The sequence below is a fragment of the Pongo pygmaeus genome, chromosome 8, assembly GCF_028885625.2.
Source record: "Pongo pygmaeus isolate AG05252 chromosome 8, NHGRI_mPonPyg2-v2.0_pri, whole genome shotgun sequence".
NCBI lineage: Eukaryota > Metazoa > Chordata > Mammalia > Primates > Hominidae > Pongo > Pongo pygmaeus.
The window spans coordinates 6236085-6378475 of NC_072381.2; the positions used below are offsets into that span (position 1 = coordinate 6236085).

Genomic DNA, 142391 nt, shown 5'->3' on the forward strand with positions numbered 1-142391 from the left:
GATCCACCCACCTCGGCTTCCCAGTGCTGGGATTACAGGTGTGAGCCACAGTGCCTGGCTCACATTCTGTCATTTGGGGCTCTTTTTTTTTTGGATTCATTATGTAGGCATGATTGATTAATCACTGGCTGTTGGTGATTAACTTAATCTCCAGCCCCTCTCTCCTCCCCGAAGGTCAGAGGTCTGAGCTGAAAGTTCTGACTAATTCCAGCTCCCAGCCCCCATCCTGGAGCTGCCCAGTCCTCTCACTGACATTCAAAAAACACTCATCCCTCTGGAGATCCCAAGGGTTTTAGAAGCTCTGGACCAGAAAACAGGATCAAAGACCAAATATCCAGCCATGGCACCATCCACCTCTGAGGGCATGTGCTCTGGCCTTACTATGACAGCGGCAGTGAGTCTGATACAGACAGGATGATGCACGCTTTATCTGGAACCCTTGGCCTTGGATAAAATTTGTCTTCTGTAGCAGTTAAGTCCATGGAGCTAAGTCCAGGTCCACCTGCCATTGCAATTATGGCAGGGAAAAGGACAGAGGGAGCTGACGATTACACCTAACTTCGGATTTGGGGCGCCCTTCTGTTTCCCCACTTCCTGCTTCGCTGACACTCACACCCCCAAAGGCGGTGGCGCAGAAGTTGAAGTCAGGGCTCAGGACTCCATCTACAGCCAGGCCCACGAGCAGGGTCTGTTCTGAAGGCTCCACCAGCAGCTGTGTCCCAAGCCAACTGGCAAGACACCGTCCCCCCTCACAGTGGCTTCCTCCCCGTGGCGTCATCTCCCTTCCAAAGAGGGAGGAATTTGGACTATTACCCATGAACGATAGCAGGCTAAGAAACAAATTATGATTACGAAAGATTAAAGAAAAAAAAAACCACCCACACCTATTGGCTGTACCTTTCCTGCATGATTTTTGCTACCGCATGGAAAGCGGGCCAATCGCTATTTGCATGGGTGTTTTAAATATCAGGAGATCAGGAGATTTGCTCCTGACATCATTTTTTTTTCAAAGTGCAACAGAAAATAGCACTTTTCACAACAATTAACTGTTAACTGGCTCCAAAGAAGGTCTGCTTTTTAGACATTTGGGAGGAATAAAACGCATCTTCTCAGATGTTGGCCTTGGCAGAGGCAAGGTCAGTGGTGCTGGGAGGTGACTCCCTGCATTTCCGTATGTCCGTTTCTTAAGTGGTACTATTACTTCCCTTGAGTAAGGGACGTAATATTGAGTAATATTTATTGAGCTGTGTGTGAGAGACTGTTCCAGGCTCCGGGAAAACAGCGAACAAAATAAAAAAAATTGGCTGCTTTCATAGACCCCACACACGAATAAGCACATAGGGAGTCGGTCAGGCGGTGACCCGTGAGGTGGAGAGAACGCAGCCGGCGGGACGCGGAGGGGTCGAGGTTAAAGCGAGGCAGTGGGGAGGCCCCCAGTGAAAGACGCGAGTTTCTGGGGTGCTCCCTCTAGCCAGCAGTTAATTTCAATTCTGCCGGGCGCGGTGGCTCACGCCTGTAATCCCAGTACTTTGCGAGGCCGAGGTGGGCAGATCACTTTAAGCCAGGAGTTCCCGACCAGCCTGGGCAACATGACAATACCCGTCTCTACAAAAACATTTAGAAAAATTATCTGGGCGTGGTGGCGCACGCCTGTAATCCCAGCTACTTGGGAGGCTGAAGCGGGAGGATGGGTTGAGCCTGGGGAGGTCGAGGCTGCAGTGAGCTATGATCGCACCACTGCACTCCGGCCTGGGCGACTGAGTGAGATCCTGTCTCAAAACACACACACACACACACACACACACACACACACACACACACACACACACACACCCCAAAACAACAAACAAAAAAAAAAAAGAGAAAAAGAAAAAATTACACAATTTCAGTTTGTTCAATTTGAGTCAGCTGGTGATTCGAGCGTGTCCCCTGTGCCCGTAGGACATAAAAGTAAAAATGGGATGGAATTCCCTCAGGTCCCGTCCTTCGGGAAGGATGGCTCGGAACAGCCCGAAAGAGCAAAGGGAGTTGGTTTCTTCCCGGATCAATCTTCCCCTGTCCCGTGGAGTCCACAAGGCAGGCGGCAGCTTCAAGGCCGGCAAGTTCCGCGTCTGGGGGGCTGCGGGCCGCCCCTCCGGGACCGGGGGGATCTGGGCGGGACAGGGCGGCCCGGCCCACGCCCCGGCTTCCCCCAGCAGCCCGAGGGCGCCCCGAGCTCACGGCTGGCGCCGCCCCGCGCTTCCTGCCTCGCCGCGGATCCTCCTCCGCGCGGTGACGCGCCAGGCTTTGACCAAATATGTCCCTTTCCCCTCCCTCGCCCGCCCCGCCGCCCGCAGGCGCCCCGAGCCGCGGGGCTGCCGCCTGGACGTCGTCCTGCTTGGGTGTCGCGGGCCGGCCCCGCGGGGAGCGCCCCCGGCGCGATGCCCTTCAGGAAAGGTAGGAGTCCCGGTGACGCTGCCCACGCCCCCAGCGCGCGCGGGGACCTGAGCGGCCGCCTGTGGGTACCCGAGCCTCGGGTCCTCGCCAGGCGCGGAAGCACTGTGCACCCGGGCTGCGGCGGTGCAGCCCCGCGCCGAGCGAGTCGCGCTCCGCCTTGTCCCCTCCGCCCTGCGCTGCGCCCCGGACCCGCGTGTCCCTCCGTATCCGCACTGTCTCCTCCGGTCCTGCGTGTCCCCTCCGGCCCTGCGCGTCCCCCTCCGGCCTCGCGTCTCCTCTCCGGCCCCGCGTCTCCTCTGCAGCCCCACATTGTGCCTCCAGATCCGCGCTACCTCCTCCAGACCCGCGCTACCTCCTCCAGACCCGCGCTACCTCCTCCAGACCCGCGCGTCCCCTCTGGCGACTCCGCGGCCGCCACCACGTGCCCGAGCCGGGGGCGGCACTTGCAGCGAATTCCTGCTTCCTGCTGCGCTCCAGCCCCGGGCCGCAGATAGACCAGGGCCCCCGACCCGGAGAGACCCGGAGGGCGGCTGGGCCCGGGTCCTGAGGGCGGGATTGGTGGGCTTGGGAGCACGGAGAGGGGCAGCGCGGCGCGGGAGGTAGGCAGCCCTGGCCTGAGTCCCACCTCTGCCCCTCCCGCCTTCTGACCCCCGGGCAGTCATTTCAGCCCCCAGCCTCAGTTGCCTACTGGGCAAAACCGACAGATGGATAGGGACGGCCGCGTGAGGGTGGGAGCCGTCCCCAGAAAAGCAAACTCAGGCCCGCTGATGAGCGCGGCCCGGCCCCTCCTGCAGGGGCTGCCCTCCGCCTTCTCCGCCCTGCGTGCCAGAAAGGCCCGGCTACCTGGTGTTCCCTACCCGCACCGGGGGGGTCCCAGCGCACTGGACCCGGTTTACAGGCCGGGTGGTTGGAGGCCCAGCACTGCCCAGAGCCCTGGGCCACTCTCAGCTCAAAGACCCAGGAGAGAAGTGGGAGCCGCAGAAGTGTGGGGAGGGGGCCTCGATTTGACTTTCAAATCAGAGTTGTGTGACTCCTGCGCCGTCTGTTTGGGTTGGGAGGGGTTGAGCTCTGGTGATGATTGTCACTCAACACCCGAGACTCCCCCACTGCGACCTGGGCACACTAAGGACGTTGAGGACTGGGGGTGTGGCGGGGTGGGGGGGGGAGCCTGGCCTCCCCTGGCACTGGGCCTGTGCTGTACTGTCTCTCCCTCCCCGCACCCACTCCTCTGCCTCTCTTCTCTCATAACTCAGAGGCACGGCCAGCGTGATGCTACGGTTGCCTGGAGGCTGTACCGGACTTGTTTTTCAAACAGAGGGTGCCTAGGTATCAGCGTGGGCTCCTGGCGGTGAAGGGGGTGGCTGCTGACTCTCCTGTGCCGTTGGGGTAGGGAGATGGGGGAGGGTGGCCAGAAGGAAGGTGACAGCCAGCAAGCAGGGGCTCTGCCACTCCTCTGTCAGCTGGACACGTTTAGTCTCACAGCCACTGTCCTCGGTGTCTCCATTAATCCAGGTATGATGCAGCCACCTTGACTCTCTGGGTTCTCTGGAGGCTCTCAGAGTGTCCCTCCCTCCCTACTCATTAACTGCAGGGGACAATCATTTATCTCTGACTTCATCACTTCTGCCCACTTTTGTCGATGTGGGCTCTGGTTGGGAAACTCCTAAAAGAGACAGACTTCTGTTTACTTGTGAGGGCGCTCAGTAGAGAGCCTTATGCGGCAAGGTATTAAATAGCCAAGCTGCTAATGTATTGTTTGCATGTGAAGATTTTGCTTTATGACAGCGTATTTTAGTGCATTATTAGATCACACAGGACAAAACATTAGCAAACTGCCAACCAAGGTAAGCTTTGGTTTTTTGGTTATTGTTATCATTGTTTAATCTGAAGAGACCTTGCTGCATGAAGAGGAAGATGTTAGCCTTGCATTTGGCAGACGCTACTTCCTGGAGGTCCCAGGGTGTAAGAAACAGTGTTGCTTGGCATAAGTGCTGTCTGCGTTTCCCGGTCGCCCTGGTGTGAGCCAGGGCACAGGCTCTTGGAGGCTTTACCTAGGCAGAGCTTCCCCAGTTGCAGGTGGGACCTCTCACTTAGAAGTAAGCACAGCAAGTGGGAACTGCAGGGAGCCAGGCCGTGGCTGGGTTTGGTGCTGAGCCGTGGTCTGAAGCTGCCTGGAGGGGACAAGGTCCTCCTGTGAGGGACAGCACGGCACCTCAACCCTGCACTGACGGAGGTGCAGGAGATGCCAGTGCAGCTACTCTTCTATATTTTTTTGACCTTTGAGCCATCTGAATGTGTTAACTATTCAGAAAAGTAATTTAAAAATTGGGAAATGAAAAGACTTTGCCACCCTGCTCCCAAAACCAAGAGAAGCCATCTGGAGAAGGCGTCTGTCCTCTGCGGGCTGGAAGCTGAGCAGGGACAGCTGTGGATTCTCTCCCCAGGCTGCGCTTCTGCCTCTTGACAAGCTTCAGACTTTGGGATCAGCTCTGTCAGGGGCCTGGTGGGTACCAGGCAAGTCAAGGAGTTTAATGATGGGGAGATTTGGGTAGGAGATAGGAAAACCATAAGGGATAGTGCAGAGCCCTGGGCATTAGCACCTCGAGGTTTAAAATGTCAAGTGGCAGAGCCAAAACTAGGGACAGCCTGACAGGGACTGTGGCCTCTGTTGGAGAGGGCAGGTAGTGTGTAGCCTGCAGAGAGGAAGCTGGGAGAATCCTCGCCTAGACCTTACTCCTTCCTCCCTCTGATCTCACAGCTTTGGCAGCCAGAGGGCTGGGGAGCCTGATGGAGTGGTCCATACAGGGGAGCCTGACGGGGTGGTCCATACAGGGGAGGCTGCTGGGACACAGAGCTGGGTGGATTTCCCTTTTGGAGGAGAGAGGGTCTTCAGGGTACAACAGAGAAGCAGCCAAAGATCTTAGGTGCTGGTCCTGTCCCTCACTTATGGAAGGAACTAGTGGACAACTACTGAATGTAGTTACGGGAAAGGTGAGTGGTTGTCTACCACGTTATTCATTCATTCTCTAGATTGGGCACTTGCTATGCACCAGCACACGCTAGGTACCAGCTGAACAGCAAGACATGGCGTCTCCTCCCTGGAGCCCACCTCCTGTGCTCTCCAGCAAGTGCCAGGGAGGGGAGTCAGAAGTCCCAATGCAGAGCAGTTCTCAGTAGGAGGCCCCACCTGAGGAGGCTGAACTCCGCATTGAGGGGATGTGACACTGGTTGACCTCCTGGACTGTCACACAGGCTGTGGTTAGGTTGGTGCTATGGTGCTGGCTAGAATGGAGCCAGAGGGACTTAGACTTCATATTCCACCTGTCCAACATGGACCGCAGTGGTGTGGCACGTGGCAGGCAGGAACCGTATCAGGTGGGTGGTGGCTGCATCTGGGCCATGTCCCCTGTGCTCAGCATGAGGCTGGAGCAGCAGCTGACAGTGGCAGTCCTGGTCCAGGTGGGGGAAGGATGGTGTGAGCATTGCGTTCAGGGCTCACAGCTCTTCCTGTGGGTCTCCAGGGTGACGGTGGTTAGAGTGGGAGGAAGGTCTGTGTCTTTGGCCAATCTGTCTAGAAGAAGGAGAAGTTAGTGTCTTGATGTGAAACATAAAAGAAATTCATGAGAAGAAAAGGAGGCAGGAAGCACTTCAGCTGGACATGGAGAGGAAAGTCACGCATATCATGCCTAACTTTGGGAACCACAATGGAGGGACGCTGGGGCAGTTCTTCCTCTGCAAGAACTTCTCTCCTTAGAAATCGAATAGATGGGCCGGCGTGGCGGCTCATGCCTGTAATCCCAGCACTTTGGGAGGCCGAGGTGGGAGGATCACTTAAGGCCAGGAATTTGAGACTAGCCTAGACAACATAGCGAGACCCTCTCTCTACCAAAAAAATTAAAAATCAGCTGGGGGTGGTGGCGTGAACTTGTAGTCCCAGCTACTCTGGAGACTGAGGTGGGAGGATTGCTTCAGCCCAGGAGTTCAAGGCTGCAGTGAGCTACGATCACACCACTGCACTCCAGCCTGAGTGACAGAGCAAGACCCTGTCTCTCTAAAGAGAAATAAATAAATAAATAAGATAGATGGTGTAGACGGTGACTCATCTCAGGTGATGGAGGTGTGGCTCTGCTAAGAGACTGTGGTCTTGAATAAATTGTTGAGGTCCTTTTCAAGTCTAGAATCCTATAAAAATGTCTTCAGACAGCAGTGTTCCAAGGATTTTTGCACATTCCGCCTTCAAAGGGACAAGGGAATAGCAGGTGAAAGTTCTAATAATAAATAACAATAAGGCCGGGTGCAGTGGCTCACGCCTGTAATCCCAGCACTTGGGAGGCCGAGGCGGGTGGATCACCTGAGGTCAGGAGTTCAAGACCAGGCTGGCCGACATGGTGAAACCCTGTCTCTACTAAAAATCCAAAAATTAGCCAGGGGTGGAAGCGGGCGCCTGTAACTCCAGCTACTTGGGGAGTTGAGGCAGGAGAATCACTTGAACCCAGGAGGCGGAGGTTGCAGTGAGCCGAGATCGTGCCACTGCACTCCAGCCTGGGTGACAGAGTGAGACTCTCTCTCAAAAAAAAAAAAAAAAAAAAAGATACAAAATGCACTGGGTGGGATGTGACGGCAATGTGGCTGCGACATCTGTCACCCCAGTGATCGCCAGTGTTGATTTGGCTGATCTGGCTGGCTAGGTGGGTGTCCCCTTCTTCCCTCACCACTCCATGTGTGTCCCTCCCGAAGCTGTGCACTCGGTCCAAGAGGACGACCATCCCCAATAGAGGAGGACTCGTCTTCAGTCAAGGGTACACGAGTGGCTGCACTCCCCTGCTAGAACCTCCAAAGAAGCTCTCAACATGCACTGTGTGACCTTACTATAATATCCTCCAGTTCCATCCCAAGGATTTCACTCTTTTTTATGGCCGAGTAGTATTCCATGTTGTATATGTACATTTTCTGTATCCATTCATCGGTTGTTAGACACCTAGGTTGATTCCATGTCTTGGCCGTTGTGAATAGCGCTGCAATAAACATGGGGTGTGGATGTCTCTTCACGCCTTTTAAGTTCATGCCTTTTCTGTCACCTTTTGCATTGATTCTATGCACACAGCAGCTCTTGCAGGCGTATCTTGTCCCATAACCAGACCGGAACACTCATTTGTTCTCAGAATGCTTTCTGCATGGTAACTTGGAGAGCTATTTGAGTTACAGTCTATACCTCATGCTTCTATTGGACCTGGTGGTAGCCAGTGTTTCATAAATTCTTCTACTTGGTTAATCTGTCATTTTCTTTTGGAATGAGTAGTTGCAGAGCCACATTAAGATCCTTATAGGCCAGGCGCGGTGGCTCGTGCCTGTAACCCAGCACATTGGGAGGCTGAGTGAGGTCAGAGGAACACTTCAGGCCAGGCGTTCGAGACCAGCCTGACCAACATGGCAAAACCTTGTCTCTACTAAAAATACAAAAATTAACTGGGCGTGGTGGTGGGCGCCTGTAATTCCAGCTACTCAGGAGACTGAGGCACGAGAATCACTTGAACCTAGGAGGCGGAGGTTGTGGTGAACTGAGATCGTGGCCACTGCACTCCAGCCTGGGCGACAGAGCAAGACTGTCTCAATAATAATAATAATAATAAATCCTTGTAAACCCTAAATGCTGAAAGATGATGGCATCCCCCCATGTGTAATTTAAAATAAAGACAATACCCAGGCAGGGCGCGGTGGCTCACGCCTGTAATCTCAGCACTTTGGGAGGCCGAGGTGGGCGGATCAAGAGGTCAGGAGATCGAGACCATCCTGGCTAACATGGTGAAACCCCATCTCTACTAAAAAAAAAATACAAAAATTAGCCGGGCGTGGTGGCGGGTGCCTGTAGTCCCAGCTACTCGGGAGGCTGAGGCAGGAGAATGGCGTGAACCTGGGAGGCGGAGTTCGCAGTGAGCTGAGATCACGCCACTGCACTCCAGCCTGGGCGACAGAGCGAGACTCCGTCACACACACACACACACACACACAAAAAGACAATACTCAGCCATAAATGTAGGGAAGATGAACACATTCCTGAATTTCACTATGGTCATCATTTGGTTCTTTTTTGGAAATACCAGATATCAAGTTCTAAATACCACTGCCACCCAGGGCGGCAAGCATGGGCACTGTCTGAACACTGGTTAGTCCAGCCCCAGACCCAAAAATACCAAGTGCTCCTAAGTCCTCAGGACTGTAGATCTCCCAAATTCCCAAGCACGCATTGCATTTCTCTGCCCCCTGTGAGTCTGTCCTTTAATTTCCCAGGTCACCGGGAGTTCCCAGGGTGGGGCCTGCATCTTCATCTTGGTCCAAGCACCCAGCACACCAGGAGTTCCCAGGGTGGGGCCTGCATCTTCATCTTGGTCCAAGCACCCAGCACTGACACGGTGGTTTTCCTACTGCCTCAGCATCTGCTGTGAACGCCTCTCGGGCTGGAAGCCCAATCACACTGTGTCCTCCTGTCCTTCCCAGTATTTGTACGTAGATGAAACTGGATAAAATGAACACGAGGAAAGGAGCCACAAAGTCACAGAAGAAGCATGGGAAGGGTGGGGAGGACCCAGGCAATGGGGGACGGGGGTAGGGAGGACATTCCCCAGAGAGGACGGGGTCTGAGGCCAGAGCCTTCCATCACCTCCTGGCCCCTCAACATCATGGCTTTCTGAGCATCTGCACATGGAGACCATTCGCTTTGCTCATTCTGCAGGATTGCGGTCATGTCTGCATATCCTTTGCTGCAGGGGACAGTTCTGGAAGCTGCTTAGGCCGGAAGGCACAGGTGGTAGGAATCATGCTGCAGGCTGCGTGAAGTATGGGCGCTTCATGGAAGCCACTGAAGAGCACTTGGCCTCAGTTTACCCATCTGTCAAAGAAGGGGGTGAGCTAAGATTCTCTCCAGTTGGAGATCTATGCTTCCTAATCGCTCGGATGCTTGTCACACCGAGTCTCCAGCCCCCCAGCCTTCCTGGCTAAGTCGGCTGCAGGAAGCAAAAGGAATTCCGCCTGCACCTTTGTCCTCCAAAGACTTTGTCCTGGGCACATGGCCTGGTATCTCCCTGCACCTCCAGGTCAGAAGCTGGCCACATTTTCAGGCAAGTGGCAAATGAAGAGGCCATGACCTTGAATTCTCCAGGCAACGTGCTCCTTCGGCTTTGACTCTAGGACTGAAATTTATGTCCAAAAAATGTCAGTGTTGGAATCTAAGCTCTTGAATGCACGTTCTAGGTTCTCTCCTATTAAGGCAGCTTGGGGCCGGGTGCGGTGGCTCTCACCTGTAATCTCAGCATTTTGGGAGGCTGAGGCGGGTGGATCACTTGACATCAGGAGTTTGAGACCAGCCTGACCAACATGGTGAAACCCCATCTCTACTAAAAGTATGAAAAATTAGCTGGGTATGGTGGCGGGCACCTGTAATTTCAGCTACTCAGGAGGCTGAGGCAGGAGAATCGCTTGAATCTGGGGGGCGGAGATTGCAGTGAGCCAAGACCGTGCCACTGTACTCTGGCCTAACTCCGTCTCAAAACAATAACAACAACAAAAAGCAAAAATTGCTTATCATTCATGACTGCAGAGGAAGAGTTCCAAGATTTCCAGCTGGGTGGTTGAGATGGTGGATCAGGACAGCAGGGAGACGGACACAGGAAGGGAGCCCCAGTCTGTGGAACACCGTCCCACTTACCGTCGCTCCCCGCAGGCAGTGTGTATGAGTCTTGGTGGTATCTTGTGTGCGGGTCTGAGCTAGGGGGCCTGGCCCCAGGAACGTCCAAGGTTCTGGTTGGGGCAGCTACAGGGTGTCTGAAGAGCAGAGGGGTTTGGTCGTCCTGGCACTTCCGCAAGCAGCCTTTCCAGCTGTAGCTCCGGAAAGTGCTCTGACATGACAGTTCAAAAACACACTGCCCCCTGGCCTGGGCTTCAACACTCACTTGTCAGAAAGTGAGGTCCTACATGCCCCAGTCCTCAGCCAGAGAAGCAAGAAGCAGATTTCCCAGCGGCTGTGGCCCCTTGCATTGGTGAGGACACTGGGGTGCTACCTCTGTTTGAGGGGTGACTGACAACTGTGCTTTCTTAGGGTGGAGTTGGTCTGGTGTCGTGACTGTCTGCTTGAGATACTGACCCCTGGCGATCAGATTCTGGAAGTCCTCTCCTGAGGCTGCTGAAGTCATCCCAGAGGCTTGTCCAGCCACAGGAGTGGAGAAAGATCCAATCAGGCAGGCGGGGGCAAACGGGAAGTCGGAAGGGTACCCTCCCCCCTCCCTGAGAAGTGTGGACTTTCAAAAGGAAGTGAGAAAGAGGAAGGTCTTGCCTAGGCATGGGGTAGACCTGTTTGATGCAGGCAGACTTCAGGGAAAGCTGGTCCTCAGTGCCATGGTGCTGTGACTGTCGGGCAGCAGGCACTGGCTCACAGCCGTGGTGGGGACGCCTTGTTTCTCGGAAGGACAGAACCGCCCTCCCACAGCTCTTGTTCCTGGCTTCACATTAGAATTAACTGGGGAGCTAAAAAAAAATTAAAAAAAACCCTGATGCCCCAGAAATTCTGATTTGATAGTTTCTGCCTTGATGCCTAGACAAAAAATGTCCTGAAACAATACTTAACCTCAGACAATACTGTACATGCTGATGTTTTCTAGTCTGTTCCATTTCATTAAGAAAGATTCTGGTCTTATTCCAGTAAATTGATTTCAAGGCCACTAATGAGTAGTGACCCACACTTTTGAGATGCCTGTTCCGGGCATCAGCTCCCACTGCAGAGGCTGGGGAGCCGGACAGCTCCCTTCCCAGGCTCTGCAGTGGGAACGGATGCCTGGAACAGTTCCTGCAGCCGGGCTCCAGTGTGATTCAGGTCCTGCAGCAAGTTCTAGGTGGTCCAAGTGAGGCAGAAGCCTTGCTGGAGGCTTTACTCCTCCACACTGCTGTGGAGCCTCTGACCCTCCATGGAGGCTTCCCAAGCCAGGCAGCAGGGGAGGAAGCGTCTGGTAGGAGGGTGGAAAGCATCACGATAACTAGCCACCTGCAAGGGCCAAATCTCTCTGGGACGTTTGCACAAGGAACATTCCAAACCCACGAATAGAGGAGGGCTGCGGATCTGGTAGCTGACGAAATTCAGTAGAAAAGCAAGAAATGTATGGCCAGGTGCAGTGGCACACACCTGCAGGCCCAGCTACTCAGGAGGCTGAGGTGGGAGGATCGCTTGAGCCCAGGACAGCGAGACCAGCCTGGGCAACATAGTGAGATCCTGTCTGTACAAATAAAAAATTAAAAAATTAGCTAGGTGTGGAGGCATGTGCCCGTAGTGCCAGCTACTTGGGAGGCTGAGGTGGGAGGATTGCCTGAGCCTGGGAAGTTGAGGCTGCAGTGAGCCTTGATCGTACCGCTGCACTCCAGCCCGGGCAACAGAATGAGACCTTGTCTTTAAAAAAAGAAAGAAGAGGCTGGGCACGGTGGCTCACACCTGTAATCCCAGCACTTTGGGAGGCTGAGGTGGGCAGATCACCTGAGCTCAGGAGTTCGAGACCAGCTTGATCAACATGGTGAAACCCTATCTCTACTAAAAATACAAAAAATTAGCTGGGCGTGGTGGTGGGTGCCTGTAATCCCAGCTACTCGGGAGGCTAAGGCAGGAGAATTGCTTGAACTGGAAGGCGTTGAGCCGAGATCATGCCACTGCACTCTCAGAAAAAAAAAAAAAAAAAGAAAGAAGAACGGAGAAAAGCAAGAAATGTAATTGAAAGGCCGATGGGCTGCCCTGTCCTGTGGGTGCCTACCCTCATCCGTGATGCAACTGAAGTCACTTCCGTAAGCTCTTCAGTCCTTTCAGCAGTGCCCAGCAGGCCAGGGGCGGCTGTAAGTGCAGAGGCTGCGGCAGTGAACAAAACAGACAAACCTCGGCCATGGAGCTTACATGTGAATGGGGTAAGCCTGTGTGGCTTTGTCCTTGGGAGATGCTTTGAGTGGCTGGTAGGAGGTCATGGTGACCTCCCTGGGCTGGTGAGCAGGTGAACGCTGCATGTGTCAATGGATGTGAATGCCAAGAAGAAAATAACTCAGGAAAGAGGAGGGGGAGGGGCTGGGCGAGGTGGCTCATGCCTCTAATCCCAGCATTTTGGGAGGCCGAGGCAGGCGGATCACTTGGGGTCAGGAGTTCGAGACCAGCCTGTACAACATGGTGAAACCCCATCTCTACTGAAAATACAAAAATTAGCTGGGTGTGGAGGCAGGTGCCTGTAATCCCAGCTACTCAGGAGGCTGAGGCAGGAGAATTGCTTGAACCTGGGAGGTGAGGTTGCAGTGAGCCGAGATCGCGCCACTGCACGCCAGCCTGGGAGACAGAGCGAGACTCCATCTAAAAAAAAAAAGAGGGGGGAGAGGGAGTCAGGGACCGGGAGGGAGGAGTGTGGTTGCACACAGGATGGTCACTCCAGGGGACATTTGGACCAAGACTGAGGGGAGTGAGACAGCCTGAGGGGAGTGAGGCAGCGGACAGTGCCATTAGCTCAGGAGCATGTCCAAATGGGGAAGTGTGAGGCAAAGGTCCTGTGGCCAGAGCGGCTGAGTGCAGGAGGAACCTGTGGGCCAGCACCGCTTCTGCAGGGTGAGAGGGTGGAAGCCAGGTAGACGCAGGCTTAGGAAGCGAGTGGCGGCTCAGCACGTCCTCATCTCCCATGGTAGGGCCTTGTTTGGCCTCTCACCTGGAGACAGGATGGCCTGGGAGGGTTTTGGCGGAGGTGTGGGCTGAATTAATATATTTATTTATTTTTTTTTTGAGACAGGGTCCCACTCTGTTGCCCAGGCTGGAGTGCTGTGGTGCGTTCTCGGCTCACTGCAACCTCTGCCTCTCGAGTTCAAGCGATCCTCCTGCCTCAGCCTTCTGGGCAGCTGGGATTACAGGTGCATGCTACCGCGCCCAGCTAATTTTTTTTGTATTTTTAGTAAAGACGGAATTTCACCATGTTGGTCAGGCTGGTCTTGAACTCCTGAGTTCAAGTGATTTGCCCGCCTCGGCCTTCCAAAGTGCTGGGATTATAGGCGCGAGCCACCGTGCCTGGTGGGCTGAATTAACGTGATACCATAAAACGTCTCTGCCACGGGTGGCTGCTCTCCTGAGAGCAGATTGTGGGGTGGCGGGGGAGGCAGGGACACCAGGTGGGAGTCTCTGGGCCTGTTGCAGGTGGCTAGGATCAGGGTGGTGTTGGGGGTGGCTGGATTCTGAATATATTTAGGAGGCAGAGGCGGCGGGATTTGATGGATTTGCTGTGGGGTGAAAGAGAGTGAATCATGGGTAGCTCCCCCAGCTGCGTTCCGTCTGATCTGGGGAGACGCTGGGAGCCAGGTGGCTGAGGCGGTCGAGGCCTGGGTTGTAGTGGGCTGCGGGGAGCCCGCACTGCCACAGCAGCTGCACCTCCTCCAGGCCCTGTCCTTGGTAGAGGCTGTAAGTGGCCTGTAGGAGGTCATGGTGACCTCCCTGAGCAGCTCTGTTTCTGTCCATGGTTCAAAAGGATGGGACCCAGTAAGCAGCCTTCCACAAAAGTCCACTATGCCCCAGGTCAGTCATCAGACAGAGCCATTTCAAGAAGAAAATGACTTGGACAATGGGGGCTGATGCTCACTGCCACCAGCAAAGAATTCTGAAAGGTTCTGAGCATGCTCTCTTCCAAGCTGGGAGAAAAGCACTTACAAGTTTTTTCTTTTTTTTTTTTTTCTTTTTGAGACGGAGTCCCGCTCTGTTGCCCAGGCTGGAGGGCAGTGGCGCGATCTTGGCTCACCGCAAGCTCCGCCTCCCGGGTTCATGCCATTCTCCTGCCTCAGCCTCCTGAGTAGCTGAGACCACAGGCGCCCACCACCACACCCGGCTAATTTTTTTGTATTTTTCGTAGAGACGGGGTTTCACCGTGTTAGCCAGGATGGTCTTGATCTCCTGATCTCGTGATCCGCCTGTCTCGGCCTCCCGAAGTGCTGGGATTACAGGCGTGAGCCACCGCGTCTGGCCGAGTTTTTTCACTTTCCCAGTGTTTCCGTGTAAATACTACACAATTACCAACCAAATGTCTGTCCTTCCTCCGTTTCCATAAATGTCAAGGGCTCCATTGTGAGGGGGAAGCATGAACCCCCACTCCAGGAAGACTTCCTGAACAGACCCCACCCAGGCACCTGCTGACCGGGTTCACTTCCAAATCAGGGTCCTGGCTTGTCCTGGTTTGTCCCCGGTTTTAACCTCGACAGTCAGGTCACCCCTACTTCCAGCTAACCCTCGTGCCACAGACTTGTTGAAAGTTAGATGGCCTCATTTTAGAAATATAGATTTAAAAACCTCATTCGTGTTTGAACACAGAAAGAAAGAATAAGAAAGTAGGCTTTATGGTGCTGGGCTACTGGCTTGAAACTTTGGAAGATATTTTTCTTTCTTAAAATGTTTTTATGTTTAGGAGATATTAGTGCAGATTTTCTACATGCATATAGTGAACATCCTACCCAATAGGCAATTTTTCAACCTTCACCCCCGCTACCATCTCCCACCTTTTGGAGTCTCCAATGTCTATTATTCCATTCTGTGTGTCCGTGTGTTACCCATTGTTTAGCTCCCAAAGAAGAGATATTATATATGTACATATATATGTGTGTGTGTGTGTGTGTGTGTGTGTGTGTGTGTGTGTGTGTGTGTGTGTGTGTGTGTGTATTTTTAGAGGCAGGGTTTTGGTCTGTCTCCCAGGCTGGAGTGCAGTGGCATGATCATGGCTCACTGCAACCTCCACCTCCCAGGCTCAAGCAATCCTCTTGCTTCAGCATCCTGAGTAGCTGGGACCGCAGGTGTGCGCCACCACAGTCTGCTTTTTTTTTAAACTTTTTGTGGAGACAAAGTCTCCTTGTGTTGCCCAGGCTGGTGTCCAACTCTTGGGCTCAAATGATCCTCCCACCTTGGTCTCCCAAAGTGCTGGGATTATAGGCATGTGTCATCACGCCCAGCCTCCAAAGAAGAGCAAATTCACTTTTAATTTAATTAATTAATTAATTAATTACTTTTTATTTATCTTTTTTGAGATGGAGTCTCTCTCTGTTGCCCAGGCTGATGTGCAGTGGCACAATCTCGGCTCACTGCAATCTCTGCCTCCCAGATTTTAAGTGATTCTCCTGCCTCAGCCTCCCACCACCACCACGCCCGGCTAATTTTTGTATTTTTAGTAGAGATGGGGTTTCGCCATGTTGGCCAGTCTGATCTTGAACCCCTGACCTCCTGATTTGCCCACCTTGGCCTCCCAAAGTGCTGGGATTAGAGTTGTGAGCCACTGTGCCTGGCCCAAATTCTCTTTTTAAAGTATCTGGGCTGGGTGTGGTGGCTCATGCCTGTAATCCCAGCACTTTGGGAGGCTGAGGCAGGTGGATCACCTGAGGACAGGAGTTCAAGGCCAGCCTGGGCAACATGGCAAACCCTCTTCTCTACTAAAAATACAAAAAATAGCTGGGTGTGGTGGCAGGCACCTGTAATCCCAGCTACTTGGGAGGCTGAGGCAGGAGAATCGCTTGATCCTAAGAAGTAGAGGTTGCAATGAGCCAAGATTATGCCACTGCACTCTAGCCTGGGCCACAGAGCGAGACTCCGTCTGAAAAAAAAAAAAATAAATGATAAAAAATTTAAAAAAGCAATTCTGCCAGGCTTATTAGAAAATGGAAACAAGGATTTTGTCATCAACTTGCTGCCTCATAATAACAGCAAAGGAATCTGAATCTGTCAATAGTTGAGTCTTTTGTGAAAACATTCTAGAAGTTGAATGTCATCCGTTTATAATAAATGAGTCAGCATGTGGTCCTCCAAGAATCTCGTCTGCTATTGTCACCCCATTTCCCGGGTCCTGTTTATAAATGGGGTATGACAAAGGGAAGCCACTTCAAGCTGAAATCATCTGTTGTCCAAATCCTGGATTATAGAAAGGCTTTTTCATTTATGATTTCAGTGAAGCAAAAGGTCATGTTATCATGACTGCTTTACAGGAAATGGATTTCTTAACCTTCCAAAACTTTTGAAAATTCATTTTTGAATGAGTAATATGTAACACATGGCCTAACAGTAAATCCCAATCCACGTTATGGAAAAACCGACTTGACTGAATAAGCAGGCAGTCCATTGTTTCTCTGTGGTTGTGTTCTTTTCTCTGGCTTCTGTGAGAAATAACTGAATGACGGGTAAAGCCTTTTAAAAGTCAGGCAGTGTGGCTGGGCGCTGTGGTTCGCGCCTGTAATCCCAGCACTTTGGGAGGTCGAGACAGGTGGATCACGAGGTCAGGAGATCGAGACCATCCTGGCTCACATGGTGAAACCCTGCCTCTACTAAAAGTACAAAAAAAAATTAGCCGGGTGTGGTGGCGGGTGCCTGTAGTCCCAGCTACTTGGGAGGCTGAGGCAGGAGAATGGTGTGAACCCGGGAGGCCAGAGCTTGCAGTGAGCCGAGATCGCGCCACTGCACTCCAGCCTGGGGGACAGAGCAAGACTCCATCTCAAAAAATAAATAAATAAATAAATAAAATAAAATAAAATAAAAGTCAGGCAGTGTGTAACAAAAGGAAATAAATAAACTTCACCTCTTTGGTGATCAGGAAAATGCAGATTGAGACCAAAATGAAGACACGTTTCACTCTATGTGCCGGGTAGAAATGAGGAAGTCTGATGGCTTTCAGTGTCGACAGAATGTGGACCACAAAATCCCCTCACACATTGCTGGTGGGCCGACAAGTGGTACAAATGCCTTGGAGGCAGTTTGGTCTTTTCTTTGGTGTAAAGTTGAAATTCACATACTTCGGCTAGGTGCGGTAGCTCACGCCTGTAATCCCAGCACTTTGGGAGGCCGAGGCAGGCGGATCGCCTGAGGTCAGGAGTTCAAGACCAGCCTGGTCAACATGGTGAAACCCCATCTCTACTAAAAATACAAAAAATTAGCCGGGCATGATGGCATACACCTGTAGTCCCAGCTACTCCAGAGACTGAGGCAAGAGAATCACTTGAACCTAGGAGGCAGAGGCTGCAGTGAGCTGAAATCGCAGCGCCACTGCTTTCTAGCCTGGGTGACAAAGCAAGACTCCATCTCAAAAAAAAAGAAATTCACCTACTCTGAAACCAGCAATACCGCTCCTAGTATTGCTGATGTTCACACAATCATGTTCATAGCAGCACTCTCATAGAAAAACCTTTACACAGCACAAATGCACTTTGACAAGAGGATAAATTATTCTTAGTATATTCACACAAGGCAATATTATAAATAAGCTACACTCAAATAGACAGCAACTCTCAGTATTGTTGATGACTATTAAAAAATCCCAAAACAGGCCAGGCGCTGTGGCTTTCACTTGTAATCCCAACACTTTGAAAGACGGAGGTAGGCAGATCCCTTGAGGTCAGGAGTTCGAGATCAGCCTGCCCTAACATGGTGAAACCCTGTTTCTACTAGAAATACAAAAATTAGCCGGGCGTGGTGGTGGGCACCTGTAATCCCAGCTACTTGGGAGGCTGAGAAGGGAGAATCGCTTGAACATGGGAGGCAGAGGTTGCAGTGAGCTGAGATCACACCACTGCACTCCAACCTGGGTAACAGAGCAAGACTCTGTCTCAATTAAAAAAAAAACAAAAAGCACCAGGTGTGGTGGCTCACACCTGTAATCCCAGCACTTTGGGAGGCTGAGGCGGGGGGATCACCTGAGATCAGGAGTTCGAGACCAGCCTGATCAACATGCCGAAATCCGTCTCTACTAAAAATACAAAAAAATTAGCTGGGTGTGGTGGTACATGCCTGTAATCCCAGTTACCCAGGAGGCTGAGACAGGAGAATTGCTTGAACCCAGGAGAAGGAGGTTGTGGTGAGCTGAGATTACACCATTGCACTCCAGCCTGGGCAACAAGAGTGAAACTCCATCTGGGAAAAAAAAAAAAAAAAAAAAAGAAAGAAAACCCAAAAAACCAAATACCAAAAACATCAAAATCATTACATATGGTAAGGTACTTTTTATTTATTTATTTATTTATTTATTGAAACAGAGTCTCGCATTGTCACCTAGGCTGGAGTGCAGTGACTCACTGTAGCTTTGACCTGCCAGGCTCAAGCGATCCCCCCACCTCAGCCTCCCCAGTTGCTATGACTTTAGGTGTGTGCCACCATGCCTGGCTATTTTTTCTTTTTTTTAATAGGGACGAGGTCTTGCCATCTTGCCCAGGCTGGTCTTGAACTCCTAGACTCAAGCAATCCTCCCGCCTCAGCCTCTCAAAGTGCTGGGATTACAGGCATAAGCTACCATGCCCGGCCTAGGATACTTTGTAAAATAAAATTGAAACAACTAAAACTAAACAATGCTTTTTAGGAATATATACATAATAAAACTATATATTTTTACAAGATTCAGGATAATGGTTACTTCCATTTGAAGGGAGGCATAAGCAGAGGATGGGGGAATATACAAATACATGTCACTTAAAGTCAATAATTGAGATGTCAATTGGCTGATGGGGTCATAGTTGTCTGTTATATTAAACAAACAAATACAAAAGAGGGCCATTCAGGGATCAGTGATGAGAGCCTGAGATGAGGCGAGGACTGTGATTGCTCCCACACCCTCTCTACCTGAGGTCCAGAAAGCAAGAAAGAATGAAGATTTCCCTTTTGACTTGTTACAAGATCAGCAGTTTCCCGGGTGTGGTGGCTCACACCTGTAATCCCAGCACTTTGGGAGGCTGAGGCAGGCAGATCACCTGAAGTCAGGAGTTTGAGACCAGCCTGGCAAACAGGTGAAACCCTGTATACTAAAAATACAAAAAAATTAGCTTGGCATGGTGGCTTGCACCTGTAATCCCAGCTACTCAGGAGGCTGAGGCAGGATAATTGCTTGAACCCGGGAGGTAGAGGCTGCAGTGAGCTGAGATCGTGCCATTGCATTCCAGCCTGGGTGACAAAAGCAAGTCTCCGTCTCAAAAAAAAAAAAAAAAAAAAGAGGATGAAGCAAATATGGTAAAATGTTAATAACTGGTGAATCTGGATGAAGATATATAGAGATTCTTTGTACTACTTAAAAAATTTCTAAATTTGAAATTATGTCAAAATGAGAAGTTAAAAGAGAAATGACAGGTCACTTCTCCAGTCATCTCCCAGCCTTGATTCATTTGGCCTCTTTTTTTTTATTTTTTATTTTTTTGAAATGGAGTTTCACTCTTGTAGCCCAGGCTGGAGTGCAATGGTGCTATCTTGGCTCACTGCAATCTTCGTTTCTCGGGTTCAAGCAATTCTCCTGCCTCAGACTCCCGAGTAGCTGGGACTACAGGTGCCTGCCACCATGCCCAGCTAATTTTTGTATTTTTAGTAGAGACGGGGTTTTGCCATGTTGGGCAGGCTGGTCTCCAACTCCTGACCTCAGATGATCCACCTGCCTTGGCCTCCCAAAGTGCTGGAATTACAGGTGTCAGCCAGGGCGCCCGACCTCATTTGGCCTCTTCTTTCTGTTGCTCAAACACTCAAGACTCATGACTCAGGGCCTCTGCAAGTTCTCCCTGCCTGGAGCGGTGATAGGGTGACTCTTTATTTTTTATTTTTTTATTTTTTATTTTATTTTTTTTGAGATGGAGTCTCGCTGTGTCGCCCAGGCTGGAGTGCAGTGGTGAGATCTCGACTCACTGCAAGCTCCGCCTCCTGGGTTTATGCCGTTCTCCTGCCTCAGCCTCCCGAGTAGCTGGGACTACAGGCGCCCACCACCACACCCAGCTAATTTTTTGTTTTTGTATTTTTAGTAGAGACGGAGTTTCACTATGTTAGCCAGGATGATCTCGATCTCCTGACCTCGTGATCTGCCCGCCTCGGCCTCCCAAAGTGCTGGGATTACAGGTGTGTGCCACCGCGCCCGGCCTGATAGGGTGACTCTTTAACAGCAATATGAGGATCCCATTTGTTTTGATCATTTGTAAAGGTAACTTTTCCCATTTGTAACTAAAAAGTTATCTGTGGCGGGATCCTTTGCAGTCACTCACAAAGTGTGAATAAAATATCCTGTTCCCAATAATCTTTATAAAAATATAAAAATTTATTATTTTATTTCATTTTGTCATGTCCTTGAGTCATAGATATATATATACACGTATATATATATATATATACACACACATATATACACACACACACACATATATACACACAACACACACACACATATATATATATAGAGAGAGAGAGACAGAGAGAGAATCTCACTTTGTCACCCAGGCTGGAGTGCAGTGATGCCATCAGGACTTGCTGCAGTCTAGAATTCCTGGGCTCAAGCGATCCTCCCACCTCAGCCTCCCGAGTGGGTGGGATTACAGGTGGGTGCCACCATGCCTGGCTAATTTTTTAATTTTTAATTTTGTAGAAACAGGGTTTCACTATGTTGACCAGGGTGGTCTTTAATTTCTAATGTAAACATTTTTAATTGTGGTAAATATAATTTACCATCTTCAACATTTTTAAGTATACAGCTCAGTAGTGTTAAATATATTCACAGGGTTGTACAACCATCACCACCATCCATCTCTAGAACTTTTTCATCCTGCAGAACTGAAACTGCACCCATTAAACAATGACTCTCATTCTTCACAATCCCCAGCTCCTGGCAGCCACCATTCTTTCTGTCTCTGAATCTGACTATTCTAGGGAACTCATGTGAGTGGAATCTTACAACATTTGTCTGTTTGTGCCTGGCCTATTTCACTTAGCATCAAGTGCTCAGGGCTCATCCACGTTGTAGCATGGGTCCGAATTTCCATCTTTTTGGAGGCGGAGTAATATTCTGTGTGTTTACTCACATTTTGTGTATCCATTCATCTGTTGATGGACACGTGGATTGCTCTACCTTCTGGCTGTTGTCAATAACGCTGCTGCGAACATGGGTCTACAAATATCTCTTTGAAACTTTGCTTTCAATTCTTTCGGGTGTGTATATACAAGGAATAATCTTTTATTCATTAGTTTTAGCATCTATTGATGATTCTTGAGTGAAACACTTATTATCAGAGTGTCCGTAAAATGGCTATTAACCATTTTTGTCATTCTTTCCACATTTATTAGTTGGCATTCTTTTGTAAAGAAGCCCTTTCCTGCCCATCCCCCCTTTTACTAGCTTTAATTTCATCATCATTATTAATAGTAGTAATAGTACCAGTGTGGACTCCGGGATTTTTAAAATTATGATTGCATATGTTAGAATCCATTCCTGACATACTCGATGCTCAAGCCACTCCTGGTTTGGCTGAGAACCCTTTCAGGCTGGCTGCTGTGTCCTTGACATGCCCCCTTCAGCTTTTGAGCTGTCTTAGCTTCTGTTCCAGGTTCCTTGTGTCCTTCCCAGTCTCGGCCTTGGGAGCAGCCACTCCTCAAACGAGCCCCGGGTACTTTCAGTGGAGGATGGTCTTTAGAAGGCTGGATCTGGGCTTTTGTGTGCCTCTTCTTGCTACCGGAGTGTCCGTGTTTCCAGGGCCTTTTTCATGGATGGAGCTGGGAAACATTTTAAAATTGTAAATACAAACGGATCAGTTATTCCAGTCCAGCAGCACAGAGTTCTTCCTCTCCTTCCCCCGTCCCATAATTGTATCTTTCATTTGCTTTCTGTGTTTTCCCCAGGAATGTTGTCTTCATCTTGAATCTCCTTTGCTGCTGGCTGTACTCACTAGCAACATAAAATTCCTTGTGATAACCTCTGACCTCTATCCCATATGTGATGACACCAAGTAGAGGGAGATCATTCAATGCAGAGGTGGGGGCCAACACCAAGCCTCCTGGGGCTTAAAAAAATATCTGCAGAGACGGGAAGTCTGGAAGGGAACTCCATCACGAATATTTTATGTTCCTTCCCTCTATCGTTCTCAATCACTGCACGAGTGTATATTACTTTTTTAATAACAAAAAGGAACTTTTAAGGTAACCCTCCCACAACCCTATATAGACTGGATGTCAATTCTTTAGTCCTAGATACACCTGGAGCCTGGCGTCGTGGGGACAGAGGCAGGTCCCTGTGCTGAGGGCGGTGAGACAGGGCGGGCAGGCGGGGACCCAGCTGGAGGTAGGGGGGCCAGACGGGACATCAGCTCCCGGGAGCCCCGCTCTGGGCACGGTGCGCGCCCCAACCCTCCATTGCACCCCGCGCCTGCTCCCTCCCAGGTGCACCTCGAGCGCCAAAGCCAGCTGGGTCCCGGGCCCCGGGAGCAGCTGCGGGTCCGACGGGGGCGTGGCAGGACCGGCGAGGGCGGGGCCTGGGGGTGGTCCGCGCGGATTGGCTGCTGCCTGCGGCGCACGAGCCGGTCAGCGCGCACCCCGCCCCTCCCGGGCCGGGCGGCACGCCGCGTTCACGTGCCGTCGCGCGCCCTCCCGGCGTGCGCCGCGCGGCCCCAGCCTGCCGTGCGGCTACTGTCCGGCTCGTGAGCTCGGCGTGGATCCGGCGCTGGGCCCCCTGCGCTCTGGGGCCCTGGGGTTGTGTTTCCGGCAAAGGATGTTTTCCGAGAAGGCCTGGGAGCGGCTGTAAATAATGCCCGAGAGGAAATAGGCCCGGCAGGTGTTTTTGCGAGTCCCGGCGTTGGGTGTGGCTGCGGCGGGCGTGCAGGCCGCAGATGAGTAAACAGACTAGGAGGACTTTAGGCATCTGGACTCTGCGGGGCGGCCCGAGCGCGCAGCCCGTTTCCCTGTGGGTTGAGGGCGCGGGAGAAGTGGGCGGCCCACCCCGCCCCGCGCGTGGATGCGGGCCCGGGGCAGGTCCGCGGTGGAGGCGCCGCCCAAGGTCTCTGAGCACCGGGGGACCGCTCCTAGCCCCCATTATGGGACCTAGATCCCCTGAGGACCTCGTATGGATTAGGTCTGTGGCTCCATCCGAATCTTCATGAAGAGGGCCTGCAGTGAATTTGGGGAGAGTGAGCGGGTGAAGGGTCAGGAAATAAGTCACATGAGGCATGGTGGAAGAATTGGGGATGTTTAACCCAGACATGGCAGGACTGGGGACACTTGACCCCTGTCTGGAAGTATTGGAAAGACTTCTGAAGAGGGCCAGCTCCTCCACACCTGTGGATATTTCTCGTCAGGGGGGAGGAGAAACTGAGAAAAGAAATAAGACACAACGTATAAAGAACAGTGGGCCCAGGGACTGGCGCTAAGCATACGAAGGACCTGCACCGGGGGCGGTCTCTGAGTTCCCTCAGTATTGATCATTATTTTTACTATCTTAGCGAGGGGAGTGTAGCAGGGCAACATGTGAGCAAAGGAATCTGTATCATGAATAAGTTCAAGGAAAGGTACTGTGCCCGGATGTGCATGTAGGCTAGATTTATGTTTCTCTTTACTCAAACATCTCAGTGTAGCAGAGTAACAGAGCAGTATTGCTGCCAGCATATCGCCTCCAGCCATAGGGCGGTTTTCTCCTACCTCAGAATAGAACGAACGGGATTGGTCTGCTTTACACCGAGACGTTCCATTCCCAGGGAGGAGCAGGAGACAGAAGCCTTCCTCTTATTTCAGTTGCAAAGAGGCCCCGCCTCTTTCACTACTTCTCCTCAGTACAGACCCTTTACGGGTGTCGGGCTGGGGCACGGTCAGGTCTTTCCCTTCCCAGGAGGCCATATCTCAGGCTGTCTCAGTGGGAGGAAACCTTGGACAATACCCAGGCTTTCTTGGGCAGAGGTCCCTGAGGCTTTCTGCAGTGCATGGTGTCCCTGGTTAATCGAGAATGGAGAATGGCGATGACTTTTACCAAGCATACTGCCTGCAAACGTATTGTTAACAAGGCACATCCTGCAGAGCCCTAAATCCATTAAACTTTGATTCAATACAGCACATGTTTCTGTGAGCATAGGGTTGGGGCTAAAGTTACAGGTTAACAGAATCTCAAAGCAGAAACAATTTTTCTTAGTACAGATCAAAATGGAGTTTCTTGTGTCTTCCTTTTTGCATAGACACAGTAACAATCTGATCTCTCTTTTCCCCACAACTTCCCTATGAGGAAGAGGCTAGACTTTCCTTCTGCCTGGGGGCACAAAACAGACTTTCCCAGGTGGAGAATTTCAGGTCAGTTACACAGAGCCAGCAGGGATGAACGTGTCTGGCGTTCTTTGCAGGAGCCAGATGTTTACCTATGTCGGTGGGAGAATAGTGGAGCTCAGATGCAAGTTCTCATCTGCCAGACTCCAAGGTCCTTGCCTTTTCTTGATACATCTATTTTTTTGTAAATGTTTAAGTTCAGAAGTACATGTACAGGTTTGTTATAAGTAAACTCGTTTGTTGTAGATTATTTCATCACCTAGGTATAAGCCTAGTACCCAGTATTTTATTTTTTTTCTTTGTCTTTGTTTTTTTTTGAGACAGAACCTCACTCTATCGCCCAGACTGAAGTGTAGTGGTGCTATGTCCACTCACTGCAACCTCTGCCTCCCGGGTTCAAGCGATTCTCTTGCCTCAGCCTCCTGAGTAGCTGGGATTACAGATGTGGACCACTAGGCTCAACTTTTTTTTTTTTTTTGAGACAAAGTCTCACTCTGTCATCCAGGCTGGAGTGCAGTGGCACGATCCCGGCTCACTGTAACTTCCGCCTCCTGGGTTCAAGCGATTCTCCTGCTTCAGCCTCCTCAGTAGCTGGGATTACAGGTTCCCCGCCACCACGCCCAGCTAATTTTTGTAATTTTTAGTAGAGATAGAGTTTCGCCATGTTGGCCAGGCTGACCTCGAACTCCTGAGCTCAGGTGATCTATCCGCCTCGGTCTCCCAGAGTGCTGGGATTACAGGTGTGAGCTACCACGGTAGAGATGGGGTTTCATCATTTTGACCAGGTTGGTCTCAAACTCCTGACCTCAAGTGATCCACCCGCCTTAGGCTCCCAAAGTGCTGGGATTACAGGCATGAGCCACCTCCCGGCTTAGTATTTTTTTTTCTGAGCCTCTTCCTCCTTCTACTCCATGCATCTATTTTAGTGGAATGGGTTCCTTTGTGAACAATGATGTTGCAATTATTCATGAAGTAATAAAGCGTTTGTGTATTGATTGATTTCTTTGGACTGGAGGGTTTGCCCAGCCCTGTTGAGCTTTGTCATTGTCTACCTCAGGGGAAGAGGGAGATTGTCGCTGGTCAGAGGAGAATGCCAGGGCTTCTCTCAGATGGAGGCAGCCTCCCATCTCACCAGCAAGTCGGATCTTGAGTAGTACCTGTTTCTGGCCCATTGCCTCTTTAACAAGGGGCCCAGGTGCCCTTGGACTTGCTAAAAGAATAATCATGACTTTGAGTTTAACAGATGTGGTCACAGTATTCCACTGCAATCCACCTTTCCCACTTCTCCTAGCTCTTCTTCTTCTTCTTTTTTTTTTTTTTGAGACAGAGTTTGGTTCTTGTTGCCCAGGCTAGAGTGCAATGGTGCAATCTCAGCTCACCGAAACCTCTGCCTCCCAGGTTAAAGCAATTCTCCTGCCTCAGCCTCCCGAGTAGCTGGGATTACGGGCATGCACCACCATGCCTGGCTAATTTTGTATTTTTAGTAGAGATGGAGTTTCTCCATGTTGGTCAGGAACTCCCGATTTCAGGTGATCCGCCCGCCTTGGCCTCCCAAAGTGCTGGGATTACAGGCGTGAGCCACCTTGCCTGGCCTCCTAGCCTTTCTTTTTTGCAAATCTGACACTCCTCCCCTCCACCCCATATGCCTAGACAAGGCCAGCATGGGACTCACACAGGAAGAGCTGAGGACTGGAGGAGTGAGTAACTTTTATCTGAGTACATTTCAGTCCTCCAGGTAGTACCAGGTACAGTGCTCTGAGAAGTTGGGAGGAAAACGCCTGTGCGGGTCTCATTCAGCTCTGCGGCCCTCAGTGTCTGTCTGATATTGAGTCAGTAGTGAGGATGCATAACAGGGTAACCCTTTCTGAGCTCCTGGATTCATTTGCTGAATTAATAGCTTCATACTTTCTGAAGAGAGGAATACTTTAGGAGTCTCTTTTTTGTCTGTCACGTTTATTAAATTGTAACATTTTAACACATTTTAAGCCATTCAACATCTCTTGAGAGAAGGTCGGGGTTGTGGAATGTGTATAAAGAGACAGTATCTTGTTTTTCTTGGATCCCTAGCTAGCAGATGTGATTACAGTTTCTTATCAAGAACCCAGCCAGAAAATGCCAGCCAAACACTCTTCCTCCATTGGATTATCTGAGGCAGCATCCCTATCTGGTGGCCTCTCTGCTCTGAGCAGTTTGTGGAGCTCCAGAAGATATCTCTGATGATCCTCTTTTCTTCCTCTCAAGGGATCTCCTGGGTTATTCATCCTAAACCTTGGTCTCATTCCTCTCCTCTGCCCTCAGGTGTTAAGGAATTGCATATCTATGGAGCTAGCCAGCCCAGTCCTAAGCGACACTGTAGAGAAGGTTAAATTTTGTTTCTCTTTGCCTGTTTCTGGTCCTTTGTCCCTTGCTAAGTCCCTAGGTCTTTCCTGCTTTCTTCTAGGTCACATCCTCAGACTCTTGATCTGCGTCATCTCTAAATGATAGATAGTAGCTCAGTTTGCATTTTAACTGATAGCTGAGATCTTTAACTCCAGAAATGCTATCTAACAATTTAGGGACAGGTTAAATCACATTGTCTTCTTTCCCTAGCCTGCCCCACTCTCCAACCCCAGCATTTTCGTACAGAAGGGCAGCTTAGGTAGGGGTGACTGGAGGTGGTGGGAGGCTGGTGGAAGATCATGAGGTAGTGAGTTCTGGAATCCTCCAGGCTGCTCCCACTTGCTGAGCGAGGGCCCTGGCCACCCACACTGATCATGCTTGTATTCATCACCTGTCCTAGAATGTCCTTTCTCAGGCTGGAGGCTGAGGATGCCAGTGAGCGAGGCAGAACGGTGGCTTCAGTCAGCTTTCCTGGGTTCTGATGCCACCTCCGCCACTGAGTAGCTGTGTGACCTTGGAGAATTTCCCAAACATCTCTGTGCTTCAGTTCCCTGATGTGTCAACCTTATGCAGTTGTGAGGATTACACGAGCAGCTAAGCACAAAAGGCTTCTACATGGCCTGGTAGAAAATCAGGATGCCACCCTGCTGATGGGCACTGGAGACCCTATTACAGTCCGGAGTGCTTCCTAAGTGGGCCTTATTATTCCTGTCTTAAAAGAACTCTCCGCCCAGCAATGACAACTTGGCCATTGCTACCACCATTATGCATGAGTTTACGGGCTAGAAAATGGGATGGGATGGTCTGCACAGCAGCTGCCCACTCGCAGGTGCTGAGTGTATTTCCAGGTCTGTTTGAGCCCTTGTATTCAGGCCTGGGGATGAATGTGGGTGAATGTGGGCGATAGGAGCGAGGCAGCCCCAGTGGTCTGACTTACATTCAAAGCACTTCCACGGAATCCATCTGCCCAGACAACTTCCTAAAGTTGTCCTTCGTTGAATGCCTCTCCTTCCTGCCCCCCTAAAAGTTATCTAAAAGTCCCCACTCCTTATACTTCTCTTTTTGAGCCAGAGTCTCACTCTGTCACCCAGGCTGGAGTGCGGTGGCACGATCTCAGCTCACTGCAACCTCCCCCCGGTTCAAGCAGTTATCCTGCCTCAGCCTCCCAAGTGGCTGGGACTATAGACATGTGCCATCACGGCCGGCAAATTTTTTGTATTTTTAGCAGAGACGGGGTCTTGCCATGTGGCCAGGATGGTCTTGAACTCTTGACCTCAAGTGATCCCCCTGCCTCGGCCTCCCAAAGTGCTGGGATTACAGGCGTGAGCCACCGCGCCCAGTCTTCTTATACTTTCTTGTCGCAGTGCATCTGCTTGGGTGGCAGGTGCACCTGCCTGGGGGAGAGCACGTTTTCTGTTCTTTTCTTAGTCTTACTCAGGGAGGATTGTGATTGGGTCTCTGGCGGCTGCGAGCAGGGTGGAGGTCTTAATTTTAGTGAGCAAGGGGCGTGAATGCTCAGACCTGGGCCACCATGGAGTTGTCAGGGTGTGAGTAAGAGACTGGCGTCACCCATAAATGCAGAGTAGACCCACTTCCTCCAGGATACTTGACTGTGATCTTGGGCCATTGCGTCTGTTCCCCAGGCCCTGAGGGTTCTCCTCAGGTTAGATGGGTATGAACTTGCTGCGCTGATGGTGAAGGTGGGTGGCTGAGGAACAGGGAGAGTGCGTCCAGTACTGCTTAAGAATTCAGTGATGTCTCCTGGGCTCTCTAGAGGCTTACAAACATGTGGAATCTCTAAAAGTCACTCAGAATTTGGAACTCTCTAAATGTTTATGTCCCAGGGCGAAATCCCAGCCCCGAGCTCTATATGTGGGAGTGGCCAGGAGGGTCCGAGCATGGAGGAAGGACTGGCTTCTGCCTGGCTCCTGATTTTACATTTCCCTAACATTGTTATGTCTTGGATGTGCATGTCCTTAAACCTTTCCCAGGTTCCTTTTGGTTCTGGGTCTAGGATACTGAGAAGGTTGAAACATTGGGAGTGTGCTGGCCTTGCTCTCTGGAAAGGCTTTACTTTTCCTCTTCCCTATTTGCAGTTCCTTTAAATTAGTCACATTTTGGGACCCTCTTTTGCATTGAATTTCTGGGACTTCTGTTTGTGGTTATTTTGAAGTGGGGGTGGGAGGACATGCCTGGGCCCACCCTGCGGTTCTTTCGTGAAGACGATGGTTTTCCTTTTAAGCAAAAGAACCTTGTTTACCATTAACCAGAACTCTGGAAATAGATATTTAATCCCAAAACAGAAGTGGTGGTGTGTCTAGAAGCAATTTAAAGCCTCCATAGCTTGACTAGTCACTTTACCCTGCACAACTTTTTGGATTGTTTGGTAATCTAGAAAGGAGAGAGAACGCTAATTGCTTCAACATTAAAGAAACCCACCTTCCAGACTCACTTGCTCCCCCACCCCTCCTTTATGTTTTCTTTCTTGTTCCTCTAAGAAATGAAATATAGAAGACGAAAATATAAACTGGACTACAGCAGGGTGCAGTGGCTCATGCCTGTAATCCCAGCACTTTGGGAAGGAGGATTGCCTGAGGCCAGGAGTTTGAGACTGGCCTGGGCCACATAGTGAGACCTCCTTCCTACAAAAAATTTAAAAAGTATATTTAAACCAGACTAGAAACTTTCAACCACAAAAATCCATGGGGTCATTGAGGTGCAAATGGAAAAACCAGGAGCAAAAGTAGAGGGAGCAAAAGTAAAGGGTGGGGACAGTGTGGAGGTGAGGACAGTATGGAGGTGGGGACAGGGTATGGAGGTGGAGACAGTGTATGGAGGTGGAGGTGGTGGCTGAGCTGAGCAGAGCAGGAAAGCTGCTGGGGGCTGTGAGGAGCTAGGTTGGGCTGGGTGGAATAGCAAGGGCTGGACAGAAAGTGCTTTCAGAAAAGCCCAAGGATAAAGTCCAAAGAGATTAAAGATTAAAAAAAAAGAAAAGCTCAGGAAGAGGAAGATGACAGGTCCCCAGGGGAAATCTGCCTAATCCAGCAGCTGGGAAGACAGATACCCTCAGGCCCTTCCTTAGGGCAAAAGGATTACTCCATGCAGGAAGGAAATATTACAAAGTCTTTCTTCTCTATTTTATTTATTTATTTATTTTTTTGTGAGACGGAGTTTCGCTCCTGTTGTCCAGGCTGGAGTGCAATGGTGCAATGGTGCAATGGCGCGTTCTTGGCTCACTGCAACCTCCGCCTCCCGGGTACAAGTGATTCTCCTGCCCCAGCCTCCCGAGTAGCTGGGATTACAGGCATGCACCACCATGCCACCATGCTTGGCTAATTTTGTATTTTTAGTAGAGACGGGATTTCTCCATGTTGGTCAGGCTGGTCTTGAACTCCTGACCTCAGGTGATCCACCTGCCTCGGCCTCCCAAAGTGCTGGGATTATAGATGTAAGCCACCGGGCCCGGCCCTTCTTCTCTATTTTTAACTCGTCTTTTAAAATTTTTTTTCTTTTTTTTTTTTGGAGACTGTCTCATTCTGTTGCCCAGGTTGAAGTGCAGTGGCGCGATCTTGGCTCACTGCAGCCTCAACCTCCTGGGCTCAAGGAATCCTCCCGGCTCAGCCTCCCAAGAAGCTGGGACTATAGGCGTGGGCTGCCACGCTCGGCTAATTTTATTTTTTGTAGAGATGAGGTCCCTCTGTGTTGCTCGGGCTGGTCTCAAGCTCCTGGACTCAAAAGATTCTCCTGCCTTGGCCTCCCAAAGTGCCGAGATGACAGGTGTGAGCCACCACTGCTGGCCTAGATATCTATTTTTTATATGGAATTTCTATCATGTACATAATGTGTTCGTGCAATAGCACATGTGTATTAGATACAGATAAACAGGTTGTTGGGGGTAGAAAAGTTTGGATGTCTCAGCTCAGAACCACGATGAGAGAGTGGGGAGGGAGCCCGTGCTTCTCAAGCTCAAATGCCTAGGAGTCCTTTGGAGATGGCGTTCAGATGCAGATTCTTGTTCCATAGATCTGGCTGGAGCCCAAAGTTTTGCAGCTGGAGGGCTGATTCAGAAATTATGAGTTGGTGCTTTTCCTCTTTTTGCCGCAGTACTCCATTGAGAGTCTTAGTTATGGAGGGAAACCCGAAAACCACCGGTGTCCGGGACAGATACTCTTGACGCATTCTCCCGGAACACCCTGGGGACTGCAAGAAAGCCCCTGCTGGCTCAGTTGTTTGCTGAGATCAGTTCCCATCAGGCATGCGGTTGTGCTTCTTGGTATCGATTTGCTTCTTGGTCCTATGGCTTCTGCAGCCCACGTCGGGAGGGCAAGGTGTGGTGCAGCCTGAGAGAAGCATGCTCCTTTGCAGGAAGGAGAGGGAGGTGCACGGTGGGCTTTTTGGAGCAGAGGAGGCAGAGGAGTCCAAGCTAGGTGCAGTTCCTCTGCTGCAGCCCTGAGCTGGGCAGACAGGACACTTCGCTGGCCTTTCCTGGCCTCATACTTGTCACTCGGTGACACTGTGACCAGTGTGAGCAAACGTTTAGAAAACACATTTAAACACTGTTACTTAAAATTGCAACTTCACAGGGCCAGTATTCTTTTTACCATGTTCCAAATGAGGAAACCGGGGTGCTGAATGATTAAGTGACTTATCCAAGACCACAGGGCTTGCAAACGGCAAGTGGGAGGACTGCTTGAGCCCAGGAGTCTGAGACCAGCCTGAGCAACATGATGAGACCCCGTCTCTACAAAAAATTAAAACATTAGCTGGGTGTGGTGGCGCATACCTGTGGTTCCAGCTACTTGGGAGGCTCAGGCAGGAGGATTGCTTGAGCCCAGTAGGTCGAGGCTGCAGTGAGCTGTGATTGTGCCACTGCACTCCAGCCTGGGCCACAGAACGAGACTTCATCTCAGGAAAAAAAAAAAAGTTCACCCAAGGCAGACAACTTGTCCAGGGAGGACAGAGCTAGATGTTCCTGTGACTGTGGTGCTGGGGCGCATCTGTCCTCTGTCCTGAAAGCAGGCCGCTCCATGCTAATCTCCCGTACCTTCACCTCCTGTTAGGCCAGCGTCCACTGCAGTGGTCCAGCTCTTCCAAGCATCCCCTTACACAGGATCTGTGTTCCCTTCATGGTTTGGCCTGCATGTCCTTCAACCTGGGACGTCCACTGTCTCTCAGTTCTGTCCTTACTGTGCCCTACTTGTCTACTTCGGGAACTCTCCTTCACCACTCACCTCACACCCTTCCTCCAGGAAGCCCTCCCTGACTTTTTAGGCAGAGTTGGAGCCCTCACCCTGGGCATTTCCACAGCAGAAACTGTCCCACCACAGCCGTTGCTTGTGGTCATGTCTGTGTTTGCCAGCAGCCCACAAGAGGTCGAGGCGCAACCTGTAGTCCTTAGCTGCTGGGGCCGGGCAGTGGTGTGCTTTCAGCCTGGAGGGGGCGCTCAGGAAGAGGTTGGCCACATGTGTGCAGCTTTTGTGTGTCCTGTCCATATGGTTACAGCACCGCTTCCTGTGAAGGAGTTGAGCTAGGGGTTGTGCTGAATGCAGAGAACAAGATACAAACTTAAAGAGGCTTAGGGTGTGGCGGGAAACACACACCCCTTCCCCCACCTGTATATGCTCACGTGAAAAGGTGCAGACAAGTATTTGAGGTAGTGCAGAAAATAAATGCTCGGAGAACAGCAAGGGAGGGATGTTAGTAGACACGGAGGAGGCAAAGGGGGTTTCTGGGTCTCCAGAGATCTGGGGGGCTAGGTGCAGGAAGGCTTGTTTTGGGAGAGAAGCAGATCAGCTGCGGGGGTGCAGAGAGGGAGGGGAAAGGTTGCTTGAGGCCTCTTTGTAGAGGACCTTCCGTGAAGCTTAAGGAGGTTGAACTTGGTCTTAGTGGCAGTCGGGAGCCAGTGATTGTTTCTGAGCAGGGGAAGAAGATAACCGAAGTACTATTTTAGGAAGATGAGTCCCTGTCGGCAGAATGCGCAGTGGACGCAAACAGGACGCAAACGGGACGCAAACGAGACGCAAACAGGACGCAAACGGGACGCAAACAGGAGGAAGAGATGGGGAGTGAGGGCCTGTGGTCCAGGTGCGGCATTTAGAATTTAATCCGCACAGATAGTAGGCACGGAAAGAACATAGATTATGTGTGCGGGAAACCTTATGGGAATTGAGATTTGGGGATTGACCAGGTGTGGGGATTGGAGCGGCTTGAAGAGGCAAGTTCCAGTAGAAGGAGTCATTAGTCCTTACAAGGTGCTCCTTACTCCAAAGCCTGTATTTTTTCTGCTGACCTCTCTGAGCCTTAGTATCCTCTTCTGTAAAGTAACGGGCTTGGATCTCTTGTGATTTGTTCTGGACTCCTGGCACAGATCTGCTGGTTCCTTCATGCCAATGACCCAGGCCTGTTTACCAGGAGAAGCAGACATCGTGACCTTTCCCGTCCAGCCTTACAGCCTAGTTTATCAATCCAGGACAGGGGTTCTTAGAAGAGTCCTGTCTGGTAAACAATAAACAAGCACTGTTCCGTCTGCCTCGCGGTGCCCCCGCACCTGCCTGGCCACATCACACCGGCAGATGGGACGCAGGCATCAGCTCAAGTTCTGTGGAGGGAGAGATTCCGTGGCCCGGGCTGACCTGGGCTTGGAGGCCTGGAGCTGCCTGCGTCCCCCGCCCGGGAAGCCAGGAGCCGGGGCTCGCTTGTCAGGCGTGTTTCTGTTTCTGTGGCACTGGGCCTTCTGCCCCTGGACTGTGGAGACCCAGTGACTGGCGCAGGGTGAGAGCCAGGGTTGGGACCAGTGTGCAGGCGCCAAGCCCCAGAGGAAGGTGCGCTCTGATGGTTCTGGCCCTGTGGTCTCCGTGCAGCCCTCCTGCAGCTCTGCTGGGGGAAGCTCTGGGGTCCCTGTGCGTATGAAAACTCTGGGCCTCAGGAATAGCTTCTACTTTGTTTCTTTCTTTTAATTTTTTTTTTTTTTTTTTAAGACGGAGTCTCACTCTGTCATGTAGGCTGGAGTGCAGTGACACGATCTCGGCTCACTGCAACCTCCACCTCCCAGGTTCAAGGGGTTCTCCTGCCTTAGCCTCCCAAGTAGCTGAGATTACACCTGCCTCCCACCAGGCCTGGCTAATTTTTGTATTTTTATTAGAGATGGAGTTTCACCATGTTGGCCAGGCTGGTCTTGAATTCCTGACCCCAAGTGTTCTGCTCGTCTGCCTCCCACAGTGCTGGGATTACAGGCGTGAGCCAGCGCCCCCAGACTGTTTTGTTTCTTTTCTCTCAAATTGTCCCCAGCTTCTCTCCTCAAACCTCAGTTTTACCCCCTCTTTGGTTCCCATGCACAAGTAGAGAGAATATGAGGTTGTCATTTCAATGGCCATCATGACCAGAAAATTGTGAGATTGCATCTCTCAGTCTTGCTCCGTCCCCTCTCTCCTTTCCCTCCTTTCCGTCATGGCGCTTTGGGGTACTTTCAGGTACACAGAGTGTTGGCAATAACAGTAAATATCCTGAGGTGGGGAGCACTTGGATTTGCCTGGCATGGATTGCGTGTTTGTAGGTGGGAACTCATCCGAGTGTGGGGACCACAGTGCTGTCGTCATCCCTGTATGACAGATGGCACAGCTGGGGCACCGCAGGCGCCAACTAGCCCAGATCTCTCGCTGACCAGCGCTAGGGCTGCAACAGGAACCTGGCTGGCTGGCTCCAGGGCCCGGGCTCTTATCCGAGAACAGTGTTGTTCTTATTTGCCTAGATCAACAAAGTTACTGTAGAGAAAGACAAAAACAAAACAAAATCCAAACCAAGTAAGCCAAAAAAAGCTTAGCATGGGGACCCAGTTCTGCATTTGGTGGTGTTCATAAAAGAGGCTACCCAAATGGCCCATAAGCATAGAAAGCGCTTCAACCTCCCTAATTATTCAAGAGATGCAAATTAAAGCCACAATGAGATACTACTCTACACCTGTTTTAGTTAGAGTGGCTAACAAGAAAAAGACCACATGTTGATGAGACTGTGACTCACAGCAACTCTCATATCAGAGTAGAAATCCATACAATCATCTTGGCAGCATTTACCAGAGCCAAGCATCTGCACACAGAAGGATCCAGGAAGCCCCTGCCTTGGCGTAGACGCATGCCCTCAAGGTGCACAGAAGAATGTTCACTGTGGCACCCCAACGGGTGAGAGCCCCCAAACGGAAAGAATGCAACGTTCCATCAACGTGGAGAAATCAAGTGTGGTGTTCGTGCAGTGGAATACTACAGAAGGTTGAAGAAGAACCAGCTATTGCAGGAAGGGACACGGTGGAAGAATCTTATGGGAAAAATGTTGAGGGAAGGAAACCAGGCCAAGTAAAACTGATAGAAGTTCAAGACCCTGCAGATCGTCTGTATCCGATGTCAAGACATGGGTTCCCTTGAGGTGGTGATGGGAGGGGGCACGGGGGCTTCTGTAGTGACCTGGTTGATGGCTGGGTGTTGCATAGGCATGCTTTCCTGTGAGGATTGTCGAGCTGTGCATTTTGAATAAATTCTATACTTCTCATTTACCTGTTTAATTGTGCAAGAGATGGGGTCTCCCTCTGTTGCCTAGGCTGGAGTACAGTGGGGCCATCACTGCTCACTGCAACCTCGAATCCTGGGCTCAAGTGATCCACCCACCTCAGCCTTCCAAGTAGCTGGGACCATAGGTGTGCGCCATCATGCCTGGCTAATTTTTAAGTTCTTTGTTGTCCAGGCTGATCTTGAACTCCTGGGCTCAAGCAATCCTCCTGCCTTGGCCACCCAAAGCACTGGGATTACAGACTTGCACCACCATGCCCGGCCTCCGTGTTATATTTCGATAATATGTTTATCTGAAAAGTGACTTGGGTGCCAGGAAACATGGGCCCTCCCTAGTCCTGGCTGCCCCTAACTTGTGAGTGACTCAAGCTGTCTCCGGTTCCACTTTCTGGAAGATTGATGGCTTGGATGAGATCGTGGTTTTCAGATCTGTCCTAGCCACAGAACCCTCTCTTCAAACAAGCCCTTACCTGCAATCTGAACATAAAATGCTACCTGGTGGGACTCACGAGTGAGTTCCGGACAGGAGAGGAGACGGCTGTCGCTGGGCTCCAGGATGTGGGTGACAGCGCCTGACTTCCGCTCCTGCCTGCTGTGGGAGACGAGCTTCTTGCACTGGGGCCTGATTTCCCAGGCTGGCCTCTCGGATCCTGTGGCTTCAGGTTCTCCTGGTCATGCAGTGTCCTGGTTCAGCACTGAATTGTTCCCTAGTGGTTTCCTGTGTGGCAGATTCCTTAGCTCTACAGTGAACTCTAACAGGGTAGGCTTGACTGGCTTCTGTGGTTTACTTGGAGTGGTCAGAATGAAAATTCAGAACCTGCCTGCTGACTGAAATGGGTGTTCATGTCTTAGAATGCTCACAAGATTGCTTTTTCTCTTACACATAGTAGAGGTCAATAAAACGGAGTTTGTGGGATGTTTCTCTCTCTCTCTCTCTCTCTCTCTCTCTCCTCTCTCTCTCTCCTCTCTCTCTCTCTTTCTTTCTTTTCTTCTTTTTTTTTTTTTTTTTGAGACGAAGTTTCACTCTTGTTGCCCAGGCTGGAGTGCAGTGATGCGATCTCGGCTCACTACAACTACTCCGCCTCCCGGGTTCAAGTGATTCTCCTGCCTCAGCCTCCCAAGTAGCTGGGATTACAGGTGCCCGCCACCACGTTGAGCTAATTTTGTTTTGTATTTAGTAGAGATGGGGTTTCACCATGTTAGGCTGGTCTCGAACTCCCGACCTCAGGTGATCTATCCGCCTTGGCCTCCCAAAGTTTGGGATTACAGGCGTGCGCCACCGTGCCTGGCCAGGATGTTTCTGATGCAGGGATAAGGTGGGGAACTTGGGAAATGGTGTACACCACTGACGGCCTGGGGCACATGGGGTGGACATATTGGGAGTGGATACCTGAGGTGGGCACGTGGGGTGGACACGTGGGTGTGAGTGGTCACCTGAGGTGCACATGTGAGGGTGGATATCATGAGGGTGGCTGTCAAGAAGGTGGATGCTGGTTCAGGGCTGGCATGAAGACCCTAGTCATGGGGGAGCCAAGGCACCCAAGGAAGCCCTCAGGCTGCAAGTGTTGGTTTGGCCCCAGTCTTGGTGGTGACAGGACCTTTGGGAATCTGAAGCCCGGTGACCTTGGGCTGTGGGGAGCCGGCGGGCTTTATCTGCCCAGCGTCTCTGCCCCAGTTTTGGGCCTGTCTGATGCTGGGCACGTGCTGATGTGCGCAGCTTCATTAATTCCTCCTCCACTCACCCACCTGATCACTGTGCAGGGCGTCCCTGCCGTGGGCCAGGCTGGTTCCAGGGTCCATCAGCAACAGAAACAAAAATGCCCTGTCCTCTTGGGGAGACACAACCAGCAACAAGAGAACAGCGAAGGAGGCGTAGGGTATGCGGCTGATATGGGCTTAGGGGAAACGCAGGCAGGAGAGGGGGCTGCAAGCTCAGGCAGGAGCTTTGGGGCCAGGAAGGCCTGGCTTAGAGGGGACTCGGGTCAGGGTCGCAACCGGGGGGTGAAGCCACTGACCCGGAGCTGCTGGAGAGCTTCCGGGGGTGGACAGAGGCCGCCCCACTGGTCCCTCCTGCCCTCCCTCGGTGCCTGCGGTGGGCCGTGGAGATGACTGGGGAGCAGCTGGGCGTTATTTTCCCCGGGGCCAGGGTGGGCATCTCGGCCTCGAGTTGATCTGAAAGGATTTACTGCTGTCAGAGCCACCCCACTGTGTGCAGCACGGACTGGGGGGGATTTGAAGGCAGAGGGCCTGGGGTGTGTCCAGCCCCGCCTGCCCCTCGGCCCCAATCTGCTTCTGGAGAGTGGCCTGGCTGAGCCGGGACGGAGCGCGCTGGTCCCTACCTTGGAGGCCTGACTCCCTTGGGAAGTGTCCCCAACCCAGTTCCCGTCTCACTACCAGCCACCACCTCCCCAGCCCGGGGTCCTCCACAGGTGATTTCATCTGTGAGGCGGCTTTCTTATCTCTGGAAGAGCAGTACTAGCTCCCTGGTGGAGTCGTTCTAAAAATGAAAGGCAATGTGTTCAAAGTGCCCAGCGCGCCTGCCGTATTCAATAAAAGGGAGCTGGTATTCATTTAACAGCTGAGAAGAAAAACAGTGAACACTTCTTGAGCTCTGTTTATCTGCCTTGTTTTACTGGAGGAGAAAGTGGGGCACAGAGAAATTAAGTTATTGGTCCGAGGTCACACAGCGTGTGTGTCGGGAAGGAAGGGGCAGCTGGAATTTGAACCTGGCAGTCTGGCTTCCCTCTGGGGAAGAGCAGCGGGTGAGGGCGAAGCCGGCAAGAGCCCAAACTCATCTGCGCTGCGCTGCTTTTGAGCCACACAAATCCAAATAAGGGATTCATCCAAATCCTTTATTTTCTCTCGAAGTTTTGTGATCATTAATCAGTTAACCGCTTGTTCCCTTCTGTGCTGGACAACCCCCAGCTGCAAGGGGCAGGAATGGAGCCCGGGGGAGGCTGTAAAATGGATCACTCAGGCGGTTCCCCAGCGAGCCCCCCGGGAATGAACAGAAGGGTTTCTCTCCTGTGCTGGGATGTTGCCGTCCATGGGGGTCGTCAAAGGACAGGTGTGGAGGCCCAGGAGGACTGCAGGCAAGTGGGGAGAAGAGGAGGAACCCGTCTCCCCTCAACTGGATCGTCATGGGCTGTGTTGCACTGGTGAACCAAAGTGCCAAGGCTGCGGCAGCTCAGATGGGAAGGGGACCCTGTTTTCTGAGCATGCAGACGCCAGGATTATAGGACATTCTGCCAGGCACAGAAACCATGAGAGCCCACCTTCCCCAAAGGCTGCTGACTCCAAAGTGGGGAGGGAGTGGTTGTTCCCAGGCAATAAGTGATGAGATGACCGTTGAGCCCCCAGAGTGACACCCAAGCATGTAACTAACTCGAGACCAGGAGCATCCACTGACAAACGACCGGTGAGGTCGATCCTGGTGATAGAATCCAGGTGCTAGTCAGGTCCTGAGTCGAGTTGCTGGACTTGCAGCATTCAACCATTCAAAGTAACCAGCTTTAAAAATGTCTGTAGCCAGGCTTGGTGGCTCTCGCCTGTAATCCCAGCACTTTGGGAGGCCAAGGCAGGAGGAGTGCTTGAGCCCAGGAGTTTGTGAGCAGCTGGGCAACATAGTGAGACCCTGTCTCTAAAAAAAAAGCTGTAATTGACATTATTTTTAATGGATGGATGGATGGAGGAATGAATGAATGATTGCTTTGCAAGACAGCATGAACCTCAGGTTCCAGAGTCAGGCTTAAAGCAATGAGATTGAGGGGACCATGTAATATTTTTTCCTAACATTAACAACAGGCTTATTGTACAAAGGACAGGAAAATATAAAGAAATAAATCATTCATAATTACATAACAGAATAGCCATTGTTAACATTTCAATTTTCTTCAAGTTTTTTCTTTTGTTTCCTTTGGTTTTGTTGTTGTTTTGTTTTGTTTTTTGACAGAGTCTCCCACTTTGCCCAAGCTAGAGTACAGTGGCTCAGCCGTGGCTCACTGCAGCCTCAAACTCCTGGGCTCAAGCAGTCCTCTTGCGTCAGCCTCCTGAGTAGCTGAAACTACAGGTGTGCACCGCCACACCTGGCTAATTTTTAAATTTTTTGTAGAGATGGGGTCTTGCTATGTTGTCCAGGCTGGTCTCAAACCCGTGGCCTCAAGCAGTCCTCTCACCTCACCTTCCAAAGTGCTGAGATTACATGTGCAAGCCACTGTGCCCTAGTTTATTTTAATATAGTTTATCACCAGTGTATGCAATTCTGTGTTCTGAGTGCTTTACTTTTAATGACCCAAACTAAGATGTTCTACTCTGTGTATTAGTTCTCTGGCAAGTAGCAGAATTGTGGGATGTGTTCCTAAAACTTAAGATGTATCCTGATCACATGACAGAGGCTGATACATCTTTAAAAGATAAAGTTTGGAAGTGAAACAGAGACTAGAACAGATATTTGTCACACCCATGTTGTATTTTATTTTCATTTGTAATTATTTTAGATACAGAGTCTGGCTCTGTTGCTCAGGCTGGAGTGCAGTGGTGCAATCATAGTACACTGTAACCTCAAACTCCTGGGCTCAAATTATCCCCCCACCTCAGCCTCCCGAGCAGCCAGGACTGTAGGTGTATGCCATCACACCCGACTAGTATTTCCAAAAAAATGTTTTGTAGAGATAAAGTCTTGCTATGTTGGCTCTGCTGGTCTCAAACTCCTGGCCTCGAGTGATCCTCTAGTCTCAGCCTCAGTAGCTGAGATTATAGTCATGAGCCTCTGCACCCAGTCCACGCCCATGTTTACATCAGCATTATTCACAGTAACAAAGAGGTTGGAGCAACCCAAGTTCCATGGGGGGATGAACAGATAAGCAAAATGTGGCCCATCCACACGGTGGAATATTATGCAGCCTTAAACAAGAAGGAGATGCTGACATACGCTACAACATAGATCAGCCCTGAAGACAATGTTCTGAGTGAAATAAGCTGGACATAAAAAGACAAATACTGGCTGAGTGCAGTGGCTCACGCCTGTAATCCCAACACTTTGGGAGGCTGAGGCAGGAGGATCAGTTCAGTCCAGGAGTTCAAGACTAGACTGGGAAACATGGCGAGGCCTCACTGCAGGGTGTGGTGGGACACAACTGTGGGCCTAGTTACTCAGGAGGCTAGGGTGGGAGGATCACTTGAGCCTGGGTGCTCAAGGCTGCACTGAGCCAAGATCATGCCACTGCACTCCAGCCTGGGCGATAGAGTAAGACTCCGTCTCAAAAAAAAAAAAAAAAGACAAATACTGCATGATTCCACTCATATGAGGTCTCTAGAAGAATCACACTCATAGAGACAAAGTAGGATGGAGGTGGCCAGGGGCTGGGGAGGGAGAATGGGGAGCTGGTGTTTAAATGGGGACACAGTTTCCATTGGAGAAGATGGAAAAATTCTGGAGCTGGATGGTAGCGATGGCTGCATAACACTGTGATTGTGTTTACTGCCCTGAACTGTGTGCCTAAAGATGGGGAAAATGGACAATTTTATGTATGTTTTGCTACAATCAAACAAAAAGCAAAAGATAAGAGTTGGAGCTGAGGTCCCTGACTCCTGACCTCCTCAGTCTTGGCGGATTCTTCCTCCCTGTCTCCCCAAGTTTTCTCTCTAATCCCTCACCTGGCTTTTCTGGGCAAAGGCCAGCCCGCTTCTCACCACCCCCTTCTCTCTTGCATATGCATCCCCCCAGCATTCACACACACGCATGCACACACACACACCCCTTGAGGTCTAGACTGGGGATCTGGGTGCAGGAGGGTCCGAGCTGGGAGACCTCCCCATTGCAGCAGCAGACGTGTCACAAACAAGTTGTCCTGCACCTAAGACTAATCTGGAGTGGAGGCTGGGAAGGAAGCGGCCCTGGTGCTGCCGGCAGCCTTTCCATCCTAGGGCTGAGTTGGCTGGGGAGAATGAGGGGCCTCCGAAGTCCCAGGCCGATCCCTTCGCCAGACCTCCCAGGCCAGGTCTCCACGCCAGCGCTCTGTGTTTCATCACAAGTGCAAAGCTGCCAGCAGAGCAGTAGGCCCCGAGCGGGAGAGCCGGGATGTGGCCTTGAGGCCCCCGCCTGGCATGTGTCCCAGCCTCAGGCCCTGTTCCCCTTCTAGGCTTGTGCCACACCAGGCTAAGAAGCAGAGCCTGGGTGTGGGGGCAGGGGGAGCTGGAGGAGGGGGCATGACTGCCCGATGCTTTCCTGGCTTAGCTGGGCAACATCCAAATGCAGTGAAGTTGGCCATCCAGTCCAGTGTCCATGGCCAGGGCAGGAGGGCAGAGGGCTGAGCCTCTGCCAGACAGAGCAGTGCCCTTCCCAGCCCCCCGGGGTCCTCACTTGCTTCACAGAGAGTCAGCTGGAAGGACCATGGGGCCCCACAGACCCACCTGTCGCCACAGGTTGAGAACATGGATGGGGCAGTGCCCAGCAGGGTCTCTGGCTCCAGGACACAGTGCACAGCCACACCCCGCACACGCCTCAGCCCCATCCCTAGGAGACTTGGTCCTTCTGTGTCACACCTCTGTTCTCCCTAGAGTTGCAGGGGATTTTCTCTGGAAACTACCTAGTAGTTTAGGGTCCTAAGAATTTATCCAATCTTCTTTTAGAAGATCCACCCAGTTCTTCATTCTCAAAAACAAAGCACAAAGACCTTTAACAGCTGCCGAATGGCTTGTCATAAGCCACACAGGAGAAAAGGCCGCAGGCCCAGCACGATGCCAACTTTGGGGTTGGCTTATTCTAGAATCTAGACTCTTTTTTTGCTCACAAATTATCTCTAAAACACCTCCAGCTCCATTAGGATTCTGTTTACTAACTGCTTCCTGTGCACCTGTCTCTCATTTCCTCAACAAGGAATAGAACGCTTGCAGTCAGGTGCCCCAGCCCCAGCCTGAAGCTGGGCTTGTAGCTGGCATCATGGTAGGTGGCAGTGAAAACTGGAGTCTGGCCTGGCGTGGTGGCTCATGCCTGCAATCCCAGCACTTTGCGAGACTGAGGCGGGTGAATCACCTGAGGTCAGGAGTTCGAGACCAGCCTGGTCAAAAAAAAAAAGAAAAAAAAATGTATGTATATAAATAATATATAAATAATTATATGTGTATATAGTTTTGAAAGCAGGAATCTTTTTTTTTAATTTTTTTTTTTTGAGACGGAGTCTCGCTCTGTCACCCAGGCTGGAGTGAGTGGCGCGACCTCAGCTCACTGCAAGCTCTGCCTCCTGGGTTCACCCGTTCTCCTGCCTCAGCCTCCCAAGTAGCTGGGACTACAGGTGTCCGCCACCACACCCGGCTAATTTTTAAAATATTTTTAGTAGAGACGGGGTTTCACCGTGTTAGCCAGGATGGTCTGGATCTCCTGACCTTGTGATCTGCCTGCCTCGGCCTCCCAAAATGCTGGGATTACAGGTGTGAGCCACCGCGCCTGGCCTGAAAGCTGGAATCTTTACATGACAGGCATGAGCATCACTGGAGACGCTTTTTGTTTTTTATTTTATTTTATTTTTGAGACAGAATCTTGCTCTGTTGCCCAGACTGGAGTGCAGTGGTGCCATCTCGGCTCATTGCAACCTCTGCCTTCTGGGTTCAAGTGATCCTTGTGCCTCAGCCTCCCGAGTAGCTGGGATTACAGGCGCCCACCACCACGCCCGGTTAATTTTTGTATTTTTAGTAGAGACGGGGTTTCGCCATGTTGTCCAGCCTGGTCTCGAACTTCTGACCTCAGGTGATCTGCCTGCCTCAGCCCTGCAAAATGCTAGGATTACAGGTGTGAGCTACTGCACCCGGCCTGGAGAAACTTTTTAAACATTGCACCACCAAAAGCCCCCTCCTGGCAATTCTGGTTTAATCGGTCTGGGATGGGGTTGACACAATGGGTAGTTTTAAAGTTCCTTGGTGATTCTTTTTTTTATTTTGTATTTTTTGAGATGGAGTCTCACTCTTGTTGCCCAGGCTGGAGTGCAATGGTGTGATCTTGGCTCACTGCAACCTCTGCCTCCCAGATTAAAGTGATTCTCCTACCTCAGCCTCCTGAGTAACTGGGATTACAGGTGCCCACCACTATGCGTGGCTAATTTTTGTATTTTTAGTAGAGACGGGGGTTTCACCACGTTGGCCAGGCTGGTTTCGAACTCCTGACGTCAGGTGATCTACCTGCCTGGGCCTCCTAAAGTGCTGGAATTACAGGTGTGAGTCACTAAGCCTGGCCTTCTTTTTTTTTTTTTTTTTTTAAGAGAGGGTGTTTAGCTAATGTTGCCCAGGCTGGTCCCAAACTCCTGGGCTCAAGTGATCCTCCCGTCTTGACCTCCCAAAGTGTTGGGGCTACAGGCGTGAGCCAGCCTGCCGGCCTCCCTCATGGTTCTTACGTGCCACAGGTATTGGAAGCCACTGATCTCCGCCATGCTCAGACTTAGCCATCGGCTTTGCATGTTCACTCTTCTTGTTTATTTATTTTTTTTGAGATGGAGTCTCGCTCTGTTGCCCAGGCTGGAGTGCAGTGGCGTGATCCCACCTCACTACAAGCTCTACCTCCCGGGTTCACGCCATTCTCTTGCCTCAGCCTCCCAAGTAGCTGTGACTACAGGTGCCCACCACCATGCCCGGCATGTTAGCCAGGATGGTCTCGATCTCCTGACCTCATGATCCACCCGCCTCGGCCTCCCAAAGTGCTGGGATTACAGGCGTGAGCCACCGCGCCCAGCCTGCATGTTCATTCTTTTTCTCTCCCCAGATTATTTAGCAAGTTAGCCCGGATCTCAATTTATTGAAACCTGACACAAAAAACCCTGATTTCAATAACCAGGAGGCCCAGTTATTTCCATGAGGGCACTAGAGGAAGAAGCACTCGGGTGACCACGGCACACCCCACGAGGGCCTCTGTGGCCTTGAGACACATCGCTCTCTGCCCACAAGGACTCTCAGTTCTTTCTCTGCTCCTCTCCTTTGATCCCTCTGCTGGGGGCAGATTATAGAAAGAACTGCTGGCTTCCTCCGTAATCTCTTTACAAGGCCCCTTGGGGTGGGCCGTTCCAAGCTGGTTCCGCTCATCCGCTTACTCACAGTGGCAGGAGGGTTAGCCACTAAGCTGTTTATCAGTCATTGATAACTTCACATGAGGGTCACATTCTTTTCTGAAAACACGTTTTCACAAGGATAGAGAGAACACACCATAGAAACAGGCCACTGCGGGGGCGAGGAGAAGGCAGAGGGACGCCAGGGTCTCCCATCGGCTCACATCTGGTCTCGCCTCTCTTCCACCGGGTGCTGCTGGACCTGTGGTCCAGCCAGGGGCTCATCTGGGTTACTACCTGGCACTCAGGCCCTCACCCAGTTATACCAGATCAGTACTTCCTCCCCGCTCCTTTTCTTTTTTTTTTTTTTTTGAGATGGAGTTTCAATTTTGTCACCCAGGCTGGAGTGCAATGTGAGATTTCGGCTCACTGCAACCTCTGCCTCCTGGGTTCAAGCGATTTTCCTGCCTCAGCCTCCTGAGTAGCTGGGATTACAGGCACCCACCACCATGCCCAGCTAATTTTTGTATTTTTAGTTGAGACAGGGTTTCGCCATGTTGGCCAGGCTGGTCTTGAACTCCTGACCCCAGGTGATCCACCTGCCTCAGCCTCCCAAAGTGCTGGGATTACAGGCATGAGCCACTGCGCCTGGCCCCCGTCCTCCAGTTTTAAGAACTCGAGCCCCTTTCCCAGTGGTATAAAGTCTTGCAGATAGGGAAGAGCAGGAACCTTGGTGGCCCAGTAGAACTACTGGTGACCCTGGCTGTCAGAGATAGAGCAAGGCCAGAATAGGAAGGTGATTGGTGGTGTTTTCGGTGGTATATGATAGAGAAATGATTAGAAATAAAACTATTTTGTTTTTTATTTTATTATTAATATTCTAATTAGAAAGTTTATATTAGAATTTTAATGATATTCATAATACACTTAATAGTTAGGGATGCTTTTGGCTGTAAGTAACTGGATACTGGACCAGCAGTGGCTTAACCCCATGGAACTAATGACACGACCACATCCTGTGGCATCCTCAGCAAAGGGGGTAGATGGGCCCAGTGATGACTCATTCCTGTGGATGGAATGGAAAATAACTTTTTCTGAAACCGGGAGTCTCTGTCTCCCCCCATTAGCCAATCAAGGTTCATTCAGCTGAGCAGTGTGGAGTGGTCACAGGTATAACAGTGAACAGTGCCCCCACATAAAGTGAAATTCACCTTCACCTTTCTTTTACTATTACTACATGCTATTTAGTTATCAAGGGAAACTGAATTTTTCACAGATCATTTCAAGAATGGCATTGTGTTTGTGGATTGGAGATTAAATGTATAAACATCATGGTCTTGTCTGGCTGCAAAGTCTAGTAGTGTCTTTTCTCACTCTTAAAAAATTTTTCATTTTTTGTAGAGATGGGGTCTTGCTATGCTGCCCAGGCTGGTCTCAAACTCCTGGTCTCAAGCCATCCTCCCGCCTCAGCCTCCCAAAGTGCTGGGATTACAGGTGTGAGCCACTGCACCTAGCCTTTTTTCATTCTTTTTATAATAAAAGGCTATCTTGTAGGAGGTGCTTGTTGAAAAAGTATGTTATAGGAAGAAGATACTGTGGCTGAGACTGCTAGCATCCCCCAATACCCCTTCTCCCTGCTTCCTCAGTAGCAGAATCCCAGGCAGTTGCCCAGCTGAGAGGCTATGTTGCCTCCCTGCGTTTGCGGGGAGGTGTGCCGCCACGGCTGAGGCTGGCCAGGGAGACCAATGTGGAAGTACGGTATGGACTTCTGAAAAGTTGTCTCAAAAGTGAAAAGGTGGCTGGGCGCAGCGGCTCATACCTGTAATCCCAGCACTTTGGGAGGCCAAGGCGGGCAGATCACTGAAGGTTGGGAGTTCGAGACCAGCCTGGCCAACATGGTGAAACCCTGTTTCTACTAAAAAAAAAAAAAAAAAAATAGCTGGGCGTGGTGGTGGGTTCCTGTAATTCCAGCTACTTGGGAGGCTGAGGCAGGAAAATTGCTTGAACCGGGGAGGTGGGGGTTGTAGTGAGCTGAGATTGCACCACTGCACTCCAGCCTGGGCCACAGAGTGATACTCCGTCTCAGAAAGAAAAGTGAAAAGGCAAGTGCCTTTTTGTTCTATCTCACTTCCTCTTACTGCCAGTAGTAGCCTGGTATTTAAATAGTGTAACAGGTGCAGTGTGGTTTGTATTACGCTGTCTCATGTACAGTAAGTGATGAGATGGGAGAAGTTTAGACAACTGCTCTAGGCTGCGTCTCTAGAAATTACTCATTTCACGTTGGGCAGGTCTTTCGTTGTCAGCAAATGGAAAGTCAAATTAAATGTATTTGTCGTTATCTTTCAGCATTGGTGTTTGAAATATTAGTGATGTCTTGATTCATTGTTTATTCAAAATAAGAATTTTTAGCTGCCATGGGTTTTAAAAAGGTAAGAATTTTGCTCAGAAGTATGCACCTTCCGAAAATGAGGATCATCCTTTTGAGGTGAATGTGCAGAATTATTACCATTTATACTTCTCATGAACTTTAACATTTTTGAGTTTTAGCTGTTTTGAAATAATTCCAGACTTACAGAAAAGTTGCACAAATAGTGCAAAGTGTTCCATAGCACTCTCACCTAGATTCTGCAAGTGTTACCATTTGACTCTATTTTATCATTCTCTCCCTCTCCATTTCTATCTATCTATCTATCTATCTATCTATCTATCTATCTATCTATCTAATCTATCTATCTATCCATCCATCCATTTACCTACCTACATATATATGTCTCATAAAGAGGAAGAGAAAATATATTTATATGGATGTGTGTGTGTGTGTGTGTGTGTGTGTGTGTGTCTGAAGACAGAGAGAAATATATGTCGTGCCTGGCCCATATTTTTTTTCTGAACCATTTGAGAGTTAGATGCGGACATGATGCCCTTTTGCCCCTAAATGCTTCAGGGTGTATTTCCTCAAAACAAGCACAGTATCATGATTGAAATCAGGATATCAACACTGATATAGTTCTGTTATCTAATACGCAAACTTCAAGTCTCACCAATTTTCCCACTACTGCGTTTTACCTTTAGCAAAATCAAGAACAACATTTAGAGTGATTCAAGGTTTCATCCAGGCTCACAAGCCTTTCATCTAGTGTGTCCTCACTCTTTGCTGCCTCTTGTGGCCTTTGTATTTTTGAAAAGTGCAGGCACTGATTTTTTTTTAAACATTTTTTTCAAAAGTTTAAAATGCGATAAAAATGTATGACACAAAATCGACCATCTTAATCATTTTTAAATGTGTACAGTTCAGTAGTGTAAGGTATATTCACGCCATTGTGCAATAGATATCTAGAACCTTTTCATCTTATGAAACTGAAACTCTGCACCCAATAAACAATTCCTAATTTCCCCCACCGCCTGCCCCTGACGTCCCCCTTTCTGCTTTCTGTTTCTGTGAATCTATTGCAGTGACCTTGTGTAAGTGGAATCATACGGTGTTTTTCTTTCTATATCTGGCCTGCTTCACTTAGCAAAAAGTCCTTAAGGTTGACCTCTGGTGTAGCTGTGACGGATTTCTTTCCTTTTAATTTTTTTTTTTTTTCTTTTAGACGGAGTATCGCTCTGTCCCCCAGGCTGGAGTGCAGTGGCGCGATCTCGGCTCACTGCAAGCTCCGCCTCCCAGGTTCACGCCATTCTCCTGTCTCAGCCTCCTGTGTAGCTGGGGCTACAGGCACTCGCTACCTCACTTGGCCAATTTTTTAAAAATTTTTTTAGTGGAAACGGGGTTTCACCGTGTTAGCCAGGATGGTCTCGATCTCCTGACCTCGTGATCCGCCTGCCTCAGCCTCCCAAAGTGCTGGGATTACAGGCGTGAGCCACCGTGCCCCGCGATTTCCTTCCTTTTTAAGGCTAATATTCAATTGTCTGTAAATTCCACATTTGGCTTATCCATTCCATCTGTCGATGGACACTTTGGTTGCTTTACCTCTTTGCTATTGTGAATGATGCTGCAATGGGCATACGTGTGCACGTATCTCTTCAAGAGTCAGGTCACTTATTTTTTAGAATATCCCTAATTTTTTTAGAATATCCTTATTTTTTAGAAAATAAGGTTGCTTATTTTTTAGAATATTTTTTAGAATATTTAGAACTTGAGTCCATCTGTTGCTTCTTTCTAATTAGCTTTAGGTTCTGTGTGTTTGGCAGGGATGCTCGAGTAGTAGTGATGTGCCTGTCACAGACTAGACTGCTGATGGTGAGGTTCACTTTTTTTTTTTTTTGGGAGACAGTCTCGCTCTGTCACCCAGGCTGGAGTGCAGTGGCGCGATCTCTGCTCACTACAACCACCACCTCCCAGGTTCAAGCAATTCTCCTGCCTCAGCCTCCCAAGTAGCTGGGACTACAGGCATGCACCACCAAGCCCAGCTAATTTTTGTTTTTTAGTAGTGATGGGGTTTCACCATGTTGGACAGGCTGGTCTCGAACTCCTGACCTCAAGTAATCTGCCCACCTTGGCCTCCCAGAGTGCTGGGATTACAGGCATGAGCCACTGCGCCCGGCCTGAGGGTAACTTTATCACTTGCTTAAAGATGGTGCCCGCCAGTTTTCTCTACTATATGGTCACTATTTTGTCCCTTTGTGATAAGTAAGGATTCTATGGGGAGATATTTTGAGTCTCTGCAAATATGTTTTTATTTTTTTTTTTTGAGATGGAGTCTTGCTCTGTCATCCAGGCTGGAGTGCAGTGGTGTGATCTTGGCTCACTGCAACCTCTGCCTTCCGGGTTCAAGTGATTCTCCTGCCTCAGCCTTCTGAGTAGCTGGGATTACAGGCACCCATAACCATGCCATCTCTACTAATTTTTGTGTTTTTAGTAGAGATGGAGTTTCACCATGTTGGCCAGGCTGGTCTTAAACTCCTGGCCTCAAGTGATTCACCTGCCTTGGCCTCTCAAAGTGCTGAGATTACAGGCGTGAGCCACCATGCCCAGCTGCAAATATCTTGCTTGTTATCAAGCTTCCACCCACTTGGTGATTCTTGTGTGAAACAATTATTCCTACAGTGATTACCCAGGGATGACCTACAGATTCCGTCATTCCTTCTATACTTATTTGTTGATATTCTACTCTAAGGAAAAGCTTTCCCATCTCCTGCACGCATTCATTCATTCATTGTATCCACAGTTGAGTGGGTTCATGGGTTCCTATGTTTCTCTGGGTTTTAGTCTATGACTATCATTATTCATTTTGTTGTTCACATTGTACAGGATTTTGGGTGCAGTGGCTCATGCCTATAATCCAGCACTTTGGGAGACTGAGGCAGGGGGGATTGCTTGAGGCTGGGAATTTGAAACCAACCTGGGCAACATAGTGAGACCCTATCCCTACAAAAAAAAAAACAAAAAAACCACACACACACACACACACACACACACACACACACCCCAAAACAGATTGTACCAGATTTGGCCAGTGGGGAACCCTTTAGAATAGGCTCGTGTCTTTCTTGACACATCCACATCATCTTCCCATTAACTTCTATTTCAACATCAGGGTTTTCTGTGCTTCCTGTCTCTATTTATTTCGGAGATAGAGTCTTGCTCTGTCACCCAGGCTGGAGTGCAGTGGTGCAATCTTGGCTCAGTTCAACCTCTGCCTCCCCGGTTCAAGGAATTCTGGTGGCTTAGCCTCCTGAGTAGCTGGGGTTATAGGTGCCCGCCAACATGCCCAGCTAATTTTTGTAGTTTTTGTAGAGATGGAGTTTCTCCATATTGGCCAGGCTGGTCTCGAACTCCTGGGCTTAAGTGATCCTCCCAGTTCTTCGGCCTCTCAAAGTGCTGGGATTACAAGAGCGAGCCACCACACCCTGTCAACTTCCTGTGTTTCAACAGTGATCAATTATGGGTATACATGACATACTAAATAACAAAGATTAAATCTATTTCAAGCTGTCAAGTGGCCGAACACCGAAGGCTGCCACAGGAAAATTATTTAAAGATACATTTGTTAAAAATACATTGATTGATTAAGAAATTAGAAATTGAAACAGAACTATTTCTACTTGGGGTGTGAACCCCATATCACACCTGAATCCCCACCAGCAGGGACCGCTCAAGACCCGTTGCATGCCAAGGGTCTTGACAAAGGAATGTCCCACCCAATCTAGGGCTCCTAGCCCCTGGACTACCCAACTTAGTCAAATGTATGCCTAACTGTTACATCAGCGGTTTCACTTAATATAGCAGTTCTAGACCCAGAGACTTTTACACAGAGAACCCTGAGATCATTCTGAACTTGAGGTGCAGAACAGTGTGTTGTGCAAAGTCACAGAGTTGCTGAGAGGCAGAGCTGGGATGGGGGCTCAGGCCCCCCCTAGAATCACAGGATCCTTACGTCCAGGGCTAGTCAGAGGCCAGCAAGTTTGATTTGCAGCTGTTGGGGAAGTCCCTCTGGAATGGTTTCGACAGGTAGGATCCGGCTGCCGCATTTGCCGTCTGTCTGGCCCACCGCTGTCCACTGTACAGGGAAGGCATCTCCTTCTGCTTTCAAATCAGCATCTGGTTTCTGTTCACAGGAGCAACGCGATGCAAGACAACCCCCGTGCCTTCGTCAGTGGCTCTATCTCCTCTCACAGCCTTGTTCTTTCTCCCTGTCTCGCTCTTTAGCCGTTTCTCATAGGGATGGTGTCCAGGTGGCTCGGACACACTGGTCGCCGTTCCCTGGGGGTAGATGAGTTTATGAAGACCAAATTGGATATGAGCAAAAGCACTCTTGGAAAAACCGTATTCAATCAATCCCTAAATGAGCATTTTTTAAATTAACTGTCCAGGCCCACCCCAGATGTCTGAATAGATTTCTTCTGATCTTGGCTACTCTGTGATTTGGCCTTCACTCCTTGATTTACCCAGCAGATCAATGACATTCCCCAATACACACACACACACACACACACACACACACACACACACACACACACAGCTTTCTGAGGAGTACACAGAAGGGAACACAATCCAGTCTCAACACTGGTGATTACAGACCATCCCATTCTCTCATTTGAACCCTATACATTGATGCAGCCCATCCGGGAGGTTTCCTAACATCTCGTCAGCAGCTAGCATCGCTGTCCAAAACCTGCCCGTTTTTTTTTTGTTTCTCCTTTTTTTTTTTTTTTTGGCTTGATTTGGCTCTATTTTTAGAATGTTTTCCACTGGGAGAAGGAAGAAATATGAGGGGAACAGAGCAGGGAGAGGTGCCAGCTGTGGCTTGCCAGGCTAGGGTTGCTCCACGGCATGTGTTTACACTGCAGTCATGGGCCGGCCTTGCCTGGCCTCTGCGGGTCACCCGGGCACGCTTCCCATACCCAGCAGAACGTGATCTGGGTTCCAGTTTCTGTTCTCCCCAGTCCTGGGTTAGGAAACTCAGTTGTTTTGACATTGACTCTTCCCCTCACCCGTGTGTGTGTGTGTGTGTGTGTGTGTGTGTGTGTGTGTGTGTGTGTTGGGGGATGTCACTGATCTGCTGGGGAAACCAAGGGGTGAAGACCAAATCATAGAGCAGCCAAGATCAGAGGGAATCTATTCAGACATCTGGGGTGGGCTTGCACAGTTACAAAAAGCGCTCATCCAGGGATTGGTTAACCTAATACTTTATTTATAGTTTTTCCAAAAGTGCTTTTGCTCATATCCAATTTGGTCTTCATAAGGACCTCTTGAGGTAGATGGGGCTGCTGTTCTCATTCTACAGATGATTTTACTGTGAATGGCTGTCTGTCCACCTCAGAGCCCTGCAGGATTTATGGAAGCTGCTTCCAGCTTCTTATGTGAGCCAGTACTCGCTCCTACTTAGGATTATATATTGAGGTTGGACATGGTGGCTTACGCCTGTAATCCCAGCACTTTGAAAGGCAGGAGATTTGCTTGAGGCCAGGAGTTTGAGACCAGCCTGGGCAGCATAATGAGACTCCCGTCTCTGCAAAAACAAAATATAAAAATTAGCTGAGTGTGGTGGCATGCGCCCATAATCCCAGATACTTGGGAGGCTGAAGTGGGAGGACAGTTTGAGCCCAGAGACTCTAGGCTGCACTACAGTTTGTGTGATTGCACCAGTGCACTGCAGTCTGGGCAACAGAGCCAGACCCTGTCTCAAAAAAACAAAACAAAACAAAACAAAAAAGGATTATATATCCATTAGTTGAATCGCTGCAAAGGTAAACATTCATTCATTAAGCAAGCATAGATTGAACACCTTCTCCTTGTCGGACACTGTGGTAGGGTCTGGTGATTCAAAGATGAACAGCTGTCCCTGTTTCTAAGTTGCCTGTAGTCCGGTGATTACTCTCAGGTTTCTGTCTCACGTGTCCGTGTGGAGAGACTGCCAAACAGACTTTGTGTGAGCAACAAGGCTGTTTATTTCACCTGGGTGCAGGCAGGCTGAGTCCGAAAAAGGAGTCAGCAAAGGGTGGTGGGATTATCATTGGTTCTTATAGGTTTGGGGATAGGCGGTGGAGTTAAGAGCAATGTTTTGGGGGCAGTGGGTGGATCTCACAAAGTACATTCTTAAGGGTGGGGAGAATTACAAAGAACCTTGTTAAGGCTGGGGAAGATTACAAAGTACATTGATCAGTTAGGTTGGGGCAGAAACAAATCACAATGGTGGAATGTCATCAGTTAAGGCTATTTTCACTTCTGTGGATCTTCAGTTGCTTCAGGCCACCTGGATGTGTATGTGCAGGTCACTGGGGATATGATGGCTTAGCTTGGGCTCAGAGGCCTGACGGTTTCTATTAGTATTTGTATTTCATTGAGAACAATGGGAATCATTGGTGTCTGCCATTTGGGAAGTGGAAGAGATGCTTAGACAGATAAGGGAGCAGAGGTCTAGACGAGGTGTAGAGAGGGTCAGAACCCGGGTTGGGGTTCCTAACTCCCAAGCCACGTCCCCAGCCACATACCGCAGTCACTGTCTTGCCCTCCCATTCCTATTGGATAAGCTTTGGAGATAAGACAAGCCTGGTTCATCACGGTTGAGTCTCTAAACCTAGATATGCAGAGGTTCCCTGGAATTGCTTCTTGAGTCCCTGCTTAATTCAGTTCTTGACATCACAAGATGAACTCACTCTTTAGTGAATTGCATAGACTTTTGAAAACTATGTTTCTGCTGCGCTAAAGTCTAGGAGCGGGCTCCTTAGCCTGAAGGTTGCCTGTTTCAATGGAACGTGACAGCTGCTTTCAAACATTTAAGGGCAAGCACCTGTTGTTGGAGGGGGATGCAGGCTTAACCCATGTCCAGCAACAAAGAGACAAGGGGCCATGTTCCAGGAAGATCAACTCAGCTTAGTGTAAGCAATGTCTTTCTAGCCAGTAGCGCCATCTAATAATGGAACAAACAGCTTGGAGCCAAAGAGCCAGAGGTCCAAGCTGAGGATCCCAGGACTCTTTAACAGAGGTTTGTGGATTCAGTGGGAAGCTGGCCCGAGAGCTTTCAAGGGCCTTGGAGTGACCACCTAATTTGTCCCTTTGCACAGTTTGCCTGGTGCTGCACTTAGAGCTTCACTCTGTGAAGGGCATAGAACACCAACACTCTTCTTATGGCAAGGATGGGCTCCTGCTCCTGTTCCTTTTCTTTTTTCTTTCTTTCTTTTTTTTTTTTTTTTTTTTGAGACTGAGTCTTGCTCTATCACCCAGGCTGGAATGCAGTGGCGCAATCTCGGCTCACTGCAACCTCCGCCTCCCAGGTTCGAGCTATTCTCCTGCCTCGGCCTCCCGAGTAGCTGGGATTACAGGCACCTCTTACCATACCCAGCTAATTTTTGTATTTTTATAGAAATGGGGTTTCACCACATTAGTCAGTCTGGTCGCGAACTCCCGAGCTCAAGTGATCTGCCTGCCTCAGCCTCCCAAAGTGCTGGGATTACAGGCATGAGCCACTGCGCCCTGCCTCCTGTTCCTTTTTCATCCACGATTTGGAAGAAGGTGGTGTCAGGGTCATAGAAGACCCTTAGACAGGAGACATGGGGCGGGGTGGTTTAGGGATTAGTAGTGGCCATGTTTCCCCTACCCTGAATGGGGCTTTGCCCAGGGCTGTTCCATCGGTTTATCTGGGCCTCACAGACGTCTAGAGTTTTCTTCATCTTGTTGTGTCTGGGTCTGCACAATACTGAGAAATTGTCTGGCAAGAAACAAAGCTACTCATGTTCTAGGTCATAGCTCCATGGCTTAGCATGAAAACAAGCAAGATCCATGTGTCCAAGGGCCCCTGCAACCCTCACATGCCTCCTGGGTGGCTGGCCACGTCTGCATGGGGTCACTGCGGCCCAGGACTCAGATTTTCCTCTAGAAGTTGGTTTTGGCAGTGCACCCAGGGAGACTGAGTCACCAACCAAACTTGTAAGAGAATGTAGATAAACGTGATTCGCTTCCAGGAGGATCACAACTGCCAGTAGAGAGTATTCGGGGGGCTCCCCGCAGAATTCTCTTGGGGGAGAAGGTAGGTGGGAGTTAGGGGCCATTGTGTGTGGCGAGGCAGAGAAGGGAGAATTCGGGCTACTGTACTGCCTACTCTGGCAGAGCCAAGGTGGCGTGATATGTGAGTTTCTCAGTCCATTTTCCATTCACTTATTCTCATGACAGATGGTGGTCTCCTTTGGGGAGGTGAGGCCCCTCACTACTTAATGTGGCACGGTTGCAGGTTCCAACATCCTGCTCTTTTTCTACTCTACCCCGCCCCTTGTTTTCAAGACTTTGAGAGGAATTTTCCAGAATCAAGCTTTCTGGCTCGCCTTCCTCTTTAGCTTTCATAAGGACAAACGCTATTCGGGGGAGAGGGCGGGAGAGGTATTGAGAGCCAAGGCACGTGAGACAGCACGGGCAGCAGGGTGCTGCCTCATGAGCTTGCCTTTTTTTTTTTTTTTTGAGATGGGGTCTCGCTCTGTCTCCCACGCTGGAGTGCACTGGTGCAAGCACAACTCACTGCAGCCTCCACCTCCCGCTTCAAGTGATTCTTCCACCTCAGCCTCCCAAGCAGCTGGGACCACAGGCACCTGCCACCACACCCGGCTAATTTTTTGTATTACTTTTCGTAGAGATGGTGGATTAGTCAGGGTTCTGTAGAAGGACAGAACTAATAGGATAGATGTATATATAAGGGGAGTTTATTAAGGAGCATTGATTCCCATGATCACAAGGTGAGGTCCACAATAGGCCGTCTGCAAGCTGAGGAGCAAGGAAGCCAGTCCAGGTCTCCAAACCTCAAAAGTGGGAAGTTAATAGTGCAGCCTTCAGTCTGTGGACAAAGGTCCAAGAGTCCCAAAGCTGAAGAATTTGGAGTCTGATGTTTGAGGGCAGGAAGCATTCAGCACAGGAGAAAGATGTAGGCTCAGAGACTAAGCCAGTCTAGTCTTTCCAGTGTTCTTCTGCCTGCTTTTGTTCTGGCCATGCTGGCAGCTGATTAGGTGGTGCCCACCCAGACGGAGGGTGGGTCTGCCTCTCCCAGTCCACTGACTCAGATGTTAATCTCCTTTGGCAACACCCTCATAGACACACCCAGGATTTTTCAATCCAATCATTTTTCAATCCAATCATCTTGACACTCAATATTCACCATCACAATGGAGTCTTGCTATGTTGCCCAGGCTGGTCTCAAACCCCCGTCCTTAAGCAATCCTCCCCACCTCAGGCTCCCAAAGTGCTGGGATTACAGGCCTGAGCCACTGTACCTGGCTTGTTTTAATCTTTTATACGGCATTTTTACTGTAATTATTATTATTATTATTATTTTTGAGACGGAGTCTTGCTCTGTCCCCCAGGCTGGAGTGCAATGATGTGATCTCGGCTCACTGCAGCCTCTGCCTCCCAGGTTCAAGTGATTGTCCTGCCTCAGCCTCCCAAGTAGCTAGGATTATAGGTCCCCGCCACCATGCCCAGCTAATTTTTGTACTTTTAGTAGAGACAGGGTTTTACCATGTTGGTCAGGCTGGTCTCGAACTCCTGAACTCAGATGATCCACCCACCTCGGCTTCCCAAAGTTCTGGGATTATAGGCGTGAGCCACAGCACCCGGCCTTACAGTACATTTTCTATGTTTAGATATACAAACACCTACCATTGTGTTACAGTTGCCTACAGTATTCCGTAGAGTCACATGCTGTACAGGTTTGTACCCTAGGAGCAACAGGCTATACCATGTAGCCTAGGTGTGTAGTGGGCTCTGCCATCTAGGTTTGTGTAAGTTCACTCTGTGATGTTTGCACAATGACAGAATTGCTTAGTGATGCATTTCTCAGAACATATCCCCATCATTGGCCAACACATGACTGTATTTTTCTTCTTTTGCTTGACCAATAAATTAGGACATCTTAAAACTTTTGAGAAATACACAAAAAGCTCAAGCCATCCTCCACATCTTTTTTTTTTTTTAAGGAAGATAAAACATATTCATTATTCCTTAAGTGGAAGTGAATCCTCATAAAGGTCTTCCTCTCTGTCGTCTTCATGTTAAGTAGACTGGGAAGGAGGAAGAGGGGGTTGGTCTTTCTGTCTCAGGGGTGGCAAAGGCAGGAGAAAGTAGGTGGACCTGTGTGATTCAAATGTGTTGTTCACGGTCAACTGTATATGGTTGGCTCTCACGATCTAATATTTTACATAGGAATCTTATATCTCTGTCATAAATAAAATGAACTTAAAATTTCCTTTTCTTTTACTTTTTGTTTTACCAATCAAGGTTATGCTAGCCTCAGAAATGACTAGAGTTGCTTTTATTCTTTTCTATTTTCTGGAACAATTTACTTAGATAAATCATCTGAGGTCAGGAGTTCAAGACCAGACTGGCCAACATGGTGAAATGCCGTCTCTACTAAAAATACAAAAAAAATTAGCCGAGCGCGGTGGCGCAAGCCTGTAATCCCAGTTAATCAGGAGGCTGAGGCAGGAGAATCGCTTCAACCTGAGAGGCAGAGGTGGCAGTAAGCCGAGATGGTACCACTGCACTCCAACCAGGGTGATAGCACGAGACTCCGTTTCAAAAAAAAAAGAAAAGAAAAGGAAATGCCCACAGGAGACGGAGTGACAGGGTCGGGGCAGAGAGAAATGGAAACTTACCGGAGGGTTTGCCGGGACTTAAGTTGAGCAATTTGAGTCACTTCACCCAGAGCCAGGCTATGGCTGCTGCGTATTCTCCTCACACCCACTTAATAAGACACTAATTCCACTAGATTGGAGAAAAATATGATATTTGTAGAAAAATAATAATTTTTTTGAGACAGAGTCTCACTCTGTCACTCAGGCTGGAGTGCAGTGGCACAATCTTGGCTCACTGCAACCTCCACCTCCTGGGTTCAAGTGATTCTTGTGCCTCAGCCTCCCGAGTAGCTGAGATTGCAGGTGTGCACCACCATACCCAGCTAATTTTTGTATTTTTAGTAGAGACGAGGTTTTGCCATGTTGGCGAGGCTGGTCTCGAACTCCTGACCTCAAGTGATCTGCCCGCCTTGGCCCCCCGAAGTGCTGGGATTACAGGCGTGAGCCACTGCACCTGGCCTCTCCATGTCTTTTCATGACTTGATAGCTCATTTCTCTTTAGAACGGAATCATATTCCATTGTTTGGATGTTCCATAGTTTATCCATTTACTTACCAAAGGACATCCTGGTTGTTTCCATATTTTAACAATTATGAATAAAGCTGGTATAAACATCTATGTACATGTTATGAATTGGTTTTTTGAACCCCCGACATGACATTGTGTGGATAGTCTGTCTCTGTTCTCAATCATGTGTGAGTTACAAATAATTTATTGAAATAAGAGCCCCCTCCCCGTGTCTTTGGCTGGTGATGATGGAAGGATTTGTTTCAGTGTTTTGTTTGGTGTCTCACTTCTCTCCCTCATACATGGGATTTTTCACAAGAGCAGATAGTGACACTTGGTGTCTAATGAGCAACTTCTGGTTGCTCCCAGCCTACCATGCTTGTCACCTCTCTCACTCTCTCTGGGGCAGCGGGCAGGTCCTAGCTTGGTTTGAACGTTTTAACCTGGCTATGGCTGGCACAGGATCATGGAAATGCGGTTGCTTGTGTTTGTTGTTACAGCAGCATTTGGAAGCACTGGTAGGAGTTAGATGACATTGGCTGGCACAGAAGTGTGGGAACAAAGGTGATCCTGGAGAAAAACCACTCCACTGTCCTCTCAAGGCTGGACCGAGCTCAGTGAATTCAGCTATGTGAGCACCTCACCAGGCACTTGCTTTTTTTTTTTTTTCTTTTTTTGCGACAGGGTCTCACTTTGTCACCCAGGCTGGAGTGCAATGGTGCAGTCACAGCTCACTACAACCTCTGCCTCCTGGGCTCAGGTGATCCTCCCACCTCAGTCTCCAAAATAACTGGGACCACAGGTGCGAGCCACCACACTCAGCTATTTAAAAAAATTTTTTTTTTGCAGAGATGGGGTTTCATGTTGCCCAGGCTGGTCTCTTAACTCCTGAGCTCAAGCAATCCGTCCGCCTGAGCCACCCAAAGTGCTGGGATTACAGGTGCGAGCCACTGCACTGGCCAGGATCATTTTCAATAACTGCCCTGCTAATGTCTCATTCTACTCACGGAAGGTCCTTCTCTGACCTTTCCTTCCCAAACAGCTCAGTTGTTCTAGGTGAGTCTGAATCACAGCCTGATCAGCTCCTAAATTAGGATTCCACTCAGCACCCTGGGGTTAGGGTGGCCCTATAATGAGTCTCCTAGGGAGCTATCTCTCTGCGTCTGTGTCAAGCAGAAGGGAAAAACAAAAACAAACCAACAAAAAACCCAACAAACTCTGCTCCTAATTGGCTTTCTTCTTTGATCTCTGACCTGGTTCCTTGACTTCTCTAATCTCAACTCCCTTTACTTCTTCCCATAAAGCAAGTGGGGTTGACTAGGTAGTCTTGAAGTTTCTTTCTATCTTTCATAGTTTCTAGGACTATGACCTAGGAGAAATCATCAATCTGCGCTAGCTTTGGTGTTATTGTAGCTGTAAAAGAATCATCGTATTAGAGGAACATTTACATTATTGGGGGCGTTTTCTGAAGGGCCGCCTTTGTGATACCCAGGTTAGGAGCAGGGAAGTTGGCCAAGCCCTAGTTGTACATTTGGGGTGAAGATGCGGCATTAGCAGAGCTAGGGAATGAGTTAGGAGGATGTCCAAACTAGTAAATTGGGAACCAGTAAATTACCAGAACACAGCTGCAGTTGGGTTGTTTATAAATGATTTTGTAGTGAGGCAGTTTCATCTCTCATGAGCACTCTACCCTAACTTACCTGGGGCTGTAAAGGCTGCCAGGAGTTCTAGCTGGCCATTAAAAAAACAAAAAGCAAAAACAGGTGTGCATTCGTCCTTGCTCCCACGCACTCCCAGTTTGCACTTAGATGTAAGGAGCAGGAGGGGGACTGAGTTAACTTCCTTTTGCCTGCTGCATAGCCAGTGCAGGAGGCGAACCGGGGAAGAACATAGTCTTCCCTCTAGACTCGCAACGCGTTATTGACAGACAGGAAAAGTGCCCGGTCTGCGAAAGTTCAGCCGGACCTCCGGGACATCAACTCCCTGTGCCCTAAGAGCTGACCGCTGTCAGATGCGTTATCTAGGTCAAGAGATTAATGATATGCCTCTGCTGGGGCAGACGCCGTCTCTCTGCTCTCCCTGTGAGCTGAAACCAGCAGTGTGTCTGCAAGCTTGTAGGGGGTGTGGAAGAAGGCCCCCTGGTCGCTTGCCTGGCCTGTATGTGTGCAAAATCGGTGGGCAAGCAGCGGGCTCGTAGGTGCACCGTCATTCCCCAGGAACCGCCGGCGCTCTTTGCAGGGGTGCAGCCGCTCTCCCCGCAGCCCTCCTGGACCCCCGCGAACCCCAGGGCGGGAACTCGTCCCGGTGGCGCGGGCGCTGGCTGCCTGCTGTTTCCCTCTTCGGGTCAGCCCACTCTTATTTCAGGAGTGGAGTGGGACTCTCCCCTGGGCGTTTAGGGTGTCGCCTCTGGCATGTGCTCCCACTGCAGAAAACAAGTCCAAATGCAACGCATCGGGTTTCTGAACAGCCGCCAGAGCGCGGAAACCAGACCGTCAGCAAAGCTGTCGCGGGAACAGAGGCTCTCAGAGGGCGGCGCGGGGGGCGGGGTGCCGGAGTGGGGGTCGAGGCGGCTGGGGAGGGTGGCGGGGCACAGGCCAGGTGGCCGATGTTGCGCGTTCACGGGCCCCTCGGCAGGCGGCGGGTCGGGAGGAGTGGAGGCCCGGGTGGGGCGGGCGCGCCGGGCGGGAGCAGCCCTGGTCACCGCCTGGGCGCGGGCGCCCTCCCTGTGGAGCATGCGGGACGTGAGCGACGTGTGGCAGCCTCTGCGCAGACTTTTCCTCCGCGGTGTAAGTTTCAGCGAGCGCCGCCTTCCCTCCAATCACAGCCCAGCCTCAGCGCTAAGTGTGCACCTCTCTGCAAGGCGGCGCAGCGCTCCCGTACTGAGGCTTCGTTTGCAAAAATTACATCCATGTTGTGTCCCGGCGCGGGCGGCGGTTCCCCACCAAAAGCATCCCAGATCTTCCCCGCACGCCTCTTACCTGACTGCACGACTGTCACAAGTCGCAAGCTGGTGCAAACTGCGAAGGCCGGGAAAGGAGACGGGGCACGCATGCACCAGAAAGTGGGGAGGCAGAGCTGCAGCGCGTGCAGGATAACGGAGTGAATTTTAGGGGTCTGCATGATAAGGGGCCGCCCCCAATAGTTTTCCCTCGACTTAGGTAATGAATTGCAGATCGAAATGGGTCTAGTTTTATTCATTTTTCTACTCGGGGCGATAAAAGTTTTTTGAATGGTGTACATGGTGAGTGTGAAAACCAGATGCCAGCTGCTCCCAGCCCCAGTCCACTTCAGTCCAGCTCCCGGGGGCTTTCCCGCCCCCTCCTCGTGCCCAGCACCGCAGGCCTCTCAAGGTTCCCAGTCTTTGGGCTAGGGGAGGGGAGCAAGGCTCAGTTCAAGTTCAGGTTTCTAAGGGATTCAGGAAAGTGGACAGGGTGAGGTAGGAGGATCAGGGAAGCCTCCTCCCCGCGGGTCGCCCGGGTCGTGGCGGGGGATGGGCTCACGGGTATTATCAGGGAGCAGCCTGGCCCATGTTCTTACCTGGACTGCGCCTGCCCCACAGCGCGTGTTAGGAATGCAGAGTATCGGGGCTCCACGGCCCTAAAGGAGCTGCATTGGTAGGATGCACTTTAAGCAGCTTCCCAAGGGATTCGGCTGCGGGGTCCACGGTCTACACTGGGCAGGACTGCGTCCTCCCGGCCAGCACAGTTGAGGTGAGGGGCCGGAATTAGTCGGGGAAGCTGTGCCAGACGTCCCGAGGGGATAACAGGACGAGGGGATAACAGCAGCCAGGACCCTTCAGCAGGGCTGGGCGCGCTCCAAGCCCGGGGCAGGGCGGCAGGAGCTGGTGCACCGCCGCCGCCGGCCCGCAGGGGGAGCTCGCAGGCTGCCTCCCGGCTCGCCCACCCTCCTCCCCAAGTGGAAGGGGGCTGGGACCCAAGGAATGCGGCCCGCCCCTAGGCTGACGTGCGCGTCTGCGGCCAGCCCGGACTCTTTAAAAGCCGGCGGTGCGCGGGGCATCCCAGCCAAGCCGGAGAGGAGGCGAGCGGCAAGCCCTGGTGGCGAGAGCGCGGCTGTCACTGCGCCCGAGCATCCCAGAGCTTTCCGAGCGGACGAGCCGGCCGTGCCGGGCATCCCCAGCCTCGCTACCCTCGCAGCACACGTCGAGCCCCGCACGGGCGAGCGTCCGCAACTTAGCCCAGAGCACGTTTCCCCTGGCAGCGCAGGAAACGCCCGGCCGCGCGCCGGCGCACGCCCCCCTCTCCTCCTTTGTTCCGGGGGTCGGCGGCCGCTCTCCTGCCGGCGTCGGGATCTCGGCCCCGGGAGGCGGGCCGTCGGGCGCAGCCGCGAAGATGCCGCTGGAACTGACCCAGAGCCGAGTGCAGAAGATCTGGGTGCCCGTGGACCACCGGCCCTCGTTGCCCAGATGTGAGTGCAGCTGCGCGGAGCCGGGTTGCAGGGCGCGCTGCGCCGGGCCGGGCCATTGTGTGGGGCGGCTTTGTGCCGACGCCCCTCTGCGGGGGGCGCGCCCGTGCGGGTCGCGCCGGCGGGGCGGGGCGGAGGCGCGGGCTGTGAGTCCCTGGCCGGGCGGCGGGGGCGCTGTGGCCCTTGTCCCCGTGGCTGCCCCGCCGGCCCGGAAACGGCGAGTGCGCCGGCCGGGCTGCGTACGCCGAGACGGAGGGACGCGCGCGCCTGGGCAGGCCAGGGAGGGGATCCACATGCTCCGCGGTCCCTGTCCTCGACACCCGTCCCGGGCGGCCGTGGCCGGAGCGCAGCCCAGGGACCCGGCCGCTCGTGCCTCCGCCCCTTTCCACCGTCCGGATCTCCTCTCTCTGCCTGTTTCCATCTCCTCTCCCACCTTGCTATGCATTCCTATACCTTCGCTTCACTTCATAACCTATTTCTCTGTCCTGTTTTCTCTTTCGATATATATGTCTCTGTTTTTCTCTGTCTGTTTCTACCTCCTTCCTCTCCCACTTTGTTACTTTCTGCTTTTATCTCTTTCTCTCTTCTCTCTTCCGTTCATCTCCAGTGCCATGGGGGCGCCCGTGCTGGGGGCGCCAGGAGAGCCACCTGGAGCCACGCCTGTGTCCCCGGCTTTGGGGAGGGTCGGTGGGTTGGTGAGTGCACGGTTGGCGCTGCTCCACGCGCGCCGGGCGCACGCACTCCCCGGTGCTCGGAATTGGCTGGCAGTACCCTGCCTCGCCCCGCCGGTCGCCGCCCCCGCCACCAGCGATCCCTTGGGAGAGGGTTACCTCGAGCTCCACCTCAGCTGCGGAGCGCTGCTGCGGAAAAGGGCGGTGGGCAGCGCAGAGAGGCGACGCTGCCTCTCCAGGTAATGCGTCCCGGCTCCCATGGGCTGGACAGGGAGCCGCCTGGTGCGGTTTTGCCCAGGTCAGGTCGTAGCCTGAGTAGTGACCGTGGGCTCCAGGTGCAAACTCTCGAGGTGGCTTCGGGTCATCCGAAGGCGCCTGAGCGCAGGCGGCTGGCAGGGTTGTCCGGCTACCACGTTTCTTAGGACGGCCCCCGCGGGACTTGACAGCTCTTCTGGAGCCCTGCCCGGTCTGATTCACCGGCCTCGTCCCGACCTGCCCCTCTCCCCACACCCACCCCCATGGTGTGCCCTGGGTGGGGACGTCAGCAGATCCACCCTGCTGGACTTCAGGGTTCTGGGGTAGCCCTCAGGAGAGGTCTTGTTCCCCCTCTTTGTGAGGTAGCCCAGGACTGGGGGATGCGGGTGTGTTGCCCAGCCCTGTCAGATGCGCTTGAACTGGGTGGCCCACGGTTCTCTTGTCTTTGTGTAAAACCTGTAAGTGGAGTGGAACGCAGCTCTTAAATCCCCAGGGAGGTCTGGCCAAGGCCAAATGCAGAAACAACTTTTGCATAAAACAAGTATTATCTCTATAGCACTATGTAAACTGCAATGGAGGCTAGTCCCATATATGTAAATACATGTGATTGTATACGAATGCCCACGGGTCTGGGAGGAGTGTCCCGTGACTTCTAGGGCTCTGAGATCGGTTGGCATCAGCTCAGTTGTGATCTTAACACCAGCGTGCACCAAGGCGTCCTCCCTCCAGACTTGGATCCTGATCCATTAGACCCCATCAACCTGCACGTCTCGCACGCAGTGAGAGATTTGCCTAAGAATCCCTGTCAGAATCATTCAGAGCTGGAGGGTGGGAATTTGGCTAAAGCCAATGGATTAATTATTTTGTCCCGCCTACTGCTGGTATCCTCCTGTGTGGCTTTGAGGTATAGTCTCAGACACATTCCTTCTTGTAAAAAGATCTGCAGCCTGGGTGTCGCACATCCTTATTTCAACTGGTGGTGTCTTTCTCAGTTTATATAGTCACATTTATCTCTTACTGGAATGGAGGGAAGAAGGTATTTCTATTTGGCATCTTTCCTGACACCCTCCCTTGATTCTCTAATGGCATTTGGGACACTGGGTGGGTTTTTCTTTCTTTCTTTTGAGAAGGCGTTTCACTCTGTCACTGAGGCTGGAGTGCAGTGGTGCGATCTCAGCTCACTGCAACTTCTGCCTCCGGGTTTCAAGCGATTCTCGTGCCTCAGTCTCCTGAGAAGCTGGGATTACAGGCGTGTGCCACCATGCCCAGCTAATTTTCATATTTTTAGTAAAGACGCGGTTTCACCATGTTGGCCAGGCTGGTCTCGAACTCCTGACCTCAAGTGATCCGCCCACCTCAGTCCCCCAAAGTGCTGGGATTATAGGCATGAGCCACCATGCCCAGCTGGGTGGGTTTTCTTTCTCCTAAACCTGTTGCCACCTTTATAAGCGGCCTTCTCATTGGAGGTCTGCAGCAGAGTTCCCTGAGGTTTATTATTTATTTATTTATTTATTCATTTTTGTGGCAGAATCTCACACTGTCAGCCAGGCTGGAGAGCAGTGGTGCGATCATAGCTCACCGTAACCACCAACTCTTGGGCTCAAGTGATGCTCCCACCTCAGCCTGTCCAGTAGCCGGGACTATAAGTGTGCACCACCACACCCAGCTAATTTAAAAAAATTTTTTCATTGAGATGGGGTCTTGCTATGTTGCTCAGGCTGGTCTCGAACTCCTGGCCTCAAGTGATCCTTCCACCTTGGCCTCCCAAAGTGCTGAGGTTACAGGCATGTGCCACCATTCCCAGCGTCCCTGAGGTTTATTGCTGAAGGAGGGTGTCTAGGACGCTGCTTTTTATAGACAAAGAACAGTAAAACAACAAAACAAAAATTACTATATCAATAAGCTGCATTATATTCTTGCCTCGGAGACACCTTAACGGGATGCCCTGTTGCTACGTCAACATGGTGGTAAATGTTTCTTACAAAACCTGTAGCTTCCTTCGCATGCATCCTGTCACTCCTGCTGACTTACTGAATGTGTGAGTCAGCATAATGGTCAAGAAGTACCTTTTTGACTGACAAAGTCTGGCTTTCCTTTCTGTTCATCATCACGAAAATTCAAGAGCCTCTGTGTTCTGAGGGATCCTGGGTACCGGGCTGAGTCCTAAGATGGTGCTTGGGACTTGGCATTACATCAGAAGTTGCCATGATCAGTGGAGCAAAGGGGGTATTAGTACTGGTCAGGCCAGTGCAGGGTTGTAAGCAACAGGTAAAAGACAGCCTTTTAAAGCACCAAACTTTCTTTTTTGAGACAGGGTCTCACTGTCACCCAGGCTGGAGTGCAATGGTGCAATCACGTCTCGTTGAAGCCTTGAACTCCTGGGCTCAAACAATCTTTCTGCCTCAGCCTCCTGAGTAGCTGGGACTATGGGCATGTGCTACTGCGCCCAGCTAATTTTTAAAAATATTTTTGTACAAACGGGGTCTCTATGTTGCCCAAGCTGGTCTCGAATTCCTGGCCTCAAACGATGCCCCCTTGGCCTCCCAAAGTGCTGGGATTACAGGTGTAAGCCAGTGTACCTGGCCTTTTTTTTTTTTTTTCCCCTCTTAAAAACAGTGGAATGAGACAAACTGCCAGCTTGTGTTTGCTCAGGATTTAGACACTGCAGGAAATTGAGTCTGAAGAAAGGTTGTTGTGGCACTCAAATACGGATAGAAAGACTTCCATCTCAGTAGCGAGTTACGCCGGCTGCCGGTGTTCTAGCTTAAGGAAGCTGAGTGGGTGATGTCCTAGAGAAATCCCTGCCTTATCCCTGGGTAGCCCCTACAGTTTATTTTCTGGGGATGCATTCTGTGTTAGGGTTTGAGTCAGTGGGGGATACAGGCTGTGTGGGTGTTAGGGTTTGAGTCAGTGGGGGATACAGGCTGTGTGGGCTGCTGCCTGTCTGTCTGTGCATTGCACACCATCAGAGAGGTTAGTAACTTAATCTAGCCCGGAGAGCAGGAGTAGGAACCCGGGGGTGCCAGCCTCTCACTGTCCAGGTGGGGGATTCACCATCCATCTGGCTGCTGCTTTCCATAACTGGCCCCTTGTGTCACTGTATCCCGCGGCTGAGTGTTCACCACCCAGCCTTCAGTTTTCTTTTGGCTTCCTGTGTACGTTTGCCTGCAGGGAACGGGTCCCAGGAGGCAGTCTCCGTTGTACACTAATGGTAGTGCGGGCTTGTAGACAGCCAGGGCTTAGCCCAAAGGCACTACTCAGCCACGCTGACCCTGTATCCCCCAAGTAGCCTCTGTCTCACGGGTACCCAGTGCATGTACCTGGTGCGTGTGCCCAGTGAGTGGGCGTGTCGTGAACGTGACAACCTTGCAGAATTGAAGTTCCGCGCCTGGGACTTGGTGACTTTCTGGGAGGACTTACCCAAGTGGCCATGGTTGTAACCATGACAACACTTTGAGCTCGAGTCCCCCAGATTCAATTCGGGTGTTTAGTCTGTTACCCAGGGTCTTTACACAGTTGTTCTTTCCCCTGTAACACGGTGACATCTGTGTTCCCCCAGGCATGTTTCAATTGACATCTAAAGTCGACATCTAAATACATTTAAGTTTCACAACTTTCAAAACTTTGGGTGTGTGAAAAAGAAGTTAAAATATTAAATATTTACATAAAATGAAATGAGACACAAATACTCTTTGGAAGATCTTGTGTTAAACTCAATAACTTTTTTTTTTTTTTTTTGAGACAGAGTTTTGCTCTGTTGTCCGGGCTGGAGTGCATTGGTACAATCTCGGCTCACTGCAACCTCTGCCTCCCGGGTTCAAGCGATTCTCCTACCTCAGCAGTTGGGATTACAGGTGCCCGCTACCACGCCTGGCTAATTTTTGTATTTTTAGTAGAGACGGGGTTTTGCCATGTTGACCAGGCTGGTTTCGAACTCCTGACCTCAGGTGGTCTGCCCTCCTCTGCCACCCAGAGTGCTGGGAGACCATGCCCAGCCAATACTTACCTTTTCTAATCACTGTGCCTTGCCAGGGAGGGTGATGAGGCGGGTGGGGGTGTCTCTTTTTTGGTGGTAAAAAGGCCCATTGAGAAGCGAAGAAGAAACTGACGGTCACAGATTTAGAAACATGAGGTGTGCTGTGAGTTTTTAAAAGGGGCTGAGGTTGGAGAATAAGACAAAAAGATTTAGTAAGGATTTGTGATTACCCCATCTGTCCAAGACAGTGGTGGGTGTCTGAAGGGAGGGACAGCTGCAAACACCTCAGGCGCCCCTCTCTTTGTTTTTTTTTTGTTTTGGTTTTTTTTTTGAGACGGAGTCGCGCTCTGTCGCCCAGGCTGGACTGCAGTGGCGCTATCTTGGCTCACTGCAAGCTCCGCCTCCCGGGTTCACGCCGTTCTCCTGCCTCAGCCTCCCGAGTAGCTGGGACTACAGGCGCCCGCCACCATGCCCGGCTAATTTTTTGTGTTTTTAGTAGAGACGGGGTTTCACCGTGTTAGCCAAGATGGTCTTGATCTCCTGACCTCGTGATCCGCCCGCCTTGGCCTCCCAAAGTGCTGGGATTACGGGCGTGAGCACCGCGCCCGGCGCGCTCCTCTGTTTGAATCTTACTACGTGAGAGACTAGTGCGCAGGGAGAATGGCTCTGCTTTGCCAGGAAGGGACTGGCGGTTTATTTGGGTTTGAAATCCAGTCTGACCTTTTGCCCTATGTATTTACTCTGCTGTCTTTATTGTTGTTGTTGTTGTTGTTTTCCCTCCCTAAATGTCTACTGCCAGAGGAGATTTGTTCCTATGATGAGTGGGTTGACATAATCCCCTGTTGGATAAATCAATCAGCCTCTGCTTCCTTGGTGTGGTTCCGACAGAAATATTCTGCGTATGTGCACAGCCGAGAGTACGTGTGTGCGTCTGTCTCTGCATATCTGGGTGCTCTTAGGAGCAGCGGCGCGGTGGGGACACCTGGTAGGACCAGGAGGGACCCTTGGCCTGGGAGAAGGGTCAGTGGATGGGTATTGTTTCCAAGGAGTTGCTGCTACTTTTCCAATATGGCAGCTACAGCTGCCAGAATGACCCTGGGCACGGTGGGGTGTGCCACACTGGCTTTCGGGGAGGGCACCGTCTCTCCGTGTGCCCCTGGGGACACAAGAAAGCCCCTGGGTGCTTTGTGCTTTGTGCTTGTTTGTTCCACTCATGTGCTCAGGATGCCCGGCTCACCCTGGGCAGTGAAAAGCATCTGTTTTCGAGGAACTGTTTGTTCTAGGTCACTGGACACCAAGATCATGCCAGCCCAGGGCTTTTAGCATCTCCTCATCTGCTGATAGCCTGTCTGTCTCCTTACTCTGCCTGCTGAGAAGGCCACTAATGGTCTCCAAATAGCATGGAGGGGACAGAGGCCCAGCATGCCATGCCTGCCTCCCTGCCCCCGCCTCCAAGCCTAGGAGCAGATCCTGGACATTGACTTCAGTTTGGAGCCCTGTTGGGGGGTCCGGCTTACAGAGGGGCTTCTTCCCTGAGCCATGGCCTGTCTGAGGGGTGGTGGCTCCTGCAGCCTAAGCCTGCTCAGCTTGGACATCAGGGCCTCTGTCCAGTCCGACATCTGCCTGGGTCTGTGTGCAGCTTTCAGAGGTTTTCCTGCAGGCCATGAGGGCTGTGTCTGGGAATGATGAGGACAGCCAGGCTAACCACGTGGCAGAGAGTGCTGGGCAGTGCCGCCCAGGCGGGAGCTGGCGGGTATCATCTGGCCCTGGAGCTTGCATGTCGGCAGGATGCGGGAGTTGCCTGAGACTCCCAGGGCCAGGAGACAGCCAGGGAGATACTGGGCCCTCGGCTTCCAGTACAGGGGGCTTCTGGCTGCTTTCTGAAAAACCCAGCAAAACCCCCCTCCCTGCTGTTTTGTCTTACTGAGATGCCAAGACCGTTGTGTAGCAGCGGAAGCCAGGAGGGAGCTGGCAGGCAAGAGCATCTCCAGGTTTCCTGGAGACAGTGGAGCTGGCCCCTGGCTGAGGTTTCGTGACCGTCCCTTCCCTCGGCAGGGCCCCAGCATTCATCTGAGCCTGGCACCAGAAGAGAGGGTCAGTCAGGGCGTGAGAGGCTCAGGGGTGGAGGATTTACCTGTCCACTGGGGTAATTTTAGCATTCCGCTTCCCTGACCTACTTTCATTTGATAAACTCTTTTCATTTTCTTCTAATTATTTTTTAATTTATTTTTTTGTAGAGGCAGGGTCTTGCTATGTTGCCCAGGCTGGTCTCAAACTCACGGTCTCAAGTAATCCTCTTGCCTCGGCCTCCCAAAGGGCTGGGATTACAGGCATGAACCACCGTGCCTGGCTGTAAACTCCTACTTTTAAAAATTGCCTTTTTAAGGATGTTTTTTTAGAAACGCTGCCCATACCTCTGTGTGGAGGTTTGGATATTGAGGGTGGGCCTCTCTGTCTCTTAACCCCTGGGCTCCAGCCCCCTGCCCCTCTGTCCCCATGTTGTGTTGGAATCCACCCTCTCGACTCTCAGTCCCACCCTCCCTGGGGAGAGGAATCCTTTCCTCCCGCCCGCAGGAGCATGGCCACTTCCACTGTGGTGTCAGTGAGTGGTTCCCTGCTAGGTTTAGCACCCTGACTATCAGCTCAGGAATTTGGGGTTGGGACTGTCTTTGCCAAGTAGAACCTAAAGTCAGGATTGAGGGACAGGGTGTGGCTGGGGGGCTGTGGCACTAGGGTTGCCTGGTCCCACTCTGGTACAATGCCAGGGCCTTCAGGACGGGAAGATGAAATGAAAATTTCGATGAATGCTGGGTGTGGTGGCTATGCCTGTAATCCCAGCACTCTGGGAGGATTGTTTGAGACCAGGACTTTGAGACCAGCCTGGGCAACACAGCGAGACCCCATCTCTACAAAATAAAAAAATTAGACAGGGATGGTGGTGTACACACTAGTAGTCCCAGCTATTGGGGAGGCTAAGGCCGGAGGATTGTTTAAGTCCAGAGGTTTGAGGCTGCAGTAATCGTGGTAGCCACCGCACTCCCGCCTGGGCAACAGAGTGAAACCCTGTCTCAAAAACATTTTTGGTGAAATTCTTCAGCATTATTGTTGGGTGTGGCCTCTGCTCCTCTTCTCCGGTCACTTGGTTGATGACACACCCTTCTTGCTTGTTTTTCCAGCCTGTGGGCCAAAGCTGACCAACTCCCCCACCGTCATCGTCATGGTGGGCCTCCCCGCCCGGGGCAAGACCTACATCTCCAAGAAGCTGACTCGCTACCTCAACTGGATTGGCGTCCCCACAAAAGGTGAGAGACTGGGTCTCGAGGCCAGTCCCCTGCAAGTGCAAAAACTTGACCTTCCATCTCAGTTGCTGGTTTCACAGGCAGGACCACCCCGGGCGCCTCTGTCCCCTGGTCGGGGAGTCTGATCCTGCCTCCCGTGCAGCTGGGTCCCCCTTCACGCTGTGTCTACACTCTTCTGTTGGGGTTTTTTCCTCACTGGCCATTCTCTTTCCCACTCCCCTAAATCCTGCCCCGACTCAGATTTCACCTCCTTCAAAGCCATCTCCGGCCACCTCAGTCCTTTACATTCCTGTCGCACTCAGTCCTAGCTAACATTCCTCTGCTGATGGCCCTAAGCACTGCCTACCATAGATCAAGGGTCTTCAACCCCTAGGCTGTGGACTGCTATGTTGGGTGGCCTGTTAGGAACCTGGCTGCAGGAGGTGAGTGGCAGTGAGTGCGCATTCCTGCCTGAGCTCCGCCTCCAGTCTGATCAGTGGTGGCATTAGACTCCCATGGGAGTGAACCCTATTGTGAACTGGGCATGTGAGGGACCTAGGTTGTGTGCTCCTTATGATAATCTAATGCCTGATGATCTGAGGTGGAACAGTTTCATCCCAAAGCCGTACACCCACAACCCCTCCCTGTCCGTGGAAAAATTGTCTTCCACGAAAGTGGTTCCTGGTGCCAAAAAGGATGGGGACCGCTGTTGCAGATGACGCATTTAAGAATCTCTGCTTGGTCTTCCCAACTAGATGGGGAATATCTTGTGGATAGGCACTGGGTATTTTTTTTTCAATTAATTTTATTTTAGATTAGGGTACATGTGCATGTTTGTTACCTGAGTATACTGCATATTGATTGGGGATTGGGCTTCCAGTGAACCTGTTACCCAGATAGTGAACATTGTACCCAACTGGTTATTTTTTAACCCTTGCTCATCTCCCACCCTCCCTCTTTTGAGGGGATGGTTTTTATGTTTACCATCCCCGCTGTGCCCAGGAACCATGGGACACATTCCCCCAGGCCTGGCCCTGGTGGCTGCACCAGCAGAAGGGTTGACCTAGATCTGGCAATGGGCATGAGGCCCCACTTGCTTTCTGATACCATTGGTGGAAATGTGTTGCCCCTATTTTTGCTAGACTTGGGGCCTCCCCCCACCCATCCTCACAGTCTCAGTCTCTGGTTTAGGATATTGTGGGACTGGGATTGTAGACTTGGCTGGAGGGGACAGTGTCGCAGAGCCTGTGGCAGGGGCATTGCAGCTGGACTGGGGAAGCCGGGCAGCCTGTGGCCTGCCGTCCTCAGGAGTTGAGGGTAGCGCAGGACTGTGTGCCGGCATTGCTTCCATGTGGCACCATCTCATTCAAGTTGGTGTGATTGGCTGGGTGGCTCTTCCTTTGGTCGATCCCATGATCCCGGTGTGAGCTGGCCCCTTCCTCCTGCTCGATCATCCAGGCTGTTCTCTTTCCCGTCCACAGTGTTCAACGTCGGGGAGTATCGCCGGGAGGCTGTGAAGCAGTACAGCTCCTACAACTTCTTCCGCCCCGACAATGAGGAAGCCATGAAAGTCCGGAAGTAAGGCTGGGCCGCGGGCGTAAGGCAGGGCCGCGGGCGGCGTAGGGCTGGGCTGTGGGAGTAAGGCTGGGCTGCGGGGCTGCGGGTGTAAGGCTGGGCTGCGGGCTTGGGCTTGTTTTGTTCCGAGCCAGGCTCTGGAGGAGGCAGAGAAAGCCGGCCTGCGGGTGGGTCCTGCTGGTGGCTTCAGGGCTGTGCAGTGTGGGAACAAGCCCTGCTGCCCCTCTGAGGTTGCTGCTCATCTGAGGTTGCAGGGTCTCGTTAGTGAGACCTGAGGGTCTCACTGAGCTGACCTTCAGTGGGACAGAGCCGCAGAAGCAGCCTCACTGAGAATTAGCAAGTCCTGTTCGTCGGGAGTGTCTGTTTATGTTTGGGAAGGATTTCTTGTTAAGTGCGAGTTTATTGTGAAACCCTAGTGCAAGGGTGTTCGGCCCCGGCTGTATGTTGGAGTCTCCTGGGGGATGCTAAAACCCCCGATGCCAGGCCCCACCCCAGACCAGTTAGCGCAACTCTGTGTGTGGCTCTGGGCAGCCGTTTCTTAGCAGCTCACCAGGAGTGGTTCCCGCGTGCAGCCCAGTGCGAGCACCGCCTCCCGAGGGTTCCTGAGGCCACCCGTGCGGGGCCCCAGGTTGGAAGCCTCTGGGCCTGAGGGGTGCTGGCCAGCCTGCCCAGCGCTAAGCAGTGTAGAATGGAACCACCTGTTCCTCTGCCTGTCGGGGTGCATCGCGAGGTGCTTGGGCTGCCCCGGCGGATGCACCGGCGCTGACATTCGGCGTCTCTTGTGCATTCCAGGCAATGTGCCTTAGCTGCCTTGAGAGATGTCAAAAGCTACCTGGCGAAAGAAGGGGGACAAATTGCGGTAAGTTCAGGGAATGTAGCCGGCTCGGTGTCCAGTCCCACCCATGAGGGTGTCCTCACCGGCCTGGGGTGTACCAAGACCTGTGCCTCTGGCCCTGAGGGTAGAGGAAAGCAGGGGACCAGGGCAGCCCAATGGCTCAGGAAGGCGGATGTGGGGTGGACTCAGGGACCCACCCTCTCTGTTGCCAGTCCCCCACCTCCAGGGCGGGCAGGACTTGGGTTGCCCACAGGACCACTGGCCCTTCCTTGTACACTGTCCCATTGCATGTTACCGTTCTGCTTGTTTGCTTTTGGGGTATTCCCTTCACGCTACCACCCCTGAGTGCTGTTGGTAGTTGGGGGGAGGCCTGCCTCGTAAGCAGGCCCTGGAGAGGACTGTGGGCAGGCACAAGCTCCCCTGAAGCACTTCTGGGGCTTATTCCTGGAGATGATGGGTCTGGCATCTTTGCTGTTCTGGTAAACGTTGTTAAAGTCAAACTTAGAGTCTTCGTCCTGGCCCTTTGCTCTCCATATCAGGTTTTCGACGCCACCAATACTACTAGAGAGAGGAGACACATGATCCTTCATTTTGCCAAAGAAAATGACTTTAAGGTGAGCCGAGCGTCTTGTGTTGTGCTAGAGGGCTCGGGAGAGAGGAAAAGGCCTCAGGAAGCGGCCTGAGTCCTGCTCGGTCCTTCCCCTCCTGCTGCCCATGTTCCTTAGTCCTGCTTGGTCCCTGCCCTCATGCTGCCCATGTTCCTTAGTCCTGCTTGGTCCCTCCCCTCCTGCTGCCCATGTTCCTTAGTCCTGCTTGGTCCCTGCCCTCATGCTGCCCACGTTTTGCGGCCTTAAATTAGGGCCTTCGTGCGGTAGGGCTCTTGGGGACCGTGGGGCGTTCCAGAGGCGGCAGTGAGGAGGTGGGCTTTCCTGTCTTTGGGAGTTGGTGGGTGGCGTGCTTCCGCTTTGTCCGGATGATGACATCACAATGATGGCAAGGTTGGTCCTTCGTGGTGTTTGTTTTCTAACATCGCCGCCTCACTTCCACCAGGCGTTTTTCATCGAGTCCGTGTGCGACGACCCTACAGTTGTGGCCTCCAACATCATGGTAAGACAGCCGGGAGCCCCGCGCTTCTGCGGCAGCGCAGACCACAAGGGCATTTGCAGTGTGAGGAAGTGGGGGACCGAGTCCGGCTCGGAAGCGCAGCTGAGCCCTTAGGATGAGCAGCCCCCAGCTGGCTGTTGATTGGGAGGTCAGACCTACAGAGCGGTTTTTAACCCAGAGGCCTGTCCTGTGAGGGACTGGCTCCATCCAGGGCAGTGGGCAGGCTTGGATGGGACGTAGGAAATAATTCAGGGAGATAGGATTAGTTTCTGTTGGTGGCAGGAGCCTGACAGCTAGTGGTGATGGAGCTGCTGGGGCAGAGGGCAGCTCATTGCCCCCAGTGGGACAGGAGGCAGCAAGTGGATCGCTTGCTGTGAGGGCTCCGGGAGGTAAGAATGCTTGGGCATTGGCAAAAGTCCATAGGGCTCAGCAGCCTCCTAAGTTTGGGAGGTAAGACTCTCTTCCTGCTGATGCATCTTGTGAACCTGCCACAAACCCTCCTGTCTGTGTTGTGCAGGGGAGCTTGCCCAGATAAATTGAGGGCACTTGGCATCATAACTTGATGAATTTCTCCAGTGTTACCACTTGATCGCAATATATATAAACAGGAATGGTTACTATGGAGACTTACTACAGCCCGCCACCCTGTGTTGGAGATAATTTTCTCTTCAGCTTAAACATATCAGAATATGACAATTCTATAAAGAAAAGCAGTTCTGAAAACGTACACTGGGACGCTGTGGTGCTGGCATCTTTGCACCTTTAGAGGGGATGCTAAGCATGTGTTAGCCCTGGTATCTTCCCCAAGGGGGGGGAAGTATTTCTAGATGTCTTTAGGAAATGAATTCCTGTTTCAGGAAGGGCTATTTGAATCGTGAAAAGTCAGTTTAGATTTGTCCAGTGGGTGCAAAGCAGGAGGCTCAGAGTACGAGGAAATCATCTAAACAGAGGGTTTGCCACCTTTCTTTGGCTGGACACTCCTTGTTCCCCTTGGTAGACGGCAGGGTGCAGCTGTGAAGTCATTTTTCCCAGTGAGTGGTCACCAATGTGCTTAGCAAGGAGTTTAGCATTTGTCTGGTTGTCCACTAACAGATAGTCATTTGCCCCAACCTGCCATGTTCAGAAATCTCTTTCTGATGAAATCTCAAAGCAGTTTGGTAGAGCCAGGCATTTGTGAACTTAGATTTTTTTTTTAAATTGTAGTAAAATATACATAATGTAAAATTTACCATCTTAATCATTTTTATTATTTATTTATTTATTTATTTATTTTTTGAAACAGACTCTCCTTCTGTTGCCCAGGCTGGAGTGCAGTGGCACGGTCTTGGCTCACTGCAACCTCTGCCTCCCAGGTTCAAGCGATTCTCCTGCCTCAGCCTCCTGAATAGCTGGGATTACAGGTGTGCGCCACCACGCCCAGCTATTTTTTTTTTTGTATTTTTAGAGGAGACGGGGGTTTCACCGTGTTGGCCAGGCTGGTCTCAAACTCCTGATCTCAAGTGATCTGCTCGCCTTGGCCTCCCAAAGTGCTGGGATTACAGGCGTGAGCCACTGCACCCGGCCATTTTAGCCATTTTTTAAGTGTGCAGTACAGCAGCAAATTATATTCCCATTGTTGGGTAACCGCCACACTCTATCCCCAGGACTTTCTCATCTTCCCCGGCTGAAACTCTGTGCCAGGACACAGACACGACTCCCCATTGCCTTGATCTGTGAAGAGTGGCTGCCTCTCAGTGACGGCAGTGGTTGATGAGAATAAGAGCCCAGGCATTCAGAAATGCTGAGTTTCCCTAAAATCCACCTGGTTTCTGGGGCCTGTGCCACTGTGGGTGTTGGTAGACCTGTGTTGTTGCCTAGGAGAGTAAGCCCTGCAAAGGAGCGGGCACAGCCCTAGTTGGAGAAGCAGTTAACCACGGACTGGTCACACTGGGGCTGCCTCCGGCGGTGAGGGGTGGAGGAGAAACCACACAAGGCCAGAGGCATCTCTGGGAACTCCTGAGCATACCTTAGAACCAGCAGCCTCCTCCCGGTGCGGGGAGCATTGCGGATGCTCACGTGCAGCTCGGTTGAGTTCAGCGCCAAGCTGTCTGAACTCTGGATCTGGGCACGGGACAGATCCTGACTTGCTGGAGCATTCAGAGGTGTTCATTATGGAATCCCTGTGGGTTTCCTGTCTCTGTCCTTCCGGCTTCAGTTCTCCATCTCCCCAGGGAATCCTCCCCATGTAACATCAGGCTGTGACTCAGCCCCCAGGATCTTTCTCCCTTTCTCTTACACACTGGGCCGGATAATCTTTATACTGAGCCTTCTGTGCGCTCCCCTTTTGAAAGCCCCAAATCCTGCTTAATCTCAGCAGAAAGCCTTCCAGCGTGATTTATCAGCTGCCCCTTTGTGGTGTTGCAGGAAGTTAAAATCTCCAGCCCGGATTACAAAGACTGCAACTCGGCAGAAGCCATGGACGACTTCATGAAGAGGATCAGTTGCTATGAAGCCAGCTACCAGCCCCTCGACCCCGACAAATGCGACAGGTGATTCCCGTGGCTGGCCGTCTCTTCAAGACCCACATGAGGGTTCTTATTGAATTCTTGATGTTCCCACAAAGGATTTGCCCCTGGATACCTTTAAAAAATTTTTTTAAGACAGTTTTTTTTGTAGAGATGAGGTGTCGCTATGTTGCCCGGGCTGGTCTTGAGCTCCTGGCCTCAGGTGATCCACATACAGCTGCTGGATACCTTTATCAACTCTCTGAAAATATCTTTTAAAAACAATCCTTGATGACAAATCATATTCAGTGGGACTGAACACTGTGTAGAAGTACAGGAAGTCAACATAGAGTTGAGCCTGATTTTGCTACTGTGCCTCTAATAGTTCCTTTATTTTTTCTTTCCTTTCCTTTCTTTCCATTGATTTATTTACTTACTTGCTTGCTTGCTTGCTTGCTTAGAGACAGGGTCTCCCTTTGTCTCCCAGGCTGGAGTGCAGTGGCATGATCATAGCTCACTGCAGGTTCAAACTTCTGGGCTCAAGTAATCCTACCGCCTCAGCCTCCTGAGTAGCTGGGACTACAGGTGTGGGTGTCCATGCCCAGCTAATTTTTTTTTCTTTAGTAGAGATGAGGTCTTGCTATGTTGACCAGGCTGGTCTTGAACTCCTAGACTCAAGCAATCCTCTTGCCTTGGCCTCCCAAAGTGCTGGGATTACAGGCATGAGCCACTGCACAGGCCCCTTTCTTTTTTTCTCCATTTTCTTTCTTTTTTCTCCCCCTTTTCTGGGAGGCAAGCCAGCCTCACAGCCAGACACCAGCTGTGGGAGTTGTCGCACGCATATGCTCTGCCCCTTAGAAGGATTCGGTCTGTGCCCTGGAGGGGCCTACGGTCCAGCCTTGCTGTTCTCTGGGGAACACATCTTCTGCAGACGAGCTGGGCCAGGCCGGGTGCGTCCTGCTGTGGGCGGTGGCCTGAGCTATGGTCCTTGGTGGGGTCTCTCTGCAGGGACTTGTCGCTGATCAAGGTGATTGACGTGGGCCGGAGGTTCCTGGTGAACCGGGTGCAGGACCACATCCAGAGCCGCATCGTGTACTATCTGATGAACATCCACGTGCAGCCGCGCACCATCTACCTGTGCCGGCACGGCGAGAACGAGCACAACCTCCAGGGCCGGATCGGGGGCGACTCGGGCCTGTCCAGCCGGGGCAAGAAGGTGCGGGGTGTGCTGCGGCATGGGCCGTTCTGGCTGTAGGGCGGTTGCAGGGTCTATAGGGTGGGTGGGGAGGTGTGTGCTGCTGCTGCTGCTTGGTGTGCTTGCTGTGTGTGTTATCTGTGTGTGCACCTGCGTGTCTCTATGCATATCTGTGCATCTCTGTATGGCTCTGTGTGTGTGTGTGTGTCTGTGCCTATCCATGTGGCTTTGTGTGTGTGTGTCTTTGTGTTACTTTGTATGTATGTGTTTGTATGTGTGTCTGTGGTGTGTGTATCTCTGTGCATGTGTGTGATGTGTGAGCAATTGTGCACTAGGAAGGGGAGGGGCAGGCAGAGCTGAGCCTGGTCTCTGGGGAGGGTGTGTGCTGCTGTGGCTGTCCCAGTGGCCTGGGGCCCCCACGGTGTAACCAGGTAGTGCACAGCCCCACGTGGGCTGCCTGCTCCAGCCCCTGACTCTTGGAGGAGCTGCAGGCATCTGGAATCAGTGGCCCCTCTCCACCACCTCTCAGTTTGCCAGCGCTCTGAGCAAGTTCGTGGAGGAGCAGAACCTGAAGGACCTGCGTGTGTGGACCAGCCAGCTGAAGAGCACCATCCAGACAGCTGAGGCGCTGCGGCTGCCCTATGAGCAGTGGAAGGCGCTCAATGAGATCGACGCGGTGCGTCCCGGGAGGCGGGCAGGCAGCCTCACCCTCGGATATGGGGCGGCTTCCCAAGAGGCCCTAGACACCCCTGTGGTTTGTTCCCCTGAGTGACCACTGGGTCCCCGCAGGGCGTCTGTGAGGAGCTGACCTACGAGGAGATCAGGGACACCTACCCCGAGGAGTATGCGCTGCGGGAGCAGGACAAGTACTACTACCGCTACCCCACCGGGGAGGTGAGCGCAGGCTGGTGCAGGCTGACGGTCCCCAGCACACATGGCCACTGCTGTGCAGGGCTGGGCCACTCCTCCAGGGAGTTCAGTTCCGTGTGGGTTCTGGGGGCTCCTACACCCTCCACCTTGGAATTGAGTCCCCCCAAACTGAACCTTCTAACAGCCTGGGGTGAAGTGCATTTTCCCATAAGCAGAAGTGAGATGTGTTTCCCTAGGGACATAGAACTGTATGGGAGAGGAGGAAGGTGGTGTGTGAAGGTCCACTGGGCAGGCTAGCAGGAGGGGTGGCTCTATATCCCCTGGGCAGCATCTGTGCCTCCCCATGCATGGTGCCCAGGTGGCTGTGGCTGAGGACGCTGCTGCCTCCTCTGCCGATGGGATCCTCCTGGGCCTGGTGTGCTCTCCCTGCCCGTGCCCTGCTGAGCAGTGTCCGTGCCTCAGGCCCCTGTGGGCCCACTGTCCTCTGGCCTCAGACTGAGCCTTACACACCGGGGCCCTGGTTAGCACAGCAGAGAGCCCACAGGAGCAGGAGCTTTTTTGGTCTTTTTCTAAAGTCGCAGCCCTCGTGCTGCTTTTTACATTTTTAAATTGATAGAAAATACACATAACATAAAATTGACCACTTTCATGATGTTAAAGTTATGATTTAGTGCATGTTAGTGTACTCACAGTGCCATGCAGCTGTCACCACAAATTCCAGGCCTTTCCCTCACTGCACAAAGAAACCCAGACCTGTTAGCAGCCGCTCCCGCCTGCCTAGCCCAGCCCCGGCACCGGCCCGTCTGCTTCCTGCATCTGGATCTGCCTATTCTGGGCATTCCATGTCAGTGGAGTCAGATGCCACGCGTGCCTTTTGTGCCTGGTTCTTTCACACAGCATTGGGTTTTCCAGGTTCCCCGGTGTGGGAGCGGGGGTGGGGAGGGCTTCACTCTTTTTGTGGCTGAGCAATAGTCCACGTTAAACCCTGCCCGTTCTCAACCACTGATGATGATGGATGGTTGATTTTGCATGGCTCTCTGGCCGGTCTGATGCAGGCTGTGGCCAGCGGCAGAGCCCCTCCCGAGTGCCCTGAGCTCACGTGGGCCCGGCCCTCTGTGCTCAGTCCTACCAGGACCTGGTCCAGCGCCTGGAGCCGGTGATCATGGAGCTGGAGCGGCAGGAGAATGTGCTGGTCATCTGCCACCAGGCTGTCCTGCGCTGCCTGCTGGCCTACTTCCTGGATAAGAGCGCAGGTACCTCGGGCAGGCCGCAGCCCTGGGATGGAGGGAGGAGGGAACTGGCACTCGGCGGGTCAGCCGCAGACCTGCGGTGGCCTGCCCTGTGTTGGCTGCTGTGCCATGGGGTGTTAGGAGAAGGGCACAGGTGTCAGCTCCCGGCTGCTTCAGGTCCTCTCTGTCCAGCGCTTCCTTGAAGCCCTTGGGAAATGCTGTGGAGCCCAGGTTGATGCCGGGGACTTCATTGCTTCATAAACAGCTCCCTGAGACCTGCCCCTGGCTCCACACATCCCAGGGTCTTGGCTTGGGGTGGGGGCTGCACTGCTCTTCAGTGCCCTCTAAGGAACAAACAGCCCGGAAAACTCTGACAATCCGATTGAAATGTTAAGTCTTAGCATGTCCAATCCAGTCAGCTGAATCCCTAGACAGACCTAAATTGTTTGGGAGTGACTTTTTTCCCAACTCTAAGTCATTGTGAGGGCGAGTCTTGGTTTGGTGTGATGGCACTCTTTGGGCTAAAGTCTTCTTCTGGGGCCACCTGCTGCCCGGGACAGCTTGTGGCTGGGGACAGATGCCCCTGCCCAACAGGGCTTCCGAGGGTCCTTGTTGGGGGGACCATAAAGGTCTTTCCGTGCCTCCCCCACCCTCATGTCTCATTTCTTTTTTTAGAGACAAAGTTTTGCTCTTCTTGTGCAGGCTGGAGTGCAATGCATGCACTCACTGCAACCTCCACCTCCCGGGTTCAAGCGATTTTCCTGCCTCAGCCTCCTCAGTAGCTGGGATTATATGCATGTGCCACCACACCCTAGCTAATTTTGTATTTTTAGTAGAGATGGGGTTTTGCCATGTTGGTCAGGCTGGTCTCGAACTCCTGACCTCAGGTGATCCACCTGCCTCGGCCTCCCAAAGTGCTGGGATTACAGGCGTGAGCCACCACGCCTGGCCATGTCTCATTTCTAATTGTGGGTGTACAATTTCAATTTCAGAGGAGATGCCCTACCTGAAATGCCCTCTTCACACTGTCCTGAAACTGACGCCTGTCGCTTATGGTGAGTAGCAACCCCTGGCAAGCCCTGTCCCCCTGAAAGTGGCCACAGTAGCTTCTTGTGGCCGTGGGCTGTAAGCGGCGCTGTCCCTTTAACAGCAGCTTCCTCTGCCCCCATCCCACACCCTCCAGGCTGCCGTGTGGAATCCATCTACCTGAATGTGGAGTCCGTCTGCACGCACCGGGAGAGGTCAGAGGTGAGTGGAGGCCCCAAGCCTCATCCTGGCCATCATCACACGATAGCCCTGGTGGGTGATGGGCGCTCAGGAGGCCCCGGGGCCGCTTGCCTGCAGGTGCTGGCCTGTATGGGGCCATGGGCCTGCTGGCTGCCTTCCTCAGCACCTCTTTGTTCCTGCCCGTCCGTTCGGTGGCTTCTGGGGCCTTCTCTTTTTTCTTTCTTCCTGTGTCCTCTTCCTCCCATTTCTGCTGAGCTCGAGATATGAATATTAGTGAGGAAGATACATTCTCTCTTTTTTTTTTTTTTTGAGACAGGGTCTCAGTCTGTTCCCCAGGCTGGAGTGTGGTGGCGCAGTCACGGCTCACTGCAGCCTCAACCTCCTGGGTTCAAGCGATCCTCCCACCTCAGCCTCCCACGTAGCTGAGACTACAGGTGCGCACCACCATGGCCAGCTAATTTTAATTTATTCATTCTTTTAGAGAATGGGGTCTCACTATGTTGCCTAGGCTGGTCTTGAACTCCTGGGCTCAAGGGATCCTCCTGCCTCAGTCTCCCAAAGTGCTGGGATAAAGGTGTGAGCCGTTGTGCCCAGCCTCTCTTCTCTTTAACATCAGCATAGCACAGTTCTTGTTGCCTTTCCTTTCTGGCAGCTAAAACCAGTGCTTTCAGTTTCCAGAGTTACTGTTTCAAACAGGATCAGCAGGTCAGCGCCTCCACGTGCATGTGATTAGGCTCAGAACCACCAAGAATACGGTGTTGAAAGAGGAGAGGCGTGGAGAGCAGGGGCCTGGGGGATGGCGGGTGGGGAGGTGTTTCAGGAGACCTCGAGGCCTGGCCGTGCAGCTGCTCTCTACCTTGGGGGGAGGCCTGACATTTGGAGGTGGGCCAGGCTGCCTCTGACTGAGTAGAGTGGGCCTCTGCTCAGGTGGACGTGCGTTGTGAAAGTGAGTTTGAATTCACCGCGTACAGGCTGCCAAAAGTACAACACTGTGCTAGTACTAGTCAGACCTTTCTCTTAGACCGAGCGTGACTTTCTGTCATGGTGTTCCCAAAACAGGTGACTGTCTAGTCCCAAGAAGCTTCTTGGCCTTCGGATTTTGGCACGAAGGGATGAGGCGTCTGCCCCAGTCGCTGGCAGTTGCCTGGCTGGTGGGTTGACCTGAGAGAGGCTGGGGTCCCTTGGCCGCCTTGGTCCCTGTCACCCCCTCCACTTCGGAATGTGGGTCACTGGATGCTGCCTTGCCTTTAGACATATGACAACAGCTCTGGTCAGGGAGCCACTGCTCCCACTATGGGATTGGGCCTGAGCCGGTCCTGGAGCTCTTCCCTGCAGGGAATGGGGGCAGGGCCACGATGGAGACAGACCCCGGTTCTGAGGCTAGAGGCCCACACCCCATCACACTGTCCCTCTCATGGGAGGGCTGTGTCTGGTCCTGGCCGCAGAACCTGCTTCCTGCTGCACGTTTTCTGCCCCTTTGGTCTCCAGGCCGGTTTTGCAGACTCCGTGCCCCATCCTAAGCCAGGGTGCCCTTTGTGTAGTACAGACGGCTCTTCAGATCCTGCCTTAGGGGTCAGCGGAAGGGAGTCAGCACAGTTGCCTTCCCCTCCCCATCCTGTGAGCCTCAGGCCCAGCCTCTCCCTCCTAGATGCCCCTCCTCAGCTCTCAAGAGAGGCTGGAAGCAAAGCTCTTTTTTCTGACCTCATGCTCTGCTGTGATTATCATTCTTTCCCTCCTTGCTTTGCAAGCACCGTGTTTGTCTGTGTGGGGAATCCTTTGATACCATCTGAGGAAGGGGGCACGGGAGGGAATTGCCCCCATTCTTGCTGCCTGGGAGTCACCACACACTCAGCAGCCCATGGTCCCTGGCCCGTGGTCCCGGCCACTCCCCTCAGTCAGTCTTATTGCCTCCCTAAAATCCAGGAGCAGAGAAACTTTTTTGGGGCTAATTTTCCTCCCCTTCTTTGTAACTGTCGCCTTTCTCTCTTTTGTCTTTGTCTTGCTTAGGATGCAAAGAAGGGACCTAACCCGCTCATGAGACGCAATAGTGTCACCCCGCTAGCCAGCCCCGAGCCCACCAAAAAGCCTCGCATCAACAGCTTTGAGGAGCATGTGGCCTCCACCTCGGCCGCCCTGCCCAGCTGCCTGCCCCCGGAGGTGCCCACGCAGCTGCCTGGACAAGTCAGTGCACTCCCCTTCCCTTCCTGCCTGGGGGATGCATGCCGGGCGTGATGCCGCAGATCTGGGATTGCGTGCGTGTGTGTTTGCAAGAATGCGTGCGTGGGTGCGTGTCGGTGTATGTGTGTATGTTGTAGGTGTCTGTGCACATGTGTTGTGGGGGCATGTGCACACACTCACGTGTTGAGGGAGAACATGGGAAGCACCCTCTGAAGTTGAGACCCTGGGGACTTTCCTTGCTGGTGACAACCGTGTCTGCGTTCGCCTCCTTTCTGAAGATAGGGTCTTTATAGGGCAGAAGCAGGCAGTGCAGAAGGAAGAGTGAGATGTCCAAGACCCGTTCACGTTCGTGAATGGTTATTTCTAAAACAAAGAAAGTGGCCACTTTCTCACATAAATAACATGGTTATCCCAGCAGGTAGTAAAAAACCTAAACAAGGCCAGGTGCGGTGGCTCACGCCTGTAATCCCAGCGCTTTGGGAGGCCGAGGTGGGCAGATCACCTAAGGTCAGGAGTTCGAGACCAGCCTGGCCAACATGGTGAAACCCTGTCTTTACTAAAAATACAAAAATTAGCCAGGTGTGGAGGCGGGTGCCTGTAATCTTAGCTTCTCAGGAGGCTGAGGCAGGAGAATTGCTTGAACCCGGGAGGCGGAGGTTGCAGTGAGCCGAGATGGTGCCACTGTACTCCAACCTGGGCGACAGAGGGAGACTCCATCTCAAAAAAAAAAAAAAACCCAACCCGATTTCACTTATTTCATTAATTTTGAAGGTTACAGGCTGGAAGATTTTGGTTGTTAGACATTAAGATATGTTTTCAGAAAATGTTTTCAGAAAACTGATCTTTTCATTTACAGCCAAGAACCCTTGCAAATATGTGAGAGGTAGAAATTTCTGGGCTCAAATTCAGGTACCACCCAAGGGTCTGTCCCACCTGCACCCTCCGGGCCTGCTCCCACAAATCAGCCCCGTGCAGCTTCCGGTCGGGTTTATTGATGAGCTGAATGCTGGTGCTGGCTCTGAGCATCCTTTTCAGCCTGCCCCCTCTTCCCGCCTTTTCCGAGACTTCCTTAGGCCTTCGGTGGTGTCTGGAATGTGACCTGGGAGATGCTGCAGCCTCCACAGGTCACTTAACCTCTCCAGGCCTCAGTTTTTTCATCCAGGCAATGGGGGAATAATGGCAGTGCAGAAGTCAGATCAGATGAGGGGATTCATGCCCTGCATCAGGCCCAGTGTCGGGCATGTGGCGGGGACACGTAGACACGGTGAGGTGGCTGTGATTAGTGGAAGCCTGGAGGCCTGGCTTTGGTGGTAGCTCCACACTAACATGAGTGCAGCAATTTAATCGCCCAGATTCCTTCCCCTCCCAGGCCCTCAGTCTCCTTAGCTTTGCGCATGACAGGGGCAGGACTGGGAGAGCTCTCATACATATTCCCTTGTGGGTCTCAGATCTGAGGGTTTTTATGAAAAGCCAGCAGAACTGAAATGGTGTCCGTGTGGCATCCGTTCTGATGGAAATGTGCGGTTGTATTTGGAAGTTCAGAGGCTGCTGCTTTGATGCTTGGAGGGACCAGGCTGGGGAAGGGGGCTGCATCCTCCTGTCCGCTTCAGAGCTGCCTCTGGCGTTGGGAGGACAGTCCTTCAGGGTGGCCAGGTTCTTAGGGATGTCTGAAGCTGCTGGCTGGGCCGGCGTGGGGTTTTGCAGGGCTTCGTCCCTGCAGATTGCGCCCTGCCTCCTGACTGACTTCTCTCTCTGCTTCTCCTCCGCAGCCTTTGCTAGGGCAAGCCTGTCTGTAAGTATCTCTCCGATCATTGCTGCTGCTTGCACTGCTTTCTTCCTGCTTGCTCATTTGGCCTCCTGCCTGTTAAAATATTGAGGATGAGAGCAGTTTTGTGATCTGAGGTCTTCCATGGGGGAAGGAGGAGATGGGCGTAGGAGCAGGGAGGAGAGATTCCTGTAAAGGGTGCAGGCAGTCATGGTGGCTCCACTACCGTTGCGTGTGTTCCGACACCGCCGCACGACAGCTGGCTTCTCCCTGACCCTCTCAGGGCTGCAGGTCGTGGTTTGTAATGAATGGCCGTGGTTTAGGGCTCGGCATAAATCCACATTTCCCTCTCAGAATCAGATCTTGGTGGCAAGCTGCCTCTGTGCCAGGTGCCATTAGCCTTAAAGCCCCCTCCTGCCCCAGGAGTGTCCTTTGTTTTGAAAGGAAAACTTACTCAGAGCCTAATCTGAGTAAAACAAACCTATGGGGAATAGCGGGAGTGTGGTGGGGCCTGAGCTCTGAGCCTCTCCCTCCCCATGAGGACCCCTCACACCCCGAAAGAGCTCCAAGTGGAGACCCTTCTTGGGGATCTGTTTGTCCTGGGTTGGAGCCTGCTCAGCATCATAGTCACGCCCAGGGCTGGGTGTGGCCTCCATCTCTAACCCATGTAGTCACCTCTGCTCCTCCCAGAGCTCTCTGCAGAGTTTCAGGTTCAGCCTTAGCTCTGGCAGCCCGTGGATAGCTGGGGCTGTGTTTCCACTGCTCTGGGATCCCTTCCCCACCAGGAGCAGAGGCCTTCCTGCCGCAGAACTTTAATGACGGCCACATGAAGTGTCATCCCCTTGCCCCCCCCAAAAACACACCCCCCCACCCTTTATTTCCTCTTTGCTCCTTAAGTTACCCGAACTACTTTATGCAGAAACTGGAACGGTGTGATGAGAAATGCAGCCTGAGACGCTGAAAAGAATGGCTGGGTTTTGGAAATGGGAGAGGTTCGGCATGGCGCTCAGATTTTGGTGGCGAAGGGGTGAAGGGCCGGAGGATGTGCCAGTGTCCCCCATGTCCATGTTCCTTAAGACCACCCTGGGAGGTTGGCAGGGCAGTCAGTCCCCCGTTGAATGGTTGAGGGGCTGAGTGACTGCCCCGTGCTTCCAGCAGGTGAGCCGCAGAGCCGGGGCCTGCAAGGCCCCTTGCTTCAGAAAGCCGGCTGCCTCCTCTGTGCGGCTTCTGGGTGTGGGCTGGGTGCCCATTCCCTGCCGCTGTCCCTAGGCCCCTGCCCTGCAACCCGCAAGGCATGGCCAGCTGTTGGACCCTCGTGTACCCCCACAGCCACTCCCTTGCAGCTGCTTCCCACAGCCAGGCTTTGCTTACCTAAGGTGGGCCTGCCCTTAACTTCCAGCTTCTCGGGGCATGCCCTCATCCTCAGGGCCAGTGTCTGTGATGCGCGGGGCCAGTGTGCGTTGCTTCAGGATCTGGGCTTCTTGTGTGAAACTTTTTGGATTTGGAGCCTGAAGGTTTTACATCTGTGCGTGTCCTGATCCTTTAGACCAGCAGTCCTGACCTTTTTGGTACCAGGGACCTGTTTCGTGGAAGAGAATTTTCCCCACCACGGCAGGGTGGGGGATGGTTTGGGGATAAAACTGTTTTGCCTCAGATCATCTGGCATTAGATTCTCCGAAGGAATGCACAGCCTAGATCCCTCGTGTGCACAGTTCACAGTAGGGTTTGTGTGTGCTCCTCCGAGTCAGGTGGTAATGCTGGCCCGCCCACCGCCCACCTCTGAATGGGCTATGGACTGGATACTGGTCCACAGCCCAGGGGTTAGGGACCCCTGCGTTAGACAAATGGCCTCATGTTGCCAGGAAAGAAATCTTTCTACTGGGAGGAGCCATTCAGGGATAGCCCCCCACCCGCTAAAGCTGATCTTACCTATCTCCAAGACTAACATTTGCTAGAATTCCTCCTGTTCAGCAAAAATGCATCCTATGGACCCATCACACCTGACTCAGGTTGGAATTTCACTCTGGAGTCCCATTGTCCCGTCCACCCTGGGTGCATGACCCCACATCTAGGATTGTAGCCACATCTGATTCTAGGAGCCCACCTGAGCTCTGTGACCAGAATTTATGATGAAAGTGAGACCAAGCCAGGCCTGCATCTTGGTTCTACTCCTCCTGGCCTCTATCCTTGGCACTCTGGGCAAGTTAAAGCAATTCTAGGACCTCAGCTTCCTCATCTGCAATATGGAGATAATAACTTTATAAAATTTTCATAATGAGAGTATAGATACAGCACTTAGCACAATATCTGGCCCCTAGGAAGTGCGTGGGGGATGACGGCTGCTGTTCTTATCAGGGAGGAACTTGGTGCCCTGGGCCTTTGGAGACTTCCGAGCTTGCTGGAATTGGGTCAGCCTTTGGATACCCTCCTGTAACCTGAGGAGTTTCTTCTCTGGGGCAGCAGGAACACTTGGACTTGGGGAGGGGAAACCCCTGGGGTCTCAAGGCCATGGCCTGGAGTCTTTTTTTTTTTTTTTGAGATGGAGTTTTGCTCTTGTTGCCCAGGCTGGAGTGCAATGGCGCGATCTCGGCTAACTGCAACCTCCTTCTCCCGGGTTCAAGCGATTCTCCTGCCTCAACCTCCCGAGTAGCTGGGATTACAGGCGCCCGCCACCAAGCCCAGCTAATGTTTGTATTTTTAGTAGAGATGGGGTTTCACCATGTTGGCCAGACTGGTCTCCAACTCCTGACCTCAGGTGATCCACCCGCCTTGGCCTCCCAAAGTGCTGGCATTATAGATGTGAGCCACCACGCCCAGCCTAGAGTCTTGACCCCTGTGATCTTGGTTTCCCAGTGAAATGGGGACAAACGACTGTCCGGACCTGGTGCTCTGCAGTGCCTTTCTGGGGGCTGTGCTGGCTGCTTGGGATGGAGAGATCACCTGGCATTTGTGATGCAACCTTCATTTTTAAAATTTCAAATGCACACTAGAAAATCCTACTAAAGATTTTCTTTTTTGTTTTTTCCTTTTCCAACCTGTTTCTTCCTCTTCCCCACTCTGCTTGAAAGACGAACTGTCTGTCACATTTTCTCAAAGTTTTCTCCTTACTAACCGTGAAAGGTAAATGCCTGGGTGCATGTCCCTCTGTCCCGCACCGCGTCACGGCATCTGGGTCTGTGTGCAGACTGGCCATCGTGCAGTGCGGGGCTCGTCTGTCTCCATGCCGAGGGTGTTAAGTGCAGCACCATTGTCATGAGGTCCTTTCTAGTCTGTCTCTCACCCTCCACGTGTCCTGAGCCGGGGCCCCTGGGTGAAGGACATGGACGTCACCCGGTCTTGCAGGCTCTCCACTGTTACTGTTGCATCGCCATCATCTGTGGGTGCTGGAAGCCGTGGGCTGGTGGTGTTGAGGACGGGTTGGAGCCAGCAGATGTGGAGGGAAATGTCAGCCCTGCTCTCTGATCCCACAGCCTGGCTGGGGCTCTCCCTAGATATGAGGACCCAGGGCTGTCTGAGGAGAATTGCCCCCTCCTGGCGGGCACCCATCACTTCCATCATCCCCTGGTGGGCACCCATCACCCCCCGGCAGGCAGCCATCGTCCCCTGGCAGGCACCCATCACCTCCTGGCGGGCACCCATCACCTCCTGGTGGGCACCCATCACCTCCTGGCAGGCACCCATCACCTCTCGGCGGGCACCCATCACCTCCCGGTGGGCACCCATCACCTCCTGGCAGGCACCCATCACCTGGGTTCCTGAGTCCGGCCCACGCCTGGGCAATAGCTCTGATGCTGCCCAGCCCCATGACTTTCCTCCCTGTGGATGTCTCCAGCCTTGGACCCCCAGTTCTGTGTGGGGTGGGCATGGGCCGTGGTGGCCCTGTGTGCCCGGGCTCTCTCCCACCCTCTTTAGAGCAGTCCAGGTGGAGACACTCAGGATTGGAGAGAATAGTTTTAAACATTGTGTGTTTTCTTGATTTTTGAGGCGTAGGTGAAGCAGGTCGGGGAAGGAGGCGTGCTGTGCAGTGGCTGCCGTCAGTCGTGTTCCTCGCTGATTTTGGAACATGGTTTTGTTGCGGGGTGGCGGGGGGGTTTGGTACTGGCCAGTGCCTTAGGGGTGGAACTCCCTGCGAGGGCCACTGTGATCAGAAATGGGGCAGGGCTTTAGCAACAGCCCCCTCTGCCTGGCTCCCCGCCTGGGCCTCCCCACCACGTCCAGCCATTCCATGTATCACCTGTGTTCTGCCTGTCAAGCTGTGTTCCCAGAATCTGGATGCAGGAGCTGGGAGTGTGGCTCTGTTTTGAGCTGAGATGAGAGGAGGGGCCTGTGTGTACTTGGAGGCCCCGGGCTCATCCTCTGCCTGGCTGTGGCCAGTGAGGCTCCGTGTGTGGGATTTCTATGGGGTCGTGAGCATGAGGCTCCTGTAGTTGCTGGTGCCCAGCGCCGTGCAGCTCACAGTCCTCCCGGAGCCACACGGCCCCCACCAGGCAAGCTCCTGGCCTGGTGCCCAGCCCCTTCTCTGAGACTCTGGGGTTACTTCCGTCATGTTCTGGGGCCCACCTGGGCTCTCTTCCACCTGTGGGGTTGGCAGCACCTTTCTTGGATCATGTTCTTTGTCTGGGATGGAGGGAGGGAAGAATTCTCCATTGCGTGGTTCGGGTCTTCTGCTTTAGAATTCAGCCAGCTCAAATCCTAACTCCCTCCCCACCTCTCTTTTCTCCTGAAAACAGAACATGAAAGGCTCCCGGAGCAGCGCTGACTCCTCCAGGAAACACTGAGGCAGACGTGTTGGTTCCATTCCATTTCCATTTCTGCAGCTTAGCTTGTGTCCTGCCCTCCGCCCGAGGCAAAACGTATCCTGAGGACTTCTTCCGGAGAGGGTGGGGTGGAGCAGCGGGGGAGCCTTGGCCGAAGAGAACCATGCTTGGCACCCTCTGTGTCCCCTCGGCCGCTGGACACCAGAAAGCCACGTGGGTCCCTGGCGCCCTGCCTTAGCCGCGGGGCCCCCACCTCCACCCTCTGGGTTTCCTAGGAGTGTCCAGCCTCGGAGACCTTCACAAAGCCTGGGGAGGGTGATAAGTGCTGGTCCTGACAAGAGGCCGCTGGGGACACTGTGCCGTTTTGTTTCGTTTCTGTAATCTCCTGGCACGTTTGGAGCTGGGAAGACCACACTGGTGGCAGAATCCTAAAATTAAAGGAGGCAGGCTCCTAGTTGCTGAAGGTCAAGGAATGTGTAAAACCTCCACGTGGCTGTTTGGTGCATCTTGACCTGGGAAGACGCCTCATGGGAACGAACTTGGACAGGTGTTGGGTTGGGGCCTCTTCTGCAAGAAGTCCCTGAGCTGAGATGCAAGTTGACTGGGTGGTCCACACCCTGCTCTCTCGCAGGTCCACACACCTTCCAGGCCTGCGTTCTGCCTCCAAAGATGTTCAAGGGCAGGCTGGCTGCACGGGGAGAGAGGGAAATATTTTGCTGAAATATGAGAACTGGGGCCTCCCACTCAGGGAGCTCCAGGGCCCCTCTCTCCTCCGATCTGGACTTGGGGGGAACTGAGAAACACTTTCCTGGAGCTGCTGGCTTTTGCACTTTTTTGATGGCAGAAGTGTGACCTGAGAGTCACACCTTCTGTTCAGGAACGTAGATGTTGGGGTGTTTTGCCCTGGGGGGCTTGGAGCCTCTGAAGGTGGGGAGCAGAACACCTGGCATCCTTCCCCAGCACTTGCATTACTGTCCCTGCTCTTCCCAGGTGGGGACAGTGGCCCAAGCAAGGCCTCACTCCCACTTCTTCAAGAGCTGCCTGCACGCTGTCTTGGAGCATCTGCCTTGTGCCTGGCACTCTGCCGGTACCTTGGGAAAGTTGGAAGAGTGGACTTTGTCCTGGCCTTCCCTTCATGGCATCTGTGACACTTTCGTGGTGATGGAAAGCATGGGACCTGTCATCTCAGCCTGTTGGTTTCTCCTCATTGCCTCAAACCCTGGGGTAGGTGGGACGGGGGGTCTCGTGCCCAGATGAAACCATTTGGAAACTCGGCAGCAGAGTTTGTCCAAATGACCCTTTTCAGGACGTCTCAAAGCTCGTGCCAAAGGTCACTTTTCTTTCCTGCCTTCTGCTGTGAGCCCTGAGATCCTCCTCCCAGCTCAACGGACAGGTCCTCGGTGAGGGTGGGGGATTTAGACACCTGAAACTGGGCGTGGAGAGAAGAGCCGTTGCTGTTTGTTTTTCGAGAAGAGCTTTTAAAGAATGCATGTTTTTTTCCTGGTTGGAATTGAGTAGGAACTGAGGCTGTGCTTCAGATATCGTACAATCAAGTGGGGGATTTCATGCTGAACCATTCAAGCCCTCCCCGCCCATTGCACCCGCTTTGGCTGGCGTCTGCTGGAGAGGATGTCTCTGTCTGCATTCCCATGCAACTCCAGACTCGCGCAGTTTTCTCTCTCTCCCTGGATGTTGAGTCTCATCAGAATGTGTGGGTAGGGGGTGGGCGTGCACGGGTGCGTGATTGTGCTTAACTTGGTTGTATTTTTCGATTTGACATGAAAGGCCTGTTGCTTTGCTCTTGAGAATAGTTTCTCGTGTCCCCCTCGCAGGCCTCATTCTTTGAACATCGACTCTGAAGTTTGATACAGATAGGGGTTGATAAAGCTCTGGTCCCCTCTCCCCTCTTACTACCTAAAATCAATACCTAAATACAGAAGCCTTGGCCTAACATGGGACTTTAGTATGGGAAGGGCCTAGATAGGGAGAGAGGTAACATGAATCTGGACAGGGAGGGAGATACTACAGAAATGAGAACAGTGCCTACTTTGGAAGCCAGTGACCTGCCTTTTGAGGGGACATTGGACGGGGTGGGTGGGTTTGAGCTATAGTCATGAACTTCTGGCGTCTACTGATTCTTACCAACTCTCCACCCCACAAAATAGCGGGGACCAATATTTTGAACTTTGCCTATTTGTTTTTGGGTGAGTTTCCCCCCTCCTTATTCTGTCCTGAGACCACGGGCAAAGCTCATCGTTTTGGGAGAGAAGAAAAACTCTTTGGAACCACACCAATGATATTTTTGTTTGTAATACTTGAAATTTATTTTTTTATTATTTTGATAGCAGATGTGCTATTTATTTATTTAATATGTATAAGGAGCCTAAACAATAGAAAGCTGTAGAGATTGGGTTTTGTTGTTAATTGGTTTGGGAGCCTCCTATGTGTGACTTATGACTTCTTTGTGTTCTGTGTATTTGTCTGAATTAATGACCTGGGATATAAAGCTATGCTAGCTTTCAAACAGGAGATGCCTTTCAGAAATTTGTATATTTTGCAGTTGCCAGACCAATAAAATACCTGGTTGAAATACATGGACGAAGTGAACCTCTGGTCTTTTCGTGGGGGAAAGAAGAGTCTTTAATTGATGTGTACGGCAGATGCGCCACGGAGCTGCCAACTCACCACTTCATTATCTTCCTTTCAACAGGACGTTCAAGTACAGAGTGTCTAGTGCCTGCATTTGGGGAGAATGAGCTGTCTCAGTTTTTCTTCTAATTGATAGACTTCATGTTTTATTTTTATTTTTAATTTAATTTTTTTCTTTTTTTTGAGACTGAGTTTCTCACTCTGTCACCCAGACTGGAGTGCAGTGGTACGATGTCAGCTCACTGCAACCTCCTCCTACCAGGTTCAAGCAATTCTTGTGCCTTAACCTCCCGAGTAGCTGGGATTACAGGTGTGCACCACCATGCCTAGCTAATTTTTGTATTTTTATTAGAGACAGGGTTTCACCATGTTGGCCAGGCTGGTCTTGAACTCCTGGCCTCAGGTGATCTGCCTGCTTCGGCTTCCCAAAGTGCTGGGATTACAGGCGTGAGCCACTGTGCCTGGCCCCATGTCGGTTTTTTTTTTTTTGAGACAGAGTCTCGCTCTTTCACCCAGGCTGGAGTGCAGTGGTGCGATCTCGGCTCACTGCAGGCTCCGTCCTCCGGGGTTCACACCATTCTCCTGCCTCAGCCTCCTGCGTAGCTGGGACTACAGGCGCCTGCCACCACGCCCGTCTAATTTTTTTGTATTTTCAGTAGAGACGGGGTTTCACTGTGTTAGCCAGGATGGTCTCGATCTCCTGACCTCGTGATCCACCCACCTCGGCCTCCCAAAGTGCTGGGATTACAGGCGTGAGCCACCGTGCCTGGCCCCATGTCAGTTTTACTCCCTTCCTTCTATACCCCTTCCCCGCGTCCTTTTAAACAGCAGCAGTTCTTGCCTCAGCGGTGCTACAGAAGGTATCTTTCATGTTAGGTTCCTTTTACCTGCCCTTCCCCATCTCCTGGCTTCTGCCAGGTTTCTACAGGGAATAAAACTGAAGCTTCTGTGACTTCTTTGCCACTCATTGGCTGCCAGAGGTTCAGCCGGTTGTTTCACTTCCAGCCTAAGCGTCTGCATCTCTGCAGATGGGGCAGGGTTTAGGGTGGAGCGTGGCACACACAATGAGTGGAGGAAGCCCTGGAGTGGTTCCTCCTGCAGCCGGTATGCGTGACCAGCGTCTTGCTTGGTCTGATTTTTTTCCGGAGCCCCCCACTGCTGCGCTCCAGAAAGAGCCTTGACTCCCCGGTGAGTCTTACTTCATCCCTTACGCGCCTGCCGCCCACGCTGTGAAGAGAACAGGCGGCAGAGACTCGGCACCTCCGTTGCGAGATGACTCCCAGGGTTGCGATCTGGCTGCAGCGTGACGGGGCAGAGCATTTTGGGGAATCTGAGGCCACCTCCTCGAGCTCTGAGCCATGTTTAATGGCGTGAGATGTGTCAGGTGCAGGGATGGAGCAGTGGCCGTGACAGAAATCTGGTCTAGCCTTTCAGGCTGACTACCCAGAAAATTAAAAGACTGATCCCAAAGAGGATGTCTATGTATTGTAAGGTCCTGGGCCGGCCGGGCTGTGGGGATCCACAGGGGCTCCGACCTTTCGGGCCAGCTCTGAGATTCATCTGAGAGATGGGCTAGGTCCACAGTCACTGACTAAGTACAGAAGATTCAGTAACCGGGTGGATGCTGTCGGGGAGAGGAGGGCCGGGGCCAGAGAGGGGTGGACGTTGTACACACCAGTCATTTCCATTCGCTGCCTGGACTTGGTTCCTTCCACTTCTCACTCCCTCAGCTCCAGCCACACTAGCCTCCTGCAGGTCCTCGAACTTGCCACCGTGCACCCACCGCAGGGCCTTCGAGAGTGCCGTTTCCTCCCCTGGGAGGTCTCCCCAGATATCCAGGGTTCTCGCCGACACTTTCTCCCCATCCCCATTCAGTTATCAAAGTCTACGCTGAAAAAGCCTCCCCTGTCTCCTGAGTCCCTGCACACCTTTCGCAGTGTGTGTTGACTGCCTTGCTCTCTGTCTCCTGAACCTGGGCCTAAGATCCCTGAGAGCAGGGCAGCTCCCTGTGCCCTGTCATCGTCATACGGACCTGGACCTGGCCCGCAGTGGGCTCTGTCACCAAATGGATAACTAGCGCTAGGGAGAAGACCCAGATGATGTGCTGGTGAAGAGTGAGGCATTCATTCAGCTTGTAGAGGAGGCTTAGGAAGACTTTATAGAAGAAAGGAAATCTGAGCAAACGTCGTTGAAAGTAACTTTTTTTGAATTAAAAATATTAACAAAAATTCAAAGCCTTCTGTGAGTTTTCAAAATCTGAATTTCACAATACTCGTGAGTTCTAAAGTTTGTTTGTTTTTTGAGACAGGGTTTTGCTCTGTGTCTCTGGCTGGAGTGCAGAGGTGTGACCTCAGCTCACTGCAACCTCCGTCTCCAGGGCTCAAGTCATCCTCCCACCTCTGCCTCCCAAGTAGCTGGGACTACAGGCATGCGCCACCATGCCCAACTAATTTTTGTATTTTTTGTCGAGATGAGGTTTCGCTATGTTGCCCAGGCTGGTCTTGATCTCCTGAGCTCAAGTGAACCGCCTGCCTTGGCCTCCCAAAGTGCTGGGATTACAGGCATGTGCCACCATGCCCAGCTAAAGACTGTTTTATAAACTTCATTTTAAGCTCGTATTTTGCAAGGCAACATAAGTGGGTTTGGATTCAGTTCTCGGTGTGTGAGCCAGTCTTTCCAGTCAATTCATTGATGGTCTAGATAATCTGTGAAAGTGCTGGTTTCAACCTACAGTTTCTGACATACTCCTGAGACTAGGTGAAAAGAGAACCCCCATAAGATACCAGAATCCCCTCAAAACATGACACTTCAGCCCTTGGGACTAAAGAGGACCCCTGGCGCAGTCCCTGAGAAATGTCTTTGGAGAAATTTTTATTTATTTATTTATTTATTATTTTTTGAGACAGAGTTTGGCTCTGTTGCCCAGGCTGGGGTGCAGTGGTGCAATCTCAGCTCACTGCAACCTCCACCTCCCAGGTTCAAGTGATCCTCCCGCCTCAGCCTCCTGAGTAGCTGGGATTGCAGGTGCATGCCACTAAGCCCGGCTAAGTTTTATATTTTTAGTAGAGATGGGGTTTTGCCATGTTGGTCAGGCTGGTCTTGGACTCCTGAACTCGGGTGATCTACCCGCCTTGGCTTCCCAAAGTGCTGGGATTACAGGTGTAAGCCACCGAGCCTGGCTGAGATGCCATCTCAAAAAAAAAAAAAAAAAAAAAAAAAAAAAAAAGATGTGAAGGAATGCCGTAGTTCTCAGGCTTATTGGGAGAACTAAATTTTTTTTTTAACTTTTAAGTTTAGGGGTACAGGTGCAGGGTGTGTAGGGTTGTTAAATAGGTAAACTTGTGTCATGGGGATTGGTTGTACAGATTATCTCATCACCCAGGCATTAAGCTAGTACCCATTCGTTATTTTTCCTGATCCTCTCCGTCCTCCCACCTCCACCCTCTGATGGGCCCCAGTGTGTGTTGTTCCCCTCTGTGTGTCCATGTGTTCTCTTTATCTAGCTCCCACTTATACGTAAGAACATGTGGTATCTGGTTTTCTGTTCCTGCGTTAGTTTGCTGAGGATAATGGCCTCCATCTCCTTCCATGTCCCTGCAAAAGATAGGATCTCATTCCTTTTTATGGCTGTATAGTATTCCATGGTGTGTATGTACCACATTTTCTTTATCCAGTCTATCATTGATGGGCATTTGGGTTGATTCCATGTCTTTGCTATTGTGAATGGTGCTGCAATGAACATACGCGTGCATGTGTCTTTATGGTGGAACAACTTGTATTCATTTGGGTATGTAGCCAGTAATGGGATTGCTGGGTCGGATGGTATTTCTGACTTTAGGGGTTGACAATTGCCCCACTGGGGAGGACGAAATATGAATGAAACACGCCTGACAGTTCGTGGCACAGAGAGAGCACCGCTGCGGTAGTTATTCATCTGAGCATGCATGCCTGGTGTTTCAAATGCAAGGTAGACGCTGTTATCCCCACTTTTCAAATATGGAACTGTAGCCAGGAGAGCTTACGGACGCTGCTTGATTTTGCTCAGCCATAACTGAGATAAACCAGGTCTGTTAGACTCCCGGAAGGCGCTGTTAGTCACGTCACAGCCTAAGGGCTCCACAGACTGCCAGGATGCTCCTGCGTGAGTCAGCAGACCACAGGAAAGGGAGTTGAGTCGCATATTAATTAGCGAGCAGGGTTTCCTGTCCCTGGGGCTGTGGAGAGGTTTGTCAGTGTCCAGACGAACAACAGATTTTCTGGAGTGGGTCATAACTCAGGATGCTCACATAACCTTGGGGACCAGATGTCCATTCTGTAAGGCTATGTGTTTTTCCCTCCCTACCTCTTCCAGACAGCATCTTCGGGGATTTCCTATTCCTGGAGAACATGAAGACTTTCTAATTTTTTTTTTTTGAGACAGGGTCTTGCTCTGTTGCCCAGGCTGGAGTGCAGTGCATGATGTCAACCCACTGCAGCCTTGAACTCCCGGACTCAAGCCATTCTCCCACCTCAGCCTCCCGAGTAGCTGGGACTTCAGGTGTGTGCCACCACGCCTGGCTAATGTTTGTATTTTTAGTAGAGATGGGGTTTCACCATGTCGGCCAGGCTGATCTCAAACTCCTGGACTCAAGCGATCTGCCCCCCTGGGCCTCCCAAAGTGGTGGGATTACAGGCATGAGCCACCGTGCCTGACAATGAAGAATTTCTAAGGGGTACATTTGCATAGATAATTTTAAGGGAATGTTTTCGGATCCCCAACTTCCACATTCACCCTTTCCTAAAACAGACTGAGAAGTTTGCTTACATTCACAATAGTCTTTTTCTGCTTTGCAAACAACAGGCCAAGCTCCTACTTATCGCATGCTCAGTGCTAGGATACAGGAAGTTTGCAAGTTAACATTCCTAGATTTCTTACATGTACAAGAAAGGGCTTAGACTAGATGGTTTTTGGAAAACTTTTTATTTTGAAATAATTTATTTTATTTTATGTATGCATGTATGTATTTTTGAGATGGAGTCTCGCTTTGTCCCCCAGGCTGCACTGCGGTGGCACGATCTCGGCTCAATGGAACCTCCACCTCCCGGGTTCAAGCGATTCTTGTGTCTCAGCCTCCCTAGTAGATGGGATTACAGGTGCCCACCTCCACGCCCAGATAATTTTCACATTTTTAATAGAGATGGGGTTTCACTGTGTTGGCCAGGCTGATCTCAAACTCCAACCTCAGGTGATCCGCCCGCCTCAGCCTCACAGTGTGCTGAGATTACAGACGTGAGCCACCGCACCTGGCCTGAAATAATTTTAGATTTACAGAAGAGTTGCAAACACAGTACAGAGAGTTTCTGTCTATGTTTCACCCAGCTGCCCATAGTATAAACATCTTACAACATGGTGCCCTTGTCAAAACTAAGAGTTAACATGATTAGTACAGTACTAGTAACAAAACTACACACTTCATTCAGATCTCACCAGTTTTTCCACTAATGCCGTTCTTCTGTTTCAGGATCCAGAGTCCAGGATGTCACCTTATCTCCTTAGACTCCTTCAATCTGTGACAATTTCTCACTCTTTCCTTTTTATTACCTTGATGCTTTTGCAGAGTACTAGTCAGGTATGTTGTAGAATATTCTTTTTTTTTGAGATGGATTCTCACTCTGTTGCCCAGGCTGGAGTGCAATGGCATGATCTCAGCTCACTGCAACCTCCACCTCCCAGGTTCAAGTGATTCTCCTGCCTCAGCCTCCCAAGTAGCTGGGATTACAGGTGCGCACCACCATGCCTGGTTAATTTTTTTGTATTTTTAGTAGAGACGGGGGTTTCACCATGTTGGCCAGGCTGGTCTCGAACTCCTGACCTCGTGATCCACCCACCTCGGCCTCCCAAAGTGCTGGGATTACAGCCGTGAGCCACTGTGCCTGGCCATAGAATGTTCTTTAGTTTGGGTTTGTCTCATGTTTTCTCATGATGGGACTGAGTCTGGTTAGGGATTTTGGGACGAATCCCACCGAGGTGAAGCGCCCTTCTCATGACATCCTCTCTGAGGGCACACGGCCACACAGGACTTCCTTCTGGGGATGTTAACTTTGATCTTTGGTGAAGGTGGTGTCTGCCCACTCTTGCCAGGCTGGTATTTTTCCCCTTCAACTTTCAATTTTTTAGGAATGAGTCACTTAGTCCAGCTCCCTTTCAAGAGGAGGGCAATGAGCTCCACCTCCTGAAGGGAGCGGTATCAAAGAATCTGTGGCCATGTGTTAAAACCACTACCAGGCCAGGTCCCATGGCTCACGCCTGTAATCCCAGTGCTTCGGGCGGCCAAGGTGGGTGGATCGCTTGAGCCCAGGAGTCCGAGACCAGCCTGAGCAACATAATGAAACCCCCATCTCCACACACAAAAACCGCCGGTGAAGGAGATACTTTGAGGGTTTGTAAATACCCTGTTTCTCCTTAAAGTTTCACTTTCTAATTTTAGCATCCATTAGTGTATTTTCCTTGCAGCAGATATTATTTGTATTGTGGTGTTCTAATGGTGGTTTTCTTTTTTTTCTTTTTCTTTTCTTTCTTTTTTTTTTAAGAGATGGGAGTCTTACTCTGTCACCCAGGCTGGAGTGCAGTGGCACAATCATAGCTCACTGCAGCCTCTAACACCTGGGCTCAAGCAGTCCTCCCACCTCAGCCTCCCGAGTAGCTGGGATTACAGGTGTGAACCACCATGTCCTGCTTAATTTTTAAATTTTTTGTGGAGTTGGGTCTCACTATTTTTCCCAGGCTGGTCTTGAACTGGCCTCAAGTGATTTTTCCTGCCTCAGCCTCTCAAAGTGCAGGGATTATAGGCATATGCTACTTTGCCAGGCCCTTAATAGTGAGTTTCAATTTTCCTTATTCCTTTTACACTTATTTGTAATTCTTTCATAAGGAAAATCTGTTCCGTCTCCCCATTTATTTACTTATTCAGTCATTTATTTATACTACTGTGGACTCATGATCATTCCTTTGTAGATGAGTTCTTAAGTCTCTGAACTAAGTCTCTGCAAGCTCTGATTTCCATGAACTCCTTACCTCCCACTCTCCAGAGTATTTAACACTTTATATTCCTGCCCAGGAAGGGCCTGGCCAGGGCACACCATCACCCCTACGTACAGAAGCAGGTACCTTGTTTTCCACCCTGATGGAAGTCCAGCCACATCCTCACTTCGTTTTCCTCATGCGCCTTAACTATTATGCATGGTCTCTAACGTGTGCAGACGAACCTGTGGGATGAAGCTGTTCCCACTGTAGTGCCCTGAAGCAGTGTTCTGTAAACGCTTTTTTTTTTTTTGAGACGGAGTCTCGCTCTGTTGCCCAGGCTGGAGTGCAATGGTGTGGTCTTAGCTCACTGCAGCCTCCGCCTCCTGGGTTCAAGCGATTCTCCTGCCTCAGCCTCCTGGGTAGCTGGAATTACAGGTGCACACTATCACACCCAGCTAATTTTTGTATTTTTAGTAGAGACGGGGTTTCACCATGTTGGCCAGGCTGGTTTCAAACTCTTGACCTAAGGTGATCTGCCCACCTCAGCCTCTCAAAGTGCTGGGATTACAGGCGTGAGCCACTGCGCCCGGCCTAAACATTTTATTTCTATAATTTACTTCATAGTAGATTCAGTTACTGACCAGCCCAAAGGGGCTCGTTTTAGTTTTTCCAGTGAGGCTTTTATAATATGACTTGGAGAAGGCTGTCTATACCAGCAGGTATCTGCTGAATGCCTGTTATATGCAAGCCACTGTTCTAAGTATTCGGGATAAAAAAGTACTGGAAGACTTGGCAATACCCTACCAGAGTTAACGTCTAGTTGATTCTCTAGGAATGCTCAGGTCCTTCAAGTTCCAAGACAACCAAGAGAGCTGTGAAGAAAGCCAGTGCTCCAGAGAGCGTTTCATTAGAGAAAAAAAGAGAGATCCCTTTAACAACCACATTGTAATCCTTGGAAATGGAACTGCCGCACGTCCCAAGCGGCTGGTCCTGGGACAACATATTGAGAATATTTTGTCAGTTCTGAGATTTGAAGGAAACTCAACAAGACTATCTTTACTTAGTTATTAAATCCCAGAAGGCATCATGGATGAAGTTAGTCAGGAATAGCAAGCATAGAGAGAGGAGGAAGAAAGAAAAGGAAGCCCACAGTGTTTGCTTTGGAGACACCCTTTCTTCCCCCCGGGAAGGGAACTGGGACACGGCCCCGGGCAGGCTCTGGGTGCTGTCACCCTAGTCCCATCAGTGGAGGCAGCTGCTTCCTGCAACGCTCCGCATAGAGGCTGAGACATTTTCCTTCTGGGGCCTGTTCTCTTTCCCTCATTCAACTTTGCAGAGCTCCTCAAATGGAGTGGGGAAGGTGTGAGAGAAATTATTATTCTGTCGTTTTATAACTGCCGGGCTTTAGGAGTGCAATGTGTCAGCTGTTTCTTTCCTTTTCTTTTTTTCTGAGACAGTGTCTTGCTAGGTCGCCCAAGGCTGAAGTGCAGTGGCACGATCATAGCTCATTGCAACCTTCAACTCCTGGGTTCAAGCGATCCTCCCACCTCAGCCTCCCAAATAGCTGGGATGACTTAGTGTGTGCCATCATGCCCAGCTAATTTTTTTATTTTTTGTAGAGATGGGGCCTCACTATGTTGCCCAGGCTGGTCTCGAACTCCTGGGCTCAAGCAATCCTCCCACCTCAACCACCCGAGTAGCTGAGACTACAGGTACGTACTATCACGCCCAGCTAATATTTTTATTTTTTGTAGAGATGGGGCTTCACTATGTTGCCCAGGCTAGTCTCGAAGTCCTGGGCTCAAGCAATCCTTCCACAGCCTCTCCAGCGTTGGGATTACAGGTGTGAGCTACTGCACCCGAAGCTGGTGTCAGCGATTTCTTCCTCATCCCACTGAGGGGAGAGCGTGGCCTTGACTCACCTGTTTGGATGTGAGATGAAGAGCAGACATCAACTCACTTGCCAGGGCTGAGAATGTACCACACACACAGGGAACACGAAGTGAAGGCCACATAGTGAAGACAAAACTTCCTGTTTCCCAGGCAGCTTAACCACCATAGGCTGCAGGAATATTAGTGAAGCCCATGGGGAAGGGAATTTCTGGAGGGACCATGGTCTTTCTGGACCAACTTGGCTGCTCATTCTTTTTGAGGAAAACACTAACTGTATTCCAATTCGGGGCAGGCCTGAGAATTTGGGCGCAGCATCCAGAAAAGCTGTATTTAGCAGGTGCTCTGGGGCAGGTCCTCCCATAAAGCACACCTTAGCCCAGTTGAGAATCTGGGCTAAGATTCTGTCGCTGTTCTCTTACACGGTAATAAATTAGTTCTATAGCAAGCAGATTAGACCTGGACAAGTAATTCTTGGTCTTCTAAATCCACAGCTCACAAAGGATTGGGGGGGATGAGAAGCTGGAAAGGGCAGCTAAGGATATAAGCACGTTGGATGACTGGAAATGCCCTCATCACCCAGAGGGTGTTATGTAAAAGTGAGAAAGGCTGGGTTAAATCAGGTTCATTTGTTCATTCATAATTTAGAGGGAGAGTTCCTATTAATGGCCCAAGATTGTGCTGAAAGCTAGGAGTTCATTTTACAAGAGATGAACGAGAGAAACAGTTCCTAGCATACACTCACCATAAAATGAGATTTTTAGTCTGAGAAGCCCAGCTTGCTTGAGCCGGGACCTTCAAGATCTGCAAGTTTAAACTCCACCACTTTACAGGTGGGGAAACTGAGGCTCACAGAGGGAAAGCGAGGTCAGGTGTCACAGCTGCTGGGACTAAACAACTTGACTTGTGGTCTAGCTCTCTTATTTAGTTATTTAGAGATGGAGTCTTGCTCTGTTGCCCAGGCTGGAATGCAGTGGCACGATCTCAGCTCACTGCAACCTCTGTCTCCTGAGTTCAAGCAATTCTCCTTCCTCAGCCTCCCGAGTAGCTGGGATTACAGGCATACGCCACCATGCCTGGCTAATTTTTATATTTTTAGTAGAGACGGGGTTTCACCATGTTGGCCAGACTGGTCTCGAACTCCTGACCTTGTGATCTGCCCGCCTTGGCCTCCCAAAGTGCTAGGATTACTGGCGTGAGCTACTGCACCCGGCCTATTTGATTTATTATTATTATTATTATTATTATTATTATTTTTGAAACAGAGTCTGGCTCTTTCGCCCAGGCTGGAATGCAGTGGTGCGATCAGGGCTCACTGCAGTCTCAACTTCCTAGGTTCAAGGGATCCTCCCTCCTCAGTCTCCCCTGTAGCTGGGACTACAGGCGTGCACCACCACATCCAGCTAATTTTTGTATTTTTAGTAGAGACTAAATTTCTGCTCCATGTTGCTCCATGTTGTCCAGGCTGGTCTGAAACTCCTGGGGTCAAGTGATCCGCTCACCTTGGCCTCCCAAAATGCTGGGATTTCAAGTGTGAGCCTTATTTTTAATTTTTAAAGGCTAGTCAAGTGAAGCAATGGGAGTGGATAGGAATAAAGTAATCTGTAATGAATTGTGATCAATTAGTTGTAAGCACCACTGCACTCAGACCAGCCTGATGTGGCTCCCTTTTCAGTTAAAACTACTTACCTGGAAAGAGTGAGCGGGCAAACAGTGCCCTGGGAGGTGTCAGAAGCTCTAAGTAGCATTAGGGAGAATGTTCTAGGATGCCGGATATGGCAGCTACTACTAACTGATAAGAAGACAATTTCCTTTTCTCTCCTGAAAGCCCCCTCCTCCTCCTTCTTCTCGAAGACCCTCTACACAACCCCTTGAACCTCCCACTTCCTTGCCATGGCCTGGGTGCCCTGGGTTGATCTCTGGTGATGGCCATTCACCCGGCTGGGCCCAGGCTTCCTGAGGGTCTCCTGTTTACACAGTGAATTTGCCATGTGACTTGCACAAGGAAATTTGGACAGAATTTCCCAAAGAAAGGACTGGAGCAGTTTACACTCAGATTAAAAGCACAGAACACAATCCTTTAATCTGGTAACAATCACTTGATTGATTGATTTATTTCTAGATGTACATTTTTATTTTTATTTATTTTATTTATTATTATTATTATTATTATTAATTTTTTTGAGATGGAATCTCACTCTGTTTCCCAGGATTGAGTGCAGTGGTGCGATCTCGGCTCACTGCAACCTCCACATCCCAGGTTCAAGCAATTCTTCCTGCCCCAGCCTCCCACGTAGCTGGGACTGCAGGCACCTGCCACCACGCCTGGCTAATTTTAAAAAAATTTTTAGTAGAGATGGGGTTTCACTATGTTGGTCAGGCTGGTCTTGAACTCCTGACCTCAGGTGATCTGCCCACCTCAGCCTCCCAAAGTGCTGAGATTACAGGCATGAGCCACCGCGCCTGGCCTATTTTATTTATTATTTATATATTAATATTTTTAAAATGTTAGATCCAGAGGGGAGATATGCAGGTTTGTTACATGGGTATATTGCATGATGCTGAAGTTTGGACTTCTAATCATCCTGTCACCCAAGAAGTGAACTAAGTACCCTTGATTCCCGCACCTTCTCCTCTGCTTTTGGAATCCCCAGTGTCTGCTGTTCCCATCGTAAACAATTGCTTTAGACAGCAGCTCTAGGACGCTGGAGAAAAATGTCCATTTTACAAGTTGGGTGCCGAAGAAGCCACCTGAGATGCAACAGCTTGCATCCCTAACCTGAGGCTGGCGCGGCGCCCTTGCTGTGTGGGTCTGTTTCCCAGACCCGGACACGCAACAAGTCCCAAACGAAGTCAGATGAAGGGCCGAGGCCATTATGTAGATAAACCAAGGGCAACATTGGCTTCATTCATTCACTGGAAGCAGAAGCAAGATGTCTAAACGGCTGTCTTCATTCTCGGCTTGGCTACCAGGGATCTTACCTCCTGGTATTTGGATGTTAGGATACGTCACGGTGGGGCCAGTGTTTCTTTTGGGTAGAAAACTTCGGTTCAGGCTCTGAGGGAGGAAACATTGTCAGCTAAATGAAATAGAGCCAATATTTCTTTTATGTTTGGAGCCAAACCTTGGTCAAAAATGGAAAGGCTTTGCCTCTGAGACAGCCTGATTTAATTGTTGAACAAAGCCCTCTTCTTGTGGGGAAGAAAGATGAGGACTCTAACAATTAGCCTTCTAAAATGTAGGCCTGCAAAAACAACTGGGAGGAAGTAGGCAGTGACATCCCTCCGCCCACTGCTTCTTGGCCAGTTCAGGTCAAGGCCAAACAAAGGAAAAATACATCCAATCGGTTCAAGAGTTCAGCTCTCCCTTCATTAAGCGAAAAGCTCGGCTCCCCTCTCCCCGCCAGTCCAGAGCCCTGTCCCATTCCACTTCCGTGGTGGAGTGTCCTCCAGACCCCTCCTAATGAACCCTTCCTTGTCGTGACAGGAGTCTCTCATATGAACTTGATTTCCCTACTAGGGAATGAATAAATCAATAGTCTCAAAGAAGAAACAAGCGTCCTATTAGAATACCTGCAGTGGGTTTTAGTCTTAGAGCATCGCGTGAAATCTTCCCCACCACTTTATGAGCTGGTTATTTATTTTTTCCTATTTAATATATGAAAAAACTCAGGCTGAGAGGTTTAAAAATGTAGGAGGTTAAAATATTTGCCCCAGATCACACAGGTCATCATGGGTAGAGCAGGCAATAAATCAGGTAACAATGGTTGCCAAGTGGCCATCAAGCCAATGCCTTTGTTATTTTCCTGGACTCACCTTGATTAGAGAAAAGTCAAATCAGTTTCCAGAAAGGTAAGAGACCCAGCGGAGCAGGGCCTTTTGAGAATGAAAACTGGCCTTTTCTTTCATTGTTATTGATGTGATTTCCCTGGAAATATATTCACCCCCGGTTTTCCTGGGCCAATATAAAGTTGTTCATTTTGCTGGCTTGGAAATGTTATTCTCTCTCCTTGTTTTGAAGTGTTAAATGTGTGGTTTTCAAAATGCATTTCTCAAACCACTCTACGGAAAGAAAGCAAATAATCTGATTAAAAAATCAGCAAGGACGCCTGTAATCCCAGCACTTTGGGAGGGAGGCCGAGGTGGGCAGATGGCTTGAGGTCAGGAGTTTGGGACAAGCCTGGCCAACATAGTGAAACCCTGTCTCTGCTAAAAATACAAAAATTAGCTGGGTGTGGTGGCGCATGTCTGTAATCCCAGCTACTTGGGAGGCTGAGGCTTGAGAATCACTTGAACCTGGGAGGCAGAGGCTGCAGTGAGCTGAGATTGTGCCACTGGATTCCATCCTGGGCAACAGAGTGAGACTCCATCTCAAAAAAAAAAAAAAAAAAAAAAAAAAGGGCAGGGGATCTGAATAGATGTTTCTCAAAAGAAGACATGCAAATGGCCAACAGATATATAAAAATATGTTCAACATTACTAATGTTGATTAATGCATCATTAATGCTTCATGTGGATTAGGAAAATGAAAATTAAAACCACAATGAGATTTTTAGTTCACCCCTGTCAAAATGGCTATTGTCAAAAAGACAAATGATAACAAGTGTTGGTGAGGATGTGGAGAAAAGGCAACCCTTAGGCCAGGAACAGTGGCTCACGCCTGTAATCCCAGCACTTTGGGAGGCCAAGGCAGGCGGATCACCTGAGGTCGGGAGTTCGAGACCAGCTTGACCAACATGGAGAAACCCCGTCTCTACTACAAAACACAAAATTAGCCAGGCATGGTGGCACATGCCTGTCATCTTAGCTACTCAGGAGGCTGAGGCAGGAGAATCGCTTGAACCCAGAAGGCGGAGGTTGCAGTGAGCTGAGATTGCACCATTGTACTCCAGCCTGGGCAACAAGAGCAAAACTCTGTCTCAATTAAAAGAAAAAAAAAAAAGAAAAGGAAACCCTTGTTCACTGTTGGTGGGAATGTAAATTAGTACAGCCACTATGAAAAATTGTGTAGAAGTTCTTCAAAATATGGAAAATAGAATTACTATTAATATATGATCCAGCAATCTCACTTCTGGGTATTTACTCAAAATATTTGAAATCACTGCGTTGAAGAGATGTGTGCCCTTCCATGTTCATCACAGCACTATTGACAGTAGCCAGTTATGGAACCAACATAAGTGTTCATCAGCTTATGAATGGATAAAGAAGATATGGCATATATACAAAATGGGGTACTATTCAACCGTAAAAATAAACTTTGTCATTTGCAACAACATGGATGGAATTGGAAAACATTTAAATACATTAAATAATCAAGGCACAGAAAGAAAAAATACTGCATGTCCTCACTTATATGTGGAATCCAAAACAGTCAAACTCAAAGAAGCAGAGAGAAGCATGGTGTTTACAGAGGCTGGAATATGGGAGAAATGGGTAGCTGATGGTCAAAGGGTACAAAATCTCAGGCAGGTGGAATATGTGTGTGTGTGTAATATTGTACAGTATGGTGACTATAGAAAATAATCATGTACATTTGAAAATTGCTAAGGGAGTAAATTTTAAATATTCTCACCACAAAAATGATAAGTATTTGAGGTGATATGTATGTTAATTAGCTTGATTTAGTTATTCCACGTTGTATTCATAAATCTAAACAACACTTTGTACCCTATACATATATAAATATTATTTGCCAATTTACAATTTAAAAATATGAACATTTAAAAAAGCATTTTGTTCCTGATGCTGCATTCCTAAAGGCTAAATCTCCTGGGAGCATATTGCATCAACCACCTCACAAACAATTATTGGACTCCTACTACAGGGACAGTGTTATGTTGGGTCCTGTGGAAGAGACAAGGGTGACCCAAAAATCGCCTGAGCCCTCAGGAGGTAAAAGGCTATGATATAAAATAGTTTAACACATAAAATATAAGAGATGTGCTATGGTTTGAATGTGTCTTCTCCAAATTTTACGTGTTGCCAATGTGACAGTATTAAGAGGCGGGGTCGGCCAGGCGCGGTGGCTCACTCCTGTAATCCTAGCACTTTGGGAGGCTGAGGCAGGCAGATCACGAGGTCAGGCAATCGAGACCATCCTGGCTAACACGGTGAAACCCTGTCTCTACTAAAAATACAAAAAAAATTAGCCGGGCATGGTGGTGGGCGCCTGTAGTCCTAGCTACTCAGGAGGCTGAGGCAGGAGAATGGCATGAACCTGGGAGGCAGAGCTTGCAGTGAGCTGAGATCACGCCACTGCACTCCAGCCTGGGCGACAGAGCGAGACTCGGTCTCAAAAAAAAAAGAGGTGGGGTCTTTGAGAGGTGATTAGGCCCTGAGGGCTCCTCCCTTGTGAATGGGATTAGGCACCCTATAAAGGGCCCTGATGGAGAGATTGGCTTTCTCTTCCTCTTTCCCACCTTCTGTGATCTGAGGACACAGCAGGAAGGCCCTCACCGGATGCTGGCACCTTGGTCTTGGACTTCCTAGCCTCCAGAACTGTGAGAAAATACATTTCTGTTTTAATAAATTACCCAGTCCCAGGAATCTTGTTATAACTGGCCCAAATGGCAAATGGACTAAGGGACTAAAACCTGTCTTAGGATGGTATGAGTAGGTTGAACTAAGCCAGCGCTTCTTAATTTAGGTGCACACCAGAATCATCTTGTGACCTTTCACAAGTGCTCAGGTCTGAGCCTCACCCACAGAGATTCTGTTTTGATTGGTTTGAATGCTGCTTTGTCCCCCGTCCCCATGGGTATTTTTAGAGGTTCTGTAGGCTATTCTAATCTGCAGCCTGGGTTGAAACCATTGAACTAGGAAAACCCAAAATATACTTTCCAGCTCAAATATTTCGCAAGTTGAAATCAATGTAAATAGACTTTGGATATTCAGAGGGCAAGGATGGGGTGGAAAGAGAGTACCAGACTGATATCTTTTTATGTCATTGAATCTTCAAAAAGTCCCTGCATCTCCCTTAGTCTATGGCAGAACCAGCCACCCACCTGCCCATCCAGACTCAGCCGTCATCTCCAGGGAATAGTGCCTGTCTCCATTCACCCAGGAAGAGTCCTTGCTCTCTTGAGTTTTTTGAATTAATAGTTCCCCAATAGCTTTTTGAAAAATATGTCTTTGTTAGCTTATCCAGTTTCCTTTTTCTTTTTTCAGTTGTTGTAGCTGTGGATGTGATGGTTTGTTACAACCTTGTACATTTCAGTTGGAAGCAAAACTATTCCTATTAGGCATTGGGAAGCCTCGCAAGAAGAGAGAGATGAATTGGTGTGTGGGGAAGATGAGTCTGGTGGCCAAAGCAGGAAAAGTTAAATTTAGGAGAACAGGGATGTGTGCAGAGAGGAGGGCAGCATCAGATTGGGATGGAAAGAGACAAATAAGGGACGCCTTGGCCGGGCACAGTGGCTTATGCCTGTAACCCCAGCATTTTGAGAGGCTGAGGAGGGTGGATCATGAAGTCAGGAGTTCAAGACCAGCCTGCCCAACATAGTGAAACCCCATCTCTCTAAAAATACAAATATTAGCCAGGCGTGGTGGCAGGTGCCTATAATCCCAGCTACTCAGGAGGCTGAGGCAGGAGAACCACTTGAACCCGGAAGGTGGAAGTTGCAGTGAGCCAAGATTGTGCCGCTGCACTCCAGCCTGGGTGACAGAGTGAGACTCTGTCTCAAAAAAATAAATAAATAAATAAAATAAAATAAAATAAAGGCCTTATGAGAGAATAAATTTCAATTTGTAGGGATAGATTCAAATTCATGCCTGTCCGTCTTTAAAACCTGGACACTTTGTCTACACCATCTGTGTAACTGGCTGCAAGAACCCACTGCCCCTACGGAGTGGCTAATACAGAAGTAAAACTCTTTGGCTTAAGTTGTTATCCTGGTGTATTTATGGGAGGGCCTTTTGGCTTTTGTGACTGCTACATCCAACTCTATTTTATCTGAGAATGGCTGAGATGGTTCAGGCCAAACTCATGGTATAATTGGTAATAGATACCCAGAACTTTCTCTGTAAGTTTCCTTGGCGATTTTTTTCTTTTGATGTAGTTTGGGATTAACAATAGTGTATACTTTTGGATTAGTAATTGGATAATTAAGCATGTAAGTGTTTCATTTTAACAAGTTCATCTCTCTTGATTCATTGATTCAGTTTCTAGAAATCTCTCCCAAGGCATACATGCAGACAAAGGCTTATAAAGAAAGTTATTTATAATAAGGACAAACTTAGAAATGATTGAAATGCCTTATTTACATAGAAGAATGAGATATATGTAATATGCACATTTAGAACCATATGTGATTATAAAAATATCTGATATAGCTCAAATGGCCATCAATATGGAATTGCTTAAAAGATATGATATAACACTATGGAAAACTATGTGATAATTAAAAATAATGATGTTGTATATATGCAGAGATTTGAAAATATCTCTAGTACATATTGTTGTATCATATAATTCCATTGATGTCTCTCTCTCTGTGTGTATATATGCCAGTGCATAGAGAAACACTAGAAGGATACATAGCACACTGTTAATAGAGGTAAATAGTTTTGGAGAAGTAGGGGAGAGGGATGATAAAAGGACCTTTATGTTTTACTCCATAAACTTTTATATTTAGATCTTTTTTTCTTTTTTTGAGACAGAGTCTTGTTCTGTCACCCAGGCTGGAGTGCGATGGCGTGATATAAGCTCACTGCAACCTCCACCTCCTGGGTTCAAGCAATTCTCTGCCTCAGCCTCCTGAGTAGCTGGGATTACAGGTACCCACCACCACGCCCAGCTAATTTTTTTGTATTTTTAGTAGAGACGGGGTTTCACCATCTTGGCCAGGCTGGTCTTGAACTCCTGACCTTGTGATCCACACGCCTCGGCCTCCCAAAGTGCTGGGACTATAGGCATGAGCCACCGTGCCCAGCCTATATTTGGATCTTTTACAATGAGAACATTTACATCGATTGCTCTTGTAATGAAAAGTCATAAAATTGTAACTGCTCCTTTTGAAAAGGCTTGACTGTTAGTTTTCTTCCTAGGTGGCTTCTCATAAGCTTGGCTGCCTTTTGAAGGATGAAAAGCAAATTACTCTCTCCACTAAAGTGCTCTCTGAAAATTTAACAAATTGGGCAATTGCTTTGAGGTGAACGAGCCACCAGGCCAGGTCGCAGACATGCTTGGCTAAGGTCAATGGCCATGCATCAGGGAAGTGGTACCCTAAAGGAGCTGGATTTGTCCCAGGCCAGGGTGCCAGCGGGGGAGGTGTGTTCTGTGACATGAGCTCAGAAATGTCTTCCCACCATCTTTGATTTCAACGTTCTCCTGCCTCAGCTGCTGGTGCAGAGAGGAGAAAGAAAAAAAAAGATGCGGTCATATCGTGGTGGTGGGGAATGAGGGATAGGGAGGAGGGCAGTTTGGACTTTACCTAGACAAGAGAAAGCATAGTCTTCAGGAAGCCTTCACTGAAAGGTGATATGCTGGCTGGGCACAGTGGCTCACGCCTGTAATCCCAGCACTTTGGGTGGCCAAAGTGGGCAGATCACTTGAGGTCAGGAGTTTGAGACCAGCCTAGCCAACATGGCGAAACCCCGTCTCTACTAAAAAATATACAAAAATTAGCCAGGCATGGTGGTGCACACCTGTAGTCCCAGCTACTTGGGAGGGTGAGGCAGGAGGATTGCTTGAACCCAGGAGGAAGAGGTTGCAGTGAGCCGAGATCGTGCCACTGCACTCCAGCCTGGGCGACAGTGAGACTCCGTCTCAGAAAAAGGGTGATGAGGAATGGAGGGTCTTTTTCATCCATGTACTTTCAGATGGCTTTTTTTTTTTTCTCTTTAGCCCTTTCTGAGGTATCCACTCAATCTAATCCACAATGTACTCCTTCCTGTTTAGGAGTTAAAGAGTGGAATTCCTGGAAGGGACCTGGAAGGGACCCTGGGCCACCAGTCCAGCCCCCTGAAGGGCAGAGCATTCTCTGGATACCCAGAGAGGTGACCCTGGCATCCAGGAGTGGACCCGGGGCTGCACCAAGCATCCCGGAGCCCAGACTGGTCCCGCTTCCTCACCTTTCTGGCTCTGTGGCAAGCGGCTCCTAACGATACCTGGCTGAAAGAGACCACATTAACCTGAGCTGCTGAGGACTCTGAGAAGCTTCCCTTATGCTGTGGTTATGTGGGATTTCCCAGGTCAGTGTCAGTTGTGTAAAATACAGAGGTCTCCATTGGATGATGGGTCAGTTTATGATGCGAAAGAGATATGCATTTCGTAGAAGTGGAAATAGTGCTTGGAGTTCCCATACAACCATTCTGTTTTTCACTTTCAGTACAATGTTCAATAAATTACATGAGATATTCAACACTTTATCGTAAGATAGACTTTGATGATTTTATCCAACTATAGGCTAACGTAAGTGTGCTCAGTATGTTTAAGAGAAGCCAGGTTAAGCTATGATGTTTGGTAGGTTAGGTGTTCTCAATTGCATCTTGCATCTTTGACTTATGATATTTTCTTATTTTTTTCTTTTCTTTTTTTTTTTTTGAGAAAGAATCTCGCTCTGTCACCCAGGCTGGAGTGCAGTGTCACGATCTTGGCTCATTGCAGCCTCCCACTCCTGGGTTCCAGTGATTCTCCTGCCTCAGCCTCCCGAGTAGCTGGGATTACAGGCACGTGCCACCATCCTGGCTAATTTTTGTATTTTTAGTAGAGACAGGGTTTCACCACATTGGCCAGGCTGGTCTCGAACTCCTGATCTCAAGTGATCGGCCCACCTCGGTCTCCCAAAGTGCTGGGATTACAGGCATGAGCCACTGGACCTGGCCAATCTCTGTTTCTTTCCTCCTCCTCCCTCTCCCCCCCTCCCCCACTCCCTCCTCTTCCTCCTCCTCCTTCTCCTTCTCCGACGGAGTCTTACCCAGGCTGGAGTGCAGTGGCTTGATCTCGGCTCACTGCAACCTCTGCCTCCTGGGTTCAAGCGATTCTCTTGCCTCAGCCTCCTGAATAGCTGGGATTATAGTCACATGCCACCATAACCAGCTAATTTTGTGTTTTTGGTAGAGACAGGGTTTCTCCATGTTGGTCAGGCTGGTCTCAAACTCCTGACCTCAGGTGATTTGCCCACCTCGGCCTCCCAAAGTGCTGGGATTACAGGCGTGAGCCATCACAACTGGCCCAACCTCTGTTTCTTTCTAGTCCCCATGTAAGCGAAGCAAAATTTAATACATTTGTTTTTTAGTTAATCCATAATAATGCAAAAATGCAAGATATATTTTCAGGGAAGCGTACTTCAACGGGTGTGTCTTCCTTATCTGACTGTGTACACCTGGGAGGAATAGAGTGTAGTTTTCTGTTTTGTTTGTTTAGTAGCCAGAACTCTGCCAGGCCAAACAAACGATGTGCTTGATAGGACAGAATTTGCCAGGGTTGTCGGCTGTGTGAAGGTGTGAGCGGGAACTCCATGTTCTGAACAACAGCCGTCGGGCTGGGGAAGCTCCAATGTCCAGGCTCAGAGAGGCGGACTGGGTAGGCGGGGTACGAAGCTGATGGAAAAGTACCCAGCTGCCTCCTCTTCAGTTCTTCAGCCTCACCGTGTGCGGGAGACGTGTCACAGCAGCATTCTATCATCATTATCCTGGAAGGGTGCGTTGGCGGGGTGGGAGGGCAGCCCTGACATTCACCCGGTTCCTCCTGGGCTCGCCGTGGTTCTAATAGCATTAGCCGCGTGCTTCAGCGCGAAGAGCCCCAGGCCAGGAACAAGGGGCGTAGGCTGCAGCCTCTGACTTGCCACTAATGAGCTGGTTTGGGATAAGCCACGTAAACTCGGAAAAATAGTCATTCCGCCCCCGGCCCTGTCAGAGTCTGATCTCTAGGTTTCTTTATAACCCTGAGAGTTTAGGGCCTATGCCCTTTGAACCCACTGTATCTTCTGTTCTCAGCATCCGGACTGGTACTTTTCTGGAGAAGGTTTAAATCTCCTTTCCTGGGTGGCTTGATGTAGTACTCCTAAACCAGAGGACATGAATTCCCAGGGACTAAGCAGGATTTTGTTTTGGGATAGGAAGTGGCAGGTCACTCAAGGACTTGGGGGGTATAGGTAACTGAACCTATCTTCAGTTTCGTCATCCCTCATGAAAAAAGGAAAAAGGATGGAGTCTGTTCTTCCAAGGATGTGCATGACAGTACCCGGAGGGGACCCGGCTCTACATGGTCCCCAGCTGGTCCCAGGGTTGTGCCAATAAATTCAGGTCTGCAGCGCCTTCTTCGCATACTTCATCTCCAGCCAGGCTGCCGTGCGCACGGAGATGGCAGCCACCACACCTCTCTTTCCACAAGGTGGCTGTTGTCAGTGGTCTGACTTCATTCATTGCCCTGGAAAGCTTTAAAAATGAGGCGTGGCTCCTCCCAGGCGTATAACGTGATGAAGCTTCTGCATTTTGCAATCCTGAAACTTCACTTAGAAACTATTCAGTAAGTAGAAACCTGTAGGCAGAGATGGGAGGGCCTTTCAGACCTGGATAGGATGTTCAAATCGACCCATGGGAGGAAGAAAGGATTCAGATGATTGCTGCAGTGGGTTCTGTGCAAAGGGAACGGTGCGAAGGGAGACTCCACTCTTGCTTCCCCAGAGAGTGAGAGTTCAGCTTATTTTCAGAGGTTTCCTAGACAAAATCGTTCCAAATAGATTTCTATATGTCTTAGCTTCACATTTCAAAAAGAAATAACCTACTTAGAGCTCTTTCTTTTCTAAAATTCCCAGGAAACATCACTGCAGCATCATATTTAAATTTTTTTTTTCTTTCTTTTGCTTTCACTGTCCTCACAGTTCGTTCCCAACAGCAGCATCATAAATGAAGTCTTTCCATCATCACAATTTCATCTTTAGTTGGGGCCATCCGAGGAGTTGGGAAGAGACAGGCACTGCTGTGTGAAGAGACAGGCACTGCTGTGTGAGACCCCAGATTCTCATACAGAGAACCCTTTCTGAGTCATTGATCTGAAAATACACCAGCAGGTTCCAACATATTGTATCTAGGCTGTGTGACAACAACCATTGATTACCTGGGAGTCTGAGCTCAAGGGGGTTCAGGAAGTTGTGTGGGCTGAACTTTTTGATCCTAACTCAACTCTGGGAAAAATAAACAAGCACACGAGTCATTTATATTCATGGTCACTAATAAAGGTGGTGGGTTCCTTGCAGCCATGTTTACATTCTTATTTTTAAATCATGACGATGGGAGGTCAGACAAGTGACTTGACCATGGAAGGGACTTGTAAGAGTGGCCAGGATGGAGGGCAGTTGAGGACCCTGTTGTAGGATTAGTGTGCTAGCCCGTGTCCAGAATGGTCTGTGATGGGAAAAATATGAGACATTACAGTCCACTAATAGGAGATTGGTTAGGTAAATGATGGCATGTCCTTGCCATGGAGTATTGCATGCTGTGGGTCACCTTCCCCAGACACACCCTGCGATGAGGGTTCCTGTGCATGGGATTTATTATGGAAGAATTCCTAGGACAACCTTGTGAAGGAGTAGGGAAGCTGGGGAGGGAGGTGGAAGGAACAAGTCAGGATGTGATTTCAGATCGGGTCTGGCACCCACCTGATCCCCATGCGGGACTCTGGAGTGTAGATTACACCCACTGGAGACAAGGAGCCAGGTGTTCATAATCCTTCAGCCCCTCCTAGCACAATGGCTCTGGGAGCCCAAGGACAGGTCTCAGAAGAGAGTTATAGGGGTCGACACCTAAAGCAAAAGCTCACCTAAGCCCAGGCATGGACACTCCAAAATGAGAAAGGGACTGGCAGGTAGAAGCAGAGGGCCTGCTTTACTATGCAACCATCAATAATAAGAAGAATCAAGTAGAGTTCAAAGTACATCGACGGAAATTTCTTTATGATAAGCACTGAGTGAGAAAAGCAGGCTACTGAGCAGCGTATATATTTTGACCTTATTATTTTTTTTTGAAAAAGAAATATGTGTGTGCACATAAAGAAAAAAGTCTGGAAGGAAACAGACCCAACTCTTCATTGTGTTACTATAAGAGAGTTTCAGATTGGGGAAGAGGGGTGAAGGGATCATGGAGACATTCAGATTTTATGAGCAGGCATGTCCTGCTTTATAACAGGAATAAAAAGACAGAAATGCACAAGGCCTCTGCCATGCAGCAGGAGCATGTGCCAGTGCAGTTAATGGGCTTCTCTGTTTCCAGGGCTAAGGACCAGACAGGCCACACTAAGTAGACCATAGGGACCACTTGGTGAATTTAGGGATGTTTCCCTTGAATGAACAACACTCTGAAGTCTGCAATTAAACATAATACTGGACTGGAAATTGTGGCCTCAGTGGTCCTCATTTCAGATGACTGATTGTCATTTTAGGCTGTCTTAGGAAAACCTGCTCTTAGCCTAGTGTCTTCTCTTCCTGTTTGAATATCCGCTGGATGTTCATTAGCTTAGCCTCTGCTCCCTGTAGAGGATTGTCTGAATGGAAAAATTACTCTCATGCTTTGCCCACAGCCTGGATTGATGGCCTTGGCAGAACATTAAATTCGTAGGTGAAATAAACTCTCTTCCCACTTGGTGGTAGGTTAGAGATCCAGGCTGACATAATTATTTCCCCTGGCCAGTAAACAGCCAGGAATGACCATGGAAAGGCCTGCAAAAATGGCCACCAACTTTCTTGTTACCACAAAGCCTAAAATTACACTGTATCATATATGGTGTTGTGTTTAGCTCTGGGCAGAGAGAAAACTGCATGGAGGAAGTATTTACACCCTTGGGGTTGCAAGATTTTCATCAAAACCACTCTTGTTTCAGTTCATCTATCCATACACTCATCCATACATACACTCATCCACCCACTCCTTCATTCATTCATCCATCCATCCATATCCATCCATCCATCCATCCACCCACCCACCCATCCATTTATTCATTCATCCCATCCATCTATCCATCCATCCAACCATCCATCCATCTACATCCATCCATCCATCCATCCATCCACCCACCCATCCATTTATTCATTCATCCCACCAATTCATCTATCCATCCATCCACCCAACCATCCATCCATCCACCAACCATCCATCCATCCATCCATCTACATCCATCCATCCACCCAACCATCCATCCATCCACCAACCATCCATCCATCCATCCATCTACATCCATCCATCTACCCATCCACCCATCCATCCATCCATTCACCAACTCATCCATTCTTCTGCTCACCCATCCACCCATCCATCTACTCATCCATCCATCCACCCATCGATCCATTCATAAATCCATCCACTCATCCATTCATTCATCCATCCATTTGTTCATCAGCCCATAATTCCATTCATCCATCTACCCACCCATCCATCTACTCATCCATCCATCCATCCATCCATCCACCCACCCACCCATCCACCCACCCACGCATCCATCCATCCATCCATCCATCCATCCATCCATCCATCCTTCCATCCATATTTCTAGTAATTATTGAGTGACTCTCGTGTGCCAAGTATTGTGGTAGTCACCTTGTCTCCTGGCATTTACCTGTGGCAAACACACTTAAATCTTACCTCCAGCCTCTACCTGTGGTTTTTGAGAATATACTAGAAACAATTTTAAGTCCTCTCATTAGAGTTTGCTGTGTCCTAGCCCAGCATTAATAGTTATTTTCATTGCTCAGTAGTGGAACATCAGATAGTAATGTCCATTATGTGATGAGTGCTGGCTGAATGGCAGGCACTTAGCAAAGCCTTCTGTACACCCTGGCTCATTTAATTCTAATTCTAATGGTCATCCTAAGAAATGTGTGTTATTGTCTACATTGTAATCTTTTTATGGTGAAGTACAACATACATGAAAAAAAGCATGGAAAATGTAAAGTATGGTTCTATAATTTATCGCTAAACAAAGATGTATACAATGAGGTTAAAAAATTCAAACATTGGCCAGGCGCGGTGGCTCACGCTTGTAATCCCAGCACTTTGGGAGGCCGAGGCAGGCGGATCATGAGGTCAGGAGATCGAGACCATCCTGGCTAACATGGTGAAACCCCGTCTCTACTAAAAATACAAAAAACTAGCTGGGCGTGGTGGTGGGCGCCTGTAGTCCCAGCTACTCAGAGAGGCTGAGGCAGGAGAATGGCGTGAACCCGGGAGGCAGAGCTTGCAGTGAGCCGAGATTGTGCCACTGCACTCCAGCCTGGGCGACAGAGCGAGACTCTGTCTCAAAAAAAAAAAAAAAAAAAAAAAAAAAAAATTCGAACATTGCCAGCATCCAGAAGGCTCCTTCATGCCCCCTTTTAATTGCCACCCACTTTCTGTCCCTGGAAGTAACCACCATCCTGATATATGTGGTAGTGACTTCTCTGCTTCTTTTTATAGTTTTACCATCTAAGCATGTATCCCCAAGTGCTATAGTTTCCTTTCGCCTGTTTGTTTTACTTTAAACTTTACATAAATCACATTGTATGTATCTTTCAGTGACTTTATTTTCCTCAACATTAAATTCTGAAATTCATACTTCTGTTTCATTAGGTAGCAATCGATTCTCATTTCTGTATAGTATTTTATTGTATGAATATACTACAGTTTATTTCCCATTCTACTGTATTTGGTTATGTGTTTTTCCAGTTTTTTTACTATTATGAATAATGATTCTTGCACACATCTTCCACTGAAAAAGGGCAGTCATTTCATTGGATATGTAAATGAGAGTGAGATTACATTGGATATGTAAATGGGAGGTGGTAGGCATGTGTTCAATTTTGGTAGCTAGTGCTGAACAACTTTCCTAAACAGTGGCACTAATTTATCTTCCCACCTGTAGTGGACAGGAGGTCAGTTCCCTGCATCTTCACCATCACTTGGTACCACCAGTCTTTCTAATTTCAGCTTATCTGATGGTATGTAGTGGTGGTATCTCTTCACGATTTTAATTTGCATTCCATCTATGACAAACGAGGTTGAGTGTCTTTTCATATGTTTACTAAACATTTGGATATCATCTTTTGTGAAGAACACTTTGAAGTTTTGCTCATTTTTTAAAACTGAATATTCTGCCCTTATTTGTAGGATGTTTTCTGGATGCAAGGTCTTTCTTTTGTTGTTAAATGAGTAGCAAATGGCTTTTCCTAATCTGTCAGTTGCCTTTTAATCCCTTAAAAGCTGTCTTTGGAATGAGATCATGTCTTTTGCGGGAACATAGATGGAGCTGGAGACTATTATCCTTAGCAAACTAATGCAGGAACAGAAAACCAAATACCACATGTTCTCACTTACAAGTGGGAGCTAAAGTGATGAGAATGCATGGACACAAAGCAGGGAACTGCAGACACTGGGGCCTTCTTGAGAGAGGACAGTGGGAGGAGGGAAAGGAGCAGAAAAGATAACTATTTGGGGCTGGGCGTGGTGGCTCACACCTGTAATCCCAGCACTTTGGGAGGCCGAGGCAGGCAAATCACCTGAGGTTGGGAGTTTGAGACCAGCCTGGGCCAACATGGTAAAACCCCATCTCTATTAAAAATACAAAAATTAGGCCAGGCGTGGTGGCTCACACCTGTAATCCCGGCACTTTGGGAGGCCGAGGCAGGCGGATCACTTGAGGTCAGGAGTTTAAGACCAGCCTGGCCAACGTGGCGAAACTCCATCTCTACTAAAAATACAAAAATTAGCCAGGCATCGTGGCGCACATCGGTAGTCCCAGCTATACTCAGGAAGCTAAGGCAGGAGAATCACTTGAACTTGGGACACGGAGGTTGCAGTGAACTGAGATCATGCCACTGCACTCCAGCCTTGGGGACAGAGCGAGACTCTGTCTCAAAAACAAAAAAACACACAAAAAACTCTTAGATACTAGACTTAATACCTGGGCAATGAAATAATCTGTACAACAAACCCCCATGACATGAGTTTACCTATGTAACGAACCTTCACATGTACCCACAAACCTAAAATAAAAGTAAAAACAAAGCTGTCGGCCGGGTGCGGTGGCTCACGCCTGTACTCCCAGCACTTTGGGAGGCCGAGGCGGGCGGATCACGAGGTCAGGAGATGGAGATCATCCTGGCTAACACGGTGAAACCCCGTCTCTACTAAAAATACAAAAAATTAGCCGGACGGGGTCGGGGCTACCTGTAGTCCCAGCTGCTCCAGAGGCTGAGGCAGGAGAATGGTGTGAACCCGGGGGGCGGAGCCTGCAGTGAGCAGAGATCGCGCCCCTGCACTCCAGCCTGGGCAACAGCGAGACTCTGTCTCAAAAAAAAAAGAAAAAACAAAAAAAAAAAACCAAAGCTGTCTTTGGATATTTTCAGTGTAATCTAACTTATCAACCATTCCCTTTATGGTTAGTGCTTTTTGTGTCTTGCTTAAGAAATCTTTCCCTGCCCTAAGGGCATAAGGATATTGTGTATGTTATTGTATCAGTCATGGTCAAGCTAGGAAAACAGAAATCACACTATAAATTTCAAGGGAGATAATCTAATAAAGAGAAATGGTCACATAGGTTTCAGAGTCTGAAAATCAAAACAGAAGCCCAGAGACAATAGCTTCAGAAATGGGTACTGCCTCAAAGACTAGAGGAGCAAAGGCAAGAAGGTGGTGTTATCAAAACCTAGTAGCTCAGAGAAGGGATCCCTCACGGCGAGGAGACTCAGACTTTTAAGGGGGAGCTGCTGTCCAGCGGTGCTGATAGCCCGGAGGGGCTGTGGTGAGATTGGTTCCAGGGGAGTTGAAAGAAGCTGAAGGCTGGAACCAAAATGCTGGCCTGCGGAGATCAGCTCTGTCAGGGAGACCCTAAGCCAGTGGCGCTAGAGGAATTAAAGACACACACACAGAAATATAGAGGTGTGAAGTGGGAAATCAGGGGTCTCACAGCCTTCAGAGCTGAGACCCCCAAACAGAGATTTACCCACATATTTATTAACAGTAAGCCAGTCCTTAGCATTGTTTCTATAGATATTAAATTAACTAAAAGTATCCCTTATGGGAAATGAAGAGATGGGCCGAATTAAAGGAATAGGTTGGGCTAGTTACCTGCAGCAGGAGCATGTCCTTAAGGCACAGATCGCTCATGCTATTGTTTGTGGCTTAAGAATGCCTTTAAGCGGTTTTCTGCCCTGGGTGGGCCAGGTGCTCCTTGCCCTCATTCCCCTAAACCCACAACCTTCCAGCTTGAGCATTAGGGCCATTATGAACATGTCACAGTGCTGCAGAGATTTTGTTTATGGCCAGTTTTGGGGCCAGTTTATGGCCAGATTTTGGGGGGCTTGTTCCCAACACTGCCCAGGTGATGGTAACTGTGCAGAGGACATCTCTACTTTGCTCCTCCTGAATTTCCATCTCTTTCTAGCAGCTCCTATTGCAAATTCTAGCAGGAAGCCGACCAGCAAGGGGGAAATGAAGAGTCCTGGTCCCAGAATTACAATGCGGGACAAAGAAGTGTGGGTGTGGAGCTGAGAGACAAGAGGTTAATAATGGTTATTTTCTTCTGTTTTTGAGACAGAGTCTTGCTCTGTCACCCAGGTTGGAGGGCAATGGTGCGATCTCGGCTCACTGCAACCTCTGCCTCCTGGGCTTAAACGATTCTCGTGCCTTGGCCTCCCGAGTAGCTAGTATTACAGGCGTGTGCCACCATGCCTGCCTAATTTTTGTATTTTTAGTAGAGATGATGTTTTGCCATGTTGGCCAGGCTGGTCTTGAACTTCTGGCCTCAAGTGATTCTCTGGCGATGGCCTCCCAAAGTGCTAGGATTACAGGCGTGAGCCACCGTGTCCGGCCACAGTTATCTTCTCGAGAAGCCTTGTGGTTTTGCCTTTTAGCTGTACCTAAAACCTGCCTGGAATTGGTCTTTGTGAATGATGACAAGGGTTTGGTGTCACTTTTTCCCCATATCGAATTGACTTGGCACCACTTGTTGGAAGGTTGCCTTTTCCCATTGCACTTGAGTGCCATCTTTGTCATTAATCTAGAGGGCCTGCTTCTAGATGTTCCATTATGTATTTGTCTAAACTTGCACCAATATCACACTCCCTTAATGTAGCTTTATTTTATTTATTTTTTTTTGTGATTTCTTTCTTTTTTTTTTTATTAAGTATTTATTGATCATTCTTGGGTGTTTCTCGGAGAGGGGGATATGGCAGGGTCATAGGATAATAGTGGATAGAAAGTCAGGAGATAAACACATGAACAAAGGTCTCTGGTTTTCCTAGGCAGAGGTCCCTGCGGCCTTCTGCAGTGTTTGTGCCCCTGGGTACTTGAGATTAGGGAGTGGTGATGACTCTTAAAGAACATGCTGCCTTCAAGCATCTGTTTAACAAAGCACATCTTGCACCGCCCTTAATCCATTTAACCCTGAGTTGACACAGCACATGTTTCAGAGAGCACAGGGCTGGGGGAAAGGCCATAGATCAACAGCATCCCAAGGCAGAAGAATTTCTCCTAGTCAGAACAAAATGGAGTCTCCTATGCCCACCTCTTTCTACACAGACACAGCAACAATCTGATCTCTCCTTCCTTTCCCCACACTTCCCCCCCTTCTTTTCAACAAAACTGCCATCGTCCTCATGGCCCGCTCCCGATGGTCGCTGTCTCTTCGGAGCTGTTGGGTACACCTCCCAGACAGGGCAGCCGGGCAGAGGCGCTCCTCACTTCCCAGATGGGGCGGCCGGGCAGAGGCGCTCCTCACTTCCCAGATGGGGCGGCCGGGCAGAGGCGCTCCTCACTTCCTCCCAGACAGGGTGGCTGCCAGGCAGAGGCGCTCCTCACCTCCCAGACGGGGCGGCAGCCAGGCAGAGGCTCTCCTCACTTCCCATACGGGGCAGCCGGGCAGAGGGGCTCCTCACATCCCAGACGATGGGCGGCCAGGCAGAGCCGCTCCTCACTTCCTAGACGGGGTGGCGGCGGGGCAGAGGCTGTAATCTTAGCACTTTAGGAGGCCAAGGCAGGCGGCTGGGAGGTGGAGGCTGTAGCGAGCCGAGATCACGCCACTGCACTCCAGCCTGAGCAACATTGAGCACTGAGTGGACGAGACTCCGTCTGCAATCCCAGCACCTTGGGAGGCCGAGGCGGGCAGATCACTGGAGGCCAGGAGCTGGAGACCAGCCCCATCAACACGGCGAAACCCCGTCTCCACCAAAAATACAAAAACCATTCAGGCGTGGCGGCGCGCGCCTGCAATCCGAGGCACTGGGCAGGCCGAGGCAGGAGAGTCACAGGAGCCCGAGGCAGGAGAATCACAGGAGCCCGAGGCAGGGAGGTTGCAGCGAGCCGAGATCACGGCAGTACAGTCCAGCTTTGGCAACAGAGGGAGACCGAAAAAAGAAGGAGAGGGAGACCGAAGAAAGGGGAGGGAGAGGGGAGAGGGGAAGGGGAGAGGGGAGAGGGGAGAGGGGAGAGGGGAGAGGGGAGAGGGGAGAGGTTAATGTAGCTTTAAAATGAAGTTTGACATCTGGTAGAGTAAGTCATCTTACTCTGTTCTTATTCAAGATTGTCTTGGCTATTCTTGGCCCGTTGGATTTCCATTTGATTCTAGAATAAGCTTTTTAATTTCCATGAAAATTTTGCTAGGATTTTAATTTAAATCACATTAACTCTATAGGTAACTTTGGGAAGAACTGATATCTTTACAATATTGACTTTTTCAATCTAAGAATATGGCTTATTCCTTCATATATTTAGGGTTTTTTGTTTATGTCTTCTGTGTAGATGTCTTACATGTATTTTATCAATTTATTCCTAGGTATTTGATTTTGTAACTTTTTATTATGAAATAATTTCCAAATTAAAGAAAGGCTGTGAGAATAGTACAGAGAAATCCCTTGTTCCCTTTACTCAAAATGTTTTTCAACATTTAACAAAACATTTTGCCACATTCGCTTGTTTATTCTGTTCCTCTCTTTTTCATTCTCTCTATATGTGTATGTTATTTTTATTTTCCATCTTTTCCTTAATAATCTGGGAGTAGATTGCATAAATCAGGCTCCTTTACCCCTTTATATTTCAATGTGTGTTTTGTAAGAACAAAGAGAGTCTCTCATATAACCATGGTACAGTTATCAAATTCAGAAAATTTGACTTTGATAGAATACTTGTATATAATGTAGTCTATCTTCCAAGTCATCAATCATCTTAATGATGTCCTTTCTAGCATTGTTTCCCTGGAGGTACACGGTCTCGTTCAGAGACACCTACTGCATTTAGTTGTCAATTTGTGTTAGTTTTCTTTAATTTGGCATAGTTTCTTTTTCTTTTTCTTTCTTTTTTTTTTTTTTTTTGAGATGGAGTCTAACTCTGTCACCCAGGCTGGAATGCAGTGGCGCCATCTCGGCTCACTGCAATCTCTGCCTCCTGGGTTCAAGAGATTCTCCTGCCTCAGCCTCCCGAGTAGCTGGGACTACAGGCGCATGCCACCACGCCCGGCTAATTTTTGTATTTTTAGTAGAGACGGGGTTTCACCATGTTGGCCAGGCTGGTCTCAAACTCCTGGCCTCACGTGATCTGCCTGCCTCGGCCTCCCAAGGTGCTGGGATTATAGGCATGAGCCACCGCGCCTCACCTAATTTGGCATAGTTTCTTAAGCTTTTTGTTTTTCATGATATTGACAATTTTGAAGAATACAAGCCAGTTATTTTATCAAATGTTTCTCAATTTGATTTTGTCTCATGTTTCCCCACTATTATGTTTAGGCTATACATCCCTGGCTAGAATATTATGGAAGTCATGTTGTGTCCCTTGGGGTATCACCTATGAAGGGCTGTCACCCCACCTGCCTCTTGTAGGTGATAATTTTGACCACCTGCCCAAGGTATTGTTCAGTTTTTCCACCGTATATTTACTATTTTCTCCCTTGGAGCTAATAAGCAATCTATGGGGAAACACTGGGGCCATGAAGACATCCTACTCCTCATTCAAATTTCCTTTTAATTTTAGCTTTCATTGATGATTCTTGTCTCAACCAATCTTTGCTATAATGATTGCAGAAACATGATTTTCCAGCTCCACCACTCCTTCTGTGTTTATTGTTCAGGATTCTGCTGTCAGGAGGAGACTTCTCTTGTCCTTCATTTTTTTTTTTTTTTTCTATTTATTATTATCATTTTTTAGAGACTGGGTCTAGTTCTGTTACGTAGGTGGGGTGCAATGGCATGATCATAGCTCACTGCAGCCTTGACCTCCTGCGCTCAAGCAATCCTCCTGCCTTAGCCTCCTGAGTAGCTAGGACTATAGGCTTGTGCCCCGTGCCTGGTTAATTTTAAATTTTTTTGTAGAGACAAGGCCTTACTATGTTGCCCAGGCTGGTCTCAAACTCTTGGGCTCAAGTGATCCTCCTGCCTCAGGCTCTCAAAGCGTTGGGATTACAGGCATGAGCCACTGCACTTGAGACTGTTTATTTTGTGGATTCATGGATTCCTATTATATTTAATGGGTTATAATCCATACTGTCCTTATTTATTTTGACACTCAAATTGTCCCAGATTTGGGTCATAGCAGCATCTTCAGGCTGGCTCCTATGTCCTTTGGCATGCTCTCCTCTTCTGCTTTGAGGATGTCGTTGATTTCTAGGCCTGTACAATACTCCAGGCTCATCTTGTGCCTTCCCTGTCTCAGCTCTAAGACTGTCCATGTCTCTAACAAGCCCTCGGTCCTAGATCTGGTTGTAGTTGTGTTATTGCCAGTGGGTGTCATTGCTTCTAGGGTGTTTCAGTGGCCAGAGCTAGGATAAATATGTGTATGTGTTCACATATGCATAAATAAAACCATACAATAACTGTAATATGTATGTGTGTCTTATCTATATCTATATATGGTTGTATTATTAGAAATATACATTCATATTGAGATCTCCAATTCTAATTCAATGCAAATGTTCTTCTTTCACCCAGGACTGTCCACATATTTTGCAGAGTCCAAGTAAAATGTGAAACTCCGTTTTCAAAATTTATTCAGTATTTCAAAACAGCAACAGCAGAGCATTAACCCAAATAAAGGGCAAGGGGTCTCTGCCAAACCTGGGGCCCCACATGATGGCCTTGGTCTCATGTGTGTGAAGCAGGCCTTGCCTCCATTATTCTCACAGGGAGAATGCTGGCCCACAGTATTGACACCATGACGCGAGATTGTCTGCAGAATTTGGGGACAATGTGAAAGATAAAAAGCAGAATTTAGAGGTGCTAAATTATAAATCTTTCACGTTTTTTCTCTTGTCATGTTGTTTTTTAAAATTTGCTATTTAATGTTATTCAAAATAAAGAAACATTTAAGTTATTAGCATGAGTTCTACAGTTCATCCTTATATTGTGCAGTGACAATTTGACATGCAAACATAAGAGCATTTAACTCATGAGAGGATTCACCACAATCACACAATTGGTATTTCCCAGCTTGTACAGGCATATGTATCTTGTTCTTATGAGAACAATGGAAATATTGTACAAAACAAACTCGACTGCTTTTATTCACTGCTTGATCCGCTCATGTTCTACCAGTGCTGGCTGCCCTGGACGTACGTACTAATGAGTGAGGAAGGTCTGAAAGCAGAAGGAATTGTGGGTTTCACTGGTTTTCCCTTTGCTCACTTCAGCATGTGTACTTGGCTAATACAGGGAAGTAGGAGGTCAGGATGAGGCTCCTTGGTGGTTAGCGTTTCTTAGAACATCATTGCCTTCTTTCTGCAGTCAGGGCAAGTTCTGGGTCAAACAGAAAGTGCAGTCTCTCAGGGCTGTCAGTGTTCTTACTTACCCATTTGTAGACATAGCACGCTTCCTTTCAGCCCCTTCTACTCACTTGCTGAATTCCCAGCCATCATGGCAGCAAGCTTCACTTCTCAAATATCAGTTCAAAGATCAAATTACTGGCCGGGCGCGGTGGCTCATGCCTGTAATCTCAGCACTTTGGGAGGCCGAGGCGGGCGGATCACCTGAAGTCAGGAGTTCAAGACCAGCCTGGCCAACATGGCAAAACCCCGTCTCTACAAAAAATACAAAAATTAGCCAGGCGTGGTGGCGGGCGCCTGTAGTCCCAGCTACTCGGGAGGCTGAAGCAGGAGAATCGCTTGAACCCGGGAGGCGGAGTTTGCAGTGAGCCGAGATGGTGCCACTGCACTCCAGCATGGGTGACAGAGCGAGACTGTATCTATCTCAAAAAAAATATATCAAATTACTAAGAATTTCAAGCTGGCAATGACAGTGTTAAACCACATGTAGTGTCCTGAGTATGGGGCCCTATGCGACGGAGCAGTTCTCATGTCCCCTGCTTTTCAAGAATTTTCCTGTTTCCCCTCCCCCATGCCACTTCCATGGTCTAGAAGCCACAGGCAGAGCCCCCAAGGTGGTTATGTTGAGATTAGGTGTGGAATTCTTGGCATCATTTGAAGTTACTCTGTATCCCAGTAATGCTGAAAGCAGGTATGTCTTATTTGTACTTCTTGATAAACTTCTTTTTGGAAATTGTGTAGAGGGTTTTTAATTCAAGTGGCTGCTATTATGCCTCATGCTAGGAACCTTTTTGGGGGTGCTTTTCTATACTGTTATAAAAATTATATAAGGCTAGGCACGGTGGCTCATGCCTGTAATCCCAGCACTTGAGGTCAGGAGTTTGAGACCAGCCTGGCCAACATGGAGAAACCCCATCTCTACTAAAAATACAAAAATTAGCCGGGGATGTTTGCGTGCACCTGTAATCCCAGCTACTCAGGAGGCTGAGGCAGGAGAATCACTTGAACCCAGGAGGTGGAGGTTGCAGTGAGCTGAGATTGTGCCACTGCACTCCAGCCTGGGTGACAGAATGATACTCTGTCTCCAAATAAATAAATAAATAGAAATTATATAAATCTATTTAATAAAAAAGACTAGTTAATAACTTTTTTTTGTACTGGATCATACATTCACAAATTTCAAACATAAAGAGGTTAAAGAGGCTGGTGAGATGGCTCATGCCTATAATCCCAGCACTTTGAGAGGCTGAGACAGGCCAATTGCTTGAGCCCAGGAGTTTGAGACCAGCCTGGGCAACTTGGCGAAACCCAGTCTTTACTAAAAATACAAAAAACTAGCTGAGCGTGGTGGTGCATGCCTGTAGTTCCAGCTATTTGGGAGACTGAGGTGAGAGGATCACCTGAGCCTAGGAAGTTGAGGCTGCAGTAAGCTGAGGTCATACCACTGCACTCCAGCCTGGGAGACAACAGTGAGATCCTGTCTCAAAAAAAAAAAAAGAGATTAAAGATTTTTAAAAATTCATTTTTTAATTATTTACCACTAATATGTAGAAATGACAATTGCTTTTTAAAAAAGTAGTTCGGAACATGGCCTCCCCTCCCTGGGTCTTCATCTTCCCTGAATGGCAATTCTTCGCTATATTTCTGCTTCCCAGTGTGCCCAAGCGGATTATTTTTACGTTTTTTTTTTTTTCAGCTGTTAGATGAAGATACTGAGATACCAAGAACACAAATAACTTTTCCTAAACAAATTTAAGACTGAATTATAGACTCAGTGATCTAGGATGATTTATGCACTTATTTATTTTTAGAGATGGTTGTCTTGCTATGTTGCCCAGGGTGGTCTTGAACTCCTGGGCCCAAGCAATCCTCTTGCCTCAGCCTCCTGAGCAGCTGGGACTACAGGTATGCACCACTGCACCTGGATAGGATGATTCAGTCTTGTCTTAAGGAGCAACACATACATATATTTTTTTCCATTTTCCAGATTCCGGAGTCTGTTTTATCTGTGTGATGAGGCTATGGGGAAAATGCAGTGAATATAGGCTTTGCCATAGGTAAGACGTTGCAGTTAGGAAGGTGGAAGTGACTTAGGGTGGAGAAATGGGAGGAGAAATTGGTTTAGTGTGTGGAGAGAGGAGGCAGTAAGACTTAACTCTTCCCAGGAGTAGACATGAAATGGCTCATATTTCTGGTCACTGACTGAGTTATTTTGTACCTGGACAACTTCAGAAGTCAGCACGTCAGAATTTATAAATGAAGAGGGCCATATGATGTGACTGTATCTGACACATTTTTATCTATTTATTTTGAAAATGGGGCCAGGTGTGGTGGCTCACGCTTGTAATCCCAGCACTTTGGGACGCTGAGGCAGGTGGATCACCTGAGGTCAGGAGTTTGAGACCAGCCTGGCCAACATGGTGAGACCCCCTCTCTACTAAAAATACAAAAATTAGCTGGGTGTGGTGGTGTGCACGTGTAATCCCAGCCACTTGGGAGGCTGAGGCAGGAGAATTTCTTGAACCCGGGAGGCGGAGGTTGCAGTGAGCCGAGGTCGCACCATTGTACTCCAGCCTGGGCAACAAGAGCAAAACTCCGTCTCAAAAACAAACAAACAAACAAAACAAAACAACAACAACAACAAAAGAAAATGGATGTTTAGAGACTCAGGAACATGGGACAAGAATTCTGTTTTCTACTTTCTGGCGAGCTACCACCTGGAACCAGTTGCTTTCCCTCTCCACAAATCTCTCACGGAGATAATGATGCCTTCCTTTTCCCATTTCATATGAGAAGTATAGGTTACCTAATATTACTCATTCTTCTACCGCGAAACTAGAGGAACATTTTTGAGGTAACTGATTGTGTCATGCAAGGTTTAAAAGCCCTTCAATGGTTTCCTGTTGCTCTTGCGTTTAATGACACATGTCCTAACCACAGCTCACCGTGTCCTGGGGCATCTGGTTCTTGCCCATCTCTCTAGCCTCAGCTCACCCTACACTCCTCGGCCACAGAGGCTTTCTTGAACTCTTGTTTTTGCACACTCCCTCCCATGTAACACCTTTGTGCTTGCTGTTCCCTCTGGCTAGTAAGGGTCTGGTTGCCTCTTTACCAGGTGGTTTCTAATGCATCAGATGGTGTCGTGGCGCCAAGGAGTCTTCCCACCCTCCAGGCTAGATTAGGCCCTATGACATGCGCTCAGCGGACCACATGCCTCCTCTGTAGGACGCCCAGAGTTGCAGTTTCACCTTTATTGGTGTAATTATTTGCTTCGTGCCTGTTCTCTCACTAGACTTAAGCGCCTTGAGAGTAGGAACTGGGCCAGTTTTGACTCATCACTCTCTCCCCAAGATCTAGCCCCCTGCCTGGGATAGTAAGCACCCACTAAATATTTGCCAAATAAATGAAGGAAGGAAAGACATTTTTATTCATTTCATCCTAACTGTAGATTTTCCCAGTTCTTAAACTTGTTTTCTGAAACGTGGGTTTGGATAAGAAGCATTCAGGAACAGATTATTGAAATTGGGAAAAAAAGTGAAAGATGCTCTTCCAGTGTCCTTGCTACAAGTAATTAGTATTCAACCACTTCCCCCGTCTGGAACCTAGTTTCAAGTGCCAAGAGGAAATGTGTTTAGCATTTAAATGGATTCTTCCGGAACACCAGTGGCCATGCGATTGCTGAAGTAGCCAAGCTCCTGTGCACTGTAAATGTCAGCCTTGTTCCAACACCTCTGATAAGGTAAGGACGAGAACCGAAGAAGAGAGTTACCTTTTAATTTACGATTTCCTGGTGCGTGTGTGACACCTGGGAGGCCCAGGCTACGTTCCTTTAGCCACTGAAGGACTCTGACAGCTGCCTCCTGGGGGTGTGGGAGCCAAGAGGCAGGAAGTCAAACTTCAGATGTGTCTATTGAATGTCAGGATGAAGAGCCTGGTAGCAGTGCTTGCGGAAGGGCTGGGAAGCTGAATTCTTTGAGAGTAATGAAGCCACTTCTGGGCAGGTAGCACAGGGAGCTGATGAAGCCCAGTGTTTGAATCAGACCTCTTTTAGCTCCAGTCCTGGTTCAGTACTCTCTAGGTGTGTGATCTTGGACAAGATGTTCAAGCCCCAAGCCTATGAGTCTCTAACTAAGGTTGTGTAGAATAAATGAGACAGTGTACATCAGACCTTTGATAAAAAGTGAATGTTCAATAAAGATAACAGGATACTGTGACCCCAAATAGCCGCAGGGCCTTCTCCCGTGGGTGGAGGGTGGAGCCTGTGGGTATCTGTGTGTGCTTTCTCGCCCACACTGTGGGCGTGTATTTATATTTTTAAAGCTAAATTGAAATGAATCCTAGTTCAACCTTGGATGGGAAGAAGTATTGCAAAAGGGCAATAGGCTATCAGAGGGTGGATGTGGAAGTGGGAGAGGCAGGTACCTATTTACTTAGGGAATATTTACCAATCTCTACCATGTGTGGGAATCTGTGCTTAGCACTGAGGATAGAGCAGAGGGTGGGATAGACAGTTGCCCCTGCCCCGATGGTGGCTGCCATCCAGCAGGGAGGGCAGATGTGAAGCATTACATACGTGCTTACTTGCCATTGTGCATGTATGTTGTATGTTATGAACAAGTGCAAAGCACCCCGAGTTCATGGACAGGGGCTGTAACTATCTGGTTTGCTGAAGCGACTGATGAAGACAGTGATGGGAGATGATAAATGTCCCTGCTGTCCCTTAGGACTTGCAGGTAGTGGTCTGGCATGTCCCTCCTTTGACTCCAGGCTGTCTAGAGAAGGTGATCATTCCAATTGCCCCATTAGGACATCGGAGTTTCTTAACTAAACCCTGAATGATGCCTTGGATTTATGGATTCTGTTGAAAGTGTTGAAATAGGTCAGTCTGGCTGGGCACGGTGGCTCATGCCTGTAATCCCAGCACTTAGGGAGGCTGAGGTGGGTGGATCACCTGAGGTCAGGAGTTTGAGACCGGCCTGGCCAACATGGTGAACCCCGTCTCTACTAAAAATACAAAAATTAGCTGGGCATGGTGGTGGGTGCCTGTAGTCCCAGCTACTTGGGAGGCTGAGGCAGGAGAATTGTTTGAACCCAGGAGGCAGAGGTTCCAGTGAGCCCAGATCGTGCCATTGAACTCCAGCCTGGGTGACAGAGGGAGACTCTGTCTCAAAAAAAAAAAAAAAAAAGAAATAGGTCAATCTGGGCCCCAGCCACTCTGTGCTTTCATGAGTTTCCATCAGCCCTGTTCCATATCCTGGATCTGTGCATGCCAAGGGCTATGTGGGAAGATTTCATTTCAGGTCTGTTGAGAACAGGGTCAGATGGAGGAGGCAGGCTTTATTTCAGATTTGGACAATAGGCCTGAGGGCTTGATTTATAGAGAAAGTGTCAGAGGAAAATAAAGGAAAAGAAAATACTTCTCATTTTCCTAAAGTGTTCACATGCCTCTTGTGCAGTGAGTGGGGCTGAGATTGCAGGCTTTTTTTTTTTTTTTTTTTTTGAGATGGAGCCTCACTCTGTTGCCCAGGCTGGAGTGCAGTGGCATGATTTCAGCTCACGGCAACCTCTGCCTCCCGGGTTCAAGCAATTCTCCTGTCTCAGCCTCCCAAGTAGCTGGGATTACAGGCGTCTGCCACCACGCATGGCTAATTTTTTTGTATTTTCAGTAGAGACGGGGTTTGCTGGGCCCACCTCACAGATGTGATCCATATTCTCATGATGGCTGTGAAATTAGAGGTGTGACTAGAAGCAGCTGCCCACCAAAAGTAAAACAAACAAAAATGAGGCCTGGAGTTTTCCCTGTTCCTCTTCTGGGGCCCGAGGAGCTTGCCACCCGTGGGTGAAAAGCTTTGCCTTCCTGAGAACTCCTGCTCTTTAAGGGATCCCCGCCGCCATGCAACCTACAATCGCACAGCCCTTTACAGTGTATAAAGCCCTTCAACCCTTGAGTGGGGTGTCAGGAAACCTGTGTTCTGTTGACAGTTCTGTCAGTCACTCTGGGCTTGAGGGTCCTCTAAGGAAAGCATGGAGATTGGACTGGAGTACGTTAAGGACTGAATTGCATCCCTGCCAAAAATAGCACGTTGGAATCCTACTCGCCAGCACCTCAGGGTGTGACCTTATTTGGAGAAAAGTCTTTCCAGAGGCGATCAAGTTAAAATGAGGTCATTAGGATGGGCCTTAATCCAGTATGGCTGATGTCGTTATAAAAAAGGGAAATTTGGAGACAGGCACATGCAGAGAGAAGGTGATGAGAAGAGAGAGTGAAGACAGCTGACTACAGGTCAAGGACAGACGCCTGGATAGATCCTTCCCGCAGCCTCAAAGGACCCAGTCCTGCCGACACCTTGGTCTTGGACTCCCAGCTTCCAGAATCAGGAGAAAATAAATTTCTGTTGTGGGCCGGTGCGGCAGCTCATTCCCGTAATCTCAACACTTTGGGAAGCCGAAGCAGGAGGATCACTTGAGCCCAGGAGACTGAGACCAGCCTGGGCAGCATAGGGAGACCTGTCTCTACAAAAAATAAAATAGCTGAGCCTGGTGGCACTTACCTGTGGTCCCAGTTACTTGGAAGGCTGAAGGGGAAGACCGCTTGAGCCCAGGAGGTTGAGGCTGCAGTGGGCTATGCTTGCACCAGTGTACTCCAGCCTAGGTGACAGAGCGAGATCCTATCTCTAAAAAAAAAAATTAAAAAACTGTTGTGTAAGTCCCCCCGTCTGAAGTACTTTGTTGTGACATCCTTAGCACACTAATACAGTGTCCTGAAGCTTTTTTTGTGTGTGCTCTAGCCCCTCTGATCCTCCAGGGTTGATCCTGAGCCCCTTCTTAGAGTAATGTTTACATTTAAAAAATAACACACTTTGGATTACGAAGGAAAGAACTATTGAAATACTGATATAAAAATGCCAAACATAAACATTTACGATGTAGAAATATATGTGCCACTTTAATAATGCATTCAATAGTGGCAAGTCTGAAAACAACCGTAATTTCACAGTAGAGATGAAGGGTAAATACTCTTTCAAGACATCTGCAACAGGCTGGGTGTGGTGGCTCATGCCTGTAACCCCAGCACTTTGGGAGGCTGATGTAGGAGGATTGCTTAAGCCCAGGAGTTTGAGACTAGCCAGGGCAACATAGTGAGACCCCATCTAAAAAGAATTAGCTGGGTGTGGTAGCACACGCCTATAGTCCCAGCAACTTGGAGGCTGAGGTGGGAGGATCCCTCGAGCCCGGGTGGTCGAGGTTGCAGTGAGCTGTGATGATACCACTGCACTCCAGGTTGGGTGACAGAGCCAGACTGTCTCAAAAACAAATAAAAAAACAAAAAAAAAACCAAAAAAAAACCTTGCAATAACCATCATGTGACATGAACATATTATGATTTTTACTGGTGACTGACACACAGAGGCTGCTCATGTGGTATGCTGCCTGTCTTCATAATGAAAATGCTAAATATCAGTTCCTGGTTAGTGGAGGAAAAGTTTTTTTTCCCACCCACGTTTACATATTCCTGAATTTGATCTGTTCCCGGACTGGGTGGTGTCCACTAGGGGACTTTTGGGGTCTGTGGTTAGGCTACTCTGGGTGGATTGTCCCATGAGGCTGATGCCTCTTGCTCTTTGCTTAAGACTCAGTGACCCTTCAGCACTTGGGGACCTTGTGCCAGGGGCAGGTGGTCATGGCCCCTCCCCTCTGTTGTCATGGCGACAAACCTCTGTGGCCTCTGGAAGCTGCTCCCTTCTCGGTCCTCTGTCCAGAGCCTTGCCATGGCTCCGGTAGATTTCTCTGCATAGCTTGTCTGTGACTTGGCGAAGGAGGTGTGTGGGGAAGGTGCCAGTTCCCTCAGCAGAGCCGCCCTCGGGGCCTGCGCCTGACTCAGGCAGGAAGTAGCTGACACTCCATGCCGGGAACGCTGTCCCCAGCCTTGTGATGCAGTCAGGCCTCTGCCGGTGACTCACCACCGTCACCCAGGCGCTGCTCTTGCTGGGAATTTTCTCATGAGCTCATCTGGCCAGTGCAAAGAACCACACAATCGTTCCCCACATGCGTTCTTATTATGCAAAAGGGAAACCTTGGTTTGGATCTTGTGGGTTTTTTTTTTTTTTTTTTTGAAATGGAGTCTCACTCTGTCACCCAGGCTGGAGTGTAGTGGTGCGATCTTGGCTCACTGCAACCTCTGCTTCCTGGGATTCTCCTGCCTCAGCCTCCTGAGTAGCTGGGATTACAGGCACGGGCCACCACACCCGGCTAATTTTTGTATTTTTCGTAGAAAGGATTACATCATCAAGAATGAAACTTTTTTTTTTTTAATGGCTTAAGGGGTATATGGCTCTTCAAATACACGCAGGGGTTATACTTCCTCCATCTGGAGGGTGGTGCTCCCCCTGAAGCCCACCGATTTGGAGACAGGCTTTCTTCATGCTGGAGTATCTCATTCATCGAAATATGCTTGCTATTTCATGCGTGAAATCAAGATGTCTCCCAATTCATGGCACCTTGTATTTGACAAATAGACGGCAGAAAGACAGAGTCTGTCTTTAGGGAATGAGAGGATTTTTGGTAAAAACAGAACTAAAACTTCTACTGACCCAAGAGAAGGCTTTGTTTGCTTGGAGTGGATTATCAGCCAAATGCTACCTTTATTTTGTGGGATTTTGGCCTTTGAATCAGGTTCATGGGTGGCATGCTATAGAAATAGGATAACAAATGGGATAATTCTTCAAAAAGAAACATGGCCTAGAATGGGAGGGGTTGTTGTTTATTTATATGTATGTGTCATAAAAATATTTTAGATCATAGCAAATGTACGAAAGTGGAAAATGTGTTTATGGATCTATTTAATAAAAGGGCCGTGCTTCAGAAAAAAAAAAAAATCCCAAGAAACAAACCAAAAAATGCCAAAAAGAGAAATCTCTGTATGGGAGACTATCATTTGGCTGCAGACAGGATAGTTACAGATTAATTGCTGGCTTTGTCTAACTACTAGCTACAATAACTCCAGTTTGGGGTCGGCCAAGTACCAATGAACTTCGCTTTCTCTGGGCAATAGCTGAGATGTTGCAGCTGCAAGTGGGGTTAAATAGCCTCCAATAAAGGAAAAAAACTTGAGGAGTAATTCAATTAAAAAAAATTGACATAATTATAGATTCAAGAATGATGCAAACAAAAAGTGTGCAGGAAGGTCCTTGTCCCCTTCCCTCAGTTTCTCCCAATGTGACATCTTACATAGCTACAGTACAATATCACAATCATGACATTGAGACTGGGTCACAGAACCTACCTAGATTTCCCATTTTGTATGTATTTGTGTGTGTGTGCGTGTGTGTATGTGTGTGAGTGTAGTTCTAGGCAGGTTTATCACATGTGTGGATTCCTATAACCATCACCCAAATCAAGATACATCTTGATTTTACTCCATCACCAGGAGGCTCCCTCATGCTACCCCTTTAGAGCCTCAAGTCACCTTCGCTCCTTTCCTCTCCCTACCTGCTGGCAACCACTAACCTGTTCTCCATCGCTGTAATTTTGTCATTTCAGAATGTTGCATAAATGGAATCATATCGTATGTGATACAGTTTGGATCTGTGTCCCCGCCCAAATCTCATGTTGAAATGTAATCCCCAATGCTGCAGGTGGAGCCTGGTAGAAGGTGATTGGATCATGGGGATGGTTTCTTTTTCTTTCTTTCTTTTTTTCTTTTTCTTTTTCTTTTTTTTTGAGACAGAGTATCGCTCTTTCACCCAGGCTGGAGTGCAGTGGCACGATCTGGACTCACTGCAACCTCCGCCTCCTGGGTGCCAGCGATTCTCCTGAGTAGCTGGGATTACAGGTGCACACCAACACGCCCAGCTAATTTTTGTATTTTTAGTAGAGACGGGGTTTCACCATGTTGGCCAGGCTGGTCTTGAACTCCTGTCCTCAAGTGATCCACCTGCCTTGGCCTCCCAAAGTGCTGGGATTACAGGTGTGAGCCACCACACCCGGCCGTGGGGGTGGTTTCTAATGGTTTACATCATTTCCCTTGCGCTGTGCTCACAATAGAGTTCTTGCAAGATCTGTCTGTTTAAAAGTGTGTGGCATATCCCTGTCCCCGCACCTCCCTCTTGCTCTGGCCATGTAAGATGTGCCTGCTTCCCCTTTGTCTTCTGCCATGATTGTAAGTTTCCTGAGGCCTCCCTAGAAGCTGAGCAGATGCCAGCACCACGCTTTCTATACAGCCTAAGGAACTATGAGCCAATGAAACCTCTTTTCTTCATAAATTACCCGGTCTCAGGTATTTCTTTATAGCAGTGTGAGAATGGACTAATACAGTATGTAACCTGCTGGTGGATTTCTTCATTCAGAAGGATTCCTTTGAGATCCATCCAAGTCATTTCTGTATTATTAGTCTTTTTTTTTTTTTTTTTTGAGATGGAGTCTTGCTCTGTCATCAAGCTGGAGTGCAGTGGCACCGTCTCTGGCTCACTGCAACCTCTGCCTCCTGGGTTCACACCATTCTCCTGCCTCAGCCTCCTGAGTAGCTGGGACTACAGGCACGCACCACCACACCCACTTAATTTTTGTATTTTTAGTAGAGATGGGGTTTCACCATGTTTGCCAGGATGGTCTCGATCTCTTGACCTTGTGATCCGCCTGCCTCGGCCTCCCAAAGTGCTGGGATTACAGGCGTGAGCCACAGAGCCCGGCTAGTTTGTTCTTTTTTATTAGTGAGTGGTATTCTGTGGTTTGGGTCAGCCATTGTTGATTTTTTTTTTGTTGTTGTTGTTTTTAAGAGGGAGTCTTGCTCTGTTGCCAGGCTGGAGTGCAGTGACACGACCTTGGGTCACTGCAACCTCCAACTCCCTGGTTCAAACAATTCTCCTGCTGTAGCCTCCTGAGTAGCTGGGATTACAGGCATGCACCACCACAGCCAGCTAATTTTTGTAATTTTTAGTAGAGACGGGGTTTCACCATGTTGTTCAGGCTGGTCTTGAACTCCTGACCTCATGATCTGCCCACCTCGGCCTCCCAAAGTACTGAGATTACAGGCGTGAGCCACCGCGCCTGGCCTGCCACTGTTGATTTTTAACCAGTTATCCTCTGAAGACCATTTGGGTTGTTTCTAGCTTGAGGTTATTTTGAATAAAATGGCCATCTGCATAGCCATTTTAAAGCTAAAGTGGATACTAACTTCTAGAGCAGAGGTTTGCGGAGGGCAGACTTTTATACACATTTCTATCCTCTAGGACTTAGCCTAGTGCTTGCATGCAGATGCTCTATAAATGCTCGTTTAAGGAATGAATAGACACATAGGAGCCATTTAAGGAGACAGTGTGGTGGGTGGTTAAAATAATAGGTTTTAGACTTAGACAGACTCGAATGCTAGGCCTGACTTTATTACTTTCTCCCTGAGAGGTCCCATGCAGGCCTCTGCTCCTCATCTGTAAAACGAGATAGGAACAAGACTACTGTTATAGGGCAGCGGCGAGAATTCACTGAGGAAATGCATGAAGCCCTTAGTGTAGTGTCTGCCACACAGCAATTGCTCCCTGAACTTCAGTTGTTATGATTACTATGAATAGATCATTGATGTGCATAAGATCATAATAATGCAATAGCTACTAACTTATTATGGCTTTTATTCCGAATGCTTTTATCCCTCCAATGAGGACATATCATTTATATAGTCTATATTCATGCATGGTTAAATTTTTAAGTCATGTAAATGTGAATTTTTAAAATGTCTCAACTGACTTCTTTTTTAAATAACAACTCTTTCTTAGTGTTATTATCTTAGGAACATTAGTGGTCAACTATCTAACATCGTATGCATATTTTTAGAAATTTGGAAGGACTGAAATGTTCTTTTCTGTGCCGCCAATCAGGGGTTTCTATCAGCCTTGGGAAAGGGCATCTGCTCTTATAAAAATGGGCTGAGCAGATTTTATTTTTCCTGTTCATCGTATTATAAATTCATCTGGAGGAACAGCAAGGATCTTGGTTCTTTGGTTGATGTATGAGCACTTAGAAGGGAGAAAGGCTCTTTTCCTGCTTCCTGCTATGCCTGCTGTCTGTGTGCCTGGGGTCACGTTTGGGGGAACGTCTCTCCAGTGACCTCCTGGAATGTCAGCAGAGCCCTGAGTCATTCAGAACCTCCCGCCAGACAGCACGAGGCGGCAATCAGAAACTAACCATTAACTAGCTCCGGGGGCACCAGGAGGTGAACAAAATTTCCAGCCGTTTGACAAAGACCAGTGCTATTTACCATTACATAAATGAGGCTGGAGTCATTGATCCTGACTTCTCAAGGCGCTCCTATGCGGAAGGTGCTGGGCTACTCTCTGCTGGGTTCTGGGGATTAATTAGACATTGGCCTGACCCTGGCCGGATGCTGTGTGTGTAGGAAAGGCTGTGAAGGAAGGCCTCTTGGAAGACTCTGAGCTTTGCAGGTGGGCAGGACATCAATAGGCAGATAGGACCGGATAGCTTTGGGAGACAGGGTTCCAGGGCTTTCCACGCTATCCGTGTCACACAGCAGACACACCTGGCTCGTTACCTTTGAGCTGTGACATCTTTGCTCAGCTGCCCCCTCTACCTAAAACCCCTTCTCTGGAGACATTCTTTTCATCGATCAAGACCCAGTGCTGGCGTCTCTTCCTCCAGGATAACTGCCTCACTTCTACCAGGCAGAATGAATTGGATTTTTCCCTCTGTGGTGACATAGTCCTTTATTAAGCTGTATATAGTACTTGCCACCTTATTTTATTTGGATGTGTAGACCATCCACCTTCCTCCTTTGGACGGATAGCGCCCTGATGGTACAATTGAGCATGGGCCATGTCATGTCCCTAGAAACATGTGCATGGCCCCAGCCTGTGGAAGGCATCAGCCAGTGTTTGTGAACCTGGCTGGCCTGACGGTGGGAGGAAGTGGGACGGGGCAGTGGCTCTCAGTGCTCACCAATATCCTGTGTTCCTCATCCTTCAGGACACACCCTTAGATCGTGTTATTGTCTTTTGTCACCGCCTTTGTGTTAGATGTGAGCATAGCATCAATCCTGGCCATGGAATTTGTCACTTTTAGCCCAGTCTAGAAAAACCTTCTCTGCAGGAGCCCTGCTCTCTTCTCCATCTGCTTGCTGAATAGAGAGGGGCATGAGGCTCTCTAGGAGGACAGAGCTACAGATAGCAGAAGTCAACGTCCCTGGTTAGAAACAAGGGGGAGTGTTCCCTGATTGGGAACACTGAATTGGGCTTTATGAGGGTAAGGCACATGCTTTTTTTGTTGTTTAAAATTTTTTATATTTCTGTAGTTTTTTTGGGGAACAGGTTGTGTTTGGTTACATAAGCAGGTTCTTTAGTGATGATTTGTGAGATTTTGGTGCACCCATCGCCCGAGCAGTATACACTGAACCCAATTTGTAGTCTTTTATCCCTCACCCCTTCCCACCCTTTCCCCTGAGTCCCCAAAGTCCATTGTATCATTCTTATGCCTTTGCATCCTCATAGCTTAGCTCCCACTTATGAGTGAGAACATACGATGTTTCGTTTTCCATTCCTGAGTTATTTCACTTAGAATAATACTCTCCAGTCCCATCCAGGTTGCCATGAATGCCATGTATTCATTCCTTTTTATGGCTGAGTATTATTCCATCATATATATATATATACCACAGTTTCTTTATCCACTCATTGACTGATGAGCCTTTGGTTGGTTCCACATTTTTGCAGTTGTGAATTGGTGAGGCAGAAGCATTTAATTGGGAAAATTCCTGAAAGTTTGGGATTGTTTTGTTACAGCAGCCAGCCTGACTCAGTTTAACTTTACTTACTAACACAGAGATGGAGACTGCATACTAGGGCCTACAGAAACAGCTCCATCTAGCTGCAAGTGAAGCCCAGGCTGTGTAGTTTTGATTCTGGACAACCACATGCCCAGCTAAAAATTTGGCATTGATAGAAGAAGAGAATAACAGATATTGGGGCTCCCATAACAGCATCTTCCATAGAGGCTCAGACAGCTCTTTGAAGTTTTAAAAAGTGCCACTTCTCCTAACTGATACGTTCCACTATGTTCCCCCCACCCTCCAATTAAACCAAGCAGGGCTCATCTTACTGAAAAGCTGTTGAATCAGGATTTTCTTTTTCTATTCTTTTTTTTAAAAAAAGTTATACTGGGGCAAACTTTGAGGTATTAACTAAAGTTTCCCTAATCTCCCTCTGTCTCTATTAGTTGGCACTGCACTCCAGGATCCTCCTAGGGAACTAGACCCACAAGGCTGAAGCAGGCTTCACTTTAGTAAGAAGGCAGATACAGCAAAGATCAATTGAATCTCTAAGTAGATTTTAAAACAAATTCATGAGCTTGAAATCTAAGGAAGTTAAAATGGAAAGATTTTTGAGCCCAAAGAATAAATCCTGAAGGACTCAGAGCATGAATTTCTTTTCTTTTTTTTTTTTTTTTTTAAGAGATGAGGTCTCACTATGTTGCTCAGGCTGGAATGCAGTGACTATTCACAGGCACCATCATCGCACACTACAGGTTCGAACTCCTGGGCTTCAGTGATCCTCCTGCCTCAGCCTCCGGTATAGCTGGGGCTACAGGCACACACCACCATGCCTGGCTGAATTTTATCATGAAAATGATGACAATGGAGATGATTGTGTGATGATGTAAAATCTGTTTTCCTGCTAGAGAGAAAGCATGGACTAGTTGAGGGCATGGAAAGGAATTGGTGGTGACCGGATTCAGGCTTAGATCCCTGGCTCCTCCTCTTTGGGTCAGATTCTCAAGAGACAGGATCATAAGAGTCTCTCCACTGACTCTCAGATTCTCTGTGCATAAGATACCCTTGGGCGGCTCAATGTGTTTCCAGATTCCCGCTGCATGGTCTGACTCCGTGTGTCTGTTGGGAATATGGCAGCTTAATTTTAAAATTACTATTCTGATTATGATAGCACCACTGTAAATTTAAAGGGATTCTGGAGCAGCTGTGGCTGTAGCCACAGATGTAGTGAGGCTGGGGGCTTAGCCCCGCCATCCAATGGGCCAGGCTACCCTTCAGGAAGGACAAGCATAGACCTAAGGCCACTCTAGGCCAAATGTCTCTCTTTCTCTGAGGACAAGAAAAAAGCTCCTTGAAACTCATTCACCACCAAGAAGGTGCGAATAAGGGGGTAAGTGAGCCTTAAAGTAACCAAGCATTTACTCAAAAGAGGAAAAGACGATTCAGAGGTTAGTGAGTTTACCCTGACTTGGCAAAATTGTGCCATATTCTGCCATCAACAAACATAGGAGCTATGTTCTGTTCAGCGATAAAAGCGTATAGAAAGTTCATTTGTCTTTGCATGTCTGAATGTTTGGTTTTTAGACCTACCAGGTGTGGGGTTTAATCTGGAATTTCTATGGCGTGATTTATTTTTCTCACTCGCCCTATATTTTCCTGCTGTGCTAGTTGTTCTATTTATTTATTTGAGACAGAGTTTGGCTCTTCTTACCCAGGATGAAGTGCAATGGCACGATCTTGGCTTACTGCAACCTCCACCTCCCGGGTTCAAGTGATTCTCCTGCCTCAGCCTCCTGAGTAGCTGGGATTACAGACATCTGCTACCAAACGCCCAGCTAATTTTTTTGTATTTTTGGTAGAAACAGGGTTTCACCATGTTGGCCGGGCTGGTGTGAAACTCCTGACATCGGGTGATCCACCCACCTCAGCCTCCCAAAGTGCTGGGATTACAGGAGTGAGCCACTGTGCCCAGCCAAGTTGTTCTATTTAATCAGGACAATTCTGCGTCTATTGCCTTGGGAGGTGTGCGTATGGGGGCAGGTGGATAGAACATGACTCAAAGCAGAAGTAAGTTTCTTTGGCTTTATTATTCCCAAAGCCTATGTCCTTATGGGAATGGTGAGGAGGCCTGGCCATCTTGAGACAACAGGCTGCCCCACCTCCATCCCTGCTGTGCCGACTGAGTCCAAAAGCTGAAGAACTTGGAGTCCGGTGTTTGAAGACAGGAAGCATCCAGCATGGGAGAAAGATGGAGGCTGGAAGACTCAGCCCTGAATGAGAGGAAAGAGCAAAGGGTAGGCAAGTGACAAATAAAGCAAGGTGGAAGCACCGGAGAGAGGAGCTGTAGCCATATCAGACCAACCTGGTTCAGTTTTTAGTGAACAAAGTTATGGGTTGTTTTTCAGTTGCCATGGACCCTCAGACTGAAGTTCAAGTAACGTGAGCATGCCCAGGTGAACCAATCATGCAACCGCGGGTGGAACCTAAGTGCTCAGACTGAGCAGTGGGGACTGAATTAAGGAGCAAACACTGCAGGCAGGATCCAGGA

At 49.7% G+C, this 142391-nt stretch overlaps 1 protein-coding gene across 7 annotated transcripts; it reads left to right on the forward strand.

The window, feature by feature from the left end:
* Positions 1 to 2304: 2304 nt before the first annotated feature.
* PFKFB3 (6-phosphofructo-2-kinase/fructose-2,6-biphosphatase 3) lies at positions 2305 to 92415 on the forward strand. Of its 7 annotated transcripts, none has more exons than XM_054503409.2 (17): positions 2305 to 2436; positions 70502 to 70627; positions 72085 to 72181; positions 72971 to 73037; positions 73553 to 73627; positions 74064 to 74120; positions 76521 to 76645; positions 77609 to 77816; positions 78325 to 78471; positions 78585 to 78689; positions 79789 to 79918; positions 80887 to 80949; positions 81078 to 81142; positions 83129 to 83302; positions 85069 to 85091; positions 88133 to 88184; positions 89795 to 92415. In XM_054503409.2, exons 1-16 carry the CDS (start codon positions 2421 to 2423, stop codon positions 88173 to 88175), a joined length of 1521 nt encoding a protein of 506 aa, XP_054359384.1. In that variant the 5' UTR covers positions 2305 to 2420; the 3' UTR covers positions 88176 to 88184; positions 89795 to 92415. The 7 variants fall into 7 exon arrangements, with proteins under 7 accessions (XP_054359384.1, XP_063525589.1, XP_054359385.1 ...); XM_054503407.2 differs by lacking the exon at positions 2305 to 2436 and adding an exon at positions 62022 to 62426; XM_063669519.1 differs by lacking the exon at positions 88133 to 88184.
* The last annotated feature ends 49976 nt before the right edge of the window (positions 92416 to 142391 follow it).

Excerpts from the sequence above, each read along its gene's own strand:
- PFKFB3 (XM_054503407.2), top strand. The coding sequence starts at position 62,351 with ATGCCGCTGGAACTGACCCAGAGCCGAGTGCAGAAGATCTGGGTGCCC. Across the intron at positions 83,303-85,068 it reads CCACGCAGCTGCCTGGACAA|CCTTTGCTAGGGCAAGCCTG; the intron begins GTCAGTGCACTC and ends TCTCCTCCGCAG. Across the intron at positions 85,092-88,132 it reads TTGCTAGGGCAAGCCTGTCT|ACGAACTGTCTGTCACATTT; the intron begins GTAAGTATCTCT and ends TCTGCTTGAAAG.